This window comes from Ambystoma mexicanum, chromosome 6p (assembly GCF_040938575.1).
Source record: "Ambystoma mexicanum isolate Mex_15411 chromosome 6p, UKY_AmexF1_1, whole genome shotgun sequence".
Taxonomy (NCBI): Eukaryota; Metazoa; Chordata; class Amphibia; order Caudata; family Ambystomatidae; genus Ambystoma; species Ambystoma mexicanum.
In genome coordinates this window covers 1,442,874,822-1,443,019,000 of record NC_090935.1, presented here as the reverse complement: position 1 = coordinate 1,443,019,000, position 144,179 = coordinate 1,442,874,822, and the positions used below count along the sequence as shown (strand labels likewise).

Here is a 144,179-nt window from a genome sequence, read left to right as displayed (position 1 = left end):
TGACGTCTTGCTTCCAAGGCGAGCACGTTGCCCCTGAGACTATCCTCCTGAGACAGAGAAGTCTAAAGAATGCCACTGGAGAACCGCTCATTGGTTCCCCGTTAGATGAATCTGTGTTAGAACAGGGCCAGGCCAAGTGCTGGGTCGGGAGAGAAGGACGGTTCAACGCTGTTCCTCTCTACCGTCCCAAGCATATTGTACTGCACTGCACTGCAGTAGTGCAGTGCATGTGCATGGTGTGGGCGGGAGGTCGGGGGCCAGCCAGGCCAGATGACTAGTGGGTCGGGAGAGAGGGACGGTTCAGTGCCGTCCCTCTTTCCTGACCATATTGAAAGGTATAGCAGGAGAGAATGTGGCAGGGTCAGATGGTTGGTGGGCAGGAGAGGGGTGTTGTACACTGGGATGGAGGCCACTGGGATATTGAAAGGTGTACCAGGAGGGAATGTGGCAGGCTCGGATGGTTGGTGGACAGGAGAGGGGTGTTGTGCACTGGGATGGAGGCCACTGGGATATTGAAAGGTGTACCACGAGGGAATGTGGCTGGGTCAGATGGTTGTAACCATATTCTGGAAACCTTGTTTTTGTGGTTGGTTCGGATCGTCTCATTGGGAAGGATTAGTTCATGTGCTTAAGAGGCTACAGTATATTGGGCCCTAACTGGTGTGTGGGCATGAGTGTAAGTGTGGAGTGTGGTGTGCTTGCCTTTGTGTGAGGCTGTCTCTCCTTAGTGTAGGTATAGTCTGCGAGTGGGTAGCTTGCATGGGGTCTCTTTGTCCTCCCCTAGTAGTTTCAATCAAGAACTTCCACTTTTGCATGACCTCATTCGACCTTTGCAAGTAGAGTCTTTGCTCTCATCGACACACATGGGGCACACATTCATGCATTGCGAGCTTGGCGGTAACTGAAAATAAAGGTGGTGCGGGCACCTTCATCTGATTTTTAAGTACACCTGATTATGAGGAAAAACGCATGCATGTACATGATAGTATCACCTACAGACACATGATGATGGTGAGTTTACCACCACTGGTAATATCTCTATTCCCCTTAATGTCCTTTAGGTGTACGGAATGGAGAATAACGGTAATCTCATAATAAGACAGAGGCACCACTTTTACCACAGGTGGTAATGGTATTTCAGCTTTGTGGTATTAGCACCACCAATGTGACCACCAAACTCATAATGATCCCTAGAGTGTCCTGTAGCATTAATTTCTTTCACTTATTGTAATTGAATGGTGTTATTCCCGCCAATAACATGTCTCATGCGAGTATAGGTGTGACCTCCAACACAATCAAGGCATGGATAGGACCAACGTCACCAGAAGATACAGCGCCTCTGTCCTGGTGCCGCCCACCCTGTGCTGTGAAGCGCTACAGCAGATGCCTTCCCAATAAACTTCGGTGCCCACGGACTGCCCTTTAGGAATCCCTAGACACAATCACATTCAGCGCAAACTGTCTCATAGTTAGAAACACGGCTGTTAATGAAGTTTCACTTCCGCTCTAGCTGTCGGTGCCGCACTAATGAAGCTCACAGGAGCATGGTCACCTGAGCATTTTTTATTTGGTTTTGGTGCGGGCGTGAGGTCACACAGGGCCAGGTGCTGGGTCACGAGAGAAGGACGGTTCAGTGTTGTCCCTCTCTCCCGACCCAAGCATATTGTACTGCACTCCACTGCAGTAGTCTGAGTTCAGAGGACAGCGCCCAGAAGCTGCGTGTTTCCACTTCTGCAGGAGTGAGACACTTTTTGGGCCAATGTGGGCCAGTTTTATGAGTTACTTAACTATGCGGATAGTAGTTTTGAACAGTGTTGCTGAATAAATATTCATTAAAATGCACAATTTTTGTCCCGTTTTATAAAAATACCTCCCCCTTGGGTAAACAGTGTCAAAGGAATGAATTGCCATTTGCAACTGTGGGCCACTTTTTCATTAGTGCCCAAGACAATTTTATGGTCCAGTCCGACCGTGGGGGAAAATGAATACAATTTGAGAGTGGAAGGGTAAGGCTGGAGACCACATGAACCCAGAGCATTCGCAGACTGAGGGCATCCATTGCTTTTCTTACCTATGCGAGCATAGCCAGGCGCCTAGAAGCTATCCAGGAACCTGGCATTATAAAAATGCTTCAAAAATAGAACACACAGGTGAATAATTAAACTGCATTGCACTGGGTAACACAAGCAAACCCGCACTACCTTTTTTACAATATAATGGGAAATGCAGTACAGCTCTAAGTAAATGTTTATTAAACATGTTCAAAGTCCTCTGTAAATGGAAAGTGATTCTTACCTTAATCCGGCCCCATGCAGGTGGTAGAATGAGAATTATTTTTAGGGGGGGGGGGGTTGCTGAGATAGTTCGCTCGTGTTGCCCCTGAGGACACTGATCCAAGGCCCCCCAAGTCAGAGCACCAACGCAGTTTCCTGGGATGTCCAGTCTCATCCTGGCAGGGTGCCGGCAGGAGGTCAGGGGCCAGCCAGGCCACCCATAATGTCTAATAGTTTGATGCTAAAAACTAAAGTTTTCTTTGATGTCCTTAGTTGAATCTTCTTAAAACCATACACAACAACACGTCACGCTGGAGGTTTGTGACGAATCTCCAAACCTAAGTGAGTTTATGACACAACTTATTTTATTGTGAGTGTGTCTTACATCGCTGAAAATAAAGTGGGTAAATAGATATTTTGCCTCTTGCATCTTATTGTTTTCCATTTAGGATGTGGAAAATGAAAGGTACACTGATATTATTTTGGCCCAACATGCTGCTATACGAATGTACATGTTGTCATGATGCTTTACTATGCAATGTGTGTATTTTGCAAGTAAACTCTATAGGACATTATTATAATAGGTCTTGATTGACACCCAAAACTTAAATATTTGTTCTGATTAAAACATGGAAGAAGATGCCCGTGCCCAAATTGCACAGTGGGTTAAAATCCCTGTTCACTGTTTAGCTTAAGTGTGTGATCCTGAGCATATAATGTAATCTCACCCTGGCTTGAACTGCAAAAATGTGAGTGTGTATAAGTGATTACATTTACACCCTTAGAACAGGGCTTGATTTGACAGGTAGACATAGTCTCAACAGCGAATCAGCACACCAGAGATTCTACTATAGCGCACTAACTGTGGTAGAACCAACATTACCTTTTCTCCCCTGTTGCTCTCTGCCACTGAAGTTGCTTGGTTCGTCCAGAGTACTGCCCCACACTCTGCTATGTCATGTTATGCTATGATATTGAGTCTTTCATTGCACACCACCATCTGACATTCTCACACTTTCTAGGACCTTCAGGATCTGCAAGAAGTGGGTGTTTTCAGACATAAAGGAGAGAGGTAACTGTTTGTTACATTGAAGCTGCACTAGAATAGTCTCATTACTGGTAATAAAGTTAGATGCCCCTACACAAGTAATTTAGCGCCTCTTCCAATATTTGAAGGGTTCGCCCGCCCTATAATTTTAGACTAGGTGCACCCCTATAGCATTCTCAGACAACCTGTTCTAAAAGGACAGCAGCCTGCAAAACAAAGTACTTGCCTAAATAATGAAAGAACACATAATTGAAAATGGATGCATGTTGTGATGTGCTGATGTGAGTCTGATCAACGTGCATGCAGAATACACTGCATGGTCCCCATTGCGGCATGGGCAGACCATTACTGAAGAGATACCCCCAACTGGAAGCTATTGGGCACCCTCATTTATCCCAAACTTCTTGTGACTTTATTGTGGACGTGCACAGTTGAAAGTAATTTACGTGTAAAATGTATATATGGGATTTCAGCTGATGCTTATTTCATTTATTTATTTATTTATTTTGTAACACACTACATGCTTTGCATTGCTCAGAGTGGATTGCCGGGAGAAGGGAGAGTTTCTGGGGTTGACTCTTTGGGAGAGAATGTAATGGATGGGGGATGCAAGCAATCTTAATAAATAGGTCAAAGGAGGGTTATGTGTCGACTGCAAAGAATGTTATGTAATCAAAGGATAGCCTCCCAATAGGACCAGAACAGACTTTTATCCTTCTAAAGTTAACACAAATGAATACTATTGAATACAGTAATATTAATGTCATCCGTTACTATAGGATCTGGAAACATCCTAGGTTTGAACAGTATACAAAAGCAGTATTCTTTTTGTTACCTAAAACGTATTTATTTTCAAGTTGATGAGCTTTGGAAGCAGTGATGTGTGGGTATTTCATCAGCTTCCTACCCAACCCCACAAAAGCAGAAAAACAAAGTTCGATGTAAGGAAATATTTCTGGTAGCACAGTGGAGTTCCTAAATAAAATGCATTGAGCTGTGACAGGGACAGTGTCAGTGCATTTCAAACTTTTCATGTCATGTGGGCCCCTCCAGCAACAGTCCCCGTGTTGCCAGTCATCAGTTTTGTAACACTGCAATATATACATTTCTCTATTTTCATTCTGGGGCTTGAAATGTGTACTTTGCAGTGCTCGCTGTGTTTTCCCTTCCCACTGGATATACAGAAGTGTTATGATATAGATACCTTTGGAAAATGGTGTGCTGTATATGTGCAATTGAGGTGGTAAGTGATTTTTTTATGGCTGGCTAGTAGTTTGGAACTTGAAATATTCACCCCTGTATCCCATACCCCACCTAGCTCTTAACACATTTTTAAGCAAGGGATGTTCATGATAAGACCAGCCAATGATAAAGAGTATCTGTGTGAAGTAATGTCTAGGAAATGGTCTGAGTACCAAGCATATGAGCAATACCATACATGGGATCCCACTCGTGTGTGCATGCTCCTCGTAGTGCCCTGGTTTCTTAAATACTCGACTTCCTAGCCTCTTAGAATGAGTGTGCCCTTATCAGTATTCCACATCCTTCAACCTCAAGCTTCATTCTTTCCTGGACGCATCCTTCTCTTAGTAGCCTACCTGATTCAAGCTTTGCAAACATTCTCTACCATGTGAATGCCTGTTCTTCATTCCCTAGGGATTCATCTGTCCACAAGAGAACAACCAGGTGACTGAAATCCTGCCCAGCCAACCCAGAGGCATTCAGGAAGTGTTGTTTCCAGACTGATCAAGGTAAGAGAACATGGTTGTATATCTTCCATATGTTATTAGTGATAAAGCACTTGAAGGAAGACACCATTCAGTCTGTTTACATAGCTACTAGTCCGTCCCACGTGGCTCCTGAATGTGTAGAAAGCAGCTGCAGATTATCCATGGTGTAGCTGTTGTGGTGGTGTATTCACTTGCCTCTCAGATCATGTGTACCCCTTAACCTGCCATGATTTTGTGGGTTGTGGCCTGTGGGCTGAGATTCTACACTCCATTTTTTCCAAAAGAGAACACATATGGCCACTTGATGAGGCAAACTTTGACACAGAGCTACAGAAAAGGCAGGACTTTTTCATTAGCAGGGCCATAGATGGCTGCAGCCATCCCCAATTTTACCCAGAGTCTTTGAAGTCTCCCACTCTTGTAACCAGTCTACTCAAATCACTGTTAAGGTAAAGAGAGAAATAAATCTGGGGAATCAGATTTAAGCATGAATCTCTTTGCCATGCAAATTGGTCTGCATTTCTCACCCTTACCAAAGAATAGGGCTTTCAATATCTAAATCTGATATATATCCCCATGAGGTAGGGCTATCTCTTTCCTGAATAGTTCGTCTCAGACCTATATTGTACAGGTGTATCACAGATAGGGGAAACCCCTAACACAAGCATACAGTGGATTGATTAAAGAGACAATAAAAACATTGTGAAATGCAACTTCAATCTCTATCCTGCCATGCAAGATTAATGCATTGTACACAACTGAATGATTCATTTATTGGAAAAACAAATTGATGTAATAGGCCACAAAACACGGAGACACTGTTCGCCATGGGCGAGTAAATATTCACTCTGGGCGAGTAAGAAAGACTGTGTTTGAATTTAGAGAATTGGCTTTTATTAATAATAGCAAGTGACGTGTATGTCTAGCTAGTAGCTTATAACGAGCATTTATAAAAGTATCTTTCTTTACAAAACTATTTACATAGGATGCTAAAGTGGCTAAAGAAGAAGAATGCTCCAGCTACATCTATGGAAACAGCTCAAAATAGCTCAGATGTCAGAGTAGAAGACCCAGCAGTGGCAGAAAATCTAGGCGGGGAAAGCAGCTTTAGTCCAGTGCCTGCAAGTAGAACAGATGAAATGCTTAAGGTACCTGAGAAAAAAAGAAAAGTACCCCCTGAAGAGGTTATGCCAGTGATGATAGAAGCTTCCGATGAGAGAGACAGTGTAATGGACTTGGTCCTTGGTGAAGAGGAAAATGTGAGGGAGGAGGAGGAAAGAAGTGAGCATCCTGATTGCTGGTCATGGGAACAGTATGAAAATAAATGCAAAGAATACCCTTGGCTTACTTCTTCCAAAGGGAAGCTTGGATGTAAAATCTGTAGGGAAGTTAAAAATCTTGGAACAGAAACAAGTCAAGGTGTGCATTTCTCTCTGGAAAGGGTGAATTCTTCAGTCAGCTCGTATGGTCCCACTAAAGAGAAACAACACAGCGCCCTGCGTAAAAAAATGTATCTCCATAAGAGCAGCGCTTGCCATTTGAAAGCAGTGGCCATTTTAGATGTAAGGACTCGTGAATCCATTACTCAGTTAAATTCCAGAATGCAAGTTAAATTATATGAAGACACATGCCGTGTATTTAGAAGTGCCTACAAAATAGGTAAACATGAACGTCCTTTTACTGATCTACCATTGGATGTAGATGTTCAAAGAATGAATGGTGTTGATTTGGGAAGAGTGTTGCATTCTGACCATAGCTGTGCTGACATGATTGAGCCCATAGCAACCACGATGAGGGCAAAACTGGTTCACCATATCTTGCAAAATGAATCAAAAATATCTGTATTAATAGACGAATCCACCACCTTCAGTAAACTAACAACTTTAATTATTTGTATACAAGCATGCATTGAGAAGGAGGATCCACCTTTGACCTTTTTCTTGGACCTTGTTGAACTGCCTGGTACTTCAGCAGAAATAATTTTTGATAAGTTATTGGTATGCTTGCAGAGTTATGGCCTTACAGATGACTATCTAAGAATGCATTTGATTCAGCTAGTGACAGATGGGGCTTCTAACATGATAGGAAGGAAGTCTGGTGTAGGAACACTACTTAAGATTAAGTATCCACAGTTGACTATTTGGCACTGTGCTAACCACAAATTAGAGCTTGCAGTTGGCGATGTTTCAAAAGAAGTCACAGGGATTAATCAATTTAAGATTTTTTTTGACAAGCTGTATGCAACTTACCATGCCTCCCCAAAAAATCAGCGCGAGCTAGGGGAATGTGCAGCACAGGTAGAAGTGAGGCTTCTCAAAATAGGAAAGGTTTTAGATATACGTTGGGTGGCCTCCAGCGAAAGGTCAGTAAATGCTGTGTGGAATGATTATGAAGCTCTAAATCAGCATTTTGGTGAATCTTCTTGTGACACAGCGAGGAGTGAAATTGAGCGTAACAAATACTCTGGCTTAAACTGAATGTTAACATCTACAGTATTTGTGGAGAACCTGGGGATAATGTTCGATGCCCTGACAGAACTGGGTGACTTATCCAGACAACTGCAGCGTTGTGACATGACATTATATGAGGCAGACAGAATAATCCAAACGCATATTTATGTCTTCGAATCAACGGCATTGTCACCTGGGCCTTATGCTACAGCTACAGCTACTGCTGTCGAACAAATGAAATGTAATGGGATACAACTGCAGCACAGTAACTCCAAAGGTTGTATTAGCATATCAAGAGCTCAGTTCATTAGGAGTTTGAAAAATAATATTTGCCAAAGAATGACAACAGCAACAGTATCAAATCTTTCAAAGAATACCTCCAACAGAGAGGGAGAAATTGAGTGCAAACAGCGGATAGATGCAATGAAGCTTCTGAATCCACGTTATTGGCCCGTTCCTGTGGATATTCAGTATGGTGATGCTGATTTGCAGGCATTTTGTGATAAGTTACATGTTTTTGATGCCCGACAGTACATAAACGCTTTCAGGGATTACAAACAAAATAAAGATTGCATGACACCTATACAGTTGAAACCTTTAGCAAGAATTGTGGAAACATTTTCCACATCCACTGCTGATTGTGAGCGTGGCTTTAGCGTGATGAATGATGTGCTTACCCCATTGCGCAATAGGATGTCCGTTACTAGATTGTCCTCTGTAATGTTCCTACAAATTGTTGGGCCTCCTGTGACAGAGTTTATCCCAGACTGCTGCGTAAGGAAATGGTTGCAAAAAGGCAGGAGAAGCGCTGATGCCACAAACTGTATGGCTCGCAGACAAGTTATTAATTAATCAGTTTATAAGCAAATCTGGAACGTTCTGGCCAGTGAATAATTTTTACTTTCTGAGCACAAGTTCCCTTTGCAACAAAACTGTAACGCTCACCTGATTCTCGCAGAGGCGCCGGTCTTGACTGGGCGACTACCGTATCTTCAAAGGTGATGTGTAGCACCCGGTTGGCTCTTTGGGCTGGACCTCTGTGCACTGTATGCCTGACTTCAAGAGTAAGATGTCTGCAGACAGAAAATATGGGATTAATGAACTGGGGTTATTGGGGTGTCCCTATCTCTTCCCTTTTTTGCTCTCCTGTAGACCCCCAAAGGTTAACGCTCTCACCTTAGGTAAGTGAATGCCGAGCTCTCCATCTGCCTCGGGGCAGGGTGCTGTAACCAGTTTCTTCACTGGATCGGTAGCGCAGGCCTCTTGACTTCAGAGGACTGCTGTCCGTCGTTTACTGCACGAACGGTAAGTTTCGAGTAATTCTATTGTCTTTAAAGTCTTTAGCAATGATGTCTCTTGTTTTGCAGGTTCCGGCGATGGCGGATGACGGGCTGAAGTGAGTTGAAGATGGAGTCCGTATGATGAATAGAAGCGCCTGGAAGCACGTAAGTAAGCGCTTGTTGCCTGCTTCACAATGCGCTCTAACTGTCTTTTATTTTGCAGGTACGAGTTCGGAGCGGCTGCAGGGTGCCGGAATACCCACTGGGGTTGATGTGGAAAGGAGTAATGGCACGTGAGTATTAAAGTTCCCCAATGTCTTTAAACGCACCTTGTTTTGTCTTTCAGATGCAGGATGCAGCGCCAAAGGCCTCCGGAGCGTGCGAAGAGTCGGTAAGCTTTTGTCTTTCAGATGCCGGAATGCAGTGTGAAGACCTCCGGAGCGCACGAAGAGTAGGTAAGCCTTTGTCTTTCAGATGCCGGAATGCTAACCTGTTCTTTCTTGTCTTTATAGGTGTTGCTGAAGACTGGATTCAGGATGGTAAGCCTTTTTCCTTAGGCCCAGGATCCGATGCAGAAGACACGATGAGCGTTCTGCTGCAGAGGATGCAGAATAACGCAAAGCAAGATTCATCCACCGGGTGTGGTTTAAATAGCCTCCTGTAGTGCTTAGATGTCTCCTTCCACAGCCACGCCTAGGTAAGAAAAGAGTTCCTGCTTTCCAGAAGAGTTCCAGTGTTCTGAATCTAGGGAGTGGCTCCTGCCCCACCCAACAGGAAAAGTAGTTCCAAACAGAAGAGGATCAGAGGCTCAGCTGGCAGGCAAGTAAGCAGCATGGTCTGCTACAGGTAAGTCCACCCAAGCATTATGAGCCCGGCGCTTCCAGCACTGGGACTGGGCACATTTATGAGCCTGGTGCCACTGGCGCCAGGACTGGGTCCAAAAGGTCCCAATTGGGACTGGTTGGCCCTTGGAACCTGGGTTATGGATCTGCTTCCAAGGGAGTTGGGAAAACCCTGACCTTTTGGCAGCAGAGATCATGACAGTACCCCCCCTCAAGGCCCCTCCCAAACCGGGCTTCTCCGGGGGTTTTGGCTTGTCAGGAAATGTTCGGTGAAATCTTTTGATTAGGCGAGGAGCGTGGACATATTCAGCAGGTTCCCAGGATCTCTCTTGGGGGCCGTAGCCTTTCCAGTCAATTAGGTAAAATAGTTTAGATTTGGAGATCTTGGAGTCCAGAATGCTTTTGACTTCAAACTCGAGTTCTCCATCAACTAGGATGGGTTTTGGAGATTTAGTTAGTCGGGTTTGAGGTTGCACGGGTTTTAATAGAGAGACGTGGAAGACTGGATGTATCTTCATGTGAGGGGGCAAGTCCAACTTGACCGCTACTGGGTTTATTATGGTAGAGATGGAATAGGGACCAAGGTATCTTGGGTTGAATGTGCGTGGCCCTTTTAGAGGTAGATATTTGGTGGATAACCAGACTTGGTCCCCTACTTGATATTGAGGGGCTTCCTTCCGATGTTGATCTGCTCCTTTCTTGTATTGTTCTTTAGCCCTTTGAAGGTGAGAAATAGCTTCCTTAAAGGCTTGGGTGATTGTAGAATGCAGGTAGTCTACTGCTGGTGTTTCAAGATCTTGGAGGGGATCCAACTCCGAGGTTCGAGGGTGACTGCCGTACAAAAGAAAAAACGGTGTTTTCCCAGTTCCCGAATGGACAGAGTTATTGTAGGCATATTCGGCTATCCAAAGGATGTCTTTCCAAGTTTTTTCAGTTTGTTGCAGCATGCAGCGTAAATACTGTTCCAGAGTTTGATTGGTCCTCTCGGTTTGTCCGTCGGTCTGAGGGTGGTGACTGGTCGATAGTCTCACATCAATTTGAGCCGACCGACAGCAACTTCGCCAAAAATGAGAAATAAATTGACTACCTCGATCCGAAATTAGAACCGAAGGAAAACCGTGTAGTCGGACGATGTTTTCGAGAAATTCTCGGGCCAGAGTTGCTGCTGTTGGCAAGCCTTTGAGCGGAATGAAATGCACCATCTTGGAGAATAAGTCCACGATTACTAGAATCGTATTGTATCCGGAGCATGGAGGTAGATCGGTGATGAAGTCCATAGAAAGCGTATGCCAAGGGCGAGGTGGGATGTCAATAGGGCGTAAGAGGCCTGCTGGTCTTTCCTTTTGACTCTTGTTTTGGGCGCATACTCCACAAGACATTATAAAGTCTCTGATATCTTTTTTCCAAGACGGCCACCAGAAGTAGCGCTTGATCTTTTCTGAGGTCTTGGCCATACGGGATGACCTTCCATTAAAGAATCGTGATAACAGGAGATTACTTTTTTCTGTAAATCTGTGCTGGGTAGGTATAATCGTTCTTGGAAATACAATAAGTTGTCCTTTACTGCAAAGTCCTTTCCCTGCAGATGCCAATTCTGTATGTCTGCTGGAGTTACAAGTTGCCTGGCTTTATCCTTAACTTCCTCTATGGATTCTGTGGCGATTACACCCAGAATTCTTTGTTCGGGAATGATTGGTACAGGTTTAGGGTTGATCAAGTGTTCTTCCACTCCCATCCGAGAAAGGGCATCAGCTTTACCGTTCTTTGTACCAGGTCGATAGGTAATTATGAAGTCAAACTCGGCAAAGAATAATGCCCAACGGAGTTGTCTAGAGGATTGGGCTTTTGCGGTTTTCAAATATTGCAGGTTTCGGTGATCCGTAATCACAGTAACGGTGTGTCGGGCCCCCAGCAGATAATGCCGCCAAGCCTTAAAGGCAGACTTGATAGCCAGAAGTTCCTTGTCAGTAATCGTGTAATTGATTTCAGGAGGCGAGAATTTGCGGGACCAAAATGCCACGGGATGCAACTGATTGGTTACCGGGTCCTTTTGTGATAGAACTGCCCCCATGGCAAGGCTTGAAGCATCAGTTTCCACGATGTAGGGGAGTTCGGGGCGAGGGTGTTTTAAGATTGGTGCAGAGATAAATTTAGTCTTCAAATCCTGGAAAGCTTGTTCCGCCTCGGTAGACCATTCAAAACGTTTGTTTTTCTTTAACAAGGCAGTGATGGGCTGGACTATTCGAGAGAATTCGGGGATAAACCTGCGGTAAAAGTTAGCGAAGCCTAACATGCTTTGCACACCTTTTACGGAGGATGGTGATGGCCATTTGAGAACTGCATCGACCTTCTTTGAATCCATACGTACTCCGCCAGGTGATAATATGAATCCCAAGAATTCAACTTCAGTCACGTTGAAAACACATTTTTCCAACTTAGCGAAAAGTTTGTGTAGACGCAATCTTTCGAGGACCATTTTCACGTGTTTCCGATGTTCAGATTCCGATGAAGAATAAACGAGGATGTCGTCAATGTAAACAACAACACACACATCTATGAGCTCTCTGAGGACATCGTTCATAAAATATTGAAAGGCGGCCGGGGCATTGCAAAGTCCGAAGGGCATGACCTGATATTCAAATAGCCCATACTTGGTGCGGAAGGCAGTCTTCCATTCATCGCCCTCTTTTACTCGTACCAAGTGGTAAGCTCCTCTAAGATCCAGCTTTGTATATATGCATGCTTTTCTGACTTGGTCCAGGAGTTCAGGGATCAAAGGTAACTGATATCTATTCTTAACGGTGATCTGGTTCAGGGAGCGATAATCGATACAAGTTCTAAGGTCTCCTTCCTTTTTTGGAACGAAGAACAAAGCTGAAGAAGCAGGGGACTTGGAAGGACGAATAAACCCATTCGCCAGGTATTGATCCAGGTATTGTCGAAGGTGAAGGTTCTCAGGCTCGGTGAGGGCATAAATTCTACTACAAGGAGGAGTAGATCCAGGTATCAGGTCTATCTGGCAGTCATAAGACCTATGAGGAGGTAGAGTGTTAGCCTGATCCTTCCGGAAAACATCTTGGTATTCACGGTATTCGGGAGGTAACTGGGGAGTCTCTGAAGAAATTGCTGCCAGTGCAACACCAGGTGGAGGATGACAAGTAGAGACACATTCTGGAAACTGGACCGTTCTTGCTCGCCAATCGATCAGAGGATTGTGTTTCTCTAACCAAGGTATTCCTAGAATAATCTGAAACTGAGGGGCCTTGATCACATCGAACACGATCTTCTCATGGTGTCCATCTTGACTTACTAGCGTCACCTCTTGAGTGGTATGCGTTACTGGCCCGGAGGCTATCTCCGTACCATCCACTGTAGTAATGACGTCCTTTACAGCCTTGGGACAAAGAGTTAGATTCATCCTCAAAACCATTTCATGATCCACATAATTGCCGATGGCACCGCTGTCGACGTAAGCTTCAATTGCATGTAATCGATCCGGATTATCAGGGCTAATGAGGACCATTGGTATCACGAAATGCGAGGTCACGGAACTGGTTTTCACGCTCGGCAAGAGGACCTCTATTCTTGTCGGGCGAGGTCGTTTCCCTGCTCAGAGTTTGTAACTTTGGTAACTGCAGCTCCTACTGCCTTCTTGGCAGGTTTCACCGGACAGTCTCGAAGAAAGTGCCCTGAGTTTCCGCAATATAGGCATAATTGCAATTGTTTTCTCCTTTCCCGCTCCTTTTGTGTTAGAGGACCTTTCAGACCCCCAATTTGCATGGGTTCCCCGGAGTCTACTCCTTTGGAAGGAGTTGGCGGTTTGGAAAATACTCGAGCATCAAACTTGGAACGGTCGGCCTTCCTGTTCTGCAGTCTATGATCTATTTGAACGACCAAGTCTATATAATCCGAATAGTCTTGTGGGGGATTCACTACTTGGGCTAAAACGTCTTTGAGCTCTCCACGTAGACCTCTGTAAAACAGCGTAATCCTTTTGTCCTCAGGCCATTGAGTTTCCACTATTAGTCTATTGAAAGATGCAATATAAGCCAAAAGGTCTTGATTACCCTGTCGCAACGAAAGAAGCTCATTGTCCAAGGCCTGCCCCTGTGAATGTCTTGCGAACAGTTTTTCCATACTAATCTGAAAGGCTTGAAAATCATGGAGAACCGGATCATCTTGATTAACTAGAGGGATCGACCAGTCTGCCGCATTGCCACTAAGGTACGAAAGTACAAAAGCTACTTTAGCTTGATCAGTTGGAAAGGCTGCTGGCCGGCATAAGAAGTGCAACCGGCACTGATTGATAAATACTGCAAACCTCTTTGGGTCACCAGAAAATCGTTCGGGCGGAGCCAGAGGTACATTCCCAGGTAGGTTGATCTGCACTGGATTCATAGAGGATGTTGAAGGAAGATTTGCCCCTGATGCGGGTAACGGGGTTTGTCCGGCTTGTGACTGTAGCAATTGTCTAGCAAGACCGTCTGTTCTCTCCTTGGAAATAATTAGTTCCCTTCTTAGAGCATTTGTTTCCTGACGAGCTGCATGCACTTCTGCCCTTAGTTCCCCAAGTAACCGGGCTAGGTGGTCAGTATCCGAGGTTTCCATAGCGCCTGGGCGAGAGTTTTGCGGTAGGCTTTGCGTTCTGTAACGCTCACCTGATTCTCGCAGAGGCGCCGGTCTTGACTGGGCGACTACCGTATCTTCAAAGGTGATGTGTAGCACCCGGTTGGCTCTTTGGGCTGGACCTCTGTGCACTGTATGCCTGACTTCAAGAGTAAGATGTCTGCAGACAGAAAATATGGGATTAATGAACTGGGGTTATTGGGGTGTCCCTATCTCTTCCCTTTTTTGCTCTCCTGTAGACCCCCAAAGGTTAACGCTCTCACCTTAGGTAAGTGAATGCCGAGCTCTCCATCTGCCTCGGGGCAGGGTGCTGTAACCAGTTTCTTCACTGGATCGGTAGCATAGGCCTCTTGACTTCAGAGGACTGCTGTCCGTCGTTTACTGCACGAACGGTAAGTTTCGAGTAATTCTATTGTCTTTAAAGTCTTTAGCAATGATGTCTCTTGTTTTGCAGGTTCCGGCGATGGCGGATGACGGGCTGAAGTGAGTTGAAGATGGAGTCCGTATGATGAATAGAAGCGCCTGGAAGCACGTAAGTAAGCGCTTGTTGCCTGCTTCACGATGCGCTCTAACTGTCTTTTATTTTGCAGGTACGAGTTCGGAGCGGCTGCAGGGTGCCGGAATACCCACTGGGGTTGATGTGGAAAGGAGTAATGGCACGTGAGTATTAAAGTTCCCCAATGTCTTTAAACGCACCTTGTTTTGTCTTTTAGATGCAGGATGCAGCGCCGAAGGCCTCCGGAGCGTGCGAAGAGTCGGTAAGCTTTTGTCTTTCAGATGCCGGAATGCAGTGTGAAGACCTCCGGAGCGCACGAAGAGTAGGTAAGCCTTTGTCTTTCAGATGCCGGAATGCTAACCTGTTCTTTCTTGTCTTTATAGGTGTTGCTGAAGACTGGATTCAGGATGGTAAGCCTTTTTCCTTAGGCCCAGGATCCGATGCAGAAGACACGATGAGCGTTCTGCTGCAGAGGATGCAGAATAACGCAAAGCAAGATTCATCCACCGGGTGTGGTTTAAATAGCCTCCTGTAGTGCTTAGGTCTCTCCTTCCACAGCCACGCCTAGGTAAGAAAAGAGTTCCTGCTTTCCAGAAGAGTTCCAGTGTTCTGAATCTAGGGAGTGGCTCCTGCCCCACCCAACAGGAAAAGTAGTTCCAAACAGAAGAGGATCAGAGGCTCAGCTGGCAGGCAAGTAAGCAGCATGGTCTGCTACAGGTAAGTCCACCCAAGCATTATGAGCCCGGCGCTTCCAGCGCTGGGACTGGGCACATTTATGAGCCTGGTGCCACTGGCGCCAGGACTGGGTCCAAAAGGTCCCAATTGGGACTGGTTGGCCCTCGGAACCTGGGTTATGGATCTGCTTCCAAGGGAGTTGGGAAAACCCTGACCTTTTGGAAGCAGAGATCATGACAAAAACAATTATGAATAAAGGTCCCTTAGCATCAGCGTACATGGAATACAACACAATATCATTGCACTCTGTACCAATGTTTAAATACATATTTAAATGTAAATTACAATATTTATTTTGATAGTTTTGCTGTATATATTTATGTCAGTACTACTGCATGTAAGCTTAATTAACAGCTGCCTCTGCTTGAAGTGTAAAATAAAATGTAATTCAACTATTGAGTTAGCATGTTGTTGAATGAGCCAAGTTCATATGTATTGTTCAGCTGCTACAGCTTTAGGTTGACAAGGCAGTACTCGCCTGTAATACTCTGAGCAGCACCAATCAATGCAGCCGAACCTACATGCTTTTTCTAGAGCCAGCCGTGCAGTTCTTATCATCCAAAATCAAGCCCTAAGTGGATTTATAGTACAATCTTTTCCTTTTCTTTGAATGGATACCTATGCATCCCTGATAGTAGTTCTAGCTAAGTGAAATATTGCCAGAAAGATAGATCTGAATGATTTAGCCATGCCCCCAACAAGCCTCCTGCACAAAAACAGGAGCAGACCGTCTGAAAAGGGAGTCAGGGTGTGAACCTGCCAGATGCCACACATTATCGGCAATCCACCAAAATGTAATGAGGAAGACTGGTTTCCTTTTAATCTGCAGTGCCCCAGCACGCATGCCCAATAAGCAAAGCATGGCCAGGGTATTTTGATTCCCCAGTCTTGTATGGCCCATTCGGGATGCAGGCTGGCAACCTGCAGGTTCAAATATGCTGTGAGGGTGCTCCTGCGCCTCACAGCGCATTTCAGTCTATGTGGCTATGAGATGTAGGTACTGTGATTCTATCACATATGTCAGGACCCAGGAAGCTCACCCTGCTTTCTGGTTCCTATATGTGGAATCCTGGAGCCGGAGGCCTGGATTGAAGAGCCTCGTTGAGTTCGGATCTGCAGGAAAACAAGTAATGGGTAAAAAAAGCATTTGTGTATTCATCTGTGGTTGTCAGATGTGAATGCATGTCTTTTGGCAAGAGGTGTCTGTATTAGTGGGTATATAAGAGTACAGTTTGACTGGTGGGTATAGGTGCGCATGTGAATACAAATGTAGTGTGAATATTCTGTGCGTGTATGAATGATTGGGAGAACCTGTATGGGTGCATGCCTGCTGGTGTGAATGTGGATGAATATGTGTTTGCATGGAAGGTTGGGGCTTAAGGGAGTGTTGGTGCACTGAAATGTTTTATCAGGTGGCATAGCGGGGAAAGCAAATAAAATGAACATTCTTACATTGCAGTAGCATTTATGCATCAAATTAAAACATGATTTCTTATTATAAATTGCATTTTATACTCTGGTTAAGCGCAAAGCCAATATAAGTGTTCTTACGTGGCCAACCTGGAAAGGTTTTCTTACTATGGCATGGCATTTTGATCTGTGTTGAGAGGTCAAAGCCATCATGAAGTGTATCCATAATATGGGTGGTGTGGGCATTTGTAATTTGTTCTTCCAGCACGGACATGTTTTATTACTGTGGCATGCCATCTTAAACTGACGTTAAGGGCAAAGCCAACATGATGAGTGTTTTCTATGTGGCCTTGCCAGCCAGTCAGGACCTGTTTCAATTGCCAGTATGGACATGTTTCACTATAGTATCTTTACTGTTAATATGGTCAAAGCAAACACTAGTACATTCTTATGTGTAAATACTAGCATATATTGGTTTAACCTTCATGGACATATATGGGCGCAGTCAGCATTAAATTACTTTTTTTTACAATGGCAGAAAATTAGATTGTAGTGGGAAAAGGCATCATGAAAATGTGTTCGGAAATGCTCCTGGGCACTGTTGGTGATTCTGCATCAAATTGATTTTTCAAGACTTACCCTAGAAATCTGTTTGTAAACTTTCTATTTTTTTACACAATATTCTCTGAAAATGTGCTGCAAAAAAAGCACTGTTTAACCCATTATTTAAAAATAATTCTCATGGGCAAAACCCTCGGAACCCATCTCATTTATTTAAGGCTCACTTGCTACGCTTGGTTGCTACCACGTATTTATGGTAAATGTTTATTCTCAGTCCCGCCCATTTATAAAATCCACCAGCCGTCGCTGGAAAAAACACCAGTCTTTCTACAAAATCCATAGCTCCACTACTATTTTTTCCTCCACTTCGACCACTGATTGGCATATGTGCTTATTAACAAATCAACCTAATAATTTTCAGCTACATATGAGCTAAATATGAGCTACAGAAACTAGAAATGTGAATTAAACATTTCCTTTGTGAAATTTTTCACCGACTTTGTGAATCTTTGAAAAAGTATAAAAACTTTGAAAATAATTTGACATAATTGTGCAACCCAGACAAGGGTCAACTGTGAACACCAGTCTTAAGTAAGGTATGGTCACCTTACTTTTTCTTCTAAACTGGTTTGTGAGGTCCGGATGAGACAGGACCTTTTACAGACTGGTGGCTCCAGGTCAAAACATTTTTCGAACAAACAAATGACAGTAGATACAACTGATTTCAACAAAAACCTCTGTGGTGCCCACCTATACTTTGTATTTCTCGAACACTGATACTGTTGCCACAAGCTCACACCACAAGGAGAGACACTTACCGATTTGTATGCCGATTCGTTAGCCGTCTTGCAACCCGTTAGACCTCAGTTGTCACCAACACGTCTCGTACCCGTCTACAGTCCAGCATCTGTGATCTTATCTACACCTGTAGCGGAAGTCCTCTGTGATGTGGATATTCGCATCTGTCATGTGACATCGTTCACATGATCCACTCGCTCATGATTAGCCATGCCTCTCGTCTGACGTGGTTCGATAATCGGAACGCTACCCACAGGATTCGTCAGCACCACAAGTAAGTGCTCTATAACAGTAACACTACATAGACACTTCTCGTGTCCTCACTTTCTTCATATACCGAAGCTTGTCCATATTACTTTATGTTGTGTGTGCCCGAAGGATGTTTACACAACTGGGGTTTTTTGGTCAAGACAAGTAAGAACTGTGCTGTAAAGCCACAGGTAAACTCATCAGACTGTAAACACTCAGGAAACCCTGGTTAACCAATCAAAAAGCATGTAACTGGGTGAACCACACTAGAAACACAATATTAGGATGTATCTAAATATTGTGCTTCCAATCCACTTGTTCATTCAACCCCACTTCTGCAGCTTTTGTCAAAAAAATGAGCCATTGTTCTTTATAGAACAATTTCTTAGTGTCAGTTTCACTATTTCTTGATTTCTCAAGTTATCAAAGAATGGTCCATTTCAATTGTTTTGCATCGTGTCCCATCATAACAAAATGGCCCACCAAAGGTGCTGTAAGGTTTTTCTTCTTAATACAGCTTCTGTGTTCGCTAATCCGGTGTTTGATTTTTCAATCCGTCATTCCAATTCATAGTTTGGGACACTGACACCAGATTGCGTAAACTACATTCAATGAATTGCAGTTAGTGAACTGAGTTTGGACCCATGGTCTAGTTAATCCTAGGTCAACCTCTTTCGTCCGTTGGGTAAACTTACAATTTTGGCCGCAGGGAGAGTGTCCAGTCAAAACAGGCAGTCCACAAGTATAAGTAATAGTCCCCTCTGGGTGGCAGAGGGGCCAGGCATCCAGGTGGAAACCAGCGGGAAAGAGGCACCAGGTCAATGGACTCTTGCATGAAGTGTGGGTCCGACCTTGAACACCCAGCAAAATGTCCGGCGGTGGGGAAGTCGTTCGGCCGCTGCGGCGTGGTGGACTACTATGCCTGCATGTGCAGGGCTCCGTTCCTGCTTGTAGTCCCAAGAGGTCCAGTCAAAGTGGGATTCCTCCGCTAGCAGCCCCCACATAACGTTGCCCAGGCTGATCAAGCGGAGGAAGGTCCTGCCCAGGACGAGGATGAAGAAGAAGAAGAGGAGGAGAATGTCTTTTTCGTATCCAGTGTGGGTGTCCTACGGTCCAAGACTAGGCGGCAACCAAGGTGCCTAGTGCAAGTGAATCAATCATCGATTCCGGTAATGGTGGACACAGGGGCTTCAGTGAACGTCATGGCCCGGAAGCACCATGATGCCATGGTGTTTCCTCTGAGGCTAACAACCCCGAAGGCATGCATATTCACTTTTGGTGGGGCACAGCCAATCCCGCTGTCACTGTCCATATCCCCACACATCAGGTGCAGACCAACCTGCCCAGGACTTCGACTTCAATAAGGGCCTTTAAGGCCCCAAAAACTCTCTCAAGGGCCTCCTGGACTTGGTCCTGGCGCCGTTGGCGCCAGGCTCATACTGCTATTACCAACATGGCAAGTTTCAAACAAGGTAAAGCACATGTGGGCCAATCTGAGGCAGGCTGAAGGGACTACTTGCCTAGGGAACTATTTACTTGGGTGTGGTTGCTGGGACTACTTTACCTGGGAGCTACTTTTCTGAAGCTACATAGACCACTTCTTTAGTACAGAACACGCTTCACGTTATTCTGCACTCCTCCAGCGTAATGCTCACCGTGTCTGTTACCTTCAGGCCAGTCAGCTACAACGCCAGTCCAGTTTCTTCTCGAGCAACCTGCAAAGGAAAAAAAGACATCAGGTTAGTAGCGCTGACCAAGGATCCACATCACTACCCACCGCTTCATTCGTACCTACCTGAGAGCTGCTCTTCCTGGCGAACCAACGAACCTCCATCCAGGGACCGCTTCCATTGTTCACCCACCACGCCGGAGTCGCCGCACCTGTTGGGCACAAGAAGAAACATCAGGTTAGCGCATATTGGGGAAAACACCATTTGAAAACAGTTAACTCAGCGACATACTCACCTGAAGGCCGCTCCTACTAGCGATCCGCTGATCTTCGTCACACGGCCCTACAGCACCTGCAAAATAAGAGAACAGCAGGTCAGTCGCAGAGAAGAGTCATAGCGCATATACAGACTTATCACAGAACGCTGGTGCTAACTTACCTTTTCTTGGAAAAACAACTCTGCGTTCTACGAACTTTCGCATCAGTAAGAAACTGACAAAGAAAAGACAACAAAGGGAAAACCCGAACAGTTTGAACTCTTTGGCTAACCATTTTAATGGTAAAGACTTACTCATTGAGTCAACGTTGTCTGAGACTCGACAGGATCAGTGAAGTAACTGGATCCTAGAACTCTACGCGCCCCTTCATACTGCTGCAGGATGGAGAGCCTGCCATCCTTAAAGCAAAGGTGAGACATAGCAGAGGGGCTTTCAGAAGACCACGGGAGGTGGGTGTTGCTCTTCCGCCTCACAGTTGGGTAAAGCCTCATTTAACCCTTCAGGCGCACCATCGTGGGGGCACAGATACAGAGAAGACACGTGAGTCATCTAACAGCAGACCTGCCAGGTCCAGTTCGGTGCCCCTGTGGGGACCAGGTGAGCGTAACACCTGCTGGATGGGGCCTTCGTGGCTTATGTGAGGCATGGTGGTCCAGCTATTTGAGCATGTTTCTATGTCACTGCAGTCAGCAGTAACACCCTGCTGAGCTGTGCGGCTGCGGAAGCACTGGGCATCGTCAGTTTTGCCTACTCTGTGTATGTGGAGGACATTCAAATGCTGCTGGAGAAGCATGCTCGTCTGTTTGAAGGGATCAGGCGCATGGCTGGTGATCCAGTGAGACTGCATATAGAAGAGCCAATCCAACCGGTTGCCCTAAAACATCGGCGGGTGCCGTTCCATCTGCGAGACCTGGTTGACCAGAAGCTGGACAACCTTGTCAAATAAAACATCATTGAGAAGGTGGAGGACTCCGTGGGTCTCTCCGATTGTCATTGCGAGGAAGCCAAAACAGCCGGATTCCGTCAGAATATGTGTGGACATGCGCCTCCCCAACAAAGCAATCAAGAGGGAACGACATCTGACGCCCACCATTGACAACATCATCACGTAGTTGCAAGGAGCCCGGTTCTTTTCGAAGCTGGACTTATGTGCCGGGTACCATCATGTGGTGCTGCACCCTGAGTCAAGGTACATGACCATGTTCACCACTCATCGTGGCCTGTACCCCTACAAGAGACTGAGCTTCGGAGTGTCGTCCGCAGCTGAGGTGTTCCAAAACATCATACATGATGCCCTCGCTGACCTGGAAGGTGTGCTTAATATTAGCAATGACATTTTGGTATTCGCCAAGTCCCAGGCTGAGCATTTGAACAAGCTAGCAAAGACATTTGAGTGGCTCCAGTCGCTGGGTTTTACACTGCATCGAGACAAATGCGAATTCCTAAAAACTACCATTGAGTTCTTTGTGTTCCTATTCAAAGAGCGGGTGTGTCACCTGAACCAAGGAGGGTGAAGGACATAATGGAGGTTCGACCACTGGAAAACGTCTCAGAGGTGCACAGTTTTCTGGGAATGGTCACGCATTGTGGCCAGTTCATCAGGAACCTTGAGTCCCAGTGTGAACCACTGCGGGCCCTCACCAAGAAGGACATCATGTGGCAGTGGGGGCCACTTGAGCAGGCTGCGTTTGAGGACATCAAAGGGGCCCTGACAGCGGAGGACACCATGGCCTTCTTCGACCCAGCCCTTCAGTCAGAGATAGTGGTGGACGCCAGCCCGTTTGGTTTAGGTGAAGTGCTCACCCAGGTGGACACAAACTTGAATGTCCGTCCAGTCGCATACGCCAGCAAGGCCTTGTCGGAAACAGAGCAAAGGTATTCGCAGATTGAGCGGGAGGCCTTGACGGTCCTATGGGACTATAGACATTTCAGGCTGTATGTGCTAGGGAGACCGGTGACAGTGGTCACGGACCACAAGCACCTGCTGCCCATCCTGGCAGGGTCCTCCTCCAAGCCACCAGCAAGGATTGAACGATGGATGTTGGCTTTGTTGGAGTATGGGGTCTCCCTTGTGTACCGGCCTGGCAGCAACAACACGGTTAATTACCTCTCGAGACATCTGAGGGGTGAGCCAGATGGGCCACGTACTGTCTGTTCAGAAGAAGCGGACGAGCATGTTCGGCTTGTGGTGGAAGCGGCTACTCCCAACTCGGTGTCGGTGGCCGTGTTGGAGCAGGCCTCAGCGGAGGATGAATGTTTCCTCATTTTCAAGATGGCCGTGCAGCAGGGTTCGTGGAGGGCAGTACTAGACACTCTAGCTCTGAGAACTCATGAAGCCAAGGTCACGCTGGAACAACTATGGAGGGTGAGGAACGAACTAACATTCTCCGAGACTGGTTTGCTGCTCAGAGAGGACCGGATAGTGATCACACAAGGGAAGATACAGCCGATCATCGTACTGGCCCACCAGGGGCACCAGGGCACTGCCAAAACAAAGGCCCATCTTCACCAGAAAGTGTGGTTTCCGGAACTGGAGAGGTGGGTGGAGGAGTTTGTGGCAGCATGTGTGTGCTGCCAGGCGGCGTCACCAGCGCAGAAGGAGCCCGCAATGGAGACAATGCTGTGGGGCACCAAGCCATGGGAGGTGGTCGATGCAGACTTTGGCTCTACGACCCGGGACACGCACTTCTTGGTCATCGTGGATGAGTGGTCCCAGTACCCGGAAGTGGAGTTTGTTGAATCGGTGGCATTTGAAAATGTGGTGGTGGCTGTGGAGAAGATCTTCGCCACTCATTGACTGCCCAAGGAGCTGTGCTCAGACAACAGAGCACCCTTTCAAGGCGAGAGCTTTGGTAATTTGATGAGGAATATGGAATACATCACCGCTCTGGCCAGGGGCGAATGGCGAGGCATGCAGATGATGAGGACTCTCAACAAAGTCTTCTGCATTGCCCAGGGACAAGGGCAGTGCTTGCAGAGGGCCCTGTACAAGTTTCTGCGAGAATACCGGGCCACCCCCATACATCTACTGGGGTGGCACCAGCAGAGGTAATGTTTCACTGATGTCCAAGAGGTCTCTTGCCAGAAATGGGCGAGCGTGAGCCCGCCATTATAGGCAATAAATAGGTGGAAAGAGAGAGGAAGGCGAGAACAGAACAGGAGAACATTCGGAGGGGACTCAGGCCTCAGCAGTTTGCCCCCGGCGATGAGGTGTTGGTAAGGAACCGGCACCCGCATGGTAAATTGTAACTAACGTATGAGCTGGGGCCCATGGACGTGATGGTAGTGAATGGGTCGATGGTGACTGCATCTGATTGCGTTTGTCACCCGCAACGCCAGTTTCTTCAAGAGGTTGGGCGAGTCCAGGTTGGAGGCGGCACAGAGCAAGGACATAACAGAGGTGCCCGATGAGGGTGGTGGCCCAGCTCTTTTGCCAATCTCTCCAGCTCGAGAGAGTTCAGGTGAAGGAGTCCCATTCGGGGAGGCCGGCGGGAGGTTCCCCCAGAGGACTGGCGAGGGAAACCTGCCCGTCTCACTGACTATGTGTTGGAGTCCTGAACTGGTAATAACACCCCGGGGACCGACAGTCGTGAGGGGATCCAGGGTGGCTGTCATTGAAGGGGTTGGGAATGTTGGTGTGCAGTGTGCTTATGCGTTTGGTAGGTATCAATCCTTTGTTCATTGTTGTTGTTATGAAAAAGGAGGAGTGTGGTACTGCTCCTTTACGGGGACACACACGCGGCGGAGTGATGTTGCACTCTGCCGCATGCCCTATAAAGAAAAGGGGCATTCCCGGCTGCATCAGAGCGACTGGGGAGCCCGAACCGAGCACATCAGCGTCCGTCTGAGTCTGTAGGCGGGAGGGGGCTCACAGGCACACCAGGCCACACCAGAGACTTGCAACAGACAGTGCCCAGTGTGGGATTAGACGCTGTGAGGACACTGGGAAGTCTGGACAAACCGTGGCATCACCAATTTGTGAGTCATCCACTCATCCCCCCACTAGAGATGCATTTATAGAGAGATTTGGTTATTATGGGGACTGAAGACACATTCCAAATGCAGCTGAGCAGCACGCATGCTGAATTGCCATGTGATTACTAGCCAGCGCAGACATAGACAGGGGACAGAGACAGGCAAAGTGTCAACATAGAAACAGGACACTACATCTCCCCCATACATTAAACATTACATTACAATGATATTTTATTCAATTTCTTCGATCCACCTTGCTGGTTTGTGGATTATTCTTTGACGAACTCTGCGAAATAGCCACATCAGTGACTCTATCACTGCAACTGTCATCGGTGTCTATGTCAGCATTCATATAGTCAGAGCAGCTTTCTTTCTTGTGAACTTATTATGTCAGCTGGCACTTCATGAGCAGGTGTACCTTCAGCAAGTTTCTTGATGTACGAAGAATTTCTGGTGATGTCACAGTCAATGTCAATGAATTGGGCGCTATGTATCTTATCTTTTGTAGTGTTGACTTTCTTCTTGTTTCTTCCAGAGTTGACTCTCTCAAATATTCACCTCTTCTTTCTGTATATCTACTGGCTCTGCGCAGAGGCTCCTGGGGAGTCCTTCCGCCTGGATGTGGGTGACTGCCATTTCATCGACTAAGGACTATCTGCACCCTTGCCCAAGCATCTGCGGTCTGCAGATCGTTGGATGTATTTGATGTTCCTGCACATGGACTGAAAGTATGTTGACCTCCGCAGGCATCACACAAGTGACAATTTGCTGAGCACGGGCCAACATGAGGAAAATTGTAGCCACACTGATAGCATTTGCATTGTTCTTTGTTGATTTGTCAGTTGCTTGGACCTGACATATGGGCGCTGCAGCCACTGTTTGCAATATTTCAATGTTGTCCATGGACTCTGCCTGCATGGAGATTGCCATGTCAGCCCTAGTGAGCATCAGAATTTCTTCTAGAGATCTGTTTTTTTGTCAGAAAAAATCCAGAACTCTGCAAACTCACACCGTGCAATTATTTGTGAGTTCAGAGCTTCTTCTGTTGAGTAATGGTGAAAATTACAATAGTTGACCCTCATCCGCAGTCGCATTACAAATGTGTCCAATGTATCACCTTTCTCTTGGGTGCTGGTGTGAAATATGTCCCTCATTATCAACATTCCTATGTGGAACAAAATAGGGGTTTAATGAGTCACTAAATCCTGTCAATGTGTCTGTGGCATTCACTGCCATCACAAATAAAATCTCTTGCAATGTTGGCCCTAGCAAATGCATGAGTATTCCTCTCAGATGCCGTTCTTCCCTGACTCCAGTAGCATTAAAGTAAATGTTAGCTCTTTTAGCCATCTATGCCAGCATGGTGCGAGACTGCTGGTGTCTGAAATGCCAAATGGTGGGACAGCCTGTAACTGTAAAGACTCATGGCTGCCCTCCATTCTGCATGACAAAGCAGGGGAAAATGATGACGGGGTGGTGTTGACGCTGGGATCATCACTTTCAGACATGCTCACTGTGTGAGGGGCTTGCTTTCCTCTCGGTGCTGTGTTGATGACAGGACTTGGCACAATCTTGGAGAAGCGGTGTGTGTGTGTGACCCACTTGGCCTGAGTTTTGAGCTGTTCTGATGTGGTATGTGGTTGCCTGCTCCTCACTTTAATTGCAGTGAGATAATGGATACATTTGCTGTGTCTTGGAGTCGCCAGCACAAATTATCTGTGTTGCCATCATGAGAACGTGCTAAAACTGACGTGGTGCCTGCAGGGTTGGCTTGCTGCCAAATCGAAACGTTGAAATTGGTGTAACAAACCTAAAACTAGGGTGGGAAGATTTTGGAAGGTGCAGACGTGTCTGGAATCAAGCTTGGGTTTGCAAGTTATCATGACCTCGAAAGTATCCTCTACTACCATGCCTCCAGTACCAGGTGCACATTAGGCCACAGATAAAGAATGCAATGATTTGTGGTGGTAATTGCCAATGAGGAGCTTTGTGCCTGATGACATATAAAGAAGAACCCCACGTGGAAGAAGACAAACAGGAGAAGGTGGGACCAATGGCATGGCATCCCTTATGGAGCAGGCAGTATATGTATAGGGTCACCTCAACCAGTCACCTGGATCTGTAACCTATGTAATGTACATCACTTGTGACGTTGTGTGCCTTTATAACTTGTTGCTTATGCTGATTTCGTCAGTGCACTCTGTGTTAGCAGAGTTCATTGCTGGCATGTATTTTTCTTGGGTGTGATTAAACCTGTTCTCCTTGAAAAAAGGTGTCCTGGGTGTTTTTCTATTGTGGGTTGTGTTTTTTCTAGGTGTGTGCGTTGGAGGTATGCCAGACAAACTGCTGACCCTGATGTAATATCCTGATTTTTCCGCAGGGGCCGGAGGATTCCTGGCCTCATAGCTGGAGGGGCTGCACCCACCTGCAGTGAACAGTCACAAGCGCGCAATCCGTTGTGGTGTTCAGGAGCCGTTTTCACAGAAGTCCTGTCTGCTATTTGAAGTGGGGCACAGCTCCTAGGATGCTGCAGGCTGTTAATGGGACTCTGTGACAGAGGAGCACGGGTGAACATGCACACGTGAGTATGCCTTCTGCGAGTGAGAACAACGGGGGAAGACTTTCACAGGAGATTGGGAAAATGGTGAAGAAGTGTGTGGGTGTGAGAGTGAATTGAGGAAGGGTAGGTGAGAGGGTATTGGTGAGAGGTGTGTTGAGTGAGAGACCACATGGCAGTTACATATTTTTTAATTATTATTATATATGAGAAGAGAAACTGAGAATTGGAATCCTTCCCAAGTTAGCACCATATTCTGAGTAAAGAGATGAGAACAGAAAAGTAGGAGCTCTGTATAATAAGAGGGCTCGATTTCCTGTGCCCCATATAGCTACAGAGGGGGAATAAGGTGAAGTAGTGGATGGTGTTTTAGCTTATTATTTTAGGTTGTTGTTTTAGTGTTTTTAATATTTGTGTTGTGGTAGGAGGAGGCCAAGGGATTGAGCGGGCAAAGAGAATGTATGATGGGTAGAGTGAGGAAGAGTGGTCGGAGGGGAACGTGAATAGGTGGTGACCGGGGATGCGATCGAATGGTAGGACTGAATGAGACAAAATTGTATTGTGTATACATTTTTATATTTTTGTGCATAGGGCTGGTTTAACATGGGGGTGGTTATGCCGGTAAAGTACATGTGCAGTGCATTGCGGCTGTACCGTGAAAGAATTGAGAAGTACCACAAACAGTGGGTGGCAGAGACACGTAGGAGGGGGCTGTTCTGCCCATCGCCAGAGCAGGGTACGAACAGCAGAGGGACATTGGAACACATGTATACCTTCTTGGCTGCTAAATACAAGGGTAAAAAGCTTCAGAGGAAAGATATTTTGGAATTATGGAGAATGGTGGAGGATTTAGAAGATAGTGATGAGTTTAAATCTTAGAAGGATGACGAACCGAACCCAAATACGGTAGCCCCACTGGAGGAAAGAGTGTTAACTCTGCCCCCAGTGGGATGCTATCCCACCCTTCCCGTCACTGGATACACTAACTCCACATATGTGCCCCCACCAGCCACAGCGCCACCCCCATATCACACTGATATTACTCCTGCTATACCAATGAAGGCCGAGAATAAAGGGGATCGGAAATCACAAAAGGAGTTGGAAAGGCAAAAGCTGAGTTGACACGGTTGAGGATCCTTAGGGGGAGGGGAAAAAGCAGAGACGCTGACTAGACAAGTAGAAGGCTGGCGACATCTTATTTAGACTAGATAGTACAGTGATTAAGGATGTGCACATTGAGAAGGGGAAGTGTGAGGTGTGAGGAGCCGGAAGTGTAGATTATGGGACGGTTAGGTCAGATGGAGACACAAATAGGGAACTGCGGAAGAGTGGGATACGATGGATGAGCTAAAAGATGAAGAAGAAGGGCCAACAATTACGCTGAGAGTAGTTTATGGGGCCCGCAGCTGAGAAACAGATTTGGCCAGACAGAGCTGGTACAGAAAAGAGTGAGTGACAGCAAGAGAGGGAAAGGGGGTTAGGTACCCAGCTGCCATTATTGCGTAAGGGTCACAGACAGGCACTGTATGTTCCATGGGCCCAAATGGACAAAACAACCCCATTAAAGCACTCCTTCTCCTCACTGCAGGGGCTGGGAAATGGATATATGCATTTGAAAAACGCACATCTGTATCCCTTTGGCAGTGGGAGATATAAAAAGCTTGCTCCTTGCATTTATAGGAGAGCAGGCGGAGGACGTTTGGGTTAAGGCAGGATACCCGGAAGTAAAAATATACAATGATACTCATGATGGGGCCCACTTCAGAGATATCAGGGCGTAGGTGTGGGCTGCACTGCATCAGGCGTACCCCGTTACACCAGATTTGCAGTCGATAATGCAATGTACCATGGGGGATGATGAGGACCCCGCCCAATACATTTTAAAAGTGCAAGAGATGTGGTGGGTGGAGACAGGTGAGCAGTGGGACCAGTTAGTTCTGCTTTCCTACTTCATTATCAGGAGGGGCTTGCCCAAGGAAGTACAGAAAGCTCACGACAAAATTGTAAGTATACAAGCAAAGGGGTGGGCCAAAATACAGACTATAATTCTACAGCATTGTAAACCGATTAAAAAGCGAGAGAAGGAAATGGCACAGAGGATGCAGGCTGAGGAAGCGAAAGTAGTGTAGAATAAATGAGCAAAAATGTCAGTGGAAGGGGTAGTAGTGGCAGTGACCCAAACTGACTCAGCAGAGCAGGCAGCGCCACGTGTGGAAGCAAAAATAGCAGCGGTTTGGCAGAACGAAGGGCATTGGAATGGTGAGTCCCAACCACAGTACTCTGAATAGTATCAGGGGGATTAACAATGAGAAGATGGGGATTTCAAGGAGGGCCGGGAGGCAGAAGTGGCTTTGGGGGAATGGGACCAAGAAGGGGAGCAGGACCAGGTCAATGTTGGGGATGTGGTAAACTGGGTAATTTGTAAGGAGCGCAGTAGTAGAGTTGGACTCAGATATAACCTGTATGCCCCTGCGTTCCCAGCCCCTCAGCAGAAACCACTTCAAGCACCTCCCATGCCCCGCTCAATACCATATGAAATACACCAAGCAAACACACAGTTACTGCCACATCCCCCTCATGCACAGATGGCCTCCCCGCCCGACCATGCACCAGAACCAACACTGTCGGCCCAATCACATGTTGCTCAAGTGCCCAAGAGTAATGTCGTTCCAAATGGGACAGTCACACATTATCAAGCAGCAACTGTCATAGGGGGGAAACCCTGTAATATTCCCATGCACAAATACATATGTGATTAGGACAGCCCACAGAAAGCTCTTGTGTGCCCAGTCCTTTCCATGACTACCCACCCAGAGGAGGAACCCTTGGTGGGCGCTAAGATAGGAAACAAACAATGCATTTTCATGGTTGACTCAGGTGCCACTAAATCATGCATCGGTGAAGGCAATCTCCCATTATCGGGTAAAACACTCGACACGCAGAGGTTCTCTGGGGCTTTGGCAAAGGTTCCTTATACCGAAGAATTACCCATCAACTTAGGGGGCGGAGTACTGCGTGCCACGCTGCTCTATTCAGAGTCCTCCCCAGTAAATCTCTTAGGTTGGGATCTCTTGAGTAAATTGAATATGACCATCTTCTTTATAGATCGGGGAATAGTGTGTTCGACCCCGGGGATGTGTGCTGTGAGAGCAATGATGATAAAGCAGGCCATTGGAAGGGAGGTGGTGGTCCGTGGCATTCCTGTTGACCCCAATATATTTGTATACGGAATTACTGTGCTACTTGATGCAGTGCCCCAAATTGGAAGTGTTGTTCGCGGGTGCCATCTGATTTTATCTTTAGACCAGCTGTATCCCCAGAGCTCATTGCAGGAACAGTGATTTCACTGAATATGGAGGGGTTGTTGGTGTCAGAAAATAGGATTGTGGTCATGACAATTGATTCAGATGGACATCAGTGGCACACCGTTTTGTGCATAGTGACGACCATCCCCTTAAAGGAAGTGACAGGTGAGGAGCTCTTTGAAGACACGTATGATAAGGGCAAAATGGTGATGGCTATTCGCATACCCTGTGGCATAATGGTGCAATACCGCAGAGTACAGTGTCCCATGATGCTCTCCATTGCAGCCCCCTCCTTTTTGGAGAATGACTTAGCACAGGTCCCTGAAAAGTTATGGACAACTAATGCCCATGATGTTGGCCTTTTACAGGGAGTGACCCTCATATGAATTGCACTCAAACCAGGTGCAAAGTTACCCCGATTAAGACAGTACCCATTGTCCAGAGAAGCAGAGGAGGGAATAAGAGACAACATAGCTGCACTTTTTACACCAAGGCATTATCGTACCTTCAAATTCACCCTGAAACACAGCGTGCTACCCAATAAAAAAAAAAAGGTTCCAGTTGGAAGATGAGCCAGGATCTCTGCCCCCTAAACGATATTGTACAAGCAGAATTTCCAGTCATTCCTAACCCTGCACCCATTTTGTTCAGTCTCCCAAAGCAAGCAACACATTTTACTGTTGTTGACTTGAAGAACGCCTTCTTTTCCATACCCTTGAATCTAGATTTGCAGTACCTCACTACATTTTCGCATTGGGGGAATGCGTACGAACGCATAAGACTGCCCCAAGGGTACTGTGAGTCCTCCAGCATCTTTAATATATACTTACATGCAGATTTAGGGAGCATACACGTACCCAGAACCATCATTCAATATGTGAATGACTTGCTAGTGTGCAGTGATGACGAACAACAGTGCAGGAGGGACTCGATCATGTTCCTTCAGTTGCTAGCGCACAAGGGGTACAAAGTTGACAAGGCTAAGCTACAGTATTCTTTACCTAGGACAATTAATATCTGTGCACTGTAAGATAATAACACCAGAGCGTGCTGCATCTGTACGCAACATTGCCAAGACAAAGACTGTCAAAGAAATGCAGACATTTCTGGGACTGTGAAAACATCCTTGACCACACTGTGTACACCAGGCCCCTATTACAAGCCCTTAAAGAGGCACAAAAGGCAGACAATAAAATAACATGGACTGGAGGCCTGCATATCAGTTTTAACAACCTGAAAGATGGGATTTCTACTGCTCCAATGCTAACAATTCCAGATTACACTTAAGAGTTCTACCTGTTTTCTCATTCCAAAGGGCAACTGATGACAGCCGTACTTACTCGGAAAAGCACTATGAGCCACAAGCCCTTGGCCTATTACAGTGGAGTGTTAGATTCAGTGATGCAGGGCCAATTCCCTTGCGTACATACAGGCGCTTACTGCTGCAACATTCTCAATAGAGAAATGTCCCACAATTACTGTGGGGTGTTCCCTAACACTGTATGTGGAGCAAGCAGTATTCGTCATAATAGAGCGTTCTAAATCTACATTGACTAGACAGCGGGCATCCGCATATGAGATCATTTTATCCAGCCCAAATATTCACATAGGGCTATGCAGGACAGTGAACCCTGACACGTTTCTAACAGAAATGTATACAGAGGAAGATCTTACTAAACATAATTGCGTGACTTTTGAGGGGGAGCAAGATGACATACATAAGGCAAAGGACAGCCCACTTGAGGGGGCAGATGTACTTTTTGTTGATTGTTCAGCAACTATTGACCTGGGGACAGGCCTCATACATACTGGTGCGGTGGTTGTCCGCCTAGTGGATGGTGAGTACGAAACACTGGTGCAAAAAATGTTACCCATGCATTTCTCAGCCCAAGCAGCAGAACTCATTGTGCTCATTGAAGCGATTTTAGCATCCCAGGGATGTTGGGTAACAATGTAATCAGATTCTGCCTATATGATCACTACAGTGCATTCTGGGCTTGTACAGTGGAAATGGAGGGGGTTCAGGAAAGCCGACAGCTCCCCTGTTCAACATGCATCACTATTAGACAAATTAATTGATACCCTTTCTCAGCCCTCCATGACGGCAGTGTGCTGCCCATACTAATGACAGGGACAACATTTCACTTGGCAACACCACCGTGGAAGCAGCGGCCAAACAGGCTGCATCTCTCCCAGTACCCAGCATTTCAGAATATCTAGTGTTAACACAAGGACAAAAGCAGGTGCCAACACCTTACAGCTCATTACCAATTGCAAAAAGGATTGAATTACAGGGCCGTTCCCCATAGGAAGAAAAGAACCTGTGGCAAAGGAGAAGATATAAACAATCCCCTACAGATTAATTATGGTGGCAGGAAACGAGAGGCAAAACAGTTATAACGGATGAGCTGCTACTGGTCACTTTTGACCAGCTGCACCATCCGTTTCATGTGGCCAAATAACATATTGCTGCAGATATACAGGATTGTTTTGTCCCCATACTGCAAGGGATACTGAATAAAATGATGATCAATTGCACTACATGTCAAACTTACAGTACTGCCCAAACATTAAGAACTATCCGAGGACCCCTATTCTGCCCGATTGGGCCATTCCGTGAGTTGCACATTGACTATGCAGAAATGGGGAGAGGTGTAATGGGTGTCGTTATATGATGGTAATCGTGCGTCCCTTCTCCTGATGGGTAGAGGCAGGTCCTTGTGCACATCCAGGCGCTAAGTGTGCTGCCATGTTTTTGGTCAGAGAGGTTTTCCCTCGCTGGGGAGTTTGTGATGTATTAAGGCCAGACAATGGCACCCACTTCTTTAATGAGCTGTTCAAGGAAATCACAGCATAACTGGGCATCAAGCATCGGATGTGTGCAATTTACCACCCCCAGGCCAACAGAATTGTTGAGCAGATCAATGGTCTATTGAAGAGTAAGCATTCAAAGCTGTGCACCATGTTAAAGAAGAACTGGGTGCACTGCTTGCCCCTGCCATTGTTTAGCATGCGCAGGCAGCCCTGTAAAGATCATCATTTATTGCCTGATGATGTGGTAACAGGGCGGAGAATGCACACGCACCTATCTCCCATCAGAAAAGCTTCAGATGCTCACAGGTCTGCGTCCATTCTGGGGTATGATTTCATAGATTTTCTTTCTGCCTTAACAAAAGCAACAAAATGTATCTTTTAACATGTAGTGCCACCACAGTGTGAAGATCCACTCAGTGCTGCATATGATCCACTGACGTCACCTCCTCTCCAGCTGTTTCCCAGCGATAACGTTTTTGTTTAAAACTTCATCCACAGGTGGAGTGAGCATAGGTACAACAGCCATTTTAGAGTCATCTATGCCACTCCCCTTGTAGTGAAGGATCGGGAGCTATGATATTGAATACATCTTTTGGATGTCAGGATGGCCCCCCATCCCATACTGCACCCCCGTGCATGCTGAGTAGACATTAGATGTGTACGAACTGTAACACAGAATGATCTATTAATCTGACAGATATCTATGCGTATATGTATATAACTATAACACATTGGGTTATGGTGCCATTTTCATGTGTTTCTGCAACCTATCTACCTCTACAAAATATTAACGTTGCTACTCAAAATGTGCACTTTCATTTCACCTCCTCCTTTGCTTCTGCAATTTTCATTCTCTCTCTTCTCCCATGATGAAAATGTAAATGCATAGAAATAGTTTTGGAGCACGGTCAAGTCTCGTTCTCATGAGCATTCTACATTAACCATGTTTTCTTCTACCTATACCTGTGTTATCCATTGTGTAGCTAGACTGTTTGCCCTTTCTGTTCGGATTGGGAATATATTTAGTATGTAGTTTTATATGAGGAGAATACATAAAAGGGGGGGACAAGGGAATGTAAATGTCTCATCACCAAATGCCAGTATTACATCACTGAATGGAGAAAGGGGGAAGAGCAGCACCACTGTTATTAGCATGAATGTCACCCAGAGAGAAATTGGAAATGTTACTAAACTTGCAATGTCACTATAATTTCCCGATCTATTTTCTAACATAATTGCAAAAAATGACTGTATCTAAATGGTCTAAAAGGCTAGTGAAAGGAAACAAATATGACGAGTATAGAGGTTTAGGTTTGGAATTGAGTAATAGCTGGTATGCAGACATGAGCTCAGTGGGGGGGGAAAGAGGGTTAATGGGAGCTCTTACATTTGTTCCTTGATATCGCACGCATTGGGGGCCCCCAAGGTATTGATGCTGCAAGAAACTCCGCTTTTGAAGGCTCAACGTTTGTTCCATCTGACGTTATGCAGCTTGCAAGCACTTTTCAGGCTGCAAAGCACTTTTCAGGCACAGAGCATTCGACTCGTGATGATGGACCCAGACAAACAGCAGTGTGCACAAAACCCCAAAGCACTCAGTTTCTACAAAGGCCATAGCTGAAGTTGGAAGGGATAACGTTTTGGCTAATAGATGGCAAGAGACTACAAAGACCTATATGGCAGGAAGCCCTGTGGGATTTGGAGTAGAAGTTATCCAGAAGGTGAACGATATCTGCTGAGAGTACTGGAGTAAGCATGTGACGAAACTCACGTGGATTGAAGCAATGGAAAAGCCGGTGAAGGTGCAAAAGCAAGATGGATATGAATTGGGATTCTACAATGAAGGAAGTGTTTTTGTGGGGGCCAACAGCAAATTCAACAAGACATTATACATCTTTGACCGCAAGAAAGGGACCGCAGTGGTGTGAACCAATTACTGGGTCTGTGGCCAGCAGGCATTTCTGCACCTCCCACTACAATGGAGGGGCACTTGCTCGGTGGCCTCGCTGCACTCTGCTCTCCTTGTGGTCCCTGAAGAACACCCTCTAGTGGGAGCCATTGGCTTGCCCACCCCAGCGACAGCACCGGTTTCAGATGTCTCCACCATGATCCCCCCGCCTCACTCCACATTCTGCATCCTGCCAGAAAATAAAGAGAAGGAAGCATTGCTCAGAAAGCAGAGATCCAATTATGTCTCAAGACTAATCATAGTTGCTCAAAGAAATACAAGACGAATACAGCCTGTACAGCAAAGAAGAGACATTTTTGCATCGTTATTAGTGCCACGAGCACAAGCAGCTGTCAATGCTAAGTGGCTTCAACTATTCTGCTGGCTTCAACTAACTGGCTTCAACTAGTCTGCTGGGAGGTCATACAGTTAGCAAATGACACTGAACAAGGACTGAATGGGATAAAGGTTGAGATGTCAGCAATCAGGTTAATGACATTGCAGAATCGCTACGTATTGGACTTGCTTACGGCAATGGAAGGAGGCTTTTGTAAAAAAAATTGGGAATTCATGTTGCACATGCATAACCCCACACGATGCCGCCAATGGGTCTCTCACACAAATAAGAGAGGCGCTTCACACTCTCGGCACCCACATGCAAACAGAGGCCGGCAGACAAAAAAGTGACTGGTTCGATGACCTTTTCTCCTGGCCACCATCACGGATGGGGTCACTTGTGAAAAAACTGGTACCAGTGATGGTGTTCATTTTGGCGATCTCCTGCACGTGCCAAATTGGACTTCAATGCGGTGCCAAAGCAATCCCTATCAGTGCAATGATGATGGTTTCAATTGGGGTTCATGGCGCACCTTACAGTATAAAATAGAGCCAGGTACAAACAGATTACCCAAGTATGCACGCATGGTTAGGATAGAGCAGCGCCTTCATCCCCCAGGCACGGTCACCAGTCCCCCGCCCGACCACAAGAACTATGATGAACACTGGGTTTACCTAGCAGATGGGGGGTGCGTATACCTCACGTGTACCCCAGAGCAGTATGTGCAAGGGAAAGTCTATGATCTTTGTGCAAGGCATGGGTGCCCAAGAAAAGGGAACATGGCCATACCAGGAGGCTGAGAGGTCGGAGAGGGAGAACATTGAGAAGGAGGACAGAGAAAGACTTACATAGCAGTTTGTTAATGTGAGATTTCACGAAAGGGGGAAATGTTGGGGAGCGAGGACGGTCATCAGGGCCAATTCTTATGGCACCGAACCATCAAAAACCTGATTGTACGCAGGTGGCCTATGTATGGGGAAATGGTGGAAGCAAACGCAGTGATAGATACCTTCTACAACATTGCCAAAGGCACACAGGCAATCTCTAGGCTGTATGCCTTTCTCCTTATGAGCAGACCCTTAACATAGACAACCATAAGAGTTAGGTGGGAGGAAGACCTGGGAAACCTGATCCAAGACACGCACTGGACACATATACTGCAATACCACAAGAGGGTATCCTGGAACACGAGGTTGCAATTGATCCAATTGTATGTAATGCCCCGGGCATACTTGACACCTCCCATGATCTCCAAATTCCCTGGGGAAAAGGCACAATACTGTCCTAGGTGTGCGGCCTCTGATGCAGGCATACTGCGAATGTTCTGGTCCTGCCCTATGATAAGGCAATACTGGGAGAATATATCCGAAAGAATGAAAAGAGGTAACCTTAATATACGCCCGCTATCGCCCACAGCCTGCATGATTGGCCGGTTTACACGCCCTGAACATTTTCGCTCTGCCTCTAGGATGAAAGACTTGGTGTTTGTACGAGCTAAATGCAGAATAGCAATGACATGGAAGTCCCCGAGAGGTCCCCACACAGAAGACTGATGGCAGGACCTCAAAAAATGGGCAATGGCAAAACGACAGCATAGCGGCGTGCAGCACGTTGGCCTCTCGGACGTTAACGCTGAAATAGCGGCATGGAACACACTTACCCAATCGCTGTTTTCACCATTGACAATAGAAACAGAGATGGAAAAGGCTCCCTGAGCAGCCACACAAACAGATTAACTCCAGCTGTACATAGGAATAGCGGATTTAAATACTTGTACTACAGGCAACATGGGAGGAGGGTGTTTTGAGGTGGCGGGGGTATGTTGGTGGTGAAATTAGACAAGTTGGTCATTTTCATAAGTGAATATGCTGAAAGTATACAAAGCAATGCTTGTTCTAACATGATCCCTTCCTTTCTCTGTTTTTTTTAGTGACGTATACGTGTGAATTTAAAATTAATAAAAACTTGTTAAAAAAATTATTTACTGCAATCTGCGGGAAAACCAGTAACAATTCGATAATGTACAAATTTGAACATGTTCTAAGGAATGTAGCTCCCCTGGCATCCCATCTTATAATTCAAAGGGAGACTTTCTGTCGAAAGTGGGTTGTTATGACGTTGCCTGTGATATTGCGAAAAAAAGAGATTGGCCCTCATTACGACCCTGGCGGAGAACCATGGTGCAATTTGCTAAGCTGCCAACTCCGCCATGGTGGTTGGCGGACTTACCGCCCCATTCCGACCTTGGCGGGGCGGTAAGTCCCCAATCCCCATTTACCCTTCCCCATTCCCATTTTTGCCCCATAGGGTATAATGGGAGTGGGGAAGGCGTTAATTACGCCACCGTAAATTACGGTGGCGTAATTAACAACAAGTCCCGTAGCGCCATGGATTTTTCCGCCTGCAAAAAGCAGGCGTAAAAATCACCATGGCGCTACGGGAACTCGTAGTCAGGCGGAAAGGTACGCCATGCTTTACGCCGGCATAAACCCCTTTCCGCAAGGGTCGTAATGAGGGCCATTGTGATTTGTTTTAACAACCCACAGGGGTGTGACAGGGTCCTCCTACAAGCATTAAGGACAAAATACAAAGAGTTATTTCAATGGAAAAAAAAGAGAATTTGGACGTGAGCAATGGGACAAGCTATATGGCGCCCTGCAATCCAGGGATGCCTGTTCTTTTTGGAAACTGGTTAGTGAGGAGAACCTAATTGGAGCTAGTGAGCCGCCATTTAACCTCTGCGAGAGTGAATGGCGTACCCATTTTTCTAACCTTATCAAAATGAAATTCAACTGGCCCCTAGCTCGATAGATTATAAACCACTCACTCCAGCTACCTTTATCTTTACTATTTGGGATGTGGAGATTGCCCTTCGGCTAGTACTCGCTTGACATGGCATTCATTGGTCCATTGGAATGTCTTGTCCTCTGTAGGAGTTGCTGCAGGGGTTCTGTTTCAGTCAAACAGTGCGGGATGTATCGGGCACACTACCCTGCCATGCCGAGGAAGGATCGCAGGTCAGCCTCTTGGTGTGGTTGTACTTATTTCGTCCGGGTCTGGTGCCATCCCAGCATCGGAAAAAACATGCCCAAAGAATTTTAGTTTTTTCTTATTGAACCTGCATTTTTCTAGCTTCAGCGTGAGGCCAGCGCTCGTGTGCAGCAGCATGGCATCGTGCTCTTCCTGTGTCGCCCCAAAGTCCAGGATGTCTTTGCTGCAGTTGAGCATGAATTTGATTGGGCGAATTACTTGCCTGATGGCCTCCTGGAATATCTCCACCGCCAAGGAGATGCCGCAAAAATTGGTGTGGGGGTTCGTCGTATTTGTCTCCAAATTGCGTGCTTGCGTCAAACTGGTCATAAGCCTGTTCTGAGTCTTGATATGGCATTTCGTCCATTGCCCTCATGAATGGTTGCTGCCCTTGCGAAGGTGTTGACTGGGGCCGTGGGGCATAGTGTGGTTCTTGAAATGCTCAGTTGTATTGTCTCCCTGGGGGTGGAGGGTTCAGTCTCGGTATGGGGAATGGACTCCCTTCGCGGCATATGGATTGGAAATGCCCCTCTCTTCTGCAGATAGAGCATTTTTGGGTGAGGGCTCGGCACGTTCCTGAATGTGGAAAGTTCATCCTGCATCGATAACACTGCCTTTGGGTCCGTTGGAATGTTTGGTTGCTTGGTCTTCATTGCGGGCGGTCCAAGATCCACGCTCCTCTGGGTGTGAACCGCTGCGATGGACACATTCTGCTCCCCTTTTGCTCCTGGTGCCCTCTCGAATATTCTCACGAGTTCGCTCAATTCGTCAATGGGTAGTGATTTCTTGAGGAGTTGTTTCCTGAAACAGGTAAGAGGTATCCTTCAATTACACGTAGTCTGATTGCCTCCTCCTCAGAAAATACGTGAAATCGGCAGTGAGTGCTCTTCAATGGCAGGCGTGTGATTAATTTGTCTATGGTCTTCTCCGGCTTTTGACAGCATTGGTTGAAGACATAGCGCTCGTAGTCACAATTGGGTTCAATAATGAGTTTCTTGTTGAGTGCTGAGATGAGTGTTGCATAGCTGTTTTTCTCATTTGGGGGAATGGTCTTAATAATGGTCTTTATTTCTCCACAAACCAGGTTAATGAACATGTCGCACAGCGTCAGCGATTGTTCCTCTCCCGTTCTCTTGACAAAATAGTTAAAATCTTCAACCTACTCGACCCATCTGGGGCTTTTGTCGCTCTGCAGGACTAGCTTGAATGGGAGAGGCATCCTCAGTAATGCAGCCTTTGAAGTCCAGGATATGACTGGGGGATCTGCCCTTTAACGTGTGGGTGAGTTTAGGCCACTAATTTTGCGTTATTAGTTTGTCTGTGTGTTTTCTCTTCTCTTCTCAGGTCAGTACACGTGCCACTGGTGGGCCACGGCTGTTGCCCTGGGTCTGGGAAGCCCCACTTACTTGCCTTGACCGCTGCCCCTTCTCCTTCCACCTACTGGCAGTGCAGTTTCCTTTTCTTTTCCTTACACCCGCTTTTGGAGTGTAGTGGGCTCGTGGTTGGCCTGTCCTTGCATGTCTGAACAAGGCGCCTGCCTCTGTGAGGGTATTGTCTTGTGCTGCAGGGCCTGTGGGGTCCAAGTCATACCTTGTGTAGGCATGTGTCGTACTGATGGACGGCAGGATCTCCTGCAAAAGCTGGCCCCCTGTTGCAGTTGGCGGGTTGCTGCGTCTGGAGTGGGGGATTACCACGGACGCCGTAGCTGGCAGGATCTGTGCTTCAAGGAGGAGTAAATGGATGGCAGACTGCCGTCAGGACACCCGCAGAACAGGCGGGTTACCTCAAGCTGCTGGGTGAAGGAATGCCATGAGGGACAGGACGAAGTGGATCCATGTGAGTGGATGCGCTGGCGGGATCGTCAGCTGGAGCCAGGTGTGCAGTCAAAATAACCTGACCGCCATTTGTGGAGCTGACGACGGAAAAATCAGCTCAAAATGGAGGAGGCAGCAGGTTAACCCCTGCGGTGTCATGCCGCCAGGACCTGGAACCATCCCCTGGGGGTCAAAAGGCGAGGGGCGGAAAGGCGCCAAAGGCCTAATGGCCCAAAAGCCCGCGAAGGGCAGAACAAAAGAAAATGGGCGGGGACATCAGGATTTAAGCAGGCGGGACCGGGGTGCCAGGCATCTCGCTCCTGCACTGGGACCCGGTCGCCGCCTCGCAGATGGAAGAAATTTCGTTTTTTACATTGGAGTGTCCTTCGTTCGTATTCGCGTTCCAGAGACGGAAGAAGGGTTCCAGCCAGAGAAGAAGGGCTCCGGCGCTCGTGGGTTCCAAGCAGCAGCATGTTGCAGCCAGGAGGGTGCGTCGGGTAAGGAGCAGGGTAATGCTGGAGGTTAAAAGCGGGACTGGGCGCAGGGATGCCGGTCGCGGCGGGGAGCAAGGTGCGTGCGGCGGTGGCTTGGGGCGTATCTGGGCGTCTTACAAAGTTTCGGTATCGTGCGAGTTTTTGCCGGCAGCGGCGTTCAAGGGCATGCAGCAGTGAATGCGGCCGCCTGGCCGTTGGCTGCCGTTCAACAGCGAGTGGCATATTGGTCGTATTTACGAACCATGAATTGAGGGCAGTGAGGGGCTGTCTGGCGGCGAGAGGCATAGTGCAGCTAAACCGGTGTAGTGTAAGTAGCAATAGGAAGGGGCACCGTACAGCATAAGGGTGATAACGTGACAAAATCTCAGCATAGAGGCCAATCGTGGAATGGGCGGCCGTGCTCCACACGCGGCAGACAGACACACAGGATTGCAATATTGGGGGTCGATGGCAGTGCAGGGCAGGGCCTGTGGGGTCCAAGTCATACCTTGTGTAGGCATGTGTCGTACTGATGGACGGCAGGATCTCCTGCAAAAGCTGGCCCCCTGTTGCAGTTGGCGGGTTGCTGCGTCTGGAGTGGGGGATTACCACGGACGCCGTAGCTGGCAGGATCTGTGCTTCAAGGAGGAGTAAATGGATGGCAGACTGCCGTCAGGACACCCGCAGAACAGGCGGGTTACCTCAAGCTGCTGGGTGAAGGAATGCCATGAGGGACAGGACGAAGTGGATCCATGTGAGTGGATGCGCTGGCGGGATCGTCAGCTGGAGCCAGGTGTGCAGTCAAAATAACCTGACCGCCATTTGTTAAACACCTATAAAGTAAAGGACGCAACCCATGGTTGTAGGGAGCTCGTTCTCTTTATTTCCTCCTTCTCCCACATACAACTTCTAACTGCCATTTCGACAGCTCCGCCCCTTTCTCCTCCTCCCTCTTCCCGCCTTGTGCTTGTGGCTCTGCTTAAAGGCGCAGTAGCCTCCAACAGATTGCCGTTCTGGAATCTTCTATATTGTGGACAGCTGGGCAGATTTTTCAATATGCCGCTCTTTCTCATGCGGATAGACAGTAGCTACCAGTTACTTTTTCGTTCAAGGCCGCCATGCGTGTAGTTGCATCTAGCGTAGCCCGCTTCTTGGCCATTTTTGCACTACACTCCTGCTTCATTGTTATTTCTATAGGCTGTTTCGTGGAGTTTACTCCCCTCAGATGGTCGCTCTTCAACAAAATGTACATAAACAACCTCTTTCCGAAGAAGCAACCTGAGTAACACGTCCTCTGCTGACGCCGCAGGGAGCGATATATTGCGTTCTCCCTCATAAACACGACATGATACTGTGCTCGTGGACTTATCAGCCGTCAGAGCAGAATCTACACATTAAAGATACAAATGTTGTGTTGAAACCCAGACACCGCCCCCTATGGCGCACCATCCACCACCAACACACTTGTTGCTAAATGAGAAAGAGTACTTGGGAGCTTGATTGGTGACCCCTGCAACTGCTGCATTAACCTGCTGAAGTTAGAGTTCATGACGCTGCGTTGACTTTGGTGAATATTTTAGCTTCTCGGTCATGGCTGTTCTATGGGAATTTGCACTGAATAACACTGCATCATGTGCTAGGACGTCCCCCACAAGCATATTCACTTCATGTTCAAAGAATGTCTTTCTCTTCCGATCAACGACAGCCATGGGTATGTTGCCTTTAAGTGCAGGGCAACCTGTGGCTCGGCCATCAGGCTACACATGCGGCCTCATCAGCAGATGTGATGAGATGCTGCTTACATATGCCACCGAAGCTTCCAGCTGTCACAGAATCAAGCAGAGCCAACAAGAGGGAGACATGAGAGATGTGATTAAAGTAGAATTTATTTCGGATGGTTACAGGATTGGGAGAAATAAGCAGTGATAGGCAGCTTAAACAGTGTACAATAACAGGATAGGTTCGCCTAAGGTTCAAAAACAACACCAGGAAGACTGCAAACATAACAAGAGGATGGCTTCTCTTTGGGTTTAACAGTTCTTGATTTAGCAAATTGAATTCCGGGCTCCATTTCAGGAGATGGCAGTTGGTTCTCAGTCATTCACAGTCTGTGGTTTGGAACGATCCTGACACCAATTTCTTGCCTCGTGGTTCCTTATGCTCCAGTTGTCTGCTCACCATCCTCGATACAACAGGAAGTCACTCCCAGGGATCTCCAGGGCCTTGTGTGTCTTCAAACTAGGTCTCAGAAGGGGCGAGGCCAGGGCTTGATAAGGACTGGCAAACTCCCCAGAACCTTCCACCAGAGATTTGATAACCAGTCTTTCTCAAATCTATCCTGTTTACTACCTCACTGTTCCAAGGCCCTAGCTCTATTCCCTGAAACACCAACCTCGTATGATTCACAATGGTTTTATTCCTAAGGGAACCTTTCTTTCCCTTTCTTTCTCCTCTGCTCCACTGCCCTGTCTCTCCACTTGTATCTACTTGGGTCTACCTAGAACCGTGACAATCCTCCCAACCTCCCTCTTAATATTATCTGTGGTTTCCACCTTGTGGTTTCCTTTAACCTCATCCCTTGTACTATTTCCACCTTCCTCATGATACTGCTTCCAACCTCCTCATTAACATTCTTCCAAGCTCCAACTTCAACCTTCTCTCAGATGTTCTCTTCACTTCCCACCTCACAACTTCTTTTTACCTTCATCCTCAAAACTCCTGACAACCTTCGCTTTGGTGTTCCCACCAACCTTCCCCCTAATACTCTTGCCTCTTTCTTCTCCCTTTTTCCAGCCAGCCTGCTTTCTCCACAATCTTCCCACCTCCTTTGTCCTCTCCGCCATAACCACCTCTCTCACACAGTCTCTGTGCCTCTCTTACCAACTCCTACTGCCCACAAAGAAGCCAAGGGGTTTCCAGCTTTTACTGAGCAGTAGCCTCAGGGCTGTCCTGAAAGCGATCAGGTGGACCTGCGGGAAATAATGACCTCAGGTTCAGGATTGGTTTTAAGAGATCGCTTTGCTTATGCAAACCTGGTATTAATGCGGATCCAATGGGCTACAGCATGAAGGGTGGCCGAAGACTCATAACGCTTGGATTTGAGATGGGTGCTTGACGGACACCCTCACACAACGTGTCACCGCCAGGCTGCTGCAGCGTCCATGGTGCACAGGAGGCTGCCAAACCAGCCACAGACATTCCTTACATTCCTCAGTATACCGGGATGATGAAAAGATGCAATGATTGCATAGTGGACAACAGAGCATGGGTATGAGTAATACGCTGGTCATCCCTTAAAGGGACCAGCATACCCCAGTCATGCATCCAGTGAAAGTCCTCTGCCTGTAGCCGGGGCATTGTAGGGTGGTACCGAAGACCCCCATACACCTCCTCTAGGCCTAGCATGAAGCCACAGGTAAGGCATCTGGCACCTGTGACCACCCATCCAACAACAACCCCAGGCACAGAGAGGGGGCTTCGTCACACAGCACAGCACTGCTAGTGGCGCTTGTGTATTTCAGAGTCTATACCGTCTAATCTGTTATACATAGCAGATGCAACCATATAGTTTTATATGCAGTCCATACTGTGGCTCTAATCACATGGCCATGCACATAAAATAACAGTACAGACTCAGAGAAATAGGAAACATCGATATTTGTATTTTTGTAGATTGCTTCAATTCTTGACACGTTTGTTTTTTTCTTCGAATACTGGATTCACTTTTTTGTACTTTGTGATTTATGATACCGGTCTTGAAAATTGTTTATGAATGTTCCTCTGCATCAGATTTTTTTAAATTGAAATATATTTAATAGAATTCAATGTATGTTCCTTTCATATTTAAAACGAGGGGGTTTGACTGAAATTTGAAAGGTTATTTGCTGGCAGAAGTTTAGTTTTAAATGATTATATTTTGCTTCGCTATCAGAAGGAGCAATGCTCATGTATGTATAGGTTTATAGGTAGCCCCCGCTCTTTTCCTATGTCCAGGGGTTCCCCATGTAGTTGTTTCTTTGGGGTGCTGCATTGTAGCCAGTGTCAGCCCTTACCAAATCCCACTTAAAGGAAGAACTCATGGACGCTACTACAGTGGGGGTGCTGTTGCCACATCCTGCTTATTATACAGGCTGCCTGCGACATAGTTCATCTCAGGGGCAGAATAGGCTTGGGTTATATGGTAGAAAGTCTTGGGAGGATAGCTCAACGGCAATGTGCTCGCTGTGGAAGCAAGACGACACAGAGCAACACATGTTCGATTCCTTAGAAACCTCTGGGTATTAAGCGTGTTATAAATAACCCAGCATATCATAGCGCTTATATTACTCACGTAGTGCTTTTATGCCAATTGTGCCTTTCCACACTCAGAGGCTGATCTCACAGCAGGCAGTTTCTGTTCAATTATGGATGGCTACATACCAACACCAAAGCAAATGAAAACATTAAAAAGCAGATGTATATCTGGAAGAAAATATGTAAATGATAGTTTACTTGAAGAAATAATCCTGAGCAAAAAATGTCACGAGTTGATAGACCCCATTCACAAAATGATCTACAAAATCAATGGACCTCCTTTTCCAAATGTAATAAGCATGACTTGCCGGTGCTACCAGGAGATTACAAGTCCAGCGGCCCGGGAAGTCAGGCGCCGGTAAAATGTAAGTCCCCATTCCCATAGAGTCCCAAAGGACTCTAGGGTAGTGGGAACTCGGAAGCGCCGGCACTGTTGCTAACCGTGCTGGCGCTTCCACGAACGGTCTGCCAACCATGACCGCTGCACCCGCAGGGTCAGACCTGTTGGACGCAGCGGCCCATGCAGGCAAACTCGTAGTTTGTTGGTACGGAAACTAGGGTGCCGGTGAGCTTACCGGCACCCTTGTTTCCGGACCGGCAAACTTGTAACGAGGCCCATTTGGAGAGGGTCAAAATGCATCGTATTATCTATTCCCACTAACAAGCCAAAGGTGCATGCTGAGGTTGAGTAGAGGAAACAAGCTACAATAGGATATGCAAAGCAAGCAGACAGCAGAAAGACTCCTCATCTCAATTGCAACCATAATGTAGGCAATAAGAAGCTGGGTTTGAACCCAGGTAACCACTCTATAGAGCAACGAGGCATGCCTGCTTTTAAGAACAGAACTGAAATAAGAGGGTATCCGATAGTCAGCTTCTACCATAACTGCCCAGCACAAGAAGCCAAAGATCTGCCCGGGGTAGAGGCCATGCCACCAGGCCGAGAAGACAAACGTCATCAGAAAAGGCTGTGCCGGACTGTGCTGGAATATGAGTCTTTTCAGCCACTGTGAGGTGCTTCTGTTCCATGTTCGAGTAAACACGGACATCCTGTTGGTGGTTTCCAATGTCCAGATGTCCATGTCTGATAGCTCTCGGTCGAACGATGTGTCCTCATGGCCAAGCTGAAACCCAAAGCCTGCTGTACGGATAAGTGATTCATCTAGGAGCCAATGCGAGTAGTAGGAGAGCTTGAACAGGAGGGCAGTGGACCACATAGTGCACACACAATCAATCTGAGAACATGTGGCAAAGTCAGGCTGTCCGCTCACCCACTCCTGCACAAAGACCCTTAGACCCTGTAGTCCCAACACACGAATAGCCACTGGGATGAAAATCTTGACAGGGCTTGAAGCAAGTGGTGAAATGGAGCCCCTTATTTGTTTTTCAAATGTTGCAAAAGAACATAAAGGTCCACCCAACAATGCGGGAAAGAATATCAAGTAACTGCAGAGCGGCAGCACATTCCTTGGATGCTCGTGAGGGCCGCCATGTTCTCTGCTTCCTAATGCCCTCTTCAATTTTCCATCGTGGATATCCAGAGCCAGCGATGTCACCCTCTGTGTTAGCAGCATGAGAGATGAAACCGAAATAGAAAGCCTAGAAGGGAGAAAATTTAAAAGTGAATATAATTATAAAAATCCCAAATTCAAACATTCCATAGTACTTCTACAATTCAATTGCTAATGTTTAATGCACACTTTCCCATATCTTATAATATGGTATATTCTCAGGATCATGGGTACAAAGACAGGGGTCAGATTTAAAAGCCAAGCTTAGACATTTAATTGAAACCAAAACCTCCTACATTTCCTTCGATCGCTAACAGGACATGATCATCTATCATCTTCCGTGATGCCTGTCAACGAATCAGGAATCAAAATACTAGAACTACTTCTCTAGTGTTTGTCTGAAGGAGATGTGGATGCATCCATCAGAAGGCAATTACAATTGGGTCTTTTTTTAGTTTAAAATGTGTATTGGTATTCTTGCAAAACATGAACCATTAATAAAGTCAATGTTCTCTTATAATAGAATTTGAGCAGCGACAAAAACAATCAGCAAATTTCATGAAAACAATTTTTTTAAGTAAAATACTTTATCTTGAATCGATTAAACGACATAATAACATACATTGAAATATAAACCAATTTGGCATTAAGAATAAATAAAACAGTTTATTATCCCACATAAATCTAACAGTATTATCCCACATGCAAGCTATACATAACCTTAATAACTGTAGATAAGAATTATTTGTTTAATATGTACCCAGTAACTGTAAATACATGATGTAGATAATGTATAACAGGGTCAAATGATAAGCCCTAAACTATTAACACAAATATTAGGCAACATTTTTAAAAAAGCATAATGAAGGGTTGTACGGGCAGAATTCCCTTTTTAGAGTACTGCTATACCATTTTATGAGACCCCTAGATTTTATATTCTCCTGTCAGATTTACTTCTTTATTTTGCGCCATCCCTTTGTTTGTGGGGGCCAAAAATTGTTCTTTTGCGCTAACATGAGATTACTCTGAGCCAGGCACTGAATCCTCTACAGTGGCTTAAACTGGCCTGGTCTGGTTTTCTGCCCCAGAAAAGCACAATATACCTCTTGTCTGGGTGGACCTGAGTGTTTGGCAGTTTTTTACCACACCTGATTGGCTGGCCACCAAAGATTGTTGTGTGTCTGTCTGGTGTGTGATTGGAAGACTGGCGTATTATTGGATGGCATTATTGAATGGTGCCTACCTAGGGGAAACCCTGCCCATTACTCAGATTCTCACCTGCATTGCTGGAGAATTGCTATGAAGAAGGTCTATTGATTTTGTAGGACCAGGTTTGGCCATACTATCTCCATCCTGGCACCTTTGTCTTTGCCCTGGTTTCTTCTTTTGGCAACTGGACACCCTTCATGTGCTGTTCCCCTGCCTCTTTCTGGTGCTCCTTACTGACTGGACTGGCTGTCCTGTGCTGGGACTCTTTCTGTGTTGCTGAAAATGTGCTTCCCTGCGAAAGCCTCTTGGACCAAGCACATCGAAGTGGGGAACTTCACTGGCCAGGAAAGAGGGGTGAGTTGCCGCTACTCTGCTTCAGCTCCATATTGGCTCATCTAGGCAAGCTCCATCGATGTTTTCATGCTCTGACTAAATGTTGCTATTTGGCTGCCTTGTTTTGCCCCGCAATAAGACCGAATCTGCTTGATCAGGTTTCTATGCCCTTTTGGTGCCTTCCTTGCCACTGTTGCCACTTCTGGCTGATGGTTATTCATCCTGATTACAAGGATTATTTTTATTTGCAACCACCTGGGACGTGACTGGTCCAGGGTTCGAGGCCCTGAGTACCGGTTCCTGTCTTGAGCCCTATCAAAGAAATCCTGTAATTCCAGTTTCTCCTGTCTCCTCCGAGAAAATGGGGCCATGAGTACCTGTCCCCAGGTTCTGGGGATCCTGCTATATTCTTCAGAATCGTCTTCAGGAGCCCCATGGTTCCAGGAGTAGCAGGGTATTGTTGCCCACCCTCCACCATATGTAGAACACCATTGACTTGTGTTGGCCTGAAACCTGCTCTGCTTCCTTCTCTGGTCAGATGGGTCTCAAACCTGGGATTTAGCTTTTCAAGGGTTCTCCTCTTGTGTCCCCTATGTTGGTTCATTCTTGGTCTTCACCTGTGGTGTGGCAACAGAGATCTGTCCTTAAAAAAATTGGAGCGGAAATGGATTTATAACCTAAAAACTGCCCAATCTGTTTTGAACATTGCCGTGGAATGGAATCTGTTTATCCACTAACATCGGTCTGCACATCAATACATCCGCAATTAATGAAATAGGCTATGTCCACTGTTTCAATAGAGTTCAGACTTCCCCCACGCAGTATATCATAGAGGTGTTTTGAGACTTGCACCAATACATGGGAAGAACTTTGACACTGTGATGCTCCAATGGCTTTTGCAGCATGCGGATGAGTTTCTCCCATTTCGCATGGGGTTTAAATTTTACTCATCGCCAGCGGTTGCAGGCAGGCATGTTGAAGAAATACCGAGTGATATATGGATTCACTAATACATGTGGTACCTTCCAGTACAGGCACAGCTAAACTATATATTTTCTATTGCCTGTTATAATGCATTTGATAATTCCAAGATGGCGCGCCTTCCTCTGTGCTAGCTGGGTGCTTTACACCACAGCGGTGGCTCTGTTCTCTCTGTCTAGTTCCAGACAAGTTGACAGGAGACGTCGGTAGTCCGTCGTCCATGTTTAATTCCCAATTTGAAAACATGGGTGCCTCGCGGTCACAGCCCGTTGCTTTGGTGGAATTACTTGGATGTGAATTCAAGTCTGTAGAGGTAAGCCCCGAGCATTTGATGTGCCGGCTTTACATATGCAGGACGAATACGGCAGAAGAACGCCAGTCGCTCACTGACCCACTCTCTTTAAATCAATATAGGGCGAACATTTCGAGTGACACGCGTACGCGCACACGCGAAAAACGAAGCCCCATGGCTGAATGAAGATGTCGTTTGGGATACATACTTCTAAGTAAGTGCCACGCTCTTTTGAATCACTAGCCATTGATGGGCATTTTTAGCACCAACCAAAACAAAAAGGTGTAGGACTAATATACCTTCATGTCTTATTTCAAATAGATTCCATGGAGCAGTGTGGGATAGGTAGTCCTGAATTACCTTCCTGGGTTCAATTCACTTCCAACACGTGATCCTGGAAACTCTAACTTTGCCCACGTCTACATAAGACGGTAAAGATTTATTTTCAATATGCATAATTGTGACAAGAAGTAATTTGTGGTCACAAAATTACTGATTCCAAACATATATTTGTTTATAGTACGGAATACCTCTGACGGATTAATCTGCCGCCAGACTAGATTGACTAGCGCAATCATCTCGCCCTCTACACCCCAGGAAACTTACACAAGGTTAGTAGGATTGCTACTCTGTTATGTATAACACTTATATCACCACCAAAATGGTTTTTTATATCAAGTCTTATACCTGCCCCATTTTATTTATCTCTAGGTTACAACACTGATACATAGGCGCCATGCAGACAGTGTAACCTTTTCCAAAACCAGCTGCGTCCTGAAGACGGGTCCTGGGATATTACTGATGAGACTTAGACTGCAACAGTGTTGTCCTCTGCCCCAGAAACACATTAGAGTGTAGACGCTATTATTGCAATTTTGATGTGGTTATATTCACTGTTACTAACACCACGTAACCATCGAATGCATATGAATTATAAGTGCATTTATGAAAATAACAGCCAAAAATGTTAATTGGTGCTCTCTTTTTTGTGGTAATTCATGTATGACGAACGCACCTAATGTTTTTTTAATGAATTTTAGTATAATTGTTTGAGAGATATATGATTAAAATATGCCAATTTTAATACATTGACCTTGGTGGTATATATAATTTGATGACACCTTCATTTTGAAAAACTGAGTAGCTTCCATGGTGTGGTAGAGGTGGATAGCTGGTGGTGAATGTGCTCTGGCTTTTCATGTTCATTCCTCCTACACCACAGCCCCCTTTACAAAAAATTGAAGAAAACCTTTGCTCAAATCACTCTTTCACCCTTCACCTGTGGGGTGGAACAAGTACTTACCTAGCTTTAACACATAAACGTGGCTTGTCTAAGGACTTTGTCCCATTAATTCCCATAGGAAACTTCTAAAAACGTTAAAATTCCTCCTAAGAGACTAAAGAGGGTACTTACCTAAACCTTTAAATTGTTTATGGGTCCTCCTTAGGTCCCTAGAGTTTTACACCACAAACTGGAATTTTAGCATTTCCTTTGATGTATTACATACTTTTATGTAATAAAACAATGCACTGCACTGCTGCCTATTGAAATGGGTTAGGTTATAGCGTATAACGTTTGTTATTTTGTATTTATCAATTTCCAGCAGTGTAATGAGACCCTGCAGGTGTAGTATTGTTAGACTAACTATATTCTGAATTTCGGTGGCACGTTTGGGCCTGGTTTAGAAGTGTTAATTCCTTCACTGCCTCTAGGTACATGGTCTAGCTGTGGGTTAACTATCCTATTGTGTGACATGTTGAGTCCTGAATATAACTCAAATAATGTTCTACTGATGTCGAGAGTTCCTCTTTTTTCCCCACCCCTTAGCCTTAAATGTGTATAGATATATTTACAAGTTATACATTGAGATTAGGAGTGGGAGGGGTTTGCCTAAGGCCCTTTACTGTTTTCTATATGTACCCTTATAGTGTATACCCAAGTACTTATTTGCATTGGGGACTGGTGAATTTTTAAACTGGAGGGCAGAAATGTTTGTTCCGAATATGCCGGGAACAATCAGGCTCAAACCAACCAACAGGGTTTCATGGGGCTTCTCCACCTCAGAAAATGCTTTAAATAATGGCTTAAAATTGTGCATTTACAGCACTTTCTTTGAATAATTAAGTACAAATCCATACTGTTTGCAATTGGTTTTGTATGCTAGAAAATGAAAAAACACAGAGACGCTGTTGCACAGCTGCCAAGATGGCTGCGACTAACTAGGGCTCCGTGCCATGGAACTTGCAACGGTCGCAATGCACACTCTTGATCGATGCGTTTGTGCTTCAGAATCTTATGTGAAATAGCTCTGATTCCAGCATCTTGTAGCGCAAAGCGGAAACAATCTCCTCAGCTGGCCACTAGTATACGCAAGCATAGACTGCGGACCGACGTGAGGGCCTTCTCCCCTACTCCTGGGGGAGACACCGCTCGTGAGGGAAATCAAACTACTGGGCCTGAGCTGTGATGGCGCGCTCCTGCTGTCATTTCGCTTCAGGCTCAGGTGGCTTTGAAGGCTTGTCGCCCCATGGATCCTACACTGCTTGGCCGGTGGAGCTGTCCTACACTGAGCAGCCGCGGCAGAGGTTCTGGAATCCTTGATGCATGGTACGCGGTGTGTGCTGTGGTGGCCCCATTCCTGTGCTGGACTCATCGGCATCGAGGTGGCACCCTGCCTGGGGACCTTTGGGGGGTCTGCAGCAATATACGCCCGAGGGCTGGCCTGCAACTGAGCTGACTGAGCGGGCCCTGATCGCACCCTTGCTGTGGCCCTGGGGAATCTGCAGGATGGATCCTCTACACTTTCCCCGCCCAAGCTGTGTTGAGATTCCTCCCTTTGGTTATCCTGTTGTGGAGACACTGCATACAGTGGCTCCTGTGGCAAATCCCTCTGTTGGTACTAATTTCTACTGTTGACACAGTGACTGTGTGTACTCTAAAACACATCTTGGACAATACTATCAGGTCTCACTGCTTTGGGTGCTACCTCATTCACTACAATTTAGGCTGCATTTCTGACCCTTCTGCCATCTATGGTCCCTATGGATTTCACGCTTGATCTCCTTACATGAACACTGTTCACCCAGGTGCTGGGTTATCCGGGCCTGCTCTGCTGGTCATGGGGTCTCCTTGCTTGGGCTGGCGAGATCCTGGTCTGCGCTGCCACACCTGTGAAGATGACAAAGGGTGCAGGGAAGAAACAGGGCAGCATGGATGCCTATGCTAAGGCCCAGTCGAAAACCCTGAGCATGGTAGCAAAATGTGTTAAAGGCGGAACAACCTGGGCCCCCCCTTGGGGGTACTGAGAGCCATAGGATGATGCAATGTCTGCAAGAGGGATTCTCTGCTGTTAATGTCAAGCATGATGACATTACGGGCAATATTAATTCCATCAAGGCCCAGCTGGAAAAGACGGAAGAGAGGCTCACAGAAGCTGAGGTGCGGGTGACTGCAGTGGAAGATGAGGCAGTGGCTCTAAACTCTACTGTTCCAACTCTCACTGCACAGGTTTGCTCTGTCCTTAAGAAGTGTGATGAGCTAAAATACTGTTCAAGACGCAACAACATCCACATTGGGGGCATCCCTGAGGACAATGTTAAGGGCGACATCCAGTCATACGTGGAGGGTATCCTACTTTTGATCCTGGATAGCCGAAGGTATCCCCTAATTTTGCGGTGGACCGTGCGCATAGGTCACTAACCCCAAAACCCAAGCCTGGCGCCCCCCCCCACCCCACACCTCCCAAGGCCGATTATCACCTGTTTGTTAAATTATTGGGACAGAGATTCCATTCTGTGTGCTGCAAGGGTGAAGTGAGACCTGTCCCTTGGTTCTAACAGAGTCCATATATACCAAGATTTTTCTGTGGCAGTGCAGCAGGAACGTAAAACCTTCTTGCGCGTTAAACAAATTGCTGCGCGAGAAGGGTGTGGAATATGCGATGCTGTTCCCTCTGAAACTGCAAATTGAACTGAACCAGAAGACATACTTTTTCACCTTGCCTGAGGAGACCTGATGGCCACTTACCATCTTATTTGTAGGCTTACGTGTTCTCTCGCACTATTTTGTAGCACATGTTGGCCACTTAAGGTTTTGGAGCAGAAATATATTGTGGTGCTAATTCTTCTTTAGTTAGGGTGCTTTCGTTTTTCATCCTTAAGTGAATGTGTTTTTCTTATGACCGTTGCCACAGTTCTGCTTTGGCCAGCGTGATTCAGCTACCCCTTATGCATAGGTGCATGTTTTGTTTTTGTGTTGGGGCAGGGGCATGCACTACCTCAGTTCGTAGGGTGGTGAGGGTAAGGCAGGAAGGGGGGATGTTAAAAAATAAAAGTGTACATGGCTGCTTATATGTATATGTGATACACAAATGCTGTCCAACACAGGAAATATGCATGGTTAAAGTAGACGTGGGCTGCAGGTGGTTGTTGATCCTAACCTGGATGAACAATTATATTAAAAAAAGACAGTCACAAGTTGGCACGGATGGGGTGGTGTTCAAACAGTTAGGATGCATGCTGAGCAGTCGAAAAGCATGGCTTTGGGCTGATGGCTGAGGTTACATGCTTCATTTGGAATGTCATGGGGCTGGGAGTGCTGGTTAAGATGGACAGATAGTTTCTGCATGATGATCACCATGGGGCAAACATTCTCTTCCTGCAGGAAACCCATGCGTTGGCTGGGCAGAACGCAAGCTTAGCAAGAAGCTGGGGTAAGAACAGATATTTTACATCTTACTCCTCTCAGTCGTTTGGGGTACTGACCATATTGCATAAATCACTCCCATTTCACCATATTAAAATGCATGATGATGCAGAGGGGAGATATGTGATTGTATACGGGAGACTGGCAGACAGGGAAATGCTGTTGGTCAATACCTATAGCCCAATGTTGATGACCCACACTTCTTTGCAGCACTTGTTGATATAGTGGGGTCCTATGCCATGGTGCCAGTACTGTGGGGTGGAGATTTTAACACTATTCTTGATGCAGGGCTGGACCAAATCACTACATCCAACAAGTGTCTGTCCAGGGCTGCTTGTACTTTTCTGGACAGGATGGATAAGATGCAGCTCATGGATGTGTGGAGGGTATTGCACCCCAAGGCCAGGGAATATACGTTCTACCCCTCGGTGCACAACTCCTTCTCATGGATAGATCTGTGGCTTGCATCGTCCTCTCTCTTGAGTGGTATATCTTCAGTCCATATATTTCCCAGGACCTACTCAGATCACTCCCCTGCGGTGGTCTCCTTATGTCTGTCCGAACTTGCTGGCTGTTCTTGATTTTGGAGATTCAAGCCGCTCGCATTACCGGACCTAGTATACAAGTCCAATATACGCAACTGTATAAAGCTGTTGTTCGATACTAATACCAGATCAGTGGCCCAGATGGGCACACTTTGGCAAACTTTCAACAGGTACATACGCGGTACTGCCATATCCACAAAATTCAGGGTACTGAAGGTGATTTGTAGAGACATAGAGAAATGTGAAGATACTCTCTGAATTTTGACAAGGGGCCAGAGGACACATGCTCCGACAGCCACTCTTGCACAAGTTAAAGAAGCTCTAGATGAATTTCGTACACCATGCAGAAAGTGAATTGAAGTTCTTGCATGTCCCAGCGATGGGGAGACGGTATGGGGAGGGAGAACGCCCTGGGAAACTACTGGTGTGCACTATACGGCAGGAAGGGGGAACTACTTGTATCCCAATAATCAGAGATTCCGCTGGTCAACAAGTGTATAGGTGCAAAGACGTTAATGCAGTGTTCTGTGGCTTTTAAGCAGGTAATATATGCAGGGTGACGACTGCTCCATGGAAGATATAGAGTCCTTTTTAGATGGCTTACTCCTGACCCAACTGTCGTCTGAGGCCAGGCCTCAATTAGACGCACCAATAACTGTGGAAGAGATAATCCACGTGATTGACACCCTCCCAAGTGGAAAGGCTCCTGGCTCTGATGGCCTTGGATGAAGATTTCTATAAACAATACAAACTGATCTTGGACCCATCCCTGCTGAAGGTTTGGGAGGAGGTCTACTACCAGACTCAATGCATGAGGCTATCATCACTGTCCTTCTCCAGCCACACAAAGACACAGAGTATTGTGACTCTTATAGATCAGTGTCATTTATCAACTCCAATGTCAAAGTATTTGCTAAGGTACAAAACAAGGGGGTTCTGGGAGTCCCTCTGCCAGCACGAACACAGCCCATTGACCTGTTCTTGGGTGGATGGCCCCCAGGAGAGACTCACCCAAATCTTTAGCTCACTGTCCCTTTCACAGAGGAGAAATATCCCTGCATATCAGTCTTTGTCCTGCCCTGGGGCAGTCCAGCACTGAAATGCTAGGCAATTCCCCTCTGAACAAGAGTACCAACAGCGTCCCCAGACACATGTTATAGTCAGGTCTCATCAGTGAGGTGGTGCTGTGCCTCTCTAAGAACAATAAACAATGGGTCCACGTCTGGATTCCCCTGTTGACTTAGGGTGAAAACCAAAGCTACTTAATATGCAAAACAAAGTGGGTTCTGGGAGTCCCTCTACCGGCACAAACACAGCCCATTGACCAGTTTTTGGGTGGATGGCCCAGGGAGAGTCTCAACCAAGTGTAACGCTTACCTTGGACTCTGCGGGACCGTCTGGACACTCTGACTCCTCTCGGTGTTTTGCACCGTGTATCGCTGAAAGGGACCCAGGGCCTGGGGCGTAGCTGCTGGTGGCCGTAGGCTTTTGGGACAGCTTCCTAAACAAGAACACGTGTGTCATGTGTGTGTAAGGTTGGTATTATGCACACCCCCTGCCCCCGATCCCCTCCCAGGGAAGGCTGGACTCACCTGTTGGCTTACACTATGGTGCTCTCCATCCTGCTGTCTGTTGCAGGGGTGCTTGGTTCTTGCTTCTTGTATTCTCTTGAATTGCTCCAGTTACTTCACTGGAAAGGCCCATACTAGCTGTGGCCTTTGGGAAGGATGACTGTCCTTTTCTTCCCCTCTTGTCCTGCCTAGAATGACTGTCCTTTCTTTTCTCTTGTTTGCCTTAGGTGAGAAGTTCACTCTTGTTTACCTTATGCAGTATTTCTGCCTGATTTGCACTACTGCCCAAGTGTGAGCGCAGAGCGTGTGTGTTTAACTTTTGCTGTCTGTAAACTGTAAGCACTGTGCTGCTGTGCGCGTTCTTACTAACTTCCCTTTCTTTCTTTGCAGGTGCTGGGCCGGAGGTGGATGTGCCAGGAGCCACGAGGGACAGGAGGAGCGCCGGATAACTACGCTGGGAGAAGCCGATAGCACCGATGGGCTGATGCAGGCGAATCCTTAGAGCTGCAAGGGAGCGATCAAACTGGTAAGTGTTCCGAAAATTCAGAAATACGTCGCAATATTTCCTGTCCTTAATCCGTGTCTTTCGCCATTTGCAGGATCGAGTTTCGAAGCCAGGGAGCCTTCGGTAAGTGTACCACTGCGGAAGGCAGAGTAACGCAAAGCAAGGCAACACGCGTGGATGTGGCTTAAATAGATGCCCACCCATGCGCACTAGCCTGCCAGTTCAAAAGAAGTTCAATGGCCCAGCTGTAGGCCATCTTGGTGGAATCAGGATGGGTATTTAGAGGGCCCATCTTGGAGGAGATTACCAGCAACACTAAGGCTGGACTCATGGACCTAAAGAGCGCCAAGTGCGCCACAACGAGGTCCAGCCTTCCCCTTTCTTTGTTCTCCCAAACCCAAACACAGTGTGAGTGTATGGAGTGTGAGTGCATGGGCGAGAGGTCCTTGTGCTCATGATAGTACCCCCTCCAAGGCCCCTCCCAAGGGACGACTGTTGGGGCGTGGTATGGTCGGGTGATTTCGATGAAACCTAGTCACTAATCGTGGTGCATGTACATTCATGGTGGGTTCCCAGGTATGGTCTTGAGCCCCATAGCCCTTCCAATCAATCAGATAGTACAGGGTACATTTGACCAATTTAGAGTGAAGGATGTCCTTAACCTCATACTCCGGATCGTTGTCTACCAATACCGGGGCCGGTGGGGTCATGATACGTGTGCCTGGTTGGACGGGTTTGAGTAGTGAGACATGAAACACAGAATGAATGTGCATGGTGGAGGGTAAAGTCAATTTAATTGCAACCGGACTAACCACTGCAGAAATTGCATAAGGGCCCAGAAACTTGGGGTGGAACTTCTTGGGTCCCCTCAGTTGAATATGTCTGGTAGCTAACCACACTTCATCGCCCACCTGATAACAGGGGGGCTTCTTCGGCCACCGTCGTCAAACCTTTTATGGGTCTCTTTAGCTGCTGCCAGATGCACTGCGGCTTGCTTCAAGGTCTGATTAATGGTGTCATGTAAGTCTGTGACAGCCAGCATTTCCAGTTTTTCAGGTGGGTCGTAAATGGAGGTGCAGGGATGTTGGCAATGTAGTATGTAGAATGGGCTGTATCCGATGGGAGCGTGCATTAAGTTATTGTATGTATATTCAGCTATCCACAGAAGATCTGCCCATTTTTGGTCAGTCAGATGGAGAATACAACTATCAAGGCTGGCAGATTTTAATAGAAAAACAGACCTGATTCCCCCATGTAGTGGAGTCCTTGATTTGGTGGATTGCAGCGGTAGGACCGTCCCTCACTGCTCTCAATGAGCCCTTCTGTAACAAGTGTGACAATAAGAGCTGTAAGGGCCAGGCCCCCAAAAGTTTCTAGTGAAGAAGTGTCTCCTCAGTGCTCAACTTCAAAATTGAGGTACGTAGAACGAAGACAGGAAGCTCCAATGGAATCCCCTGGGATGATCCGCAGCCGCGGAGTGGCAGAAGGGCGAACCAAACAGGAAGCCCCAATGTATATTCCTGAAAGGATTGACAGCCACAGAGCGGCGAAAAGGGGTATCCTTCCAAAGATACAGGAATCGGGAGAGAAATGGAGATCCAGAAGGGAGGCAGAAAGGCAGCCCGAGACCAGGAACCAGGAACCAGGAAGAAATGTGAGCGCCGAGAGAGCCAGGGGCAATGAGGAAAAACAATGCTGAGCAGCAAGAGAGGAGGAGCAGAGCTGGAGAAGCCAGAACAGAGCAAGAGGAAGGAAACAAACAGCGTTGTGGCTTCAGAGGAAAGAAGCGACACAGTGGGTTTACTGCTTCGGTTCTATATGAATAGGTCCTGTGAGTGAGTCACAGGCATTCTGAGTGCCATCTTGGAAAAGTGCCAGAGCACTGACAGAAGGTCTATTGAGAGACCCAAGATGTGGCCATCTTGGATGACCTAAAATACCTAGAGGATGTCTGCATCTCCATTTATGCCAAATGGACCAAGAGCTGGCGCTGGTCCTAACAGTATGCCCCATCCGAGGGGTCAAGGGGCCAGGTTTTCATGAATGCAATTTATGAAAACAATGCAAGAGTTTTGGTGCATGAATAGAAGCAGCCAGTTCCCAGGTGCGGTCAGCACGACCATAAACCTTCCAATCCAAACGGTATTATAACCACCCACGGTAAGAACGGGAATCACAGATGGATGTGACCTCATACTCAGGCCAAGACATAGTGTCAACTGGAGCTGGAGGTTGAGTGTGTCTTCTGCAGATTGGATCAGGAATATGAGGTTTTAATTGCAAGATATGAAAAACTGGATGTATTCTTGACCAGGACTTTGGAAATTCCAATCTGAATGCCACAGGACTCACAGCATGAATTATTTTGAAAGGACCAAAAAAGCATGGAGCCAATTTGGATGGAACTAATAATTTTTTGGAAGATAGCGTGAGGAAAGCCAAACGTAGTCACCTCCGAGTAATGGGGGTGTAGGTTGACGATGTTGATCGGCTTGTTTCTTGCTGGCTGCTAGAGACTTTGTCAGTGCTTGTAGAGTGGAGTGGCTGGTTTGGATCTTATCGATGAGCTGATCCAAAAAAGAAGCATTAGTGTCTGTTGTCTTGATAGTGGGGATGCATGTAGGGTGGAAACCATAGGTACAGAAGAATGGACTGACTCCGATGGAGGTGTGCAGGTAGTTGTTATATGCGAACTTTGCTAACAGAGGTAAGTGTGTCCAATTATCATAAGAAGCTGATGCAAAACACTGTAAGTACTGTTCCAAATATTGATTTAATCTTTCAGTTTGTCCGTTGGATTGTGGGTGATATCCAGATGTTGAAGCCCTTTGGATTCCCAGCTTCTTGCACACTAATTTCCAATAGGTGGATGTGTATTGTGATCCTTGGTCCGAGAGAATGGTGTTGGGAAATCCGTGAAGTCGGAAAATAGTTTGCAAAAAGACTTGAGCCATTTGTGGCACAGAGGGGACACCAGGGAGAGCAGAGAAATGGCCCATCTTGGTGAACGAGTCCACAGTTACCATGATGGTTGTATTATTGTTTGAAAGGGGGAGATCAACTATGAAGTCGGTGCTGATGTGTTGCCATGGACGGGAATGGAGTTCAGGTTGTGTTAGTTTCCCAAGAGGGTTGTCTACGGGGGGTTTTGACCAGTTGATAAATAAGGCAGGAAGATACATAGTTCTTGACTTGTTCTCTAACGTTTGGCCACCAGAAATATCTCAGGATGTTTTCTAGGGTAACGCGAATCCCGCGATGTCCAGCAATCTTAACGTCATGACACAGATGTAGTACCTTCTGTTGTAAGTCCAAAGAAGGGTTGAATAGAAGGTTACCTTTAAACAATAATGCCTGATCTTCTGTCAAAGCGTACTGTCGGATAATGAGGTTCACAGCGGGATCATTGAGATCCGTAGCCTTTCCGATCTCTTGCTGAAAAGTGGAAACAGAAAGGAGAAAAGAAACATTCAGTAATATCTTTTCCGGCGGGAAAGGGAGTTCTGAAGGAGATTCCAATCGAGACAACGCATCAGCCAACTGATTCTCACTTCCGGGAAGAAAAGTAAAAAGAAGGTCATGTTGGGAAAGAAAATAAGCTTACTGTGCCTGCCTGCTGTTTTAGCATTCCTGTTGCTGAAGTACTCTCAGGTTGCAATGGTCTGTTCTGACTGTGACTTGGTGTGTAAAACCCAAGAGAAGATGTTGCCATTCCATATAGGGCTTCTTTATGACTAGAAGTTATTTTTCCAAAAAATAACGAAACTGAATAGTTTCGCTCTGAGGCTGTAAGGTGTAGGAAAAATTGGCAATTGGATGTTCATGCGCGTTCCTCTCTTGCTTAAGAACTGCCCCAGGTGCTGCATTAGAGGCTTCTGTTTCCAGAAAGAATGTCTTATTTTGATCCGGTAGTCGTAATAGCGGAGCTTTAGTAAATAACTCTTTCATGTTTTGGAAAGTCTTAGCAGCGACTTTGTTCATGCGGAAAATAACCTTCTTTTTTAATAAAGTGGTTAAAGGCAAGATTCTAGATGAAAAGTTTGGGTTAAACTTTGAAAGGTTTAGGATAAACTTTCTATAGAAATTTGTGAATCCCAGGAATCTTTGTATGTCCTTGATGTAAGTGGGCTCCTTCCAACCAAGGATGGCCTTGACTTTAGCTGGATCCTTGGAGGTTACATCAGCCGAGACAACAAATCCTAAATACGAAAGTGAAGGTTGGTGAAAAAGGAACTTATACAGTTTGGCAGACAGATGATTTCTTAAAAAACAAGAAAGTACTTCGGATACGTGAGCTTGATGTTCTTGAAGGGATTTGGACAAGACCAAAATGTCATCCAGATAAACGACAATGGAGTGTAGTATGAAATTGGAAAAGAGATTTTCCATAAAGTGTTGCAACACAGCAGGTGCATTTGCCAGACCAATTACACTGTATTCATAGTGGCCAAAGGGGGTGCGGAATGCTGTTTCAACTCATCACCACTACGAATCCGGGGGAGATGGTATGCGCCTCTAAGGTTGAATTTGGGAAATACAGAGGCCCCTCTGACCGCTTCAAGGATGTCAGGAATCAGTACGAATGGATACTTGTCCAGGACTTTAAAAAAAAATAGTTTTATAGTTTGTAATCAAACTTTTAACATGTCACATAATATAATCCATTGCATTTCAAGTAAAAACATATATTATTCATAAGTTTCTATTTACATTATTCATTGGTCATAATTTCTTCACAAAACTGCATTATCCTGAAAATGAGAGGGTTGTTATTGCCAGCTACTATCTTAGCCCATGTTTCTGTTGAGTAATACTGCATTTGTTCGAGGGGAAGCATGTTTGCAAATATTTGTCTTTGATTTGAAAGGGCTTGACATTCCATTATCAGTTGTTCAATCGATTCGACTTTGTTGAGTAGTTTGCAGAATCTGCAATAGATGTTCTCCTCAAGAATTTGTCGTGTTTTTGCAAGGTATTCTCTTGTCGGGAGAATTTTAAAACGGAGTCTGAGAAAGGAGTCTCTCATACGGCGACAAGGGAACTTTATTAAATATTTCGGTAGTTCGTTTAGCGCTCTTATCTCCATTTTTATATTTATTGACATTGAATATTGCTCTTTCTCATTGATGGTTTTTATCCAGTCGTTCTTTTGTATCTGTTTTTTGGCCTCTGTCAGTCTGTTGACCAATGTTTCAGTGGTTATCTTGTGTTTAATTAGCATTTGGTGACAGGACTCTTTCCATCTATTCAAAGTTGATTCATTTGGCTGTGTTTGAATTTCTGAAAATCTTGATGGCTGGGATGTCGTCGTTGCTAATGATCTTTCTGTATAAATCTACGTGTTTCCAGTTGATGATTGATTAGAGCGATTGGATTGCCAATTCAAAACGTATTTTACAGATGGGAAATGACATCGGGAGGGAAAGGATTTTGCGCCAGAATATTCCTACCGCTGTATTCGATGTGTGGCGAGGTATGTTGAGTAGGCTCTCAGATCCATACATCAAAATTGCGGCCACTTTTTGTCTGTAGAATGTAAGTGCGTGTCTCATGGAAAATTGGCAATATTTCTTGTGGATTGACAGGCCTTGTCTAGCAAGTAAGCAGGCTTTATTTTTTAGGTGTTCCGACCATTGGGCTTCAATTTCTGACTGGTTGAGCCAGATGCCGAGGTATTTTGTTGTTTTGTCTAAGTCAAGTTGGATCCCTTTTTGATAGATTTGGGGCGCTTTGATTTGATAGTTTTTCCCGGAGGCCATTATCATCACTTGCAATTTGTTGGTGTTAACTGACAGATATTTGGCCTCCATATATTCTTCAAGTGCTCGTAGTCTCTTTTGCAATCCGATTTGGGTCTTGTCTAATACCACAAGATCGTCTGCATAGAGAATGTAAGATATGTGTGTTCCATTTAATTCAGGTGAATTTACTGTGATGGTGTTTTCATTTTCTTTTAGATCGAAAAAATTGAAATTTAATAAAGTCGCAGCCAGGGGACAGCCTTGTTTGAGTCCTCTGGTTGTATGGATCGACGAGGAAAACCACACCGTCTTGAGTTAAGCGGACTCTGACATTTGTGTCTGTGTAAAGGGATTTGATAGGGTCAAGGATTTCAGTTTTCAGTGGGACATTCCCAGGTGTGTAATTTGTTCCAGACTTTTGTCCTGTTGACGCTATCGAATTCCAATTTTAAGTCCACGAAGGCAGCAATGACTTGTGTTTTTGTTCTATTTGCTTCCTGTTTTAGTATATTAAGAATTAACAGGTTGATGTCGGTGCCTGTTTTCCTCACGAATCCTGTCTGTCGCAGGTCGTGGATGCCCTTTTTAGTCGGCCATTCCGTCAATCTTTTCAGTAGGGTGGAGGCATATATTTTCCCCAATGGATCTAGCATAGCCAAAGGTCTATAGTTTTTAGGCCGTTTTCTATCTCTGTGCTTGTATATGGGGATTAGAGTGGCAGATTTCCATGTTTTTGGAATGTATTTGTATTTGGAGATCAAAGTGAAGAGTTCTAAGCATAACTCTGTCCAATCTTCTGGATTTTGTTTTATGGTGTTGTTGCTAAGCCCATCAGTCTTATGTGTGTAAGAATTTCTTTATATTCCCAGTTGTTGAACCATTTCCTTTCCTGTTCAGGTGTTTCCAAGGTCTGATCTGGTGTTTTTGTGGGTTCCATGTATATCTGGGAGAAGTATTCTATCCACACTCTTTCTGGAAGGTCAACAAGTAAGCGATGTTGGTTTGACGGGTTCTTGTTGAGGAGGTTCCAGAGATCTCTGGTGTTATTGTTTGTTCGAGTCCTCAGCATTGATTATGCATCATTCTGGGCTTGTATGGCTATTGAAGATTTCGTCCAGTTTCGGTATTTTTGTTTTAGGCTGTGGACCAAGTTTGATCCTTCTCCAGGGTCCATTTTGTGAACAGCAGCTAAGTTCTTTCTATGTTGCTTTTTCTTAGCAGCGATCAGTTCATTATACGAATGGGCATGTTCTTGGTTAAAGTTGCCTCTATTTCCAAAGGAAGTTGTGACGGATATCAGGAGCCATTCGTAACCAATTTTCCCTTTGTCAGGTCTTGTGGATTCTTAAAATATTTCTTTTATTATTTATATCTGAGGTACAGATATTCGTAGTCTATTTAGAACCGTGTTTATTTCCACATTGGTTGTATTTTCTTTTGTGTGATAGCGAAGCCAGGCAGACCATATCAAGATAATTTTGTGGTGATCGCTCTGGCTCGCTGGAATGACTTCCACATTTTTTGTTGCTTCTAAAATCTTGGTAGAAGCGTATACATAGTCCAGGTATGCTGTGGATTCTCCTCTTGACCAGGTGGAATTCGGTGGTTTATCTCTGGTAATTGCCCCATTTAGGAGTGTTAGATTCCTCTTGGTTATTTCTTTTACCCATAATTGTGCTTTGGGTTCATGTATTTTATGTGGTATTTCCTCCCTGTTGGTATAAAATGAGTGGATATTCAGGTCGCCACAGATGATCAAGTCTAAATTCTTGTATTTGACTTGAAGGTCGTCAATGTTTGTTGTGATGTCATGTATGAACGTAGCGTCGCTCAGGGCCCCGGTGTTCCAATAAACGTTTATCAGGGCAATAACATTGTGATCTTTAGATCTAGATCTGCTGGTTGTGTTGAATTGTTTATATTCTAGAAGCATGATTTGGATCCAATGATTTGGATTATAACACTCTACCAAATGTAGATTAGCTTCTATTTTCCATAGGGTCATAAGGCCCGCATAAGGTCGCCCTTTTTCCCATTAAGGCAGGGTTGATGGAGTTCAAATAGCCATCACTAACCAAGTCTCCTGCAGGCAGATGATTTCATATTTGAGTAGGTCTTGGTGTTCTGTCTTGTATAGATGTGAAAAGCTTCTGGTGTTCCAGTAGCACAGGTGTATCTGCCGTTTGTCATCTTTGAGTAGGAGCTATAGGTGAGACTTCATTTGGGTCTGTTCTTCTTTTTTCCATGTTTGCTTCCCATTTGGTGCATATGAACGGTGTATTGGTCTGTCATGATTGCGAGGGCTTCTGGGGCCTCTTTGGGCCCACATGTTCCTTAGTGGTAAATCGAGTGGCTCTTTCATGGGTAAGTACCTTTCTTTTGATTGTCTATCAGTTTCATATTTTCTGTCTTCGAAGGCCATCTTATTGGAAAGAGCGTTGTCCCTGGGGTAGTTGGATGTACAATTGAACCCTAGATGTTTGAGGTATGTGGCGCAATCCAGTATTCTGTCAGCATTTTGTTGCTTATGGAAGTAGACCTCTGTGCAGTCTGTCCTTTCGTCCTTTGGGAATTCGACTACTTTTATATCTCCAGATTTTAAAAATTCAAGTGGAGGAACTGCATGGAGTAGACGTAGCAAATTTGCCCTGTTCAGTATTAGCCCATCATTAGGATCGATTTGTCTCTGTACATTGACTGAGAATTTTGTCAGTTGGTGTTGTGGATCTAAAAATGTGGGACGTTTTAGGTGTTTAGTAATTTTTCTTAATGAGTCTGCCAAAAGAGGATGCCCCTTGTTTGGGAGTTCGGATTGATTGGCATTTTATTTTGCATATTTCCCTCAGTGGTACATATCGACTCGCTGTTGTTATCGTCAGTTGCTGCGAAGTCGTCTGCCCAATCCTCTTAATTTTTAGATATCGCTTTGCATGATAAAATATCTTTTTCACTAGAGTCGATATGGCCTTCCTTGTACCCGTCTACGATGTATAGGCATGAGGTTTCTTCCATTGAGCTCTTGCTGCCTTCTATGGTAATTGACGATATTTCTTCGTTGTGGGTAGTTAGATTCATCAAGAGCTACATTTGCAGTTTGTCTTCTGTTGCTTGATGCTCCAACGCTTGAATTTTCGCTATCTCTTCTGTTTGCTTCAAGACTAATTCTGTTTTAATTTTGGTAGTTTGTTCGTCTTCTTTTTGTTTGGAGTGGTTTGCGGAATTGGGGGAAATGTCAAATTCCTCAGGAATGCTCGAGAGCCTCTCGTTTTTTTGCTTTGTGTTCCTTTATTTTGCAATTTAGTAGGGTTTCTTACTTTTGTGATCATCAGGTTTTCTACTGCGGTCAAAGATTGGAAAAGATTCCACTTCAGTTTGTGTAACCTGAGTGGTTTTGGTCTCATGTAAGATTTGTCTTGTGTCTTGTGGACATTTTTAGATTCATGTTTTTGTGTTCCTAATTCTTTTGCTCCCTGGTTGCAGGTTGCGTTCTCTCAACCCAGAGCGAGCAAGATGGTTTTTCTGTTCTTCAGCTTGTTGGTATTGGCTGTGTTTTTTGTATTCCTTATTTTCATTATTGTATGGCTTGTTTTTTTCAGTGGGTGGAATTACTTCAGTGTGTTCATGTTTGTCCATCCCCCAGTTGTTCTCATTTTTTCCATATTTTTCTAGTTGCTAGCTGAGAGTAATTTGAGCAGAGTAGTTGTAATGTGTTCTTTCTCAGCCCTGTCACTTCTCGCTATGTCGAATAGCCTGGATTGCCACTGTTCGGATTTCTCAGCTTCAATATCCAATCGAGTTTGGATCTTGGTGGTAAAGGCTTCCATATATATTTGTTTCGTGTGCATAAGGACGACCAGGGTGGCCTGGTCTCGCATAGTGTCCTTGATGGATTCATATAGTTTTGTGAATGGGAGTAGAGCTTGGCTGGTGGATGCAATCAGGGTACTTTGAAGTTCGGCCATGGTGGTGGGTATTGGCACTTCGCAGTCTTCTCGTTGTATGTTGCATTTGCATTTCTCCTCTTTCTTCACTTTATCATTGCTTGTCTCACCTGAGACAAACAATGATAAAGTGAAGAAAGAGGAGAAATGTAAGACAAGAAAGTACTTTGGATACGTGAGCTCGATGTTCTTGAAGTGATTTGGACAAGAACAAAATGTCATCCAGATAAACGACAACAGAGTGTAGAATGAGATCGGAAAAGAGATGGCCCATAAAGTGTTAGAACACAGCAGGTGCATTTGCCAGACCAAAGGGCATTACACAGTATTCGTAGTGGCCAAAGGCGATGCCTGATTCTGTTTTCAACTCATCACCACTACAAATCCGGAGGAGATGGTATGCGCCTCTAAGGTCGAGTTTGGAAAATACAGAGGCCCCTCTGACCGCTTCAAGGATGTCAGGAATCAGTGGGAGTGGATACTTGTCCATTACAGTTATCTTATTTAAGCCTCCAAAATCAATGCAGTGCTTAATTCAGTTGTACCCTTCTTAGGGATAAAAAACATGGAGGCTCCTGCCAGTGATTTTGACTCGGTTATCAGACCATTCTGTATATTGGATCGTAAATAAGACTGTAAAGCCTCCTTTTCTGGTCTGGATAGGGTGTACATACGCCCAAACGGTATTGGTAGGCCAGGTGTACGATCACAGTGCAATCCTCATTTCTATGAGGAGGGCGAATATTGTATTCTTCCACAAAAATCTGGCGATAGGCATGATACTCCTTTGTGAAGTCTGCTGCTGATTCACTATCCTGTTTTCACGCTTGTCTTCTTGGTTGTGAAAACCAATGGATCTGTTCTGCTGACAGTGAGACAAACAGTATTATTATCCTAGAAACATGGACCCTGCTGTCCAACAGATATGAGTTATGTTGATGGAGCCAAGGGAGTCCTAGAATGATCGGGTAGTGGGTTGCCTTGATAAGATCAAAATGGATTTTCTCGGAATGGGATGAAAGGCTCATAGTAAGTTCCTCTGTTTGTTCCATGATAGGTCCGGAGGACAAGGCAGATCCATCTACAACTTCTACAGGTATCAGAACCGAAATGGGTTGGCAAGAAATACTGTGTATTTGAGCCCACTGATCGTCTAGGAAATTCCCAGCTGCTCCACAATCGATAAGGGCAGGAACATCTGGTATAAAGGTACCTTGAGATCGTAGATCAAAATTAAGGACCAGCATGACTTTGTCTTGGACACTCTTGGTTTGGGAACAGAGAAAACCCCCTTGAGCCGTTGTTTCCTTTACGGCCAAGGTTTGGCGTTTCCCGACTGTCTCGGAGGGAATACAGGACAGTACTTCAACTGATGTCTGTGTAATGACCAGTACATCCGAGAGACACTGCAACCCTGCACTAGGGTTTTAGGGGCTTAAAAAGCACCCCGTCTGGATTAAAACCCGGAGAAATCAAGAAAGGGTCACCTGGACCCTGTCCTGGTGCCATTGGCACCGGGCTCATGGTAAAGGATTCAGAAGCATGTTAGACAAAACGAACACTGGCTGCCTGTTGGCCCGAACATCTCTAATTGCTGCCTCAGGAATGGGTGTGGCAAGTATGGGTGTGGCCAGCAAAACGTGCTCCAAGATCTTGAGTGTGGCCGGGCCTGGCTATATAAACGCCGCCCAGGCCTTGTCAGTCGCTTCGCGTTGAATTGCCCATGGCAGCAGAACGCTCTCCGCTGGAATCCGATCCACGGAAAGAACTCCAGCAACCTACAAGCACGTGAAGATTCCTGCTTACCTGAACACTTACCCAGTGATCCTTGGCACCTGCAGCGGACCCGCGACTTTCTCCATCTCGCATGACAACTGATTCAGCCTCTGGCGTCGTCTTCAGCGTTCCGCTCCTTCTTCTGCACAGCTGTCGCGCCTACGGAGAAAGAAGGGAAAAGCAAACAAGGTTAGTCCAGTGAAAAGGAACTCGCGAGTACTGATCTCTCTCGCGACCGCAGCTTACATACCTTTCAACAGCGTCCGATGCTTCACGCCGCAGTTCCATCTGTTCTCTTGCTGTATACACATTATCCGATGTCCGGATTCTGTTGGAAAGAAGAGACATTGGTATTATACATAAAGGACATTACATAAAGGACGTTAGAGAAGACAAGGGAACAGTGAATAGCGAACAGTGATCCTAATTGCACTATTAGACAAAGGAAGACTCACCAATTGCACCGGATCAGTGGAGCAACTCGATCCAAGATACCATTGCACCGGATCAGTGTAGCAACTCGATCCATAAGAACATGGCACCGGATCAGTGGAGCAACTTGATCCAGTGGAGCAACTTGATCCAAAAGAACATTGCACCTCTGCCAAGACGAGCAGGAAGGAGAGCACATCATTGCAATCTCTAAGGTGAGCCGTCGCGATGTTGGGTAACAAGAAACCTTATCTGGGGACGCAAGGGAAGGTTCCACCGGTGAAGGCACCAGCCCCCTTATATTTCTTCTATTTCTCATCAGGAGCTGACCCCAGGCCAGTCCAAGAAAAGACAAGGGCACCTGAGCAGACCAGTTTAGGGAGTGGAGCACAACCACGCTGGAACAGACCAACTGACCTAGCTAGCTCGCATTCGACGCCCCCGGGGAGACAAGGTGAGCGTAACAGTCTGTTTGAACCGCAATACATGCAGAGCCCAAGGGTCTTCCGATTGTTGCATTCCTTAGAAGTCTATGGTCCTCTGGCAAGCCTAACTGCATGGGTTCTTCCTCAGAGGACAGATGAGAACGCGGGGTGGGACATCTCAGAGGGTCTTGTGGAACAATGCCTGCGCTTCTCAGAGATGCGTTCTTGGTGTTGGAAGTAGGACAAGGACTACCATTTCCTTAAGTTTGGGAGGTCTTGGAACCCAGGATAATTCATCCTTTAGTTCTTCCGATAGTCCAACTCGAAAGAGGGTAATTAGGGCGTCATCCAACCAGGTTTTTTCTGCAGTTAAGTACTTAAAGTTGATAATGTAGGTTAAGATGTCTGACGAACCTTGTTGTATGTCTAAGAGTTGTTCTTGGGCTGAAATAGTCAGTTCTTGGCATCTGAACATGGCTTGTATGCTATTGGCAAAGGCGGGATATGAGTCCAGGATTTGATAATTGGTCACCACCAAGGGGGTAGCCCAAGCTAAGGCTCCTCCGGTTAGGTGTGAAACCATAAAGCTACCCATCAAGCGATCATTTGGGAAAAAGGCAGGCTTCGAAGAACACCTTCAATCTCTTGGGGTTACCGTCAAATTGTATTACCATTGAAGGTAGAGGTGGAATTTCTGCTCCGGAAGGTGCATCTGCAATGATTTGTCTCAAAGTGGTGCTCTCATTCTTGAGATGTTGGAGCTCCTGAGTGAGGCCCTGTAAAGCTGCTAGGACTTGCTGCGTTTGATCCATTCTTTTTTTGTTTTTTTTTGTTTTTTTGGGTGTCGCTTGCTATCAGGGCCGGCAAATTTTTATAAAAAACCTGACCTGTTTGCCCCATGTAGTGGAGCCCTTGATTTGGCAGATTGCAGCGACAGGACTGTCCCTCACTGCTCTCAATGAGACCTGCTGTAACAAGTGTGACAATGGGAGCTGTAAGGGCCAAGCCCCCAAAAGGGAAAAAACCCTGTGAAGGGCAAAAACCCAGAGTTCAAGTGAAGAAGCGGCTCCTCAGTGATCAAATTCAAAATTGAGGTATGTAGAACGAGGGCAGGAAGCTCCAATGGAATCCCCTGGGATATTCAGCAGCCGCAGAGTGGTAGAGGGGCGAACCAAGCAGGAAGCCCCACTGTATTTTCCTGAAAGGATTGACAGCCGTGGAGCGGCGAAAAGGGGGAATCCTTCCGAAGATGCAGGAATTGGGAGAGAAATGGAGATCGAGAAGGGAGGCAGAAAGGCAGCCCGAGACAGGGAACCAGGAAGAAATGAGAGCACTGAGAGAGCCGGGGGCAATGAGGAGAAGCACTGCCAAGGGTCAAGAGAGGAGGAGCAGAGCTGGAGAAGCCAGAACGGAGCAAGAGGAAGCAAACGAACAGTGGTGTGGCTTCAGAGGAAAGAAGCAACACAGTGGGCTACCGCTTCGGTTCCAAATGAATAGATCCTGTGGATGAGTCACAGGAGTTCCGAGCGCAATCGTGGAAAAGTGCTAGAGCACTGACAGAAGTTCTATGGAGAGACCTAAGCTGCGGCCATTTTGGATGACTTAAAATACCGCGAGGATGTCTGCGTCTCCATTTATGCCAAATGGACCAAGAGCTGGCACTGGTCCTAATAACAACAGAGATACTGTTCCAATGTTTGATTAGTTATTTCCGTTTGACCGTCCGTTTGAGGATGATGGCTAATGGCCAAACATACGTCAATCTGTGCCAAGCCACAACTCCTCCTCCAGAATTGGGACACAAACTGACTGCCCCAATCAGAAATCACGACAGAGGGGAAACCATGAAGCTTGACAATCTGTTCCACTAAGGTCTTGGCCAGTGTGTTAGCATTTGGAAGTCCTTTGAGGGCTATAAAGTGTGCCATTTTAGAGAAAAGATTCACTATAACCAATATGGTGTTAAGTCCACTGCATGAGTGTAGATCGGTGATGAAGTCTAACAACACAGTATTACAGGGAGATGGAGGCACAGCGAGAGGCTGTAGAAGGCCTGAAGGTTTCTGTTTCTGAGTCTTGTTTTGCGCACACATGCTACACGTCTGGACATATTGCGCAGTATGTTTGCGCCAGGTCGGCCACCAATAATGTTGCTGGACCTTGGCCATGGTCTTTGTGATTCCCAGATGACCTTCCACTAGAGCGTTATGATAGTTGGATAATACCAGAGATTATAACGCTGGTTCCGGGAGGTACAGTCACCCCTGGTGATAGTGTAAGCCTGCCCGGACTTCCCGCCGGATGCCCTTTGTTGCCCAAGTCTCCTGTTCGTCCAATGTCATTGCTTGTTTTACTGATGTCTGTAACTCATCTAACGGAGCGGGCGCGGTATTGATGGCACATGGCAGTTTGTCTCTGGGAATGATGGATACTGGCTCAAGGAAAGCATAAGAACTGTCTCCTTCTCCCAATCATGATAGAGTGTCAGTCTTGCCGCTGTGCACCCTGGGTCGGTACGTTATCACAAAGTCGTATTCCACAAAGAATAGGGCCCACCTCAACTGACGCGATGATTGTACTTTAGCTGACCGCAAATACTGCAGGTTCCGTTGATCTGTACTCACTGTTATGGGATATCAAGTTGTGTCTCAATTCCTTGAAGGCTGCTTTGATTGCCCAAATCTCCTTGTCCATAATCAGCTCTGCAGGGGAGAATTTGTTCCACTGGGTGTATTTGACCTGTCATTGGATTCTTCTTTTTTTTTTTTTTTAAATTTATTTATTTACAATTATATAAAAAAAAAAACATCAAAGTACAGAGGAACAACAAGGAATAGAAAAAAAAACGGATCAAATAAAATCATTGAACATGTTCCAAATCTTTTCATATGAGGACAACTTACATTTCAATTTGTAGATAATTTTTTCTGTTCTAGACAGGCTATGCATTTCTTGAACCCATTCCTCAAATGACGGACAATCCGACCTTTCCATCCTCGAAGGATCAACCTTTTAGCAACAAAGGTTGCTCTGAAAAGCCATTTCTTGAGGGGAGAGCTGGCTTCAGCCAGCTCAGAATCTTCCCCTAGGATCATTGTCTTAAAGTTCAGGACACACCCTTCACCCAAAATTCTGACACACACATCACAAATGTCAATCCAGAAAGCCCTGACCCGCACGCAGGCCCATAGCATGTGTTCCAATGATCCCACTTCCAGAGCACAACCCCAACAATCAGCGTTGTCAGTCATACCCCTTCTATGTAACGTTTCCGGACACCAATACACACGGTTCAAGATCTTAATTTGTCTAGACCTTTCGCCCAGATTCAGCGAACATAATGAGACATTTCCGCATATATTCTGCCAGGCCTCAAGATCAATATCAGACCCAATTCTCTCGCTCCACACTTCCCGTAAATTGTCATTGTTCCGAAAATACGACACGAAAAGTTTGTATAACCTACTGGCTAAACCACCATTGGATTCTTCTGAGACAAGACAGCTCCCATGGACACATTAGAGGCGTCAGACTCAACAACATACAGAAGATGCTTTGGCTGTTGCACGATGGGTGCTGCAGTGAATTTCTGTTTGTAAGAATAACACATTTGATTGGTCCTCGGAAGCAGAACAGGTATTCCAGGCATTCAGAGTAACATAGTAATTGGATGCACCAGATGAGAAAAACCGGGAATGAAGCAGTGATAAAAGTTTGCAAATCCTAAAAAACTTTGTACCCCCTTTACTGATGTGGGCGAAATGCCAATTGAGGATTGTGTCGACTTTTCGGTTAGCCATTCGGATGCCTCATGGAGTCAATACAAAACCCAGGAATTCAACTTATGAGACAAGAAAGGCACACTTCTCCAGTTTTGCATACAATTTGTGCTGCCGTAATTTTTCAAGCACAGCTCGCACATGAAGCACGTGGTCCTGAGGCATAGCTGAATAGATCAAGATGTCGTTGATGTAGACAATCGCTCACACGTCAAGGAGCTCACGTAAGACATCATTCATGAAGTACTCGAATGCCGCTGGAGCATTGCACAGCCCAAAGGGCATCACCTGATATTCATAGAGGCCGAATTTGGTGCGGAAGGCGGACTTCTACTCATCCCCACTTTTGACGCGCACCAGGTGGTACGGTCTAATTTGGTGTAAATGCAGGCGTCCCTGACCTGGCCCAGAAGCACAGGTATAAGCGGTAGCAGATACAATTCTTTTACCGTGATTTGATTCAATGATCGATAATCGATACAATTCCTTAGGTCCCCTTCCTTTTTCGGTATGAAGAAGAGGTGAGATGCCGCCGGAGACCTGGACGGACGGATGAATCCATTGGCTAGGTACTGGTCTATGTACGTCTTGAGATGGGAATTTTCCTGTTCTGTCAATGCATAAATGCGACTGCAGGGTACTTGGGAGCCGGGTATGAGATCTATCTGAAAGTCGTACGGTCGGTGTGGAGGAAGGGTCAATTCGCCTGTTCCTTGTGAAACAAATATTGATATTCTGAGTATTCAGGTGGTAACATCCCCACCATGCCTAGAGTGGAACCAGTCTTGTTTCTTGCAGACACTACCAGAGGATCCCTGGGAGCAAGGCCATCGCTGTAACACGTATGCCCGCATTCCTCGCAATAGGTCAAGATCCTGGTGCAGCAATCAATGCTGGGATTGTGGAACTTCAGCCAGGGCTTCCTAAGATGATCTGAAACTGTGGAGCTTCGATCAGATCAAAGGTGATGCTTTCACCATGTCCCTCCTGACAAAGCAACACAACTTCCTCTGTGCATTGGGTCACTGGGCCCAACAGTAATTGGGTGCCGTCCACGGCGGTGATGTTGTCCGCTGTTAGTTTGGGCCGAGAAGGGATCCCGATTCTGCGGGTCAAATCGTGGTCCATATAATTACCCACCGCCCTGCTGTACATGTATGCCTCCAGAGCATGCATCTGTGTAGGCTGTCGATGTCAAATGAGTACCATGGGTAAGACCAGGTTTGAGGCCATAGGTGCCTTCTGCTTGCTCGACAAGCTGACCTCTATACTTGCCGGGCAATGGTGTTTTCTGGCTGATGCTCACGGTCATCCTTATCCATAGCCCCCACAGTCTTCCTTTGAGGTTTCACAGGACAATCTCGAAGGAAATGGCCCTCCTTGCCACAGTACAAACACAGCTGTTGTCGCCTTCTCTTCGCCCTTTCATCTCTGGTGAGCGGGCCGGGGAAACCACCCAGCTGCATGGGCTTGGGATGATTCTCCGGAGTACGTACTGGGCCTTCCTTTGGATGGATGTGCAATGATTGCCCCTCAGAACGAGCATGATCCGCTCTTTGGTCCTGTAACTGGTGATCCAGCTGTATTCGGCACACCCCTTTGGTAAGATTACCACCTATGCTACGACATGTTTCAACTCCCCTCTGAGACCTCGAAAGAACAATGTGGTCCACTTTTCCTCCAGCCAGTTGGACTCCGCCAACAGTCAGTTGAAGGTGGCCACATAACCCAAAAGATCCTGATTGCCCTGACGTAGAGACAGCAGTTCATTATCGAGGGCTTGCCCCTGAGCTAGCCGAGCGAACAACTTTTCTAACTCCTGCCGGACCCCTAAGAGTTTACCGACAGGATGGACAAGTTGTCTGCATGCCCACCCAGATAAGATAGTAAAAAATCCACCTTCGATTGATCAGTGGGAAACATCCATGGTCTGCAAAGAAAATGGAGCCGGCATTAGTTCATGAAAACTGTAAACTTGTGAGGATCTTGTGTCAAGCGTTCTGGGCGGCTAACGGGACTGTTGCAGAAACAACACTTGAACCGGGGCCACTGGTATGAGAGAGGGACCTGTACCTGGTAGTGGGGCTAGCACTGCTTGTGCCTGCAGTAACTGTCTAGCTAACTCATCAGTGCGGTCCTTATTCACCACCAATTCCCGCCGTAAGGCACTGGTCTCTGATCAGGCAGCGTGAACTTCCGCTCTGAGCTCACCTGGGAGCTGTGACAACTGATCCACCTCAGAGAAGTCCATGGCGCTCAGGCTGAGTAGAAACATGGGCTTCGCATTCTGTAACGCTTACCTTGGACTCTGCAGGAGCGTCTGGACACTCTGACTCCTCTCTCTGTCTTGCACCGTGTAGCGCTTAAAGGGACCCAGGGCGTGTGGCATAGCTGCTGGTGGCCGTGGGCTCCTTGGAAAGCTTCCTAAACAAGAACACTTGTGTCATGCATATGTAAGGTTGGTATTATGCACAACCCCTACGTCCTCCCTCCCGAGGAAGGCTGGACTCACCTGTTGGCTTACACTATGACGCTCTCCATCTTGCTGTCTGTTGCAGGGGCGCTTGGTTCTTGCTTGCTTTTTTTGCTTCTTGTCTCCTCTTGAATTGCTCCAGTTACTTCACTGGAAAAGCCAGACCAGCTGTGGCCTTTGTGAAGGATGACTGTCCTTTTCTTCCCCTCTTGTTCTGCCTTAGAAAGAAAAGGACAGTCACCCCTCCCATAAGCCACAGGATAGTCATTCTCTCTTCTTCTGCCTAGAATGGCTGCACTTTCTTTTCTCTTGTTTGCCTTATGTGAGAAGTTCACTTTTGTTTGCCTTATGCAGTGTTTCTGCCTGATTTGCACTACTGCCCAAGTGCGAGCGCTGAGCGCGTGTGTTTAACTTTTGCTGTCTGTAAGCTGTTAGCGATGTGCTACCCTGCGCGTTCTTACTACCTTCCCTTTCTTTATTTGCAGGTGCCAGGCTGGAGCCGGATAAGCCAGGAGCCATGAGGGACAGGAGGCGCGCCTGAGCACTGAGTCGGGAGGAGCCGATAAGACCGATGGGCTGATGCAGGCGAATCCGGAGAGCTACGAGAGAGCGACCAAACTGGTAAGTGTTCTGAAAATTCAGTGATACGTCGCAATGTTTCCTGTCCTTAATACGTGTCTTTCTTCATTTGCAGGATTGAGTTTCCAAGCTGGAGAGCCTTCAGTAACCGTACCACTGCGCAATGCAGAGTAACGCGAAGTGAAGTAACATGCGTGGGTGTGGATTAAATAGATGCCCACCCATGCATACTAGCCTGCCAGTTCAAAAGAAGTTCAATGGCCAAGCTGTCGACCTTCTTGGTAGAATCGGGATGGTTATTTAGAGTGGCCATCTTGAAGGACATTCCCAGCAACACTAAGGCTGGAAGCATGGACCTAAAGAGCCCCTGATGCGCCACAACAAGGTCCAGACTTCCCCTTTCTTTGTTCTCCCAACCCCAAACACAGTGTGAGTGTATGCAGTGTGAGTGCATGGGCGAGAGCTCCTAGTGCTCATGACACCAAGTCTTTAGCTCACTGTCCCTTTCATAGAGGAGAAATATCTGTGCATATCAGTCTTTGTCCTGCTCAGGTGCAGTCCAGCACCGAAATGCTAGGCAATTCTCCTCTGAATAAGAGTACCAATAGCAACCCCAGACACGTGTTTTGGCCTAGTCGGGCCTCATTAGTGAGGTGGAGCTGTGCCTCTTTTAGAACAATGAGCAAGGGGTCCACATCTGGATTCCCCAGGTAACTTAGGGTGAAACTCAAAGCTACTTAATATGCAAAACAAGGGGGTTATGGGAGTCCCTCTACTGGCACGAACACGGCCCATTGACCTGTTCTTGGGTGAATGGCCCCCGGGGGAGTCTCAACCAAGTCTTTAGCTCACTGTCTCTTTCACAGAGGAGAAATATCCCTGCATATCAGTCTTTGTCCTGCCCAGGGGCAGTCGAGCACCGAAATGCTAGGCAATCCTCTGAACAAGAGTACCAACAGCAATCCCTAAAGACTCCGGACCCCCTTGTTTGTGCATATTAAGTAGCTTTGGGTTTTCACCCTAAGTTACTAGGGTAATCCAGACGTGGAACCCTTGCTCACTGTTGTTAGAGAGGTACAGCTCCACCTCACTGACAAGGCCCAACCAGGCCGAAACATGTGTCTGGGGTTGCTGTTGGTACTCTTGTTCAGAAGAGAATGGCCTGGTGTTTCGGTGCTGGACTGCCCTTGGGCAGGACAAAGACTGATATGTAGTGGACATTTCTCTTCTATGAAAGGATGGTGAGCTAAAGACTCTGGTTGAGACTCTAAACCGTGACATAGGCCAGTAGAGAGACACTCCCAGCACCCCCCTTGTTTGTGCATATAAAGTAGCTTAATGCTTTCACCCTAAATTACTAGGGTAATCCAGACATGGAACCCTTGTTCACTGTTCTTAGAGAGGCACAGCTCCACCTCACTGACGAGGCCCAACCAGGCCGAACACGTGTCTGGGGTTGCAGTTGGTACTCCTGTTCAGAAGAGAATTGCCTGGCATTTTGGTGCTGGACTGCCCTTGGGCAGGTCGGTGAGTTAAAGACTCTGGTTGAGACTCTAACCCGGGATATTGGCCGCTAGGGAGACACTCCCAGGACCCCCCTTGTTTGTGCATATTAAGTAGCTTGGGGTTTTCACCCTAAATTACTAGGGTAATCCAGACGTGGAACCCTTGCTAACTGTTGTAAGAGAGGCACAGCTCCACCTCACCGACAAGGCCCAACCAGACCGAAACATGTTTCTGGGGTTGCTGTTGGTAATCTTGTTCAGAAGAGAATTGACTGGCGTTTCGGTGCTGTACTGCCCTTGGACAGGACAAAGACTGATATGTAGTGGACTATTCTCTTCTGTGAAAGGATGGTGAGCTAAAGACTCTGGTTGAGACTCTAACCTAGGATATTGGCCGGTAGAGAGACACTCCCAGGGCCCGCGTGCCCTTTGTTTGTGTATTCGCTAAAGTATTAGCCACTCGGCTGATGCCTCTGATGGTGCACATGATACATACAGATCAGTCTGGGTTTGTCCCGGGTCGCTCCACTGCCCTCAATATACACCGTTTTTCCAATATTATGTTTCCAATAGATGCTACCACGCAGGCTGTGGCGGCATCGCTTGAGGTCCACAAAGCTTTCGATTCTGTATTCTGTATCATGCAATATTTATACATGGTTCTGTTGAAATGCGGATTTGAGCACGACTATGTATCCTGTGTCAGGCTACTTACACTGCGCCGGTGGCTAGGGTTATCACTAATTGGTCATTATCCGAAAATATATCTATTGGCAGCGGCACTCGTCGGGGATGCCCTCTTTGCCCCCTACTGTTGGCTATAGTTATAGAGCTCCTGGTGGACCTCATTCAGCTCCGTCATTCCCACAGGGGGGTTCGGACACCCAGATATTATCTCCCTATAGACGCATGATGCTACTTTATTTGTGTGTGGACCTCCAATACACCTAAGCCTGATCAAGCTGGATGTTTTACAATTTGGTAGATATTCAGGGCTCCACATATATTGCGCTAAGTCTGTATTGTTCCCTCTTACAGAAGCGACACTTAAGCCTAACCATTTGGCTGATTTCACATGGGCACCACACTCTATAAGATATTTGGGGGTCGATATCTCTAGAAACACAACAATCCTACATAGTGGTAACTTTGGCAACTATAGGTCCCTACTGTTGACGAAGGTACAGCAATGGTTAAGATCACCTTTAATCTTGGCGGGCAGAATTTCACTTTTGAAAATGGCTCTCCTCCCGAAGTTACTATATCGGTTTCAAAATGGGCCACTTTGGCCGGGGCGCTTGTTCTTTAAAGTACTAAAATCGCCATCACTGCCTTCCTCTGATATTCTGGGGTGGCGTGGCTGAAGTGGTCTACCCTGAATAGAACGTACGAGGGGCGGGTTTGCTGTTCCAGACTTCAGGTTGTACTGGATGGCAGCACAGGCCCATTTTGCATCCTATTAGTTCGAGCGGGAGGGTTTATACCTGCATGTTAAAATTGTGAATGATACCACCAGGGGCAGCGATTTCAGGTCCTTAGTCATCTGTGTATCTCTTAAGGGATTGTCAATTCGATTTGGTTGGGGTAACTCTGTTGGCATGGAGGAGAATTTAGCAATTACTGGGGGTATAGTAAGAACATTCTTTTATGGAATTGCAAGTATCTACACTATACAGGCTTTTAATTGACCACAGGTCCAGCTGGCCATCCAAATGTTGAGATAAATGGGCTGGGGACCTTGTGGTAGAATTGACAGACGAAGTTTGGCAGGGGAATGGTGGATTGACCCAGGAGGTATTGCTAAATTCATGTTTTACGTTAAACCAGCTGAAGATCCTAAACCGGTACCATTGCTCCCTGGCCAGGTTGTGGCTTTTTAAGCCTGGGTCGATGGGGGCCCTGCCACAGTTGTGGTATGGATAATGCTGATTATTTTCATATGATGTGGTCTTGTTTAATGCTATCTACATTCTGGGCCTAAGTATGTGATACTTTGCATACTATCATAGGAGTGCATTTTGGTCGTACCCCTTTGGCATGTTTGTTCGGGGTATATGGCAATATGCCTCGAGATACACATACAGTGTTGAATATATGTCTCCTGATGACTAAACAATGTGTATTGTTAAAATGACTGCAACCTGTGGCTCATAGCAGTGAATAGTGGTGGAGAGATGTGATCTGGGCTAATGAGAAGGAGGAAAATTGGGCAACATTCTATCCATTATTTGCCAGCACAGGTGCATTTGGGTTGCCCTTAGAGCATATCTACTGATCCCATCTGTTGGGAGAGACTGATTAAGCTTGTCAACACTTCCAGTCGCTGTGATGCATGTTCCTGCAGGAAACATGTGTCCTGCCTCTCTTGATGACTGTAATGTGCCTCTGAAATACCCATATATGCACTACCTGTGCTTCTGCGTATATTTACCTGTATTGTGTTGATTGAGATGTATTGCTGTGGAAGATAATAACTCTATTGACGCCCTGAGGCCTGCGGGCGTGTGGCGCGATGGAATAAAAATTCTAAATAAATAAATAAATATTGCCGGCCATGTACGTAAAATAAAAGTTAAAAAAAAGGACATGAAAAAACCCAATAGATGCAAGTCACAAACGGTGTATAGGAGCTTTTTCCAACACTTCCAATGTTTGTAATGGCCTCCATATCACCACTTAAACCCTCCCTTAGGTGCAATTTTACCAAAATTCGAATTTTCAAAATTGAAATTACACTTTTATGTGTGCTAGCTTTTAGAAAAATACCAATTGAAGGTTATGTAAGTTATAATATGAATACTTTTCTGTACTTGTTCAATTCGTTCTCTATATCATATAAAAATGTCCGAAATTGAATAAGTATGTAAAAGACTTGCATGTTATTATTTTATTTTGAAAATGAATGTGTTATAGTGTATTTAATTGAAAGATATGATTTCTTTTTTTTTATTGTGTTTTTGATATAGTTGTGTAAAACAGAAATTATTTATATTTCTGAAAATTGAAATATAATTTTTGTGATGGCCTCACATCACCCCTTAAAGTTGTCTCTTACCTCCAATTTTAATTAAAACCTTTGAAAAAGAAAACATTAAAAATACTAAATTTAACCTTTCAAAAATTTCAAATTAAAACCTTTGAGACAGAAAAGATTAAAAATACCAAATGTAACTTTTTAAAAATTCCAATGACATTTTGTTTATGTATAATAACTTTTAGAAAAATACCAGTAACTTCAAGTTATAATAAGAATACTTGTATGTACTTGTTACATGTTTATTCTGGGTATCATTACGAGAATTGCAAGAAATTAGGGAACTATTGAAAAGTAGACTTTCAGGTTAATAGTATTAAAATAATATATGTTGTGAACTTATACGGAAAGTGTTTTAAAGTCGTTTTTCATTTTTCAAATGATTATGTGTTACAATATATTTAATTGCAATATATGATTTCTGTTTGTAATTGTGTTGTTTGATGTAATTGTGTAAAATGGAAATTATTTATATTTTTGAAAATTAAAATATAATTCATGATGCCTTCGTAATTTGTAATGGTTATTTGTAAGTCACCGCAGGTGAAATTAATTGCATCAAGGCATGTTGCACTGACTTTGATATCCCAGTTAAATTTAACAAAAAAGTCAAGCGCTTAAGGCTTTCCGAAATTGAAGCAGGTTATCTATTTTACAAATGGTGGTGGTAAAGAATCCCTCAGTCTGGGAGCTGATACAGTATATCTGTGATCATTTCTGAATACAAACCTGGACTTAGGCACCATCAATTTATTTTTATATGTTGAGTACAGATCTCTTTTCGCATTGTTAAAAGCAATTTTATTTTGAAGGTACGCTGGTGCCATCCCATGAAGGCATTTAAAATGTGAGGCATAATACCTACTACATTTCACCGGGAGCCAACGTAAGTATTTTCAAGGATGGTGATTGAATCCTGTCGTGAAAGCTGGAAAATAAGCCGAATAGCAGTTTTGTAATTCGACTTTGTAATTTTTCAATTAGTAATTTTGGAATACCTAGGTATAAAGAATTACAGTAGTTTGTTTTAGAGTTGATGCGTTTTCCGACAACCGTTGGGAAAACACATTTGTCGAAATAACTAAGCATTCGGCGTAACAGCCTGAGTTTGTAAAAACATGATTTTACCACCAGTTTAATTTGTGTCTCAAGGCTCAACTCCTGTTGCCAGTAAAAACCTAAATTTCTTACTTTTGGCCCAATAGTCAGGGCGATATACAACAAATGTACCACCTGATGTGCCTGTTTTAAAGCTTGAATTTTGGGCCAAACAGAATAATATCTGTATTATCTGTATTTAACTGTAACACATTTTCCAAACTCCATGATTCAGCCTCCTTTAAACACATGGCTAGGTTGACTGTTCTAATCTCCAGGTGCGACCCAATGCATCACTTCCAAGGCAAACTAAGTGGGCCCCGTCAGTCTCCTAAAATTGGGGTTGAGCCAAGGCCCTGCCGGGGCCGCCCGGTCCCACCACAAAGTTGGCGGGACACATTATCCCGCTGCGGCCGAAGCCGCGACGGGAGATGCGCCCACCATATAGTCAGGCAAGCTGACAGAAGTGCCAGTCAGCCACAGTGTCGCTGTAGCTAGCTGGCACGTCTGTCAGTCATTGTAAATTCCTATGGTTGACATATTACAAGGTTTATAAAAGATGGCTTGAAAAGTACACAATTCAAGCCATCTTTTATAAAGCTTTGCTGACGGACAAAGACGCCTGTGGACCTATGAACTCAGATTCACGGCTTTGTTTAATGTTCTTTGGCTACTCTAAAAAGCTCGATTATTTGATCCGCACAGACCTCTGTCTCTCCACTGCGTATCTCCTTCAGGTGGACTAGCCACTTCGCCCACATCCCTGTCAGGTCTTTTACCCTGCTCTGCTTGGTACGTACCCACTTCTTTAGTTTAATCTTCTGGCTTCTCCCTTGGGGTATTTCTCTTATACCCTTTTTTCTAGGTGTCCTTTTAGTCATGAGGGATACTTGTTCCCCCTTTTAGGTATCGGGCTTACCACCGGTCGCTGCTGAGCTTTACTGCCCTCCTTCCTCTCTGGCTCACACACTGCGTATCTGTTGTTCCGTGATCTTCTCTCCTGGGAGGGGCAGTCCGTCCATCAGTGGCGGACTCCTCCTTCTCGGGACGCTGGTTGCTTGCTTTCACCAGTGGGTGCTTTTTCTCTGACATGCCGGTCTTCCACCTTGGTGGCGGTGAGGTTGATCCTCCAGCGCTCCTGGCTCGGCAGTGTTACGCGGGCTCTCCACCCACCACGTATGAGCTATGGTCCTGCCACCAGGCTGTGTCTGTTCTGCCTGGCAGCATCCGCTGTGCATGTCTTTCCCCCAGCTGACTGAGTTCACATCAGCTCCTCTCGCCCCCCCAAACCCCTGCCCCCGAGATAAGGGTATTATCCCTTACATGTGATTTCCTGAAATGAGACAGACTCATTGGTCCTAGGCCTTCATCTTCCAGGAGGGGTCAACATCCACACCAAGCAGGGGCAACGGCCCCATTAGGTCAACATTTTTCTCTATATCCATATATGCTGAGGACACCGGGAACATTGGGTTTAAGGGTGATCTTACAGTAATAAGAGACTGGGGGTCTTTGTCCCCTAAAGGAGAGTCACTACCAGTGAGATCCCGCTTGCCCAAATCCCTAGAGAAGGTTTTGCGTAACAGGCTCACCTCCCTAGTCTCACAGGGGGCGTATCCCCCTTGAGAAGAAGAGACACATTTACTGGATTTGTCACACAACCCATAGTATGATATTATTTCTTCTCGATGCATAATATTTTCAGATGCTGCCACTAAACTCTATTCAGGCAGCCACTCTTATGGTGCAGATTTAGCCATATAAGATTATTACAGTATTCTCTCTGGTTATTAGTGATACCCTTGACTGCATAATTGTGTGATTTATACCTAGGCATAAGATCGAGTATAATTACTGTGTCTTTTGTTTTTGTTTTGTTTTTTACATGCACAGGATATATCATCTTTTTTCAGTGCTATATTTCATGGACCTGCAATACTTTCTAAGGTCACATGTTTTGGCGCTATGGAAACAAAAAATTGCTCCTGAGATTCTTTGTCATTATTTTATTCCATATTGTTTCATCAAAATCCGGATCCAACTCCTCTTTGCATTTCTCTTCTCAAATGTGCAGTCTACTAAACTCTTCTTTTGGAAGTATTCATTATTTTCAATGGTTTCCTTAGTTGAGTTCCTGTTTTATCCCTTTTAAAGTATTACATCAGCCAATATCTTTATTTGGCAGCTCATGCTTACATTTTAGGTTTTTAAAGGTGGACACCGTGCTATGTCTCCGTTTTTGTTCAATTGTGGTGATACTTCTGGCAAATCAGAATGAATGTGTCATTATCCTGAAAACATTTGTTTGCCCGCAGAGCCGTTCTTCCATCATTTGACGACTTGATCATTACAATTTCTGCAAAATGTGTCGCGTACATTGTTTTGGTCCTGCATGGGAACATGTGGCTTTGGCAATGAATTCATCCATGCTGTTCCAGCTTTATATCAAACAGTAAACGCCAGGGTGCTCATTAATAACATTCTTACCCCCGTCAATAAAAATCACACGAGGTACTCATGATCTCCCACTTCTGTTATGATGTAAACGGTATAATTAGCCCCTGCTCAATCACTCAGAACATTGCAAATTATTCCAAATTTCTGTTTTGGGAATTGAAATATCAAATCATGATTGTATGCTGATTCCCTCGCTTTATATACCCCCAATTTGATGAAGAGAAAACATGTGTGTTTTGTGTCATAAAAGAACATGTCCCAACATCAGGGTATCTTATTGATGGAAATAAGGCCAACGTTTGGTCATGAAATATTTCTAACCCTACCTCCATTCAGTCTGCTGTCGTGTATGTGGAGGCTAAGATATCACTCAAATATGAGGACACTCTTCACATTAAATATAATGCATTCAGGAAAGACACTAAGAAACAACCAGAAAATGGTGCTTCTTTCAGAAGGCCAATACAGGATGAGTTAAGTTAATCAAAATGATATATTTTTTAAAAATCAGCCTCATATATTGTGCTTCATGCCGCAATCCAGCATCTAAGCACAGTACGGGGACTGGGTACTGAACCCATGGTGCTCAGTGAAGTATTGTTTACAAGACCAGGGCATTGACCCGTAGCTATCCATCTTTGTCGTAACCCGTCCTAAGTTTAAAGAACTATAGATGTTTCATCTAAATTTCTCCAAAAACTATCAAGTGCAGCTACTACATTTACTTGGGGCAATAAACAAGATATATTAATGGAAAACAGTAGCAAATCCATTAAGACATGCACAATGGGGGCATGGCCTGGCAGGAGACACATGTAGCCACTCTCACTGCAATCTCAGTGGACAGAAGGGGATTAACACTATACCCCTCCCTTCTTTTATGCCTGAGATACGGAACTCTGCCACCGCTGAAGAGAGGATCCGCACGGGAATGTGCTGACCAGGGACCATGGTGTGGCATGCCCTGGTAGGCAGCGAATTGAGCAGGCAGGAGAGGCAGCTTGCGTACCATCAATGGAGATGCGCAGCGTCAAGATGGCGCTCGCAAGCCTCTGATGCGCCTCCTGTGCCTGAAGCACGTTGCTGGGCCCGGCCACCAGGTTGATAAAGAAAGAAGTCACCCAGGATTAGGCTGATGGAGTGTAGAAGCTTGGCATGTTCCGGGAGGCAGTGGACTGAACGGTGAGAGAAAGCACTACCATGGTTGCTCTTGCAGGGTTGCAACACACCACTCAGACCAAATGTGTGCTGCCATGCCGTGTCTATTTCAAACTTTTCCCAAATATTCTCAACACATGTTGCACTGAAGCAGAACCCTTCTTAGGGTAGGGAACGCCACACCTCTCTCTAAATATATATAAACAGAGATCCTGATTAGAACGTAAAGTACGAGTCCCTCGAGTCTAGTATTCTCCAATAGTTTATCATGTTTCAAACATCATCTCACCTGTAGGTCCCTGCTAGTCAGTTTCTTAATATGGCTTCTCAAGGGGTGCATGGCTTTGGCATGCTTCATGGGTAAAGAGTCGTTGGTATGAAGTTGAATTAGAGAAGTCCTTTTGGATAATCACAGGGTCACAACCTGTTGGTTCTTTGGTATATCAGTGGAGTTTTCTCTACTTTCTGTATCGTCTAGAATATGGTATTGTGAGTGATTATTGAACAAGATTGTTGTATAACATTGAGATTTAGGATTCTTTATATACTTTTACTTGAAACTTTGTAAGTGTTGAACATGAGTTTGAATTCGTGTCCTTGAAGCATGTTTTGGACCTTTTATGCAGTATGATTTGCTCTTGAAGAAGGGGTTCTTACCTCAATACGCGTCAAGCACAACCCTGACTGTTTGGCCTCCGCAAGAAACAGAAGTCAATAAATTGCCTTCATTATTTTAATTAATTGTACTCTATTATTTGATTGAACTCTGAATTTGATAAATATACTTTTCATTACAAATGTGGCTGTTTACCAGCATCTAAGTGTGCGCGGGACGGGAGAGTCCATAGATTGGACTCTTTTTTTCCTACATTTTAGGATATATTTGTAGGTCAGATTGAAGCTGGGGCAGGAGAGTGCCTTTCCCAGTTGATGATGGAATATCAATAACACATGGTTCCTAGACCACTGCTCAACTCTTTTAGTAACACGAGAGTCAGAGACGTGGAATAATGCACTCGTATCTCTTGCTTGGCTATCCCCTTAGAGATCCACCAGGAGGCTTCATTAGCAGATACGTTCTCACCGTGACCATAGTCAAACGAATTGATGGTTGTCTGTTGGGGGCTGGGTTTTCATCCCCTTTAGCCTTGCCCGTTGCTATTTTTATTTATTGGCTTAGAGGAAAGATCCAGCGTTGGGGTTGGGGAACACCATGGCTGTGCCCAGCAGAAACAAGGCAAGACTTTGGACATCAAGTGCCTTCTGGCTACAGCGGCTAAAAATAGAGATGCACGGTTGGTGACGCCATCAGCTCTTGATGCCATGTCTCAAGATATAGGGGCTCATCGACAGCCATAAAATACAATATTGCCCTGCTTTTGCAAGATTTGTGAAAGGACATGTTACAAGAACTAAAACAAAATATATCAGACTGCAAAACAGGATTTCAGCGTTTAGCTGGAGATCTTAATAAAAATGTTGAGTCAGCAGAGAAACATATCGAGGAGATTAAATCTCGGCTAATGGAAGCCATTAGTTATCAGGTTGGTATTAACCAACATTTGCTGGTGCTTGCTGAACACCACATCCTAATAATTGAAAAATTAGGGATGGTGAAAACAAATCCAGGCGAAACATTGTTTGCCTTTGAGGAAGATGAGCCATGTTCACTTATGCAGAACTGGAATGTTGCATACAAGATCTAATTAAAGAAATTCTGGGTCTCCCAAATAATGCTGACACACAGAGGTGTTGCTAGTGGGGGCTGAGAGGGCTATAGCCCCGGGTCTTTTGGTTGTAGGCCCGGATAGAAGCTCAGGCCTTACAACCAAAAAGGCTAGCTAGCCCCCAGTCCCAAACTTAGCATAGCCCTGGATCTTTTTCAGACCTAGCAACACCCCTGCTGACACGGTCCTGGTCCGTACACACCAGGTGTTTTCTGCTTATCAAAAAAGAAAGGGCTTCCTTCCAGACGTCTTGACCAGAGTCCACTTCTTTCACATAAAAGAAAGCATCATGAGAAAGGTCAAGCATTTTGAAGAATACACTTTTTGAGGAGTTAACATTTGCTCGTTTAAGAATTTGGAACAGAGCGCACTTCAAAAATGGTGATCTATGAAACATCTTGCTTCTTGGCTTCAAGAACAGTCCATTCCATACATATGGGGATTTCCATGTAAACTTCTTTCGCAGTATGATGGTGAGCAGCATCAGGCGTCATCATTGGAGGAGGCTTCCTCTCTACTTGAAGTGGACTGATTTGCATATGGTCTGGAGGGTTGCCCAGAGCTATGCCAGAGGCTGGGGCTAATTCCAAACCTTCCAGCCACCATCTCTTTTTCTTTGCTTTATTTGTTAGTAACCAATGTTCCATTTAATCCTCTACTTAATAGTGGGCCTTGTGCATGCAAAATGGCTATTTTGAATGATACTCTAGAAAGGGAAAGAAAGAAACAATGTCAGGAAATATATAAAAGATGGGAAATTAAATAGACCTTTACAAACATTATATTTTAGTATTTGCAAGGGGAAGCCCGTTTCTTCGGATTTGAATCCCTCCCAGACCTATATTTGCCATTGTATGTATTTTCTGTTCATTTCTAGGGATATGCGTTAACAATTAAATCAAACCTGTGCCGATGCATGAATGTTAATAAAATGATTTCCAAAATACAGAAATGTAAGGTTAGCCTTCAAGCACAGTATTTCATTATTTTGATCTTCTGAAAGCCTTCCCAAAAGTAAAGGTTGGCACTTTGGGAAAATGGCTTTATATCCTGACACCCAGACACTAAATATCCTTGGATTATTGCAAATGGCAACTGTGCATTCCTCATTTACTCTACACTTATATAGGTGGCCACTCCTAACTCATTAATCTATGGATTATTTGGGGTTGGTAAAGTCAGCGGATCGGGTCGCTAAAGGTCAGGACTAAGAGAAGGAACAGACAGTCAGCAGACTCTAGAACCAAAGTGCAGGGGCATCAGAGGATACCGCATATTAGCGGCAGTGGGGGGGATCGTGTCTGAATCTGACTCAGGATGGAAACCGTACGTTGTGTCTTCTAGTGTACCAGAAAATGCATCAGCCTCACAATGTGGGTGTGAACTTGGGGCAGTCAGTAGGGGCAACCTGTACCTTTGGGGGAAGCAGTAATATTATAAAAACAAGTCCTGCTGCAGGTAGCAGAAGGAGGCATGAGTGCCCAGCAGAACGCAGGTCACTGGAGAATCTAGCAACTGCTTGCACAAAGTAAGCACACAGCTGTGAATGGATGGTGTAATGCCAAAGGGGCATCATTAACTGGGATGTGGCGACTGTCTGCAGCCGGATTTAGAACTAGTAATTCACTGCAGCGCCAAATGCACAGGTTACTTAGTGAGATACAGAGCCAGTGCTTCACCTAAGCTCCATTTTAAGTGTAGAAGAAAAGGTATTTTGGAATTTCACCCTTCTCTTGCTGCGACCAGATTGAGAGGTTTACAAATCCAAATGTTGTGCTGGGATACGGCAGTGGTGGAAAGAAAATCACAATTACCTGCCTGGGGGTTGGAGGGTAAATTTCACAGGATATGGTCCCCTTTCCCTACCTACGCGGAACAATTCCCTGGGATTGTATGTAGGCCCCTCACCCTCGGCTAGTTTTCCAACATTTGATTATCTGTTTAGACTGTTTGGCAGATGAGTTTTAGGGGGAAATTGGACCAACAGACTATGATATGATAGGTTATTTATAACGCGCAGGGGGTTCTAAGCGCGGACCGGGGCTGCTCTGTGTTGTCTTACTTGCAAGGCGAGCACGTCGCGGCTGAGCTATCCTCCCGAGACGTACCACGTTGCACGAGTCGATCTCAGTATCTATTTCTGTGCTCTTCTGGCTCCTGTTGTTACTATCTGTAAGAATGTATGCTGTTGCTTTGACAAGATATATTACTTTCTGTTTGGGGCTGATCTTCCTTAATGAAAAGATTTGATTGAAGAAAAAAAATCCAAATTGTACTCTGTCTTCCTTGTCTTCTTAGACACAGTTATTGGGTAGAATGAAGGGTGGGGCTTTACCATAAAGAAAGGGAAGTGTGGACTAAACAGGTGAAACATTTGGAAGATTATAGTTCTGCTAAAACATGTGAGCCAGGGCAGGTTTGGTGGCAGCCAAAGTTGGCGTGCCATATCTCACTTACCAATACCCAAAGCATTAAGTTGTTTGGAATGTGTAAGTACTACTCTAATGTTACTAAGAGTTTGCCCACCAAAATCAAACTAACTTGGTAGGATTTAAAGATTTGGCATTTTGAATGTGAAATATAACTATAGAAATGTTTGCAGGCACATGTGTTGCGATCCCTTTTGCCTAATGGTGGGTGTATTCTTACTGCTGGCGCCACTGAAGACGGCCAATGGGGAGGTGCCATCACAGAGATGAACTCAGGAAAGAAGTGTGACATTTGGAATTACTCTGCTACAATAAGAAGAGGGACTCCAACATGGATGTGATATGTTGAATACTTGTGGGCCTGTCTCTGGGGAACAGATTTATACACACACTTTGTTCTCAACCTATTCATTTATTTAAAACTAGTGGAAGTGGAAAGGGGCAGGCCTGCCCGATTGGCTGGCAGGAAGCACAGGTATTATTTCATGGTACAGGACAAAATTAAAGGACGCAATGTCGAAAAAGGCTGTTTGTCACTTTTACTAAAAAAAAAATCTTTAAATATGGAATGTGTTTTGGCGTACACTGATCATACAGCATTTATTAGTGTGGTTTCAGAAAAGTAGCTGGCCATGGCTAGCCAAGAAGAGGCGTGGAGACAGATATGCAAGTACATTGATCAAGGATGGAGCAAGGAAAGGAATGCGGCTGGGGAGATGCATAGTTCGAGTTAGGTTGCTAGTGAAACGCCCATAGTAGGATTTCCGAAATGAGGGGATGGGTTGTCTCATGAAGCTGAATGGAATGAGCAAGGTATTCTGTAAATCCGTGCTACGTCCCAAAATGTATTGATTATTCTCTCAGGCAAAGTACAAAGGGTCCATAAATTACATTCAATCAGAAATGTCCAATGAACACATCTTGATTTATTGGGAGTATTTTAACCAAAAACAGCCAACACGTGTTTTGACCAGCAGGTCGTCCTCAAGGCAGTCTTGTCAATTTCCGAATTAATCTATCTGTAGTATTTCCAAATTAACTGAACACCCTAGTCAAATAGAATGTCTTGGTAGTCAAAAGAGTTCTGAATTGAAACAGAGTTTTGTTGAGAATCTTAAGTATACTTTAGGTTAACGCGTGCAAAATTGGTAATAATCCTTGGCATGAAGATGCATCCGTGCGTAAAAGATGGGCAGCTGCTTATAATGGCTGGATTCACTTTAGTTCAATAATGTTATTGGTACTGAATCTGTCAGTGTAGCGGGATAGATCCCTTTTATCTTCTCGTGTCTCCTAGTGGTACGCAAATGGGATCACCATGCAGCAGAGACACAGCTATGAGGTTAAACAAAAGAATAGTTGGGTGATTTACAAGTGTGGGCCAAAATGAATAAAAGACAACAAACTTCAGTAACAACAGAATGGCTTCTGCTGAAGGGGAACAGCTCAAGACTCATTCTGGTTGTCCTCCCTTTGGCAGATGGTCATTTTGCAGTCACTCACAGCCCTGAAGACTGAGTGTCACTGCAATTCTTTTATAGACTCCAAATCCAAAGACTTCTGATCATCTGCTTCTCATCCTTGACCTTTGGAAGACACACTTGCTCCCGGGTCTCAGGGCCACATCCACCCAAATGCTAGACTGGCGTGAGGAGGATATTGGGGCCGAGTAGTACCAGCCCCAGCCTCAACGCTACCCAAATGAGCTTGGAAAACTGAGCTGGCTGATTGACTTGCCCCGTCTTCCTTTCCACCTCTTGATCTCAGGGATCTGCCCTTAATGCCCAAGGGGCTCCCTTTCTTTATACCTCAATGGTTTGACATGTTCCCCCACCTGAGGGAACCTCTCCTGTACTTTATACTCTCTCCCCTGTTGTGGAGGAAACAAGGCGAGGGACCTTTAAAAAGGGGAATACACTTCATGAGGGGGGGGGCACGCAGGGAGGGAACAGGGAATGGGAAGTTAGTTAGAGGAAGGAAAATAAAAGTGTTGCAGCAGACATACAGGGCTCTGTGTCATTCTTTCAAGTAAGGGGTTTAGACCCCAACAACTGGCGACGAGGTGACCAGCCTTTGCCAGTCAGGAGACGCCTGCTTACGCGGTGTCGTCAGACAAAGTGAAGCGGAAGCAGAGGTGTGACGGAACCGCTACATGATTGGACCGGCTGTGGAGAAAGGTGCTCAGTGATGCCGGAGCTGCCAGAGATTGAAGAGTGGTTTTGTGCAGCAGGGACACGGGAACGATCACGAGGGCTGAAGTGCAGGGCCCCATATACACGGGGTGTGAACAAGAGAAAGAAAATATAATACTAATAAAATAATAAGAAACACCTCGGGAACAGGACAGCACTCGAAAATAGAGGGACATCATGGGAGAAGCACAGAAGAAAGTTTTGGAAAAGTATACAGCACCCAAAAGCAAAGGGATATTACAAATAATAATGGCACCGAGAAATAAAGAGGGCACAACGGCAAGGGCCACTGGGCAAGTTACCAGGCATGCCGTTTGGGCTGGGAAGGGGAACAATATCACGTGCTAACCTACTCCATAAAGCAAGGGAGGAGTGCATGAGAGGCTACAACGGTATCAACAGAAAGAAAATCGAGGAGAAAAAAAACACATGCACAAACTGTGCCCTGCAGAGTGAGTCGGGCTAGAGGGGAGGATAGAGAGTGAGAGAGAGTTGCAGAGGTCATGAAAGAGTCCAGAGTAAGGACAAGAACCATCCAGGTGGATGTTAAAGTCTCCAAGAAGGAGGAGTTGAGTGGTCGAGAGCAGGAGGGAAGAGGAGAGGTCCGCCCACTCAGAGAGGAAGAAGGAGATCTGACCAGGTGGCCGATAGATGGTAACCACAATAAGGGAATGGCTAGGAGAGAGAGAGGGCCTGCATATGAGGTATTCGAAAGAGGAGTAGGCCTGTGTAGGAATGACAGAGGCAGGAATCCACTCAGGGATGATCAGGTCTACAACCCCTATGAGAACGATTGGACCTGAGTGTGGAGAGGATCTTGCAGCCATCAGGAAGGAGAGTGTCAAAGCATGTGACAGTGCTGGCAGTGAACCATGTCTCGGTGAGACAGAGGACATCGAGGTCAAGTTCTTCAAGGAGGCGGCAGATGTCAGAGTAGTGTTTGACAGCTGAGTGAGAGTTGAGAGTGTCAATATGGAGAAGGTTGGCGTCCTTGAAAGACTTCCGGGGAGGGGTACCAATCAGAGGTACGCCCTGCAGAGGTTTAGAAGAGGAAGGAGAAGAGGGCAAGGTAGCCAAGGAGGAGACAGCAGGGGGAGGCAAGGAAGCTGTGGAGGCAAGAGAGGGGACAGCTGGAGAAGAAAGGAAATTGATGAGGCGCGGGAAGCCTCTATCAAAGAGGAGAAGGTTTGCCTGAGGGCCTTGGACCAAGACAGTACCATTCAAGTAAACATTAATGATGACCTTACAGGAGTGGCAGGAGGCCAGGAGAGCCTCCCACCAGTGCCACCATTAATGGTAGATGAAGAGAAAGGAGAAAGCACAGAGACCATATGGAGAGTCCATAGGTCTGACGAGGGAACGACAAAGAGGATGTCAGTGCGGGTTTGCCCGGAGGAAGCATTGGTATAGGTGTCAGCAGTAGGGAGGCCTGGGTGGAGACCAGGATGACCTTTTTAAACTTCTTCCTACCAGATTTTGTGAGGAGAGCAGGATAGTCGATCGAGAAGCAGCTCGAAAAGATAGTTAGAAAGTCCTAGACAATTGTAGACAAATTTGAAATGTCAGCTATATCCCATTTCGTTAGGTGGCAGATTGTATAGGGAAACTAAAAAGTCCTTAATCTTTAAGACTCTATGTAGGTTTATACCTAAGATTACCTCTTGATAGTAAGGCAAAGGTAACATGTATAGCAATGCGACCGTGTGGGACATGCCAATCCTTCAATCTGGTACTGAGTTAATGGGTATTGATATTTTCAAAAAGCGTTTCAAAGTATAGTTTACTCTTGGCTTCTGGATCTAGGTGACAACCAGGATAAACCTGACGCTTTAATGTGACATCACCCACATCCTTGTCCTCCATTACCCTCTGTGATGATGCTTTCAAAACCAAAAGGAGAATTGTTGCGCTGCAGCTCCCTGCTGGCAAAATACATTGCTACTGGCTATGTGTCACAAGTGCTGGGATATAACGGAGATTCCTCCAAATCAGATAAGTCTATGTCCTCCTCCCCTTTCTCCTCACCTGTTTCTTCCAGAAGATTCCCTCGTCTGTAGGACTTGCCTCTTGGTCTTTTCTTCTTTGTGAAGAGATAAGGTCGTCCGCGGGAAGAAGCCACCCTGATTCCCTGATAAACAGGAAAACAGCCGGCCCCGTCCCGAAGATGCCAGGAAGAGAGGAAAAAAGCAGCCGCTTAAAAAAACCTCTCGCCGGATGTTGTTGATAACAAATGCGTGCTGGAGGAGTTGACTGGAGAGTCCGGAGTGCAGGTGAAAGGCAGGAAAGTCTTTCCGAAGCTGTCAAGCTGTAGTATTTGGAGTTGTAGCATGAGAAGCCCGGGGAACCCGGGATGGAGGAAAACACACCACTGCCAGATACCGGAACGAGATCCGGAAAACAGGAAGGAATAGAGGAGCCCCGAAAGGCACGGGAAATCAATAGAATGGAGTAAACAGGCAAAAAAGGAAGGGAAGAAGCAGTAGAAAGAAACACTGCTATGGTTACCGAGTAAACTTGGTAATAGAGGAGTACTGGAAACACAGTAGCACGGCAACAAAGCGAAAGAAACAAGTTGCAACGCACAGAGCCCAGAGAGGGGCGTGGTTAAATACGGAAACAAGAGAAAAGGCTAGACCGATAAACCAGGAAGCGGAAGGAAAAGTAACACAGGAGAAAAAGACTAGACCGCCAAACCAGGAAGTGAAAAGAAAAAACACACGGAACAACTAATGGCGCCGCCAACGCCAAGCCTTCCATAACCGCCAGCGGCCACCAAAGGACGGCGGCATGACAGTATGCCCCCTCCCAAACGGCACCCCCCCCGGTTTACCCGGGAACAGACGGTGAAACCGCTGAATCAATGCCGGAGCGTGAACATGAGACACCGGTTCCCAGGAGTCCTCTGAGTGCGGATATCCTTTCCAGTGGATGAGATACTCCAAGCGACCCTGATGATAGCGGGAGTCCCGGACGGAGGCCACCTCATACTCATCAGAAGGAACCACTTTGGGAACCGGATCACGCGGCAGAGTGCGAAGGTAGGGATCACTCTTGTATTCCCTAAGGAGGGAGGAATGAAACACCGGATGGAGACGGTGCATATGTTTCGGCAACTGGAGACGAAAGGCCACAGGATTGATCTGGCGTAGAATAGGGAAAGGACCCAGATAGCGGGGTGAAAGTTTAGAGGGGTGTAGCCAACGAGGTAGAAACCTAGTAGACAACCAGACCTTGGTGCCCTTACGCCATGCCGGAACCGGCTGGCGCTTAAGGTTGCAGTAAGATCGGTACCGGAGACTGCTAGCTCGCAAGCAACTCGTGGCAGACTTGTGAGCATCCAAGATACTGGTAAGGAGGGCATCAACAGATGGAGTTGTAGAAGGAGGAAAAGAGAGAGAAGGAATAAAGCTAGGATGGAAACCATAGGAACAAAAGAAAGGACTAAGACCAGTGGCACTGTGCTCTGCATTGTTATAGGCAAATTCTGCAGTAACCAACAGACTAACCCAATTGTCCTGTTGGGCATTAGCGAAACACCGAAGATATTGCTCCAGAGTGGCGTTCGTTCTTTCTGTCTGTCCATTGGTCTGTGGGTGGAAACCGGATGACAAAGCTCGTTCCATACCCAGTCTTTCACAAAGTTCCTTCCAGAACTTCGAGGTGTACTGAGATCCCCTGTCAGAAATAATCTTGTCCGGGGTACCATGTAAGCGGAATATTTCCCTGGCAAACACTGCCGCCATCTCGGCTGCAGTAGGAAGACCCGCCAAAGGAGTGAAATGTGCCATCTTGGTGAAGCAATCGACCGTTACCATGATGCATGAACAACCTTCTGAAGGTGGCAGATCCACGATGAAATCTGTAGAAATAACGCACCAGGGTCTCTTCGGAAGGTCCTGTTGTTGGAGAAGCCCTATTGCCTTTTGAGTGCTGTACTTTGATCGACAACATACAGGGCATGACTCGACGTAGGTTGTAACTTCTTTGGCCATCCTAGGCCACCAGAACCTGCGAAGAAGCAACTCCAAGGTGTTCTTTACACCTCTGTGTCCCGCTGTTGGATCATCATGGCACCATTTTAATGCCGACTGACGGGAGATGCTGTCTGGTAGAAATAGTCGTTGTTGTTGAAAACATAAACCACCTTGCATGGATAGTTCCTTCGGAAGGGGGTTAGTGGACCGTGTGACCTCACGGACTCTGTCCAGAAACGAATCCACAGAACAGATCACTTTAACGTCTGGTAGCATGAGGCTGGGAAATTCCTTCAGAACCCTGTCTGGTACTGGTCTTCTGGAAAGGGCATCAGCAAGTATGTTCTTGGAACCTGGTAAGTAAGTCAGTACGAAATCATATTGGGAGAAAAAATGTGCCCAGCGAGCTTGACGCGAGTTGACGCATTCCATCTTCTGCAGGATCTTAAGATTTTTATGATCTGTTCTGATCTCAAAAGGATGAGTAGCTCCCTGTAGGAGATGTCGCCATTCTTCGCATGCGGATTTCATGGCCAGAAGTTCTTTTTCAATCACCGAATAATGTGTTTGACTGTCGTTCAGTGTTTTGGACATGTAGGCAACGGGATGTTCTAGCTCCCCGTGTTCCTGTAGGAGAGCTGCTCCAATTGCTGCAGAAGAGGCGTCAGTCTCCACAATGAATCTTAGATTCTGATCTGGTTGATGAAGTACCGGGGCAGAGCAGAATTCCTTCTTGAGAAGTTGGAAAGCCCGGTTTGCCTCAGAAGACCAGGAGAAGGGCATGGATGACTTCTTTAGCAACCTTGTAATGGGAAGAACTCGATCCGAGAATCCTTGGATGAATTTGCGATAAAAATTGGCTAGACCCAAAAACCTTTGGACGTCTTTGATGGTATGGGGTGTTGGCCATTGCAAGATGGCGTCGGTCTTAGCGGAATCCATGCGAATACCTTCTGAAGACAGGATAAAGCCAAGATAGTTGACCTCGGAGACTTGAAAAATGCACTTGTCAGCATTGGCCTTGAGTAGATTGTCTTGCAATCTTTGAAGGACTTGGTGGAGATGTTTAGCATGAAGTTGAGCGTCTTTAGAATACACCAAAATGTCGTCGAGGTAGACGACAGCAGAATGGAAAAGTAGATCGGAGAAAATGCGATCCATGAATCTCTGAAACACAGATGGAGCATTGACAAGACCAAACGGCATAACACAATATTCATAGTGACCGAAGGGAGTGCGAAAAGCCGTCTTCCATTCGTCACCGGATCGTATCCTCAAAAGGTGGTAGGCTCTTCTTAAATCGATCTTAGAAAAGATCTTCGCCCCTTGAACAGCTTCTAGGATGTCTCCGATAAGTGGCATGGGATACCTATCTCTGAGAGTAACTTGGTTAAGACCCCTATAGTCGATGCAAGGGCGAAGTTCATCGGAACCTTTCTTTGGAACAAAGAAAAGCGAAGCCCCAGCAGGAGAAAACGAAGGTCGGATCAGGCCATGATGTGTATTTGCATCCAGGTATTCTTTAAGTGCTTTCTTTTCCTTAAGAGAAAGAGAAAACATCCTTCCAAAAGGTACAACAGCATTGGGCTGGAGAACGATCTGACAGTCCTCTGGTCTATGAGGTGGTAACTTCTGAGGACCATCGTCCGTAAATACCTCCTGGTAGCGGAGATATTCTCTGGGAATACTGTTTACCTTAAGTGCCTCTGAACTAGAGTCTAATTCCGGACAAACATGAACCGTAGTATGTTGGGTCTGTGAGGAACATGAACTACGACAAAAGGCTGATGTAAAGGACAGTTGATTCTTTGTCCAATCTATGGTCGGGTTATGCTTCCGAAGCCACGAGACTCCCAGGATCAATGGAAAATGTGCAGCTCGGATGAGGTCAAATTGAATGGTCTCGTTGTGATGTAGGATTTTCATCTGCATAAGAGGTGTAGTATGAGTGATAAGGCCCGAGCTGAGTGGTCTGCCGTCTACGCCCTCCACCTTTTGATCCTCGTCCTTTTGCAAACGGTGAATGCCAACCTTTTCCGCCCAAACCAAATCCATAAAGCAACCGGCAGCACCACAGTCCAGCAGTGCCAAAACCTCATAGGACTGCTGAGAGAGGCTTAACTCCACTCCAACTACCATCAGACGGTTGTCTTCTACTGTGGATGGCGTGGGTGTGACCGATAAAGAGACGAAGGGACCAGGTAATCCCCCTCGGTAACTTGTCCCAACTAGTTCCGAGGATTGGCGTTTCCCGAACGTCTGGGAGGTACGTTGGGACAGTCTCTAAGTAAATGTTGATTGGATCCACAATACATACACAGGTTGTTATCTCTGCGTCTTCTTCTTTCTTCCGGGGTGAGTGGCCCTCGGGTAGTTCCAATCTGCATTGGTTCCTCTTTTGACATACAGGTGGAAGAAGGGGGGGGGTAATCCAGGATCAAGTGTAGCAGGAAATCCACGTTGTTTACGACGTTCGGACCGTTGCTCTGAGATGCGGAAGTCCAGTTGAATAACAGTAGACCACAGATCGGTTAAAGTAGCTGGTCGGTTAACCCTTGCTAATTCATCTTTGAGTTCCTCCCTTAATCCTCTCCGAAAGATGGTGTACTGAGCGTTTTCTTGCCAGCCTGCGTCAGCAGCCACCCGTTTAAAACGGGAGATGTATGTCAGCAGATCCGTACTTCCTTGTCGGATATCCAGTAGCTGTTCGCTGGCGACTGCCGCAGACTCTTGCCTTTCAAAAGCCGTTTTGAATTGGGCGGTGAAACCGGCATAATCTTGGAGTAAAGGGCTGGCACCGGTCACCAGAGGGGTAGCCCAAGAAAGGGCGTTACCCGTAAGGTTAGAAATTAGAAAACCTATACGGGCTGAGTCTGAGGCATATGCTTGTGGTCTGAAAGTGAAATAGATTATGCATGCCTCCATGAACTCTTTGAAACTAGCCGGAGAGCCATCGTATTTACCGCAGGCTAAGGGCATGGGAGGCAAATCACTCCGGGACTGTTCGAAGTGATCGACACGCTGCCTCAAAGCAGTGTTTTCGGCTTTCACAGCCTGTAATTCTAACGTCACATTCTGCATTGCAGCGAGCAAATCTTGGACCTGTTCCGGGATAGACATTGTGTTCTCTTCTTGGCGTTGCAAACTGTCACAAGTGCTGGGATATAACGGAGATTCCTCCAAATCAGATAAGTCTATGTCCTCCTCCCCTTTCTCCTCACCTGTTTCTTCCAGAAGATTCCCTCGTCTGTAGGACTTGCCTCTTGGTCTTTTCTTCTTTGTGAAGAGATAAGGTCGTCCGCGGGAAGAAGCCACCCTGATTCCCTGATAAACAGGAAAACAGCCGGCCCCGTCCCGAAGATGCCAGGAAGAGAGGAAAAAAGCAGCCGCTTAAAAAAACCTCTCGCCGGATGTTGTTGATAACAAATGCGTGCTGGAGGAGTTGACTGGAGAGTCCGGAGTGCAGGTGAAAGGCAGGAAAGTCTTTCCGAAGCTGTCAAGCTGTAGTATTTGGAGTTGTAGCATGAGAAGCCCGGGGAACCCGGGATGGAGGAAAACACACCACTGCCAGATACCGGAACGAGATCCGGAAAACAGGAAGGAATAGAGGAGCCCCGAAAGGCACGGGAAATCAATAGAATGGAGTAAACAGGCAAAAAAGGAAGGGAAGAAGCAGTAGAAAGAAACACTGCTATGGTTACCGAGTAAACTTGGTAATAGAGGAGTACTGGAAACACAGTAGCACGGCAACAAAGCGAAAGAAACAAGTTGCAACGCACAGAGCCCAGAGAGGGGCGTGGTTAAATACGGAAACAAGAGAAAAGGCTAGACCGATAAACCAGGAAGCGGAAGGAAAAGTAACACAGGAGAAAAAGACTAGACCGCCAAACCAGGAAGTGAAAAGAAAAAACACACGGAACAACTAATGGCGCCGCCAACGCCAAGCCTTCCATAACCGCCAGCGGCCACCAAAGGACGGCGGCATGACACTATGTGGACCCCACCACTATGTTGTCTATGGATGGATGAATTGATTAACTGCCACATAGCTCCAATATTTAAATATTAAGATGGGTGCTTGCAAGGTTAGAAATGAATGTTATCTGTTTTAAAGCTAGCGCTTTCAAATGAAATAGAGGGAACAAGGTTTAGTGACGCAGGTGTCCTGGGTGCGTAATTACAATAACAAAAAAAAAGAGTAGGACTAGGAGTAATGAAGATTACGATAAGTAATGCCTGCATTACTTCCGCATTCCTCTTCCTCCTTCCAGTATTAAGGTTTTTTCCCCCCCAATGTACGTGGTGGAGTAGAGTTCTTCGAAGACGCGTCGAAGGATCCTTCTTGAGTGACTCCCTTTAAAGCAGGAGCCACGGATCGTTGAGAGGCGTCGAAGAAGGTGAACTTGTCGTCGACGGCGGCGATGACAAGTTCAAGGGTGCCGAGACCCTGATGTCGATCCAGGCGCTGCTTGTCAGCGACGTCCTGCGAGGATGAGGTGTGCGGGGCACCTCGGCGATGAATTGTTCAGGACCGCAAAGAGTTTCAGAAGAACTGTGGCCCAACGAGGGCGTCGAGTCATCGAAGTCTTTGTGGCATTCAGGTGGCGGGAAACCCACCGGCGGATTCTCCTCATCGCGTTGGTCGTCCTCGACTTTCTCCGATGGGACAAAGCGGTCGACGTTGCGGACAAGGGAGTACTTGGATTCAAATGTTCTTAGGAAAAGGAGCGGGCGGCTCCGGTCGTCGGCGGCACGGCGTCAAGTGGTCCCCACGGCTGGGCAACACAACTGTGACGGGCCTTCAGCGGTTACACAAACATGCAAACCCTGGTCGATGGCAATGGACTTCGACAGCAGCGAACTCCGGGTGCTTTGCTTCGTTCTCCTCAGCGGTCCCATCTCGAGTCGGCAGCCTTTCGAGGGTCTGACTTCCAGGGAGCTTCGGCAAAGGTTAGCGGTGCTCGATGGTCCCTCGGAGCACGGGAAGAGGGCGCCTTACCAGGTCCTCTCTCGGATCAGCCTTCGACGGATTTGGCAGCTTTCAGATCAGTCAAATCAAATGCAACAGCAAGTCTTCTTCCAGCTCGGCATCGAGGATCAGCAGTTCCAGTTACTCTTAATGTGAAGACACAGCTTCTGAACGCTTCTGAACAATTTCCAGTGGTGAGAGGTCCCCAGATATACTATCTTGTCTCTCATCCACACTGCTGGGTCACTCTCAGCAGCCAATCATACAGAAGGGCATTCATGCAGTCAGTCAGCAATCAGGCACACAGTCTATTCAGGCCATCCTCCTCCCTCTCAGACACTCACAATAAGGAATGTGGATTGGGACAAGTACTCAGCCATTCAACACTACACACTGCATTCAGGCCAGTTTCGGGTAGGTCTGTCTCAGTCTTTTTCTCTCATGCCAGAAACCAGACAACCACAACAAGAAGTGCATATTGGTCACACACTCCATTCACCCAGATCCCACCCACAGGGCGTACCCACAACCTACAGTCACTGGGAAGGCTCCAGCTAGTCTGGCCGGGCCTTCACAACAACACCATATATGGCACTTCCACCCAACAGCCAGTCAGGGGGAAGGGACAGAGTCAGGGCTTTCCAGGACTTTGGGAAAACAAGGTAATAGGCAATAGAAAGCAAGAGGCCATGGGGGCCATCTTGTTTCCTATCAGGAATCAACTGATTCCCATGGCAGGGCCTGGGTATCCCAAAATGGAGGATACTCAGCGCACCTGTCAAATTCAGCATGGAGCTGCCACCACCCCATACCCTGCTCTGCGGGCCACCCACAAGTGCCCAAAAACATACACTAGGGGCACAGGGTTGTACCCCCACCCATGGGTGCCATAAGGGTATCCCACGGGTCTGTTCACCAAACCAAAAGAGAGAGAGCTGCACCGCCAGGAGTCCCACATGAACTCCTGCGCGGAAAATACGACAGAACACACAATAAAAAGGCATTAAAGGACAAGGAAACAGAGGCCCTGTCCCTCCGATGCATTTCCAGCATCACAGAGACACACCAGCAAAATGATATGCAAAGGTCAGTACCATTTTATTAAGAACAACACAACCAGGGATTCATAAGGCCCCGATCCCAGAACACTGGAATCAAAAGACTCTGCAGCCACCCGGTGCAAATTCAGATGATAGTGCTGGATAAAGGTATCAGGAGAAGTCCAAGCGGCCGCCTGACAAATCTCCTCAAGCGAGACCCCCTGTGCCTCCATCCCAAGAGGTAGCCATGGCTCGAGTGGACCTACCCTTGCACCCCTATGGGAAAAGGAACCCCCACACACTTTTATGACAGCAGAACAGCCTCCTGGACCCAAGGCCTTCAGGCTTAGAGCCCCCAAAATTGATAGATTGTCAACTTTTCGAAAATGCTGGGAACGCACTAGGTAAACCAACACCGCCCTCAGGACATTCAAGCAATTCCACCCCATTCGTCAGAAGAGCCCGCATTGGGATAAATGACAGGAAGCACCACCTCCTGAGAGCAGTGAAACGTAGAAAAAAGAGGGGTCACACCTAAGAAAAAGAGCATCCTCCTGTACTTCCAAAAAGGGGAGCCTACACAGAAGAGTACAAAGCTAACCCAGGGGCTGAGCCGACGTGATAACCAAGAAAAGCAGTTTTGATGGTTAGAATTGTGAGAGAAACATCCTCCAGAGGCTCAAAAGGGGAAACATGAATGGCCTTGAGAACCAGAGGGAGATCCCAGGGAGGCAAGCCCGAAACCGCCATAGGACACTGCAAGGAAAACCCTTTCAAGAGCCAAGAGACCAGATTGCAGTCCTCGTCCCCCCAACCAGAGGACCCACGGAAAGACTGGACTGCAGCCGACTGGGCCCGTAAGGAGGACATGGAGAGCCTGAGATAAAAGCCGTCCTGCAAAAACTGAAGCACCTCTGCAAGAGGGAAGGCAGCCCCACAGGCACCACAGTTAGCTCACTCGCCCTGAAACACATACCAGTGCCTAGAGTATGACTGCACCATGGAAGGACGTCTGGCCCTTGGATAGAGTCCACCAAACCTAGAGAGAGCCCCCTGTCCTGGAGCCTGTCCTTTTCAACTTCCAAACCCCCCAGGCAAACCACGCCCCCAGAACCGGAAGAACCGGGACGGTACCCCACTGCCAAGTTCAGCAACAAAGGAAACCAACTCCTGTGACACTAGATGGGAGCGACCAGACTCACCACCACATTCGAGTCCCTCTTCTTGACCAAGACCCATGGGAGACGGGCAGAGGAAGAAAGGCGTAAAGGAGAGCCCGAGGCCATGGGAAGGAGAACGCATCCACGCTCCACACCTCTGGACAAGGAAACTGGAAGCAGAACTGGGATGCCAGAGCTGACTGGGTGGAGGCAAACAGATCCAACCACGTGACCCCCTAACCTCAAGCAAAGATCCCCGAAGACCTCCTTCCTTAACACCCAGACCCTAAATGGAAATCACCCTGCTGAGACTGTCCGCTGCTGTGTTGTGCATGCCCCTGATGTGCACCGCCTTTCTGCCCAGAACCCCAGGGACTGCTACAGAGCCTCCAAAGACTGGGACCAGCAATCCCCATGTCTGTTGATGTAGGACACAGTCGTTGTATTGTCCATCCACACCACCACCGGCTTCCCCCACAGAAAAGGCATAAAGGCACTGAGAGCCTGAAACACAGCTGCCATTACCCGCCAGTTGGACGAACGAGAAGCCTCCCAGGACCTCCATTCTCCCTGGCAGGCATCGGTGGTAAGCATGATCAACCTGGGCTGGGAGAGGGGGAAAGCTTTTCAGAAGGAGCCCTGGCTGGAACCACCATCGTAGGGCCATCCATAGGGAGGGGAGCACAGGAAAAAGGCGGTCGAAGTTGTGATCAGACCCTTCGCTAATATAGGTGGAGATGATCCAAGAGAGGACGCAGATGAAGACGAACCCAAGGCACCAGGAAGAAGCAGGATGCCATGTGACCCAAGGACTTGAGAAACCCCCTTGCAGGAGCCTCCGATCTGGACAAGAGAGACCGAAGTGATCTCCTCAAGTTGACAGCCCTGTTCACCAGCAACAGAACCCTGTCCTTCGCTGTCCAGAACCATGCCCAAATGAACTGGAGATCCCGCAAGGTGACAGGTTCGACTTGCCCAAAGTTGAGGAGAAACCACAAGTCCTGTAGCGTAGCACCTGACAAGTCCGATCCAGGTGGACCTGAAGGCAAAAGGATGAGGATGCCGCCACCAGCCAATCGTCTAGATATGGGAAGACCCGCTCCCTCTGCTGGTGCAGAATATCTTACACAAGACCCAAGATCTTCGTTAAAAGTCTGGATGCTAACTTGAATCCGAAGGGGAGAGCAAGGAACTGATAATGAAACCCCTCGACTGAGAAGTGGAGGTAGCACTGATGTGGACCCAAATGGGGATGTGGAAATAAGCATCCTGAAGATCTAGAGATGCCAGAAATTCCCCCTTCTGAACCAGTGGAATCACCCTCTGCAGACATTCCATCTTGAAATGGTGGGTGACAATGTGACGATTCAGCCTCTTCAGAACTATGATGAGATGAAACTCACCCCCTGGCTTGGGAACCAAGAGGATGATGGAATAAATGTTCTGACCCCTCTCGAGAGGAGAGGCTGGAAACCTCACCCTCTTATGGAGGAATTGCAGAACAGCCAGCCACATGGCAGACCTTTTCACCTGGGTAGCGGTATCCTGACAGTTCCCGAAGGCGTAGGGAGAGAGCTGAACTCCAGATGGCAGTCGCACCGCACTGATCGGTTCATCCAAGGATCTTTGGATAACTGAGTCCAGACCTTCTGGAACCCCAAGATGACCCCTGGCATTAGGACTTCGGCTGCTGCTGGCCAGGGAATGGACGCCCACCCTTATGGACCCACCTGGCCTTCTCCCTACTAGGATGGTGAGCAGCACACGGAGGAGCCTTAGGCTTAAATCTGTATGTCTTCTGCACGGAAAGCTTGGAGTCAGGCTTCTTATGCAAGTTCCCAGTTTGCTTATTGGCCCAGTACACATTGTGGACCTTCTCCTCCAGGGAGTCCCCAAAGAGAGTATGACCCTCATAGGGGATCTTCAGGGCGAACACTTTCTGGTGGGAATCCGTCTGCCAGTCTTGAAGCACAGAACCCATGGTCATGGCGGTAGCCTCGACCCCATCATAGCCTAAGTCCGACAGGAATTCCAGCGAGATCAGACCATCTGAATGTGGGGCAGAGGATTGGACCCCTCCTGCAAGGCCTTAGAGACTGTCCATAGGCGAGCGAGCGCTGTTTCAGCCGTGTAAGAAGAATAGGTAGAGGAGTGCAAAGACAAGTGCGCTCCAGCATAAGCCTTCTGCAAGGACCTCTCTGCCTTCCTGTCATTCCCATCCTTAATGGCTTCCTCCGGGGCCATGGAAGAACGACCTACGAGGCTCGGGTTAATATCATCTACTGCCACAGACTGGAGCAAAATGTTTTCTTTGCCCTGGAGAGGGTATAGTTTGGACACAAAACGAGGGGCAGCAAGCCGGTCAGGTTCCCTCCAAGCCACTTAGAACTCATCATTGATGTCAGTCAAGACAGGGAGGCCCGTCTGCAAGGCTTTCTTAAACTGAAGAGGGACCCTAGGAGTCCCCTCCGCAGGGTCAGGTGCAGGATTCGGAGAGACAAAGTCCATGTAATGCAGCACTTGGATAAGGATAAACGCCACTGCCTCCTTATCCAAATACTACCCCCTCAGCTCCCTATCTCTGGAAGCCTGAAGGAATAGACTGAGAGGAAAAAGAGGAGAGAATGGACGGAGGAATCCCGAAAACCCTTTCTTCCTGCATTGGCCTTCTCCTCCTGAAGAGCCCTCTTCAAGACTTGCAAGAGCTGTTGTTCTGACCATGCAGCTCTATGTGTTAAAGGCCGTTTTGGGGAGGACTGGCACGAGGAAGAGGAGGAGGAAGAGAAGGAAGGCAGCAGGTGCTTTCTTTTTGCTGTGTGCTTCTTGCCAAGATCCCACAGCACCAGAACAGGAGGACGAATACAGCAAGGCAATAACAACCGCAACCACCACCCACCGCAGGGGCGAATAAATAGGCACAATAAGCGCAGAGCCGAGCAGGAACCCACACAGACGGCTGCAGCATAAATCATCTCCTTAGGACGTCAATCGGAGCCACCGGAGCAGGATAGGAGCCGAGAACCGCCCCCTTCTCCTTCCCATAGCCCCAGACCAAATGGGGCACATCCATGACATGGCACCTGAGGACGCTCAGCGGAGGGAAGACAGAGCATGGAAGATGAGGGGCACAGAGGCTGGAGCTCTGCAGGGCCACAGTGTCTGCTGAAATCACAGCATCACACTCCCAGGATCCAGAGCTCTGCAGGGGACCCAAAGTGTCCACCAGGGGAGAATCCTGACGAGCAGCAGGACCTGCCACCCGCACCGGTACAGAGCCCCCTCAAAAACAGCAGGAGAAGGTAAGGAAACCAAATAAAGGTGAGTTTAGAAATAGATAAAGGATTCCTGCAGGAGGGGGGACACCTCACAAGTAAGTACTGGAACAAGCAAGAGGGACCTGGAGGTAATGTCACTCTTATTCTTCTGTTGATGCAGTTAGGAATATTGCACATGGCTTTCTTCCACACCCACACAAGATGGCCTTCATAGTGTCAAACAGTTTAGACACAATTGAATGGAGGGGAAATCTGGATGCACTATCTCCCGCTCGGCTATACCCATTCAGCATACTCATCAGTGGGCTTCCAATAGCTGTACACCTCAGCAGAGTACTTTACTGAAGCATGGACACACCCACTTGCACTACTCTGAAGGTGCCAGGTGCATGGAAGTGGTCAGCATATGGGTTCTTTAGAACAACAGTAGGCGATTAATGTTAACTTTAGGAACCATAACTGGCAAATTTGTGGGGTGTTCTTGTTTTGCGCTGCAATCATAACATCCCTATAACAAGGTTTTATTTACATTTATTTTACTGAATGCACAGGCACACACTGCTTGTATTCACCAATAGGTCACATGCATGGATTTCCCTTTGTTGGTGTCTCCCTTTCATACCTTGAACTCTGTATGTCTTGATGGGTGGGGCTGCTATAGTGCATCCATAGGTGGCATAAGGTTTGCCAGCTCATCTGACACAGGAAGGCCCACTTGTGGACAGACTCTGGTTGGGCTTCAGGGAGCAGAAATGCTGAGATGAAGGCTGGGGTGAGCACAAGCAGTGCATAAGGTCCCATGGCCGCAAATGATAATATGACTCCTCCAACCAAAAGAAATACATATCTGAAAGAAACGAAAATTAGAAGGATAAAGCAAAGCATAGGATTACAATTATAGTAAGCGATTTTAGCAATATATCTTTTTTCTGTTTCATATTTCTTTATTAGCAGTAACAGGTGATAGACAAAAACAAAATGAACACCCAGCATAACCACAAGTTCATTATTGGTAAAACACAACAATAATCGAGCACTATCCATCCTCTAATTGATCATATGAAGAGCATTTATCTACAAGTATTACTTCATCTTAATTTATCCTCTTCCCACCACCCCCTTACCAGCCTGCCTGAAGCCACGTCAGGCGCACTGACCCATCCAAGTACATGCTTGCATTCATGGTCTCCAGTGAGTGATAGGTGTCCCTGCTGTTGTAGCCATTCCCTATGCAACCACCTTTCATCTGCATGATACGATGTGTTTTGACGCAGTCCTTTGGGCGCTAGCCGTTTTGGTGCGCCATGGCCCACAGGGTGTGCCTGAAAGGGACGTGTGTGCAAAAGCGCTGCACCAAAACAACCAGCGCCACAACATCTTTCCTTCACGGTGGCATTAGGTCAGGGGATCCCAATAATGCACCTATGACCTCATCTCAAATCATGTAAATCCCATACTGCTCAATTGCAAATTCCCTTAGCCTTATAACTGTCCTCGCCGCTGCCCATTTTAACATAGCTTTAGACCACCCCTTAACTGACAGCTGAGCCGTTAACGGGCCCGTTGTTCGCTCCGGTCCTTTGGCGGCTCACACTAAGGGACCTTGTAATGCGGCTATTAGGGTTTAATGGCACCGGCATCCTTACCGACGCCATTAACCCCTTACCTCCGACCTCGGAATGAGGCCCAAAGTGTCACCGGGTATTTCACTAGTAAATACATCTTGTGTTCACGCTTCTTTATCCTATCAACTTGGCACAGTTCGCTACTAAGAATAGGATTCCCTCTATCAGTTACAGGGTTCTTAACCCTCTTAATCCTAGTGTCCCATTTGGGTGCGAATCCCAGACTCACACTGTAGCGCTGTATCTGCTTGGTTTACTTCCCTGCCAAGTATACACCTCTTTCTTTTATCCTCAGGGTCCCAGGCCCTTTAATTCTTATGTGGGTGCGTGTCCCAGATTTGCACTGTTTCGTTTTGAATGTGCTTGGTTCAGTCTCCTGCCAAACATACAACTCTTCCTGGCTTGCTTCCTTTGAAATCAGGGTCCCAGACCCTCGTATTCTCGACCTCTTATATGGGTGTGGGTCTCAGACTCCCACTGTAGCATTGTATCTGCTTGGTTCAAACGCCTGCCAAGTATACAATTGCTCCTATTTTGCTTGACGGTCCAAGACCCTTTTGTTCCAGCTTCTGTGTTCGCCCTGTAGCTGTCCCTGACTTGTAGCACCTACGAGGCAACCTGCATACCTGTTTGTTTGTTTCTCGTAGGTATAGGCAGTTACCGGGCAACTGCATTCCTTCTCTAGGCTCTGGTATCATTCAGGCACCCAGCAGGGTCTGCAGCAGCTCTGCAGTCTCCTGACACTTTCTGGCTGCGCATTCTCCCTCTCTCTGGTGCTTCGCTGGGGCCTGGGTGGTTCAGAGGATTCACTCGGCAGCAACCTGAATAGTCTTTTCATGGTGGAACCGGTTCCGGTTACCCTTTTCCTCCAGTTACGGCTCCCCTTGCGGCTCTTGTCAGCTGCTCCTGCGCAGGGCTCCCGCTATTACTCCTCAGAGGATAGGCCTCTGCCTGCTGCGTCCCCGCTGAGTTGGTTTCAAACTCCCACGTGGCATTTTTGTACTGCTTTGGGCCAATCACTTGCACTGAGAAGCTAGACCGCTCACTCTGCTTCTCTAGAGTGATCCTTGGACTCCAGATCATCTTCTTCTTCACAGTACTGACCTCTAAACTATATGCGTGATACTTTGTACTTTCTGGTTCTTCAGTCTTGTCATGTATGTTGGGTTGACTGAATTGAAAACAGAACACATTGGCTCTATCTACAGAGGGGGAAGGAGGGTTTAGCATTGGAGAAGGGATTGAATGTATGGAAGCATGGTCATACCACGTTCTCTGCTGACGGTCGTCCCCAAACCCATAGAGGGATTCCTCCGTATGTGATCCTCCCTCAGAGTACCACCCGCAGGGGGACTATTGCGCAGTGGATGCACCACCCTGACCATAGGGGAGAAGAGACAACATCCTCAGATTCATCACAATTCTTTGCAAGATAACTGGTGACAAATATGCATGCTGCAGACACTTACAATGTGTTAGTTTGAATTTCATGTTTCGCGACACACTGTTTGTATTGTATCAAGCTCTTCTCCACTCTGTATCTTGCCTGCCCTATACCCCCTTCACATTTACTGCATACATCCTGAATTCGCTTAGTCCTTTTGCATGCTGCATCACTGTACAGGGCCGTGATGCACCTGCCCCTTCCCCCAGCCTCAGTATTGCTAGATTAATTGCACGCATCTAGGGTTTCTTAGGAAAGCAATCCCAGTTGTTCCTGCCGCATGCAGCCAGCCTTGCGTAAGTCAAAAATCCTGCTCTTTCCTGCACTGCTACCTCACAGTACCGTCCAAACCCCATAAATCTGTTGTTTTCATCTAGCTGCCCCAATGCCCAATATCGCTTTAAAGGTATCACCTCCCCGTCCATTTCATCTGGGCGGCAGTGCCGGTTGGAGCATTCCAGATGGGCAAGTGCCCCATAAATATATTCCTCTAGCCTTCCATTTTTGTGTATTTATTGTAAGCTTTATGTATCACTCTAACTTGAGTTGGCAGCTTCTTTATTTGTTTACCCTTCATTTGCGGAACGTCCAGCAGCTGATGCGGCCTAATCATCCCTTCTATCAGCTTTGTTGCAAGAGCCTTACCTTGCTACTTGAACCATACCGCAGCAGTGCGGCCGCATAACACATTCTGAAATCTAACACACCAATACCCACTTCCTCATATGGCAGTCTAAGTACGCTGAGCCCTATCCTTGGCCTTGTATTGCCCCAACACGGATTCAACATCAGCCTATCCAGCCTCTGGAATTCTCTGTACAATATTCTCATCTGCACCCCCTGGAACACATATGACAACCTGGGAAGTAGTATCATCTTGGACAGTGATACCCTGCCTAGTAGCAACAACCAATACTTCAGCCAGGGTTCCACAGAATGATCCATCTTATCTAATGCCTGAATGACATTCATGTCATATACTTCCACCATGGTCATGGTTATCATCAGCCCCAAGTACCTGGAAGACACCATAGTAAGCGGTATGGGCAATTCAGCTAACATCTCAGGATAAGTTCCCAGCATTGGGCAGATGCATGAGTTTGGTCAGTTGATCTGCAGGCCTGACACTAATCCATATTCCTCCACTTTCCATTTACCTGCGATAGTTTGGTTTGATCCTCGCATAAGGGTCCTGGTACAATAGCTTCACCCATTTAATTTAAACCTCTGCTATCCCAACTTCCTTTATAGATTTTGGTCATAATCTGCCTATCTATGCAGTCAAATGCTGTATGTGCATCCAAACTGGCAATAGCCCATTGGCTTCCTGTTGCCATCATATCCTCCATAATCAAGAAGAGCCTTCTGAAACGTGCCATTGTAATCCTCTGTGGGACAAACGGTGCCTCATCTTCATGCACGATCCTGTGAACCACTCCCACCAATCAATAAGCACATTGGCCAGTATTTAACTATCCACATTGGTCCATGACAGCAGGCGATACGAACCACACTCCCCCCGATCTTTCCCAGCTTTTGGTAACAAAACGATCAGTGCTTCCCACATTATTTCAGGAATTATCCCCTTTTCATATGTGTACATGTATAATTCCAATAGCTTGGATGCCAACAGCTCTTTATATGTCTTATAAAATTCAGCGAGGAGCCCATCCCCTCCTAGGGTACTCTCATTACGCAATTTTGCTGATGCTGATTGTATCTCCTCTTTCTTCAGCAGGCTAGCCAACACCACTCTGTCTACTTCTCCCAGCTTCTGCAGCCCAGCTTCGCTTAACAATTCTTCTACCTGTTCTACATCACTCCTGACATGCTGTGTATATAGCTCCTCATGGTATTGTTGGAATGCCCCATTTATGCCTACCTGGTCTCTTGTTATGCCTCCATCCCTCCTTCTTATCCCTGTGATTGTTTTACTTCCTTTTTCCGTATTGACCAACCAGGCCAATGTTCGGCTTGGCATATCTGTCTCATCATGCATTTTGCTTATGTAAGCTGCATAGTCTATTGTCCCTACTCTTGTAGACATTCCAAGTAGCCTTTCCCTCTTCTGCTAGCTCCTTTTCTAAAGCTGCCTCTCTCCAGGCCCTCTTTTCAAGTTCCCTGATCTCATCTTCCAGCTGTCCCATCTGCCTCGTCATTACTTGTTTCTACCAGCATGTGGCTGATATGCACGCTCCTCTCAGTGTGACTTTGAACGCTTCCCAGGTGACAACTGTATCCTCCGTAGAGGCCACATTATTCCTGAAATAAATCTTCAATTACTTGCTCATTTTTATACCTGTATGCCCCATCTGTTAGTGCCACTGCTCTTTTTTTTCATAATTATTTTTTTTGAGATAATAATGATAATACAAGTGTTCGCAACTTACAGACATCAAGTAGAGCTTATTACTTTTGGAACAGATGTTAACAAACTGTACTTGTAAAGAATTGAATTACACCTTAAATATTCATTAAACAATTGAGTAAATGTACATAGATGATGGAACAAAGCTTGTAGAAGCGATATATAATATAAACAAATTGTTATAACAAGCCTGCAAGGAATCAATTAGGGTGAATTAAAAAAGAAAAATGAAAAATGAGAAGACATACTGGTAGACAGACAGAGAACATACAGGAAACAAATGGGAGAAAGGAAGGGGGAAGGTGGGTATAATGTGTTATTTGATCAAATTGTTATTGCAACTCTGATATTTGTATTTGTATTTTGTTTATTTGTGTTGCGCATCCAGCCCAAGGGCATCAGGGCGCATGTTTGGAAAAAGGTAGTTACAGATAAGTGTTACAAAGATAGCTACAGGTTACATTGTATAAGCATATTTACATCAAAAATAAGAACATGAATAGGAAATAGGAATAATGTCCAAGCGGTCTACCTATACATTATATACAGTGAGTAACCAGTATTGCGGGTAGCAGCTGCATGAGTTACATAACGGGGACAATTGTGTCCTGTTCATGAAGCCACCGTTTAATTTTATTTTTAAAAAATTGGGTGGATGGAACATTTCTGAGATCATTGGGTAGGGAGTTCCAGAGCTTGGCCGCCAGGACTGGGAAACTCGAGCCTCAAGCTGTCTGAAGCCTGAAACTAGGAATGGTTAGTGTGTGTGCTCGTGCAGATCTCAGGGGTCTGGATGCTGTATGTTGAGTGAAGCGCGTGGAAAGGTACGCAGGAGCAGCATTATTCTGAGCCTTGTGGATTAGAACAAGTGCTTTGAGGGAAATGCGATGTGTAATAGGTAGCCACTGTAGGTTGCCCCTGGTGGAGGAGATGTGGGAGCGACTGGGGACATTAAGAGCAGCCCTAATGGCATTGTTCTGGTTGACCTGGAGTTTATCAAGGTTTCTTTGACTAGTCCCTAAGTAAAGAGCGTTGCAATAGTCAATTTTGGACATGATGAGGGTTCTGGCGAGTGTCAGGCAGTTGTCCGTTGACAGGAAAGGTCGGCAAGCTGTGATGAGTTTACAAGTATACGATGATGCTGAGACTACTGAGTTAGTTTGTCTATTGAGAGAGAGAGTGCAGTCTAGGTTGATTCCGAGTGTTTTAGTGACGTTGGTGACTTTGATGACATTTCCATCAATAATGAAGGAGTTGTATTTGGGGTCAAGTTTCATAAGTTTAAACTGTGATCCAAAGATGAGTGACGCAGTTTTCTCATCATTAAGGCAGAGCCCATGATGCGCCATCCAGGCCTGGATGACAGAATAGACTGAGTTGAGTGCGTTGACATCAGTTGCATAGTCGCCAGAGATGGGGATGAGTATCTGGGTGTCATCCGCATAATTAGTGTAAGAAACACCCAGATAGTCAAGAATATCAAAGAGCGGTTTAGTAAACACGTTGTACAACGTGGGCGATACACAAGAGCCTTGTGGGACTCCGCAAGGGCCATGTGCTGGGACAGCAGCGGCTACGGGTGAGAAGACCCTCATGGATCTATTTGCCAGGAAGGAGCTGATCCAGGAGGTGGCTGCGTCAGAGAAGTGAGCGGCAATCTTAAGGTGGTGGCAGAGGATTTGGTGATCGACCAAATCAAATGCAGCTGAGAGGTCGACGAGGAGCAGGAGAGCTTGTTTGCCCTTGTCTTTCAAGTCCTCGATTTGGGTTTTAAGGTCTATCAGGGCTGTCTCCATGCCATGTCTTGGGCGGAAGCCAGATTGTCTAAACCCTAATAGATTGTTAGTCTCAAGGTAATCCTGGATTTGTAGATAGGCTGCCCGATCCAAAATTTTAAGTAGATAAGGGACCATGGTGATGGGCCTGTAGTTGGTAGGATTGCTCGGGTCAAGGTTAGGTTTTTTAATTAGAGGGATGACCCATGCGCCCTTAAGGTTGTCAGGTACTGTGCCCGATTTTAATGAGGCGTTGATAAAGGAGGTAATAAATGGGGAAAGGTCATGTGCCGCTTCCTTTACGAACGGCGCAGGGCAGGCGTCACCCTGGCAGTTGGAGGGCTTAAGCTTCATGATGATGTTTTCGACTTCCTTAATGGTAAGGGGAGAGAAGCAGAAAGGTTTGAAGAGATGCTTAGAAGCGGGGGTATTATAAGACTGGGGGTTGCCCGCTGGATCCGAGAGGTGTTTTTTTTTTGGTATTCATTTTGGCTTGGAGCGAGGCAATTTTGTTTAGAAGTGCTTTTTGAATATTGGAGCATCATTCAGCGTCCGGGGTACAAGTATCAAGTGGAGCCACTGGGGACTCTAATTCCTTGAGGATCTTAAAGAGTTCCTTGGTGTTGGATTGTGTGTGTGTGATCCTAACGTTGTACCCTTCTTTTTTGGCCGCTAGGATAGCTTCTTTGTATGTGAGGGAGGCGGTTGTGAGGTTATTTCTGTTGGCTAGAGTAGGTGAGTTTTGCCAATGAGACTGAGCTTTTCTTTTTTCTTTGCGCAGTTCATGTAAGTGGGGGGTGAACCATGAGTTAAGGTGGTTACGAGGTTTTTGTTTGCGCAATTTGAGTGGGGCAATAGTATTGAGCGCTTTTAGCATGGCACGGGTTTAAGAGTCAACTAGGACAGTGGGGTCAGAGCAGGTGGAGGAAGCCGTGTTCAGTAATGGGAGGATAAAAGTGTGTAGTTTCTCAACCGTAATATCCTTCTTGTTACGTGTATAGGAGGGCGGGGCCAAGTTGGGTTTGATTATAGGTGGGCTAGCGTTGATGGTGAATATTATTTTATGATGATCAGACCATGCGCAAGGTGACACAGAGGTTACCTTTAGTGCACAATTCATGTCATAGACCCAATCCAGAGTACGACCCTTGATATGGGTGGGTTCATTAACGTGTTGGGTGAGGCCGAAGTGAGCCAGAACACTGGCTTCTTCACTGGCTTTGGCATCATTCGTATCCTGGTATCCCAAATTGAGGTCGCCAAGTACGATGATTTGAGATTTAGGCTTTATGCTAGAGGCTAGGATGGATGAGATGTCCTCTGCAAATGTGGAGGTGGGGCCGGTTGGCCTGCATATGAGATGGACTGAAGCAGTGTGGTTGGGTGAGATCGGAAGTTTAATAGAGAGTAGTTCAGCTGATGGCAGCTGTAGGGTGTTGGCAACTCTAAGATTAAGCGAACTCTTGAATATGAATGCTAATCCACCCCCCTTGGTTTGATTGGTGTCCCTATCACATCTGATAATGGAGTAGTTATCAGGGATGGCTAAGGTCAGGGCGGGACCCGAGGACGCGTGCAGCCAGGTTTCCGTGATAGCAAGAAAGTCAAGGTTTTCTGTCACGATGAAATCTGCAATGTCTAAGGCGTGAGCAGGTACAGAATGTGCATTAATAAGTGCTCCTTTGAGATAGGTCTCAGTGTTGGAATACTTGGCAGAAGGGGTCTTGACAATTATTGGCGCCACAGGGGCAGTAGCGTTATTCCTTTTTTCCATAATAAGGATATTCATGTGATAGGACCAGTGGTGACATCTAGATGCTAATCTTTGGTTTCTGACTAATGTGGCACAAGGTTGACTCGGGAGGTTGGGTGAAGCCAATCTAGTCAGGAGAGACAATGTAATTTTATTTGTGGCGGGATTCCGTATGCCAGTATCAGATATGGTGTGGTGACAGGCAGTTGAGGTGATTCTGTTGGGTGAGGTAGTTAGGGAGTCTGGTATGTGGTATAGGCGAGAGCCAACCCTAGCATTCCTGATGTGAGTGGGGCAAGGTTGGGTTGGGGTAGGTTTGGTGGTGAAATGTTGTAACCATAGGGCTGGTGCATTTAGATATGGATTGAGCGATTTCGTGTTGCATAAAGGGGGAGTGCAGGGTAGCTTGGTACACATTGTTGGGGTCATTGTTGTGTGCATTGTAGGTGAGGTAGGTGTGTAGTGTAGGGCACTGGTGGGGTCGAGCTGTAGTCCCAATATGGCCAAGATGGTGAGCAGCATGTAGGGGGCGAGAAGTAGGGTAGGCAGAGGTGCGTGCTTTAAGGTATTAGCGTACAATGCTGAGTAATGCGGGTGTGTTCTCGGAACATAATACATTTTAGTAAATAATATGGGCTATAAACTTTGATAGATTGGCCAGGAGTGGGTACAGCAGTGGTAATATTATATGACAGGCTTATGGGTGAGGTTAAGAACAGATAACTAATAGATTGAAAATCAGTATTTAGGTTCACATACCATGCGCAGTTGTATTGAAACAATTGAGATAGCAAACAAAGAACAACCATTTAGCATTGTATTTCGGGATTGTATTACACAGTTCCATTCTATGAATGTGACATATAAAGTTCCACCATCCTTTGATAGAAAGAGATCGGAAGTCTTTCCAGTTAGCTGTTATGCATTTCAAAGCTATGCAAATGAATAGATCATAAAGTTTGGCTGAGTCAGGGGGGAGGTTTGTTGTTAAGGCCAAACTTCCTAAAAAGACATTTAAAACGGATAAGGGAATATTGACAGAGAAAATAAGCTTGATGAACTTCCAAATGTCATTCCAAAACCTGAAAGCAAATGGACATTCAACCAGCATTTAGCATCATGATTAGGTTTGGCTATTGCTAGATTAGCAGGAGTAATAAATGCTCTATGAATAAAGAAAAGAATTATGTTGTGTTATATTTGCTGAGACAGATATATTTTTGATTTTAGAGAACAAACGGAACCAAATATGATCATCGAACATGCATCCTAAGTCATATTCCCATTTAAGACTAATAGGGCAAACTTTGAATGTTGAGGTGAGCATATTATACAATTTTGGGGCTCTCACATCATTTATCATGTTAAACTGTAGTAGTCTGAAGGCGTCTGGAGAAACAACCTCATTAGAGAAGTTATTGAGTGCATCTAGACAGGAATTAATTAACTTGTTGAAGTACAGAAAGACTGCTTTGGGAATTACGTATTTGGATGATATTTGCTGAAAAGATAGAATGGAAGGACCATCAATCATTTGTTGAATGAATCTAATTCCTGTTTTTATCCATGATCTGCGGCGGTTCAAGGCCTTGTTATTAGTTACAATATTTTTGTTATGCCATATTAAAGAGCAGAAGTACTTAAAGGAACAGTTCGGTCCAAATTTTTTATTGCCCCTATGGGTCGGCCATGTGTTTTTAAGCCTAAGTCGCTCGATTTTAGAAAAATTTCCTATGGACCTTACCCGAGTTTTCGTCCATTAAACGCATGCGAAAACAGGCATCAGGGAGCTGCCATTTTGTGATAATCCTATCATTTCCCCCATCGCCCTGGCTGACCTGCTTTTGCGGCACTAAATCATATCCCCCGCCCCTGAGCCTGTCATCAGCAGACGTGTACTGCCCATTTTAAAACGCCAAAGCACGTCTCGTGTCAACATTCGCTGTGCTTCAGCTAATGACGGGTCGCCATGGAAATGGCAGGACGCCTCTTTCCTCAATAAGTATAAACAGATTGTTTCACAACACACAGCAGCAGATTTTCGATTCCATTCCTCTCTCTGTGTTACTTTGAGTATTCTGTGACTCGTTTCTGTGCTCTGGTCAGCTACCTTCGTTGCTTGTAGCCCGTGTGAACAGATACCAGTACTACCGCTATAAATTATTTAAGTTTGTTTAACACACAATGGCTACAATAACGCCCTACATGTACGAGCCCGAGTATACCAAGGAGGAACTACTGGAAAGGGAAACATGTGAAAACAATGGGTCTTCGGACGGCAGTTGGGAGGACTATTCAACAGCTGAAGAGCCTGGACCTAGTCGCATGGACGGTGTTTCCACCTGGTGCACATGCAATCGGTGCGAGCTAATGCCAACCGAGGACGAGAACTACTGCTGCTGTGAAAACTCGGGATGCGTGGCCTACATTTCGGAAGGCAAGCCACGACCGCAATGCATCACCGAGCTGCCAGACTTCAGGGCAGCCTGCCTCACACGGTCCGTGTTGAGGATAATGATGGTGCTTATGCATGAACTTCACGCAACTGTTCGTCCTCGTAATCCGAGTAACGAGTAAGTATACTCTGCTTGTTATGCCACTCCTATTTCATGGTCTTCTACTATATCCAAAATTACATATACATATCACTGTAACGCATGAAAGTCGTTCAATAGTGTGCAGTGTCTAGATAGCATTTGTCAGAGCAGAATGCCATTAGTTACAAGAATTGTCATTGACAACAAACGTTTATTAAACTTATCTTGGTCATTTAAAAACAGTTTGTTTCATTCCTTTTCACAGGTGGTACAGGCTGGTGGCCTATCTTTCCTTTACATAGTGGCTTCATGGGAGGCTTGGACACCACATTCGAAGAGTGATACCCGCCTGTGCCGTTCGTGCCACAAGAGAAACGTTCCCGAGCGACAGCGGTCAGTACAGGGGTTTTTCTCTCGCTGTGCTGCAACCTGACCTGTACAATGTTTAAAGTCTTGTATTTTTGTGTCATCAAAATAAGATACAAAATAAAACACCACATATATTTTAACAACGGCTGTTTCGATTTTTTAAATTAATCAAGTGTGTCTCCATTCAAGGATGGATGTCAGACATCTGTGCTCTGAATGGGTGAAGGTCAGGTCGCTGTGAAGCAGGGTGGTCACTATCTAAGCTAACATATTATCAATAATGCATGCACTAAATAACACTTGTTCAAAGTCTTTCAGTCGGTTATGTCTCTATAAAAGTCACACATATATCTATACTATCAATTAACATTGGATTATACAGGCCTTAGGTCAAGGGTCTTGACCACTATAATACACTGTTTGAAGTGTGGGTCTGTGCTCACAAGAATCTCCGGTATGTGGCATTTGTTATTGATAGGCAACGATATACTGCAGTAGGGGTCTAATGTTAGTTGGGGATCTGCTAGGTGGGCATCATGGCGTGGTCAGTGGTCTGGCACATGAAGAGAATACCTTGCAGGGACACAGGGTCAGAATGGCAGTAGGTTTCCACTGGCGAGGGTGCGTGGGCAAGGACACGTTTGTGGAGATGAACGAGCTATGTGCTTGGTTCAGGCTGGTTCACATGCAGGACCGTGATCTCAAAGGAAGAGTGATGTGTTACATTTATTAGCTGTTGCAAATACCTCTGGAGTTTTCCAGTCAGAGTGGGAACGAGGGTGTGGGCCATGTGCTCTGTGCGCTGTACTATCGCAGTGAGGCCTGGTCACCAAGATGGAGTGGAAAGGGGGTACAAAAATGGATGCCCCGTGTCCTGCTCAGTGTTCCCATCTACGCGAATGTCATCCAAAGTTAACATCACATAAGGGCAAGGGGCGAACCCACTACTGGAGGCACTTGGTGCGAGTTTCTACTGAGAAGTAAAGGGATGAGAGGGGCCTGATGGCCCCTCGCTCCCACACACTTGCCTGCACGCCCCAGGCCCATCCATCCCACCCCCTCTATCAAAGGCGGTTCGCACCCGGGGATGAGCGCTGGCATGGGGGGCTGTCAGGGGTGCAAACGGCCAAGGTGCCAAACAGCATGTACACTTCAAAAGGTATCCCACACCCAGGGGCCATCGCTCACATGGCCTCCTCAGACCCTGTGTCTCCAGGCAGGCCTCCCCTGAGGCAGGCCGCCCCCTGCAATAAACATAAGTGTGTCTCCATTCAGCAGTCTTCCTGTGTCTTATCTGCATGCCCCAGGCCCATCCATCCCACCCCCCTATCAAAGGCGGTTCGCACTCGGGGATGAGCGCTGGCATGGGGGGCTGTCAAGGGCACAAACGGCAAAGGGGCCAAACAGCAGGTACACTTCAAAAGGTATCCCACGCCCAGGGGCCATCGCTCACATGGCCTCCTCAGAACCCGTGCCTCCAGGCAGGCCTCCCCTGAGGCAGGCCGCCCACATGCAATAAACATAATACCACGACATACACACGTCATTCATTCACAAACACACCCCTGTTTCTAATACTTTATAAACCTCTTGATATGTCTTATGAGAACATCTTAGTGCTTTGCAAGTCAACTCCTGAACCTTCTACCTGAGAAGCACTGAGATCTATGCTAATCTGCTCGTCGTCGTGCTAACTGTGACCGCTTCGAGCAAACTCATCAGTGTGCTACCTGTGGCCATCTACCTGTTCTCCTGCAACATACTGCTCGGCCTGCTGAATCCAACTGTTTGTTGGTCAAGGTAAGGCCATGTATCCTAGTCATATTTCGGTCATTTTTACATTTCTATCTATTTGCGATTACAGTACCCAATAGAGCTATGGTCATTGGTCTCATTGCTATTGACTTGAGTTTCAATTGTTATGCTATCAATAGATCTATTTATTTTCATCTGTGTCAATTGTCATCGAATTGCATCCTTCGGGGGTCCAGTCTATAATGTAAGCATGTTTCCTTTTCGTGCAAGACAGAACATCCAAGGGACGAGTCACATATTCAGAGTTTAGTGAAATAATTTAAAAAATGTCTGTAATTTATGCAAATACTAAGCCGCACATGATGAACTGGTATAGTTCCGGCAACCAAAACAAAGCTTGCATTGAGCATGGTATGGTTCGTTTACTTTTTTATGACATTTTTATTCATCAAGGTTTTATAATAATCTTGATATTTACTTTTCAGAATTTTCAACAATGCCTGCTTGTTCGATTAGCGGTTGCCCTTCGAAGACCCATGCTAAATCTGAAGGCACTACAATGCATGTATTCCCAAAAACTGTTGATCGAATAAGAGAATGGGTCAGACATTGCGGATATCCACTGGATGAGCTGGAAAGTAGAGTCCAACAAGTCTTTGAGGACAAGAGGGGTGATCGATACCGCATCTGCAGCCGGCACTTTCCCTCGAACATGTACACCACATCTTGGGTAACAAAGAAGAATAAATGGCGATCGACACGAAAATTGCTCGCAAACGCTATTCCCACTCTATTCGTCCACATTCCGCCACTGGTGAGTCAAGTGTCCGTTTTTAGCTTTAGGCCTTGCAGTAGTGTGTAGGTAGCTGAATGGATTCATTGATATTTTAGGTGTTGTTTCCAATTTGTAATACTTTCGACATTGATATGAGTGTATAGCTTTTTGAATAATGACATTTATCAATATATTATTTTTAGATTTCATAACCCACAAATGAAATCTATATATGGGCACAGGGAACTGTGCTATATTGCGCATTACTCAAGTATTCTGTCTCCTTACATGGCAATTTTAAATATTGGCATTTCATTATCAAACAATAATTTACCTTTACAACTTCTTGACTATCCCTTGAATCTGAAGCAAGAACATTCTACTTCCGTGACGTGCTCGCAGTTATCAACCACTTCTAGCGCGTATCAGGTAATCATACTTGGCTATTCCGCTACAGACTTGTTTTATGCATGTCAAGTAATAGTTTTTATGTATCGTGTGATTATTTTACCAATTGTTTGGTTAGTGCTTTCCAATTGATATACACCTTAGTTGTCGTCCCCTGGTGTTTGTTTTCAATTATAATTAGTGTTATCCATACTAATGCAAGTGCTGTCTTTCAGGGAGATGCTGAAACGTCCACCACATTGACAACAGCCCTAGATGTTCTTCAGCAGCACGAGGTATGGATACTGACAGCTCCATCGACCGTGATCATCAGAACTGGAACACTTGTCGTTTGATTGTTCTACGCCATGTTTCATTCGTGGTTAGCCATTGATATGTACCTGTGCGGTCGACCCCAAGTGTGTGTTGTGTTTTCAATATTGTAATCCTTACTAGTGCAAATACTATGTTTCAGGCAGTTGTTGAAGCGTCAACCCACGCACTTGATACGGAGCCTGACATTCAAGTAATTCCAGGGGAAGCAGGACCATGCGGATACGAATCGGCGCAACAGCTTTCGGAAGTGCGCACCACATTTACAACATCCATAGATATTCTTCAGCAGCACAAGGTATGGATACTGACAGCTCCATCGAGCGAGATCATATAACGTGATTCCATTTGCTATACTTTCTTCCCTATTAACGCAAGTACTGTGTTTCAGGGAGATGGTGGTGTTTCCACTACATTCACAAGATCCCATTTAGATGATGCAGATGTAAAGAAATCGGAGAAATAAGTCGATTAAATCTGATCATATTTAAATATTCCTTGATTCTTTTAGACAATGCAACATTTGTGGTTATCGCTTTATATGTACCTGTGCCGTCGACACTGTGTTATGTTTACAATATTGAAAACCATACTAACGCAAGTACTGTGTTTCAGGGATTTGCTGATGCCTCCTCTTCAATACAATCATTCATGGCAGTCCATGCAGAGCCAGAGGTATGGATACTGACAGCTCCATCGAACTAGGTCATCAGTGCTCGAATACTTGTCGTTTGATTGTTCCACACAATGTTTAAATCGTGTTTGGCTATTGAGATGTACATGTGTGTTCGTCCTCACGTGTGTTTTATGCTAACAATATTTTGATACACAGTAATGAAAATACTATGTTTCAGGGAGTCGATGGAGCCTCATTCTGTGCTGTCTATGTGGATACAGAAAATATAGTCGTTGCAGCGCAAGAGGAAGGGGAGACATGCGGATACGTATCGGAGCAACAGCGTGCAGATGTTGAAGGTCGAGTCAAAAAAGTTGCAAAGAAAAGAAACAAAAATAAGGTTAGTTACAAACAGTTCATAACTTTAGAAATTTTTTTGTGCTGGGGACTATTTTATGTTTTTTTCCAGTCAATTGTACTATACTTTATCTTGTGTTTAAACTGAACATCCCTTTTCCAATCTGTCCTCTAGTTACCCGTGGGTCTACGAGCTATACATACACAGACAGTGAAGCGAATGAGAGATGTTGCTTGCCAGACCATTTACACTATGGAGGCTATGGAGGAACTATTCATTCAGACGCGGCGTGTTGAGACTCGGGATGCTCATGTCCAATGTACAGAAAATGAAATGAATGTGTCTGGAGAATCCGGCAAAGTTGTATTGGACCATTGCTACAGTACGACCACACCACCGCAACAACATGATACTGGATGTTTTGAAGATAGCTCTGAAGTAGTCGTAGATCAATTCACACAATCTACACCTGCCAAAAAATTGCCACCAAAAAAGCTGTCGACATTGTTGTGTTCTCCCATCAATGTTGAAGTAGCAGATGTTGAAATGACAGTGAATGAACCAGCAGCAGCATTCACCGACGCATCAGAACTTGATAGCAGCGATATTTCTTTCAAATGTGGTGATATGTCCTCAACGTCACAGGCCGAAACAACTTTGAGCAGGATGACAGTCTAATGAAAGAGGGCAAATACATAGTATTCGACAGTTGTTTGATGGATATTATAAGTATGCTGAAATGTGGGCATTCCGTCAGAGGGAAAGTATGTGGGAAGCCATTGATTCATGTGACTCGTCAAAAACAAAGCAGTAACGTCACAATACATGCCGCCTGTACATTACATCATACGTTTTCATGGTCTGCACAACCGATGCTGGGGAAACTGCCAGCAGGCAATCTACTGTGTGCAGCTGCATTACTTTTTAGTGGCTCCAGTTTTAGAAAGTTAGAGTCTTTCTTTCAGTTTGTGGGACTCCATTTCATTTAAAAAACGCAGTACTACAAATACCAACATGATTATTTGTTTCCGGTCATTAGTGATGCTTGGAAAATTGAACAATTGTCTCTAGCAAGTACATTCCAAGGCAAATGATTCAGGCTAGCCGGCGATGGACAGTGCGACTGGATTTTCTGCCAAGTACTGGACCTACCACTTTCAGGACATGGATAGTAAGAAAATTGTGAGTTTGGTGGTCGTGCAGGTAACACAATGTACATCCTCAGTGGCCATGGAGAAACTAGGATTTATAAAATCAGTGGAATATCTGCAATCGAGGGGAATGCACATCGACCTCATAGCCACGGACAGACACGTTTCAATTGCCAAGACAATGAGAGAGCAGTTCCCACATATTAAACATCAATTTGACGTATGGCATCTTGCTAAATCAATCAATAAGAAAATCTCGGCTGCAGGGAAAAAAAAAGGTTTGGAAAGTATGGTTGCCAGACATTTCGTCGAAAAAAATTGGTCGACCAATTTTAACCCTTTTTTTCTCTAAAAACCCCTTTTTTAACTAAACGAAAACCCGAAAAATAAATATATAAATAAATAAAAAAATTCGACCATTTGGTTTTCGACCAAATTGCGTCGACCAAATTGCAGTCGACCAGTTTTTTTTTCGACGAGTTGACTGGACACCGAAAGTATTTCAGAGTGGTCCCAGTCTATCAGCAACCATCTTTGGTGGAGCTTCAAAACTTGCGAAGGGTCAGTGGAAATACTACTTGAAAAATGGCGGTCACTGATGCACCACTGTACCAACGTGCACCGCTGGTCAGAAAACCTACATTTCCACCAATGTGAACATGGCCCTTTGTCCCCAGTGGAGGCACGGAAGAAGAAGTGGTTGAACCATCTTCACCGACACACAAAGCCATTGAGAAGATTGTTTTCGATAAAACTCTATCAAGAGATTTGAGGGGACTGACAGAATTCTGTCACACAGGAGGTTTGGAGGTGTTCCACAATATGTGCCTAAAGTACAGGCCAAAGCGCTTGCATTTCAGCATACGGGGCATGACACATAGGACTCTACTTGCCGTCTTGGCCCATAATGAGAATCTCGGCCGTGAACAATCTAGGACTACGGGTAATGTAAGGATGCCTTGCTACACTAAGGCCTTTTCAAAAAGAAGTAAGCAATGGGTGATCAAACCAGTCTATGAGGAAATGGAGTTCGACTTTGTCAAAAGCCTTATTGTTGCTGTATTAGAGAAGCACAGATATGGAATTTTGAATGTTTCTGTGCAGAGCACTGATCCATTGCCACCCAACATTGCCACTGTGCCATGTCCACCCAAAGGAGAGCTGGTTGTGAAGTACAAATCCCGGTTTAAATAATTGTAATACGATTGTCTTTTTGTAAATAAATGTTATTGTACAGTGTGCATACAAAGTATGCTAACCCTAACCCCTACCTTCACCATCCTGGGTGCCGAATAACCTGGGTGTCATCTTTGAATTCTCTCTCTATTCACCTCATATTGCTGACCTTGTCTATATGTGTATGTATATATTTTTGTTGAATTAACTAATTTTCGCAATCTCTTGTAAATGCTGCGCACTGTTAACCGAGGAGAGACTTGCGTATTGCAAATAATAAAACAAACAAACAATAAATCTCACTTTCAACTCAACTCCTCGGGTACTTTATACTTTCCCTGACCTTCCCCAAAAAATTAAAAGTCTCAATAGTTATGGTTCTTTGGGGCTTCAAAGCTCGCAGACAACGAAGACAAAATTGGGGCCTTAGAACGCGCCAAGCGAGCCGTTGCAGATGGGAGAGAAGCCAGTTCGCATTTGCACATTGAGGCGCACTACATAGATGGATTCGAAACTTCAAGTTCTCACAGATGGCTTTACTACGGGATATTGCAAAGAAAGAATGTATGCTTATTTCTAGTGAAGGTCAGCGGCTTTGATTTTCAGCTCGCGCCCTGAAGAGGCCCACAACTCGCACTGGCAGTATAAGGTACTATTGTTTTTTGACCTTGAGAGACAGGGACCATGCAGAAAGAACTTCATTTGATGGGGGTGGGGGGCGCAATAACGTAAGAGACGATAAGGCAGAAAATTCTGAAACTAGACCGAGTTTCATGTTATTTCAGTATACGAAAAATCGTTGTCAAGAGCAAGGTGGGATTTACGGACTGCATTACGCAGAGACACAATGGAAATTGCAAATATAATGTAAGTAACTCTTTAGACGCTTTTATACCAGAATGAAGAATTAATGAATGGATGCATGAATAAATGAATGAATGAAGAGCTTGGAAAAAGTTTGTGGGATCGTCCTTGTAGCGGGCACATGGGCATGCAGGTCCACATTCCACACGCATGTAGACAAAGTCGTTTCTCATTGTGTACTAACCTCGATTTATTTAGTTAGTTCTCGCATTGATTTTAGAGCCGAATATACTCCATTGCACTATCCTTGAAAACAAATAGTTTCAGCTCTGCCGTAATAAATAAAATGAATAATATTAATAAAGATCGGCTGGCGAGACTAATTATAAATTGTATGTTTTCAAAACAGGTATATCCTTCCCTTTTGCTACTGCCACCAGTTTCAGACACCGGCAGATGGTTTTTTTAACCGCCAGCTGCAGCTTAATGTAAACAACTGCACGATCCTGATGATTTTATGGGACGATCGGCAAGGGCCCATATGCCCTTACGCGGTACTAGCGGCTAGAAGCAACATATCAACCTTTACGCAGGCCTAGTGCCTACTTGACGGAACAGCCTTGCGGTTCAACGTGCGACAAAAGTGCTTCTTTTAACGAAAACCAACACCCTGTGTACCATAAAGGAACAGCGCGTGACTCACGATAAACGTTTACAGATTTGCGGATAGAGATAAATGAAAATAAATGGCTTTCGTAGTTCATATGGCAATTGCTGAATATTCTATAAACATTTAATGTCAAATAAATGTACTTTACCAAATGTACCGTGTTGCTGTTTGATTTTAAAGTACAGTTTCATATTCCGAATTGTGGCGCGCTGTGTTGTGAGTTGATCTGTGTTGGTTTCCGGGTTCTGTGTGAAGTCGCGTAGAAGACGACTGGGCGCGTTTGCCTACGCAGCACAGAAACGTCACGGAGAGAGGCGGGGAATATGAATGTTTTGATAATGTCAGGCTCAGGGGCGGGGGATATGATTTAGTGCCGCAAAAGCAGGTCAGCCAGGGCGATGGAGGAAATGATAGGATTATCACAAAATGGCAGCTCCCTGATGCCTGTTTTCGCGTGCGTTTAATGGACGAAAACTCGGGTAAGGTCCATAGGAAATGTTTCTAAAATCGAGCGACTTAGGCTTAAAAACACATGGCCGACCCGTAGGGGCAATAAAAATTCTTGACCAAACCATTCCTTTAATGGGAGTTTTGGTATGAGGCAAAAGAAAGGCTTGTAGGGCTGAGACGGATGCTTCAATGGGGTCTAAGACATTCATGGATGTATGTTTCAATATGTAGATGAGGTCAGTGATGTTGTAAGGGTAAGCTGAGTGTTTTTCTAAAGTGCACCATGTGGGGGTGTCTGAGATTTCCGGATCTGCAAACCAATGGTGCAATTGTTTTAGGAGAAATGCAGAGTGGTATAGCTTGAAGTCCGGAAATCTAACCCCACCCATTTCATAAGGTGTTTTTAGCTTAGATAAGGCTATTCTCTTGCTTTTTCTTACGCCCCATAGAAAGTTTAGTAAAAACAGAATATATAGATTTGAAAAAGGAAAGAGTTAGAGGAACAGAAAGAAGCTGTAGGTAGTATAGTACAATAGGGAAAAGCATCATTTTAATTGTACCTAGACGTCCCCACCAAGAGAGGTAAAGGGGGGACCATTTGGATGTTAGATCTTTAAGGGTGTCTAATACAATCTTAGTGTTAAGTTTGATGGTGTCTTGGATTGTAGGGGCAAATTGCATACCTAAGTATTTAATAGAGCTACTACACCATTTAAGACCAAAGGTGTCAATATCCTGTTTATAGCAATAGGAGTTTAGGGGCATAATTTCTGATTTCTCTTGATTTAATTTGTAACCTGATACTTGCCCAAATTGAGATAGAGCATTATGTAGATTGGGTAGGTGGAGTTTGGGATTCTTGGTGAGAATAAGGATATCATCAGCATACGCCGCTATATTAGTACATGATGTACCTGCAGGAATGCCTGGGATATTTTTGGTGGATCTTAGTTCCAGTAATGATTCTAGTGAAAGAATATATAATATAGGTGAAAAGGGACATCCCTGCCAAGTACCTCTTAGTCGAGGAAAGAAGGAGGACATTTGGCCATTTAAATAAATAGAGGATTTGGGGGATGAGTATAGAAGTTTGACCAGGGAGATAACGTTATCGCCACATCTGTGCCAATGTAGGGCTTGAAAAATAAAGTTCCAATTAACATGGTCAAACGCTTTTTCTGCGTCTAATGCTATGGCTGCGTAGCCTTGTTTGTCTTTTTTGTCTTTAGCTGCTAAGTTAATGGCATTAAGTAATAGCCTAGCATTTGAGGATATGTTACGTCCTTTCACATAGCCAGTTTGGTCTGATTTAACGAGACCAGGAAGTGAGGATTCAATTCTATTGGCTAGTATCTTTGCAAATATGTTACTTTCAATGTTAATGAAGGAAATGGGGCGATAATTACTAGGTACTATAGGGTCTTTATTTGGTTTGGGGAATATAATGAGTAGTGCTTCTAAAAATGAACCAGATAATGATTTTTGAGATATAAAATATGAGAATAGTGTTTTAAGTTTTGGGGCTAGAAATGTAGATAGGTTAATATAGAATTCAGTGGATAATCCATCAGGACCTGGTGCTTTACCTTTGCCCAAGCCGTTGATAGCTTTAATGATCTCTGTAGAAGAAATGTTACTGTCACGGTAGGAAAGGTCAATTTGAGGGTATGATGTACGGCTGATATTATTAAGAAAGGATTTGATATTTTTACTAGGAATAGGGCTTTCGGGGGCATATAAATCAGCATAGAACTAACTAAAGCAGACAAGTATATCTTGTGAACTATGATGAGAAATGCCATGGGTATCCTTGATGTGGGAAATATGGAACTTTTCCTTTTTAGTTTTTAAATAAGAGGCAAGCATTTTGCCAGCTTTATTTGATGTTTGATATATTTTTGTTTTATATTTAAGTATTGTCCCAGCAGCAAGTTCTGTGATTTCTTTATTGATTTTGAAGTGCAACGCTATGACCTGCCGAAGGTTGGTCGAGATAGAGTCTAGGTAGTAGCATTGCTCAGCTTGGGAAAGTTGGGAATAAAGGTTGTCTAAATTATGTTTTATTAGTTTCTTTTTTTTACCTGAGAAAGCCATAATATGACCTTTTAAAGCTGCTTTAAACGCATCCCAATTATTTACAACTGAAATGTCATAGTCTTGATTGATAATGAAATATTGTTGGATAAATGATTGAACGGATTGAGTGAACTGTGGGTCCTGTAGAAGGAAATTATTAAGTCTCCATCTACTAGTGGTTTTGTTCACATCTGAAAGACAGAAGGATGTAATTACAGGAGCGTGAGCTGAGATAATAATATTAGAGATTTCAGAATCTACAATGGAGCCAGAGAGGGTTTTGATTGCAAATATATAATCTAGACATGATAGAGTATTGTGTGGGGGTGAATGAAAGGTGTAATCTAATTGTGTGGGATGGGATAGTCTCCAAGTATCAATTAATCCTGTTTCGGCTAAACAGTTAACAAAGGATTTGTGGGTTTGTTTGTTTTAAATGCACAGCTGGATTTTTTCGATCCAGAAATTGATCAAGGACCTGATTAACATCCCAACACATAATCAAATTAGTAAAGTTGTTTTTGAGTATCATTTGTTTGATAGATGTCCAAAAGGTGGGAACTGGTAATGTGGGACCATAAATGTTTAAGATAGAAACGTGTATTGAATCAATTAAAAGTGTTGCCCAAACCCATCTTCAATTGGTGTCAGCATCTTGGTCTAGAATTTTAAAGGGTCATTTTTTACTTATCAATATGGCGACTCCATTCTTTTTGGATACTGCTGGACTGGGGATAATCTCCTTAACACATAGGAACTTAAGCTTCATTGTCTCACTATTGGATAAACGAGTTTCTTGTATACATGCAACCAATGGCTTACATTTATTTAGATGAGATATCATTTTACATCTCTGAATGGGATTCTTACATCCTTTAATATTCCATGTAATACATTTAAAGATAATTACATAATGATAAGCATACATTTTATTCTTGTAGCACAATATTAGACTCTTAGCCATAGTAATGTGATTTTGAACATATGTACCCAAACAGTGATACACAAGGCTAATACATTGGGGATAGGGAAAGGGAGTAGGGGGTTTGATCATAGATTGAGAAAATATGAACAAGGAGAAAGGAATGACTTCAGAGATCAAACAGGACATGGGAGAAAGAACAGGGAAGAAGGATGTTGCAGGGGTAGGTAACACCAACTGGGTCATCAAAAGGAAAAAGAACGACCACAGTGGAAGAAGGACGCTGCGAGAGCACCCACCTCCATTTGTTATAGTAATTGGGTACTGACTGCATCAAGTAATTAGTCAAAAGAAAAATAAACCTGAGCATGTTATGAGGTCAAGTTCTCAAGTGATAGACGAGGTTGAGACACTTGTAGGTGAGGAAGTGTCCATGCCATCACTTTTAATGGATTGAATGAAGGACCTAAGGTCTGCTGGATCATCAAACACAGCTGTACGACCTTCATGAGTTACTTTAAAGGAACATGGGTGATATAATCCATATCAGATGTTGAGCTGCTTTAGGGCAGGACGGAAGGATAGTAAAACTTTTCTGTGTTGGGCTTCTGGCCACATCTTGGGAAATGAATAGCTTGTTTCCGTGCCATATGAGGGATTCGCGTTCCTTGGCTGTAGATACAATGCGTTTAACCTGAGAGTTCTCCAAGAGGTAAAATATGAGTGTTCTGGGTAACGGGCGAGAGGTGGTTGAGACTGTATGTTGACCAATTCTATGGGCTCGCTGTATGTTAAGTGCTGTATGCAAGGGCAGATGTAGAATGGCTGGTAGGAATTTTTGTAAAAAAACAATGGGGTCAGAGCCTTCTGGTAGGCCTGAGATACGTAGATTGTTGCGTCTACTTCAATTTTCTAAGTCTTCATTGGGCCTCTGGAGCTCTTTAATGGATTTTTCTAATTGTACAACTCTAAGGGATAACTCCTCTACAACCCCAACTCTCCTTTCCACTTCCTCTATTCTGTTGTCAACACCCATCCATCTGTCATCTAACTGCTGTAGTTTGATATTTGTAGTCTCAATAAAAGGTTTAAGTGCTATGATTTCAGCAAGAATGGCTTCAATGGCGGGGTCAGAGATACCAAGTGGAGGTGGTGAGTCACTTTTAGGTCGTTTAAGATTTGTTGAAGAGGAGGTGGATTCTTTTGCATTGGATGCATTTTTTTTATTTGCTTTATTAGCTGCCATTTTGACACTTATAGTAAAAGCTTTAAGTGTGGAACAGCTTTCTGAGGCAGATACTTGGAAAAAAGTTGTAGGTCGATACAATGTTCGACTAGCAGACCGTAGTATGGACACTTTTTTGTAGTAGATTGGAGTGACTTCTCAACTTGAAGAGGTTTGGTGGTAACTTATTTCATGTTCTGTAACATATCATAGTATGCAATTGTTACATCCATATTATGTATACTGTCTTACTCTTGCAATAAGAGGTCAAATAAACAGACAAGAGGTAATAAGGTGCATACTGTAGATAATAAAGAATATAGTAATATCACCAAATCAAGTGACGTGATGTAGCACCGTTCTTGTACACTCCAGGTGCAAACCAAAGTTAAGTCGAGGGCCAAGCAAGTATTGATAAGAGAGTTATAGAATTCAGATGATATCTGCTAATGCTGTAAATTATGAGGAAAGGAGCAGGCAGATAAAGCAATGAAGCTATGGCCTTGAGATAAACGCTGTAATGTTATCTGTGATGAGGTGAAGAGGAGAGGAGCTAATATTCAAGGCTGTTTAAACTGTGCAAGCGCACTATAACATAGAGCAAGAGGCCGATACAGTGAGTATATTGGGGTTATTTAAGTAGTACACAGTTATATTTCTTAGCAGAGAGAAGTATTCAGCGCAGAGTTCTTTGATTACTTTGAAAAATACTGAACTGAGGTAATTTTAATGCAGCTTAGTTACGTTAGTTAGTATTTAGTGTATGTCACAACTTTATTATCTCAAGTTCTTTCTTGTCTTCTTATAGCTTTCTTCTTTTTCCTTCTCCTCTGTTAATTCTCCTGTAAATCTCTGCTATTCCTTTCTCCACTTCTTTTCCCCCTTTATTTCTTTTTTTTAATTTCCTTTCTCTCCTTTGCTTTACTTCCCCTCGTCCTCTCACCTTTTTCTCTGTTTTTCCTCTTTCACGTGAATCCTCGTTGCTCTCCTTTCCCCCTTTAATGTAAATCCTTTGCTAACTGCTTCTATCTACTTGATGCAGTTGCCTTGTTACTCCACAGGTAGCGTTGTAAGATTTATAGTGTCCGTAATGCTAGGCCCAAAGCCGGTGCTTTCACATAAAGCGCGATGCCGCCCCTCTCCTCATGAGGGGCGGTGTGCCTCAGAGCAGATGACGGTGCTCCGGGTCGGAACACAACGCAACTTCCTGGAATGCAATAGAGCTGCAAATCCGACGCGAAGCTACGCAGACCAGCAAGGCGGCAAAGAACGTTGGAACAAGGTAAGTAATGTGCGAAATAGAAGAACTTAATGCATAATAATATTTTTATGAGGCGGAGCGACACTTTTAGGTGGCCATCTTCTCCGGAGTTCAAGCCACGCCCCAGTGCTACCGCTCTTAGCTTGCAAGTGGGCATTGGGGCTTTCCCTGACATCCAGTTGATTGTTACTAGCATGGGAGGGTGATCTGATATGGTTCTGTCTGGGTATTCAGCAGCTTCCACCAAATGTATTTCCTCTTCCTGCACAAATCTGAAGTTAATTTGACTATAAGACTTGTGCACAGCTGAATAAAAGGAATAACCCCTTATCCTTAGAAGCAGGCTTGGACTGGCATATAGGGCAATGCCCCAACCAAAAACGCATAATGCAGGGCCGGGCCACTTTTTTGGGACAAAGTCAGCCACTCTTTTGGCCTATGTGGGCCAGTTTGATGAGCTATTTTACTATGCGGCTAGTAGTTTTGACCAGTGTTGCTGAATAAATATCTTTAAAATGCACAATTTGCATCACATTTTATCAAACAATTCCCCCTTGGGTACTATTCAAACAGTCTGTCACAAAAGGAATGAATTGCCATTTGCAACCGTGGCCCACTTTTTCATTGGTGCTCGAGACAACTGTATGCCCCAGTTCGAACCTGGACCTATACAGGGAACTCTGGAGATTTCCCGAGAAGCCTCTGCACCCGGGACCTTTTTTGTGTGGTTACCTATTTTATTTACACATTTTCTCATGGGTAAAGGGTGGGATTGCTGGAAATGTGTAAAATGGGGACACTTTGAAAATGATTTTCAGGGCCTCTTTTGGTTCCCAGACCACTTCTGCCCAAGCACCGGCGTAACAGGGGACCCCGCAGCCCCCGCGGTGCGGGGAGCCCCGCTACCACATGCCTGGGAGGGGAGCCCCACTTCGAGAAAAAAAATTTAAAAAAATATTTTTTTCAAAATCTTTATTTTTTTACATTTCTTTTTGAAATCACTTTGCCTTCATAAAGAAATCATTTCTGTAACAGAAATAATGTCTTTATGAAGACAGAGTGACTACAAAAAGAAACTTTCTTTTTGAAGTCCGAGGGCTGCCCCTACACCATGACATGGAAGCCCTCAGGCTGGAGGCCTCCATGTCATGGGGTTGGGAGAGCCCTATGACTTAAAAAAGAAATAGTTTATTTTTGAAGTCACTCTGCCTTCATAAAGAAATGATTTCCGTTATGGTTCGGTCCTTAGCAGAAATAATTTCTTTATGCAGTCAGAATGATTTCAAAAAGAGACAATCAGCCTCATTACAAGTTTGGCGGTAGCCTTGCCGGTAAAACCAACAGGTTGCCGCCAAACTTGCGCTTTTTTCCAGCACCTGCGAATGGGCAATTACCGGGTCATTACGGCTCCGCCGAACCCGGTAATTGCCCATTCGCTGGCGCTGGAAAAAAATGCTCCCCATTGCCATTTGCTCCCCATAGGGTTCAATGGGAATGGGTAGCTCCGATGCACCGGCACCATTTATAATGGTGCTGGTGCATCCGACATGCTCTGCTCGCGGGTGCCGGTACGCCCGCCAGGTCAGACCTGGCGGGCAGGAAGGCACCTGGGAGCAGAACTCGTAGTCTGCCGGTCTGGTAACAACGGTACCGGCAAGCTTACCGGTACCGTTGTTACGAGACCAGCAAACTTATACTAACAGTGAAATGCTTTACGTGCTGCGCCCTTGTTAACAGTGAAACCCAGGTGCCATTTAACATCTGTGTCCTGTTCTGTCCGGTAACTGCTCTGAAGGTCAGCCAGGTTGAGTCAACATAGCCCAACATTTCTGGGGGTGAGTGCTGCAGCCCACTCAACTGAATATTGTTAAGCCCCTACTCGTGTTTAATGCCTTAATTACTTATTGGTAATTGTCATTAGTCCTAGCCCTATTCTTCCTTGTCCCTGTACTTGTGTATGAGGCACTACTTGTGTATGAGGCACCATGCCTCATATACAAGCACTGGGATGAGGTAGAGGTACATGGGGGTAATGCCTGATTTAGCTACCTGTATATTCCTTACTCATAATCCCACTCTTCCTCATGCCAGTACTTACGTAAGCCTCAAACGTAAGCTCTGGGACAGGGAAGAGGGACGTGAAGGTAATTCTGGGCCAAGCAGCTGATTTTGGAGGTTCGGGTAGGGCATGGGAGGGAGAGGGGATGTGAGGGCGGTGGGATTGTGCGATAAATCATAATGGTTGTCCATGTCCAGGCTATGCAGGCATGATATGTGGTATTAGTGGCTAGAGAGGCATTTTGGTGCCCCCAGTTGAGTTATTCCTCAGTTTAGTATGACTTTTTGTAACTGCGCATTTCTGATAAAGCAGACCTGCTAAGTTTACCTGGCTAGATAGGCATTTGGGTGCTGCCAGTCTAGCCATTTCTTACTGCAGCATTGTAAAATTTTTTGGGCATCTGTGATAAAATGATATATGTCTATTATAACATGCCTGTACACAAGTGTTTCTTGGTGTGACAAGCAATGGAGTGAAGCTAGAGAGTGGACAAGACAAATGATCTTACTAGGCCTTGTGTCATTCAAATCGTGCAAGTGCGAGAAGGAGAAATGCAAGGGGAAAGGGAGGGGGGAAGTGCAAGGAAGAAGAGAGGGGAAAACAGGGCTGTAATGCTCTCAGTAAGTACAGCCAGGACAGTGCGGCTCTCGGTAGTGCAAGGAGAACAATGGACTGTAAGGTTACAGTTTCAGTCCCTAAGTGCGTGGTAGGCCGGAGGCAGTGCAAGGGTGACTGATCAAGAAAGAGCCTGGACTCAGTGAGACTCTGAGGGTAGCCAAGCAACCAGTCGGTACAGCAGACAGGTAGGCCAGGTAGGTCAGCAGGGGAGGTCAGGTAGGTCAGCAGGGGAGGGAAATAGCGAAAGCAGAGAAGAGGAAAGTTTTGAGCTGCTTCCGGAACATCAGGTGGCCTGCTAAAGTTTGAGAGGGGCAGGGAGGCCATTTCAGAGGGAGGCATCTGCAGAGGAAAGAGATCTACCCCCCCACTCTCTGCCTGAAGAAGCATCTAGCCCTTACAGAGTTGGAGGTAACCGGGGGAAGGGCTCGAGATAAAAAGGTATTTTGGAAGAGAGCGTTGGATGTAGTGTGGCCCCGACCCCAGAAAGCCTTGTGGACAAAGCAAAGGGTCTTGAACTTGATTCTTGTAACCACTGGGAGCCAATGGAGAGATTACAGGGCTGTAGAGATATGATCCCTGGGCTTGTGAACAAGGATAAGTCTCTCTGTCCTGTTCTGGATTAGTTGCAGAGGGCAGAGAGTAGAGGAAGGCAGCTTGAGAAAGAGGCTGTTGCAGTAGTCCAGCCTAGAGAGAAACAGGGGTCTGGAGACAGTGAGGGTCTGGGGGAAAGTGAGAAAGGGAAGAGTCCCTTTGAGGAGGAGCAGCTGGTAGGTAGTGGGACTTCTTGGCAACGTCCGAGATGCGAGGAGAGAAAGAGAGAGTGTAGTCGAAGATGACACAAAAGGTTTTTTGCCTCGCAGGAAGGCGAAAGAAGAGGGCTCAAGGTGGGCGGCCAGGGTGAGAGAGGGAAAGCAGGGGGAGGGGTCCCTTTAGAAGGATCTCCATCTTAATGGCACTAAGGTAGATATCGTTGGAGGTGCACCAATCCTGAATTGTAGATAGACAGGATTGAGCAAGGGATGAGAGGAGCCTGAAGGAAAGCTGAGTGCCATCCCCATAACACCGAAAGTTAGAGGAGAAGGTAGAGATCAGGCGGGCCAAAGGGGCCAAGTAGAGGTTGAAAATCCAGGGTGAAAGGATAGAGCCCTGGTGAATGCCACAGGTAGAGAGGTGGCAGAGAGAAAAGGACCAAGTTGGGCCTGCGAGGGGCAGTTCAAGAGGAAGGAGGACAGCCACTCCAGGGCCTGATCCATGATGCCCAGGTTCTCACGTAGTCGATTTATCAGGATGGCATGGTTGACTGTGTCGAAAGTAGAGGAAAGATCAAGGAGGATTAGGACAGAAGGAATGCTGGAATCAAGGTTATAGAGCAGATCTTCACGGGTGTTCAGGAGAGAAGTTTTGGTGCCTCTGGAAGCTCTGAAGCTAGACTGATGGTCATGGAGACAACCAACAGATTCAATGTGGAGAGTAAGCTGGGAGATGGCCAGCTTTTTTCCAAGAGTTTGCCCAGGAATGGGGTGATGGAGATTGGCCGATAGTTTGCCGGACAGGTAGGATTGGCAGACGGCGTGTTGAGGAGTGGGTGCACAAAGGAGTGCTTAAAGGGAGAGGGAACGTTCCAGTGGTGAAAGAGTGATTACAGAAATCGGCCAAGGTGCAGCAAGGGTGTCAATATGGTCCTTGATGGTTCTGGATGAGCAGGGGAGCACCTGTTTGGACAGCACTTTCCTGGATCAGAGTGTTGTCAGAGAGAAAGAGGAGAAAGGAGGAGGAGGAGAGGTAGAGATGGCCAAAGGGGGGCTGAGAGAGGAAGAGGGAGAGGAAGAGGATATAGTGGATAGAATGTCCTGAGTTTTAGCAGAGAAGTGAGAGGCCAGAGCCATACAGAGGGCCTGTGGTGGGGACTGGCGAGGTGGAGACTGCAACAGGATTGACCAGTTCCATGCAGATTTTAAAGAGTTTGGCCGTGTTGTTAGAGGCAGCAGAGACCCAGGCTTCAATGTGTGCTCTCTTCTTGATGAGTGTTATTGCTTCGGCTGGCATTTTTGCGCAACCAGTCTAGCTATGTCTAAATGTGGCCTGGCATGCTTCACTGTAATGTTATAATGTGTCCACACTGGTCTACATTGTGCAGCCAGTGGGACATGTTTTAAATGTGGCATGGCATTTTAAATAGCAACGCATTAATGTTCCTGTGCACTGTTGGTGATTTGCATGTATTGGATTGGTTTTAACCTACAAAACAATGGCAAACACTCTGGCTTTTTAGCGAATTGTTCTCAGAAAGTGTGCTGTATACTGTATTAAAACACATATTTACATCTTTCTCCCAGTGCAGTGTGCGACATACCCCTTCAGCAGCACGTTCATGCGAATTGTGCAAGCGTGATAATCTAGGCGGCCCAGAGTGTGGCACGGCCCGTGATTTGTTGTCGAGTTGGGGGGGCCCCCTCAGCATGGCTCACAGGGGGGCGCCCACATTTTGCGTTACACCACTGTGCCCAAGTCACTACAAATCGAGCAAGTAAATAAAAAAACACTCAGGTTGTACCGCTTTTACTTGGGTGAGTTCTAGAAATGTGCAGTTGACCTTATTCTCAAAAGTGACCTCTGCATTTCTGGGGCAGCCCCATTGCATACATCAGTGTTGGAGTACACATATACACCAGGGATCCAGCAAACCAGGGAACAAAATGAACATAGAACAGAAAATCTTCATAGTTGGAACCATATGGTTCACACACATTATTGTTTTAACTAAAAACAATTATTCTTTATTTAACGTTCCTGGGAAACACCTTATGATGGCACGAGGTATACGTTCACCCTCAATATACCACAGAACTCAATGCAAAATATAAATCAACGCATTTTATTCCTCATACCATTGGCAATACTGTAAAAACGCAACATGAGACAATAATGTATAATCAATGCAGTATTTCTTTAAAAAGCCATGTAGCCTTATTCTACAAGTAATACAACCATAAGAAAAAACACATAATACATGATTGACTCTGAGCACCAGGAGCCCATTTCAAAAGTGTGAAATGCTAAAAAGTAAAGGGCCTATTCCAGTTTGACAGATGGTAATACAAGGTGGCAGTAGGTGTGGTTCAAAGCGTAGATGTTCCACTTTTTAAAAAATGCATGACGTGTCACAAATCACCCTTTTTGCAATTGCACACCCCCACACCTGTTTCAGACTGGCACAGAGGAAAGGCTTCTGTTTTTGGAGCATTTCAAACTCATACTATCTGTGAATTTGTGATGTGCTCTGAAATGGACAGAAAGGCCCTCTTCGGCCACCTGATTTATGCATTGCGCATGGACTTATCCTTGGCCTCAAGCCCAGGGACCATATCTCACTAGCCTTGAAATCTCTCCACTGGCTCCCAGTGGCTGCAAGGATCAAGTTCAAGCCCCTCTGCATCATCCACAAGGCTTTCTGGGGCTGGGGATCCACACTAGATAGAACTCTCTCTTGCAAAATACCTTCATCCTAGAGCCCTTCGCTCTGCTACCTCCAAATCTCTGAGGGTCAGATGCTTCTCGAGGCAGGCAGTGGGGGGTAGATCCCTCTCTTCTGCAGGTGCCTTCCTCTGGAACGGCCTCCTTGCCCCTCTCACACTTGACCCAGAGCACTTGAAGTTCCGGAAGCAGCTCAAGACCCTCTCTTTCTCTGCTTTTTATCTCTCACTTCCTTGCTAACTTACCTGTGTGCTGCAACGACTAGTTGCTTGGTACCCTCAGAGTCTCACTGGATACTAGGCTCTTCCATGACCAGTCTTCCTTGCACTACCTCCTGGCCTACCGTGCGCTTAGGGGCTATAACTATAATCCCTACAGCCCCCTGCCTCCTTGCACTACCCAGACCCGCGCTGCTCTCGCTGCACTTACTCAGAGCCATGCAGCCCTGATCACACTTCCCTCTGCACTTCCCCCTCTCCCTACCCCTTGCACTTCTCGTTGTCGTACTTGCACGATCCGAATGACAATAGGCCTAGAAGGATTGTTTGTCTTGTCTTCCCTCTGTCTTCCCTCCTTTGTCTTGTGGCGCCTAGAAACACTTGTGTACAGGCGTGTTATAACTGCCTTATCATATTATATCATAACTACTGCTGGATGCCAGTCTGGTGGGACTTGGAGCAGTCCTCACCAAACAGACCAGGAAGGAGTCTTTCACCCCAACACATTCACCAGTCGGGCCCTAACAAAGACTGAACAAAACTAGGCACACACATCGAGCAAGAGGCCTTGGCCACCCTGTGGGGGTGCCAACATTTTCAAGTATACCTTCTGGGACATCATGACATGATATATACAGATCATAAGCTGATTGTGCCAATCTTCAAGCGGCCAGCCCTATATCCCCCAGCAAGGCTTGAACGCTGGATGCTCCAGTTGCAGCCGTTTGATATCAAGGTATTATACTGATCAGGAGGCGACAACCTGGCTGACTATTTGTCTTGGCACCAACGACCAGTGACACCAGCAGAACAAGAAGCAACACAGGAAACTGACGAGCATGTCTGCCATGTGCATTTGTGTGCCTAGCCGAAGCAAATGAAACTGGAAGAAATCGTGGTCAAACTGCACAAGATACGTGCCGTTAGTTAGCTATGGAAGCAATCTTGTCAGAGTACTGGAGAATCTTTCTGGCAACAACGATGCACCGAACTCCGGCAGCCCAAGAATTGTTGCAAGGCCTATTTGGGATAAGCCATGAACTCTCTGTATCACCGGACGGAATAATACTGAAAGGTCATTGCATCGTCCTGCCAACAACGTTAGAGGAACGAGCATTACAGCTAGTCCATGAAGGCCATCAAGGGATCATTAAAATGCAGGCATTGCTCAAATCAAGAGTGCGGCTGCCGAATATACAACAGAAAGTGATATCGCTGGATGATGCACAGCGTGCCAAGCGACCCAACAACAAGGAGCACCAGAGCCAATCGCAAGGCCCCCACGCAGCAAGCAGAGGTGGGACACGATCAGCATAGACCTCTGCACAGTTGCCAATGATGCACACCTGTTAGTGGGAGTGGATGTGTTCAGCAGGTACGTCAAGGTGGAACGAGTGAGGTCCACGGATGCAACATCAGTCATAACCACGCTCGAGAAGATGTACATTGACTGCCAAACAAAATCAAAAGTGACAATGGTCCTCCTTTTAAAGGAAGGGAACTGCAAGGTTTCTTGGACATCAAAACATACAACACCACAGAATCACCCGATGCTGGCCCCAGGCCAACAGAGATGCCAATCGTTTTATGGCTTCACTGAACAAAGTAGTACACATCGCAAAGGACCAACAAGTCCCATGGCTACCCGAGGTGTACAGATTCCTCCGGACATACCAACAGACACTGCATACCTCAACGCAAGTAAGCCCCGCAAGCCAGATGTTTAGGGTACTCATAGAGCTGGGGCTTCCCGTGCACCCCAGCTGGACAGCAGCAGACAGAGACAACGAGCAAGTGGAGAAGACCAGGCAGGCCAGGAATGAGAGGGAAAGCAGGCCACGAAGAGCCCACCCCAGAGTCCTGACCCCAGGAGACGCTGTACTAGTAAAGAATAGGTCTCTGCCAAGGAAGCTGGCTCTGTCATATGAACCGCAACCCTGGACAATAGCGAGTAATGACCATGGCATGGTGACAGCAAGGAGAGATCAAGAAACAATGACGGGAAACGCATCCCATTTTCAGAAAGTGCCATCCACCATGTGAGAGGAAGCACCATTACTGATACCTGAGATGACGCTCAAAAGAAACAGCCCCCCTGAGACAACAAGAATAGAGACTGAGAATGATAACTCTGAGACCATGGACAATCCACTGAGTCCAGTCCAGACCGCCCCAAGCGCTTGTCAGATGAGAGAAGAGATCCAAGGCGACCGCTGTGAGGTCTCCATAGAAAGCAGGCGAGATATTCGCTGAGAGAGCGGCCACAGCCGTCTACGAAGCTAAAGGGTTTCATCGTGCATGGAATTTATCAACAAACTGTACACTGAATGTTGTTCTGTATTATCATCCAAGTTGGGCAGGGATGTGGTGTAGACAAAGGGACAGAGAGGCTTCATAATGTGTCACGCCATGACGCTGCCAAGAAAATAAAAACAGGCAATGCCCGCCAAAATGGGACCCGTGATCCACCGATCACAAACCTGTGTGTGCGTGATTATTTCAGTGGCGCGGCCAGTCGGCCAAGGTCTACCCCGCGCCAAATGACACCCCTCAGGTGGTGGTCCTTCTACACAAGAGATATTTTACAATGGGAAAGAGGGGAATTGATTAGTCAATTCTCCTCTTTCCTGTTGTAATATCTCTCTCGTGTACCACCTTGTGCAATGAGGGATCCTTTTTAGTGAGTACAAGTACATTTTGCACTCGCAGAAAAAGGTTTGTGAATCTGGTAGTATTATTATCTCCATTGGGTTAACTTGTCAAACAGCTCTCCCCTTTTCAAAGCTTGCACCTATCTGATGCCAACATGTGCAGTTTAAAAGGATTCTGCCACAGCTGTGTGAAGCAGGAGGGGGGAACACTTGTAAAGAACCGAAAATCTCGGAATTCAACTAAAATGCTGCCGACACCTGCAGTCTGCCCGAAAACCAGAAAAAAGCACGGATTTCTGGCAGTTTGCGACAAGGGGATGTCACAGTCTGCGCTAATGCCTAGGACCCACTAAGAAGAAGGGCGGTACTTGGGCGTCACAAGCTGGCGCAGTGAAGCAAGGCGGTTTCCATGCTCACTGCCTGTATTCAGAATCAGGCCCTGAGTGCTGTATCCTCCCACTGGGAACCATTGCAGAGGATTATGGAATTCAGAATCAACTGCTATGACATCAGAGCAGTGGGATACACCATTTTATGTGCAAGTACTTGTATTATTTCCTGTTCAGTAGTCCAGGGTTGAGAGGAAAGGGAACCTGTTAGTTTTTATGCATGTATTGTCCCCCAAGACTCCACTGTACACCCCCTGAAATGCTGCTCGAATAGGAATAGTGGCGAGGTGGGTCGTTCTCAACTTTGGGGTGTATTGTACCCCAGATCCCAGAGTCAAATCATACACAACCTAAGCTTTGTTCCCCTTGCGTATCTGATGTCGCTTAGAAGAACCCCTTGGCCACCCATCTCTAGTTTTATATACATTGCAGACTACAGTTTTCAGTCACGAATAAAAGAAAGAAAAGTGGTTTCTCAAGCATACCTGGCATTCACAGAGAGACACCCGAACGAGCAAAGGGTTCTGTACAAAGCAGCGAACGGGAAAGCAGCAAGCTGGAAGCCAGCCACAGGATGTACGGAAAGCAGGCTGGGCCAATCCATTGGTGCTCTCACCCCCACAAGCAAGAGTGAAAACAACCCTTAATCAAGAGAGACACGGCGATAAAAACGGTTCTTGTTCTTCTGCACTTTTCTAGCATAAGGCAGACCGAAAAGGTTATATAATGGGGATCAAAAGAGGCAGGAAAAGATAAAGGGCATTACACGGTTTTCTAATTCTGGAAGAGGGCGTCCGAGGAAACCGAGCTTGCTGCATAAAGGCAGCTGGAATGTCTCTCCACTGCACAAACAGGGTGTCCTGCTGCCTGTGCGCGGAGATGCCTGCACTGCTGGGCACCCTGGTCCTTTCCTTTGTATCACCTGCAAAGATCATTTGGAATGTCGAGCACAAAAGGTACATTGAAGCAGAGCTACAGGGAGGGATGGAGGCAGAGGGTTATTATAGGAGACTACCTGGGAGCTCTCCTTATTGATCTGAGAGTCGCCTCCAAATTCACGATTTGTATTCCTTTTCCCAGAGTAAAATTAACAAATGTATTTATCCACTGAATGAGTGTATATATATATTTATTTGTGAAAGTGTGTTTGTATGTTCAGGGTTGGCTCCAGCCCGTAACAGTTGGTGGGCTGAAAATGTGGCCTGAGGTCAGCATACCAGTCTGGGGTGTACTTGCGATAGTGAAAACTGACCAACCCCGCCCATTCACCCTGCACAGAGCAGGATCCGGCCCTATGCTATAGGTATGGGCGATTTCAGGCGATTGCCGATTTTGAGACTTTTCCAATGATAGGAAGTTAGGACACAAGTTTGGCATACCAGTGTTTAGAAGAAACCACAGGGGCACAAGAGTTGGAGGTAAGTCAGGTGCCCCACTGGCAAAAAACAGCCAGTATTACTGGCACTGGTGCTACCGGTGCCGGTAATACCGGCAATACCCACATGGAGTCCTATGGAATGGGGATTAACATATCCTTACTGGGAACTGTAATTCTGGCCGGCCAGGTACCAGTAACCGTATTCCCGTTTGGTGGTATCCCGCCAGATTTACAGGCTGGATACCACCAAGCTTTCAATGAGGCCCCATGACCCGAGCACCATAAATTACAATTAACTTCAGCCTATTTGCAATGTTATTGTGCTCCTACAAATGGGACTGTGGCTTATAACAAATAAACAATTTTCAACAGGCAAAGTTCCATAGAAGGAAGAGAACTGGTTAATGCAACCCAGGACAGGGGGCCTCTTTATGAGTTTGGTGAAAAATCTGAAGTAAGTCTGCCAATTTACCACCAAATTAATTTACTGTTACCAACACTCGGTCCTGTGGGCTTACCACGGTATTACGAGCAGTGGCACTGTGCTCTTAGTCCCCTTTTTGGAGTGCATAATTTGGGCAGATTTACAGGGATCAGTAATTCCATGTGGTAAATCTGTCGATTTTTGGCAGCTGCTTTTTACAGCACCACAGAAATCGTATAAGGACAGTTTGCTTTGTCTGTTTGTAAAAGCAGGGCAGCCGCTTAGACGATAAAAATATAGTTGAACGTATAGGATATATTATATAGATACATAAGATTAGAGCTGGTTCACTCATAATGTCACAATACGTTTGAGTGTCTTAGAATGTTTAGAACAAGTGGTTGGTACATAAACATAGCAGAAATATTACATACTTATGTCTACTTCTCAATACATGTTTATTTGTGGGAATGATTTTATCATTTAGAATTTTACAAGTGACCTTAGTACACATGAATTAGCTCTTTAAAAGTCCTCACTAAATAAAATAAAAAATCCAACTACATGGATGACCTCCTAGTGTGCAGTGGGATGGAGGAACAGTCGAAGGCAGATTTCATCCTTCCTTTGACCCTGCTCGCAGACAAGGTGTACAAGGTAGATAAGGAGAAGCTACAATACTTCTGGGAAGAGGTGGTGTACCTAGGGCAGATAATATCTACAGAAGGGCAAAGGATCGCACCAGAAAGAGTGGATGCAATACACAGGACCCACCTCCCCGCACAGTAAAAGAGATACTGCAGTTTCTGGGGCTGTGCAACTACTGCAGAGCATGGGTGTTTTATTATTCCACCTTCACAAAGCCCCTCCTTCAAGCATTCAAATAAGCACAAAAGGTTAAGGGCCACATTAAATGGACCTCAGACATGAATGAAAATGTTGCTGAACTTGAAGAGGCACTGGCACATGCCCCGATGTGGGCAACCCTAAATCACCAGGAGACGTTTTGTTTGTTTTCACATTCTGATGGCACAGTGATGACATCTGTCCTCACCCAGAAGAAACCACAGGAGCACAAGCCCCTGGCATATTACAGCAGCTTGTTATATCCAGTGATGCAGAGGCCTTTCCACTGCAAACAAGCGCTTGCAGCAGCAGCGTTTGCCATAGAGAAGACAGCAACGATAACAATGGGATTTCCCATTTTTTTATAAGTGGAGAACTCACTTTTTGCGATACTGGAGAACTCAAAGTCCCTGTTGACCACTCAAAGGGCCTTGGGATACAAGGTGATACTGACAAACCCAACAATTAAGGTTGTTAGGTGTCGT

General features: G+C 45.8%; 1 protein-coding gene across 1 annotated transcript; it reads right to left on the bottom strand.

Moving 5' to 3' along the window:
* Nucleotides 1-42,566: 42,566 nt before the first annotated feature.
* Nucleotides 42,567-141,817, bottom strand: MBOAT4 (membrane bound O-acyltransferase domain containing 4). Its single transcript, XM_069626177.1, has 3 exons — nucleotides 141,532-141,817; nucleotides 106,430-106,654; nucleotides 42,567-46,590 (listed from the first exon to the last, which is right to left on the bottom strand). Exons 1-3 carry the CDS (start codon nucleotides 141,648-141,650, stop codon nucleotides 45,636-45,638), a joined length of 1,299 nt encoding a protein of 432 aa, XP_069482278.1. The 5' UTR covers nucleotides 141,651-141,817; the 3' UTR covers nucleotides 42,567-45,635.
* Between the last annotated feature and the right edge of the window lie 2,362 nt (nucleotides 141,818-144,179).

What these genes read in the sequence shown, in the direction of transcription:
- MBOAT4 (XM_069626177.1), bottom strand. Translation starts at nt 141,650, where the DNA reads ATGGATTGGCCCAGCCTGCTTTCCGTACATCCTGTGGCTGGCTTCCAG. An exon ending in TGTCTCTCTGTGAATGCCAG is followed by an intron (nt 106,655 to 141,531) that starts GTATGCTTGAGA and finishes CGTTTCTTTCAG; the next exon opens with ATATGTATTTCTTTTGGTTG. An exon ending in CAAGACATACAGAGTTCAAG is followed by an intron (nt 46,591 to 106,429) that starts GTATGAAAGGGA and finishes TCTCCCTTCTAG; the next exon opens with GCTTTCTATTTCGGTTTCAT.